Source organism: Oppia nitens, unplaced genomic scaffold (genome assembly GCF_028296485.1).
Source record: "Oppia nitens isolate AA-2021 unplaced genomic scaffold, nextdenovo-longstitch-racon4-pilon3 scaffold6_pilon_pilon_pilon, whole genome shotgun sequence".
NCBI classification, from domain to species: domain Eukaryota; kingdom Metazoa; phylum Arthropoda; class Arachnida; order Sarcoptiformes; family Oppiidae; genus Oppia; species Oppia nitens.
Window position 1 is genome coordinate 4925458 of NW_026533250.1, and position 144179 is coordinate 5069636.

Genomic DNA, 144179 nt, shown 5'->3' on the forward strand with positions numbered 1-144179 from the left:
ACATATATCCATCAAAATTATTGCGCGGAAACACCTAAAACCTAACTAAAACCTAACCTAAATACCTGAGCTCTCATAACAGAATTCTACACTACCGTAAAATCGTGTTTTTATTCCCACAAGGAATTCAAAAAAAATGAAAATAAAAATTTTCATATGGGAAAAAACTCGTATTTTTTACCACCCCTGGTAAATTAAACGAGTCTATGGGGAAAAGCAAAATTGGGGGAATAGGGAGCTGTAATGACAAGTATTAACTAATATTCAATAAAAACTTTAATGATTTATATAATTTATTTAAAAATAACTATCGGTAGAGTAAATAATCGGTAATTCAAAATTTTTATTGTTATTTTAATTGCTATAATCCATAAATTTTAATAAAAATAATTTATTGAAAAATTACAAATGAAAAGTTTATTATATCGTAAAGATAATTAAAATAGCGGTAAATAATTAATATTATTTAAAAACAAAATTTATAGTTTATTATCGGTACCGGTAAGTAATCAATAGAAAAATAATTAATTATATCTAAAATTAAAGCCGATTCTTGAGATATTGGCGTCAACTTCGGGTTTATTATTGTAATAAAATGCGTAAACTTGAGGGCGTTCTTTATCACTGGTATCGATGATGACTGACCAAGCATTGGCATCAAATATCGGTAATCTGGTTGTTGACTATTAGAACTGGTACCTGTGTTGTCGGTCAAGAGATTTGTGTCAAATTATGTTCATTACGTTGAGTGCTGTTGATCACTGGTACAGGTGTTGTCTGATAAGACATATGTGTCAGATATCGGTAGTCTGATTGATGGCCATTGATCAGTGGTGCTGGTGTTGACTGACAAAACTGGCTTTAAATATCGGTAATCTGGTTGTAGGTCAATGATCACTGGTACCAGTGTTGTCTGACCAGACATTGGTTTCAAACATAGGTCATTAGCTTCAGCGCTATTGATCACTGGTACCGATTTGGTGGTAAAGTTTTGTTGTCCATCAATGGTATTATCAAAGTGTTGTTGGTTATCATCACTGTCATCACCAACTTGTTCACAAGTTGTGGTTAATAGCCGCCGATTTGTGGCCATTGCAAGCAATTATCGGTAATTATGTTTAATAGTTATTAAACGGCTTTTACGGGTATATAAATTAAAAACTTAAAAAATAAATGATATATTGATTTGTATTAAAAACACGTTTTTTAAAACATTTATAAAATAATTTACAGTTTTTTATTACCGTTAGTTATATTAATATAAAAACATACCTTTAAATCATAAATCGGTCAATAGATGGCATATTAATAGGATTGAAACTTTTTGAGACATCCAAATATAAGGGGTGGGAAATTTAAAAAATGTATTAAAATCATGGGGTGGGAAATTATTTTTTAAAGTTGAAAACTATTTTTTCATATGGGGAGTAACTCGCATTATTTCCCATGACTCAAACATTTCCATATGGGATTAAAAACACAACTTAACGGTAATTATAAATAAATTAATATTAAACAAACATAAAGCGCGTGAACAAAATTAACATTTATAATATTGTTAATAAAATAGTATTTTTCGAACACCAGGTTAGGTAACGCGACAAACATTGATTCCGTAACCCAAGTACTGTATAAATTAGGTTAGGTTACCATGGTTACCAGGAAACACGAATGAAATACTAAACAAAAAAAATTATTAAGAATATTCTAGTATTATAATAGTTAAAAATATAATTTAGTTCTCGTGTATTAAGTATTGACAACAATATTATTCTATTAAAGTTTTTATAAATGTTAATAATAATCACGCGCTTTATGTTTGTTTAATATTAATTTATTTATAATTTAAGTAGAATTATGTTATGAGAGCTCAGGTATTTAGGTTAGGTTTTAGGTGTTTCCGCGCAATAATTTTGATGGATATATATTTTTTTAGGTCATAATTAACAATAATATGTTGAAAAAATCAATTTTTTAATGTGCGTAAACTCCGGTTAGCCCCAGAAATTCTTTGTAGGCTCAGTGATGACCATCGATATGATTTCACAGACTTTCAATTGTGTAAAACAGTCATAAATATGTAATCAAATATTGATTATGAATTAATTGTGTCATTATATTTATATCAGATATATATTAATAATAAATACCGATCAGACAATTAATGGCTTTCATTGTCCATTGATATCCACAGTTCATATAAAAACAAATACTGATATTTAATCTTAAAAAAAACAAATATCCAAACTTATAGACAAATTGAAAACTTATTTTTTAAAATGTATTTTTTAATATAGTTCGTAATTTTTGTCTCGCTATATAAAAGGGCCTTACATTAATCTCGGGCACGCGGTTTTTGCTATACTGAAAATTTATGGGAAGAAAATATTTTTAAAATTGGTCGAAGAATAAATTTTTTATGGCTTTTCAAACTTGTGGAAAAACACATTATATAAAATTGTGGAAAATAAAATGACGTTATTTATGGACAGTAGACACTTATTAGATAGAGATATTAATACTATTGTTTATTCTGAAAACAAAATTTTACTATGAAAAATAATTTTTTAGATAATCAAATTTAATTAAAAATTGTATTATCGAAATATAATGTTGTGTTTTTTATTGTAATTTAATTATCTTAAAAAATATTTAACATAAAAAAATTTTGTTTTCAGAATAAGCAATAGTATTAATATCTCTATCTAATAAGTGTCTACTGTCCATAAATTACGTCATTTTATTTTCCACAATTTTATATAATGTTTTTTCACAAGTTTGAAAAGCTATAAAAAATTTATTCTTCGACCAATTTAAAAAAATTTTTCTTCCCATAAATTTTAAGTTTAAGCTTTACAAACTTACTATTGAAATTTTATTCTAGCATTTATAGTATAGGTTATGACATAGTGGTTTGCAAACGTCCAAGAATAAATATGATCACGTGATCAAAATTAAAAATTAAATAATTTATAATATCACGCGTAAATCACTTTTTAATACACTTTTTACAAAATTAATATATCTCAGTTCGTTTAAGAATTATAGCAAAAACCGCGTGCCCGAGATTAATGTAAGGCCCTTTTATATATATATATATCTATTTCTTAGTTAAATTTTGGTTTAGATTACGCGATAATAATATAAAAACAATTGAATCTGTAAAACACGACAACAAAACAGTATCAAAATTAATTTCAATATCTTTGTTGGAATTAATAACAGTTGAAAACCAGTTAAGAAAGTTAAAAAAGCATTTTCAGAAAAAAACTTGAATACCATAAATAGGTTGAAAACCATTAGTTTGTATAGCGGCTATATAGTAACATAAAAATTTATAAACTGGTCTAATATACATAATTTAAAGATTGTCATGTAGAGTATCAAATGACTCGGTATGACAAAATAAACTCAAATTTAGTCATGTAGAGTATCAACTGATTTAGTATAATACAATAAACAACTATAGTCATGTGGGGTATCAAATGATTCAGTATTACAAAATAAACTCAAGTATAATAATACTTTTGCCTTCATTTTTAGAAAAAATAAAATAGTAATTTAAATAAAAATAAAATCTTTATATATTAATAATTTAAATTATATAATACTAGAAAATAAATTAATATATGTAGAATAAAACAATTTAAAAATATTAGATTTATTAAAAATTATTATGTAAATATTTTACTACAAATTTGATTAATTAATTTATTATACCGTAAAATATATAACTTAAATAAATTATAGATTTTCAAGACATTAGAAAAATTAATTAATATCTTATTTTTAACAAATAACTATAATGTAAAATTAAAAAATAAGTGTTTTTGTATAAATTATAACCAATATTTTTACATTTTACAAATGAATAAATAAATAATATATTTTTAATTCTCTTAATGTTTTCTGCAACGTTGTAACCATTGACTGTATATCAAGTATATCATCAAACAGATGAGTATCAATAGGATTACAATTACCACAATATATAATATAGTTTTCAACCATTTAAACCAATCAATGGTTGTCTTTGGTATAGTTGTTATTGATTTATGGGAACAGTCGATCAGTGTTTTAAGATTTTCTGGTTTACACTAAATAAAAATTTTATTTTATTTGTAGTTTAGTAATACATATATAATTATAATAGTAGACAGTGTGAAAAACATACGGCCATCTCATTGAATGGATTTCCCACATAACAGTATTTGATGGAAGTGTTGTCGCCATCATTGGTGAACACAATGGATCCCTGACCATCTATTTCATCATCCTTTCCATTGTCATAATCATACTGACTATACTGTCTGACAATTGCCATTAGTTTGGTTACACTATTGATCTTAATCTCCTGTTTTCCTTCAATAAACGCTTTCAGTTTGCTTTCATTGGTCGGATGTGTATAATTTCCAAATACATACGATCCAGTCTTAACATCACTATTGTTGTTGTTGTCCAGTAATGTTACGATCGGGTAGTCTATAGTTATATTCATAGCTGTCCAGCCGATTGTCGGCTTAAGATTTTCCGGGAAATCTATTTTCGATGTATTCATAAGTTTCTGATCCGATAAAATTAGCCATTCCTTCCAATCAATATATTTCAAATCAGTCTAATAATGATTTAAATAATAATAATAATTAGTATTCAATTTAAAATTGTAAATTATTACTTACGCGGAGACCTACGATAGCCAGGTAATCTAAGGGCCTCTTATAATTATGGGTTGTCCAGGCTATGCAGTACTTTTTACCGGTCAACCATTTAAACTCATCGGTATTATTCAATACATCAATGGTAACGGTTTTATCGGAGCCATCACTATATGTCAACTGCCAGTAAGTGTTGCCAATGAAGAAGTATTTGTTTGACTCTGTTTTATCATAATTGTTGTCTTCAAAGTAACGAAATGCAAAATCAATTTTGTGGCCATTATTTGCATACTCTTCACAGAAATTCCTTGTAGGCTCAGTGATGACCATCGATATGATGGTCGACAACAATAATGCTTTCAATTGTGTAAAAACAGTTATAAATATGTAATGAAATATTTATTATGAATTAATTGTGTCATATTTCTATCAGATATATTAATAATAAATACCGATCAGACAATTATTGGCTTTCATTATCTACTGACACTCAAGTGATATAAAAACAAATGTTAAACAAAATACTGATATTTAATCTTAAAACAAACAAATATCTAAACTTATAGACAAATTGAATACTTATTTTTCAAAATGTATTCTATAGTATAGGTTCTAATTGTTGTCTCGCTATTACTTATTCCTAAATACCGTATATATCTATTTTTTAGTTAAATTTTGGTTTAGATTATGCGATAATTATATCAAATCAATTGAATATGTAAAACACGCCTAAAAAACAGTATTAAAATTAATTTCAATATTTTTGTTAGGATTACTAAACAGCTGTTAAAATATCTTAATTATTTTGCTATATAAACTATAAAACTTATATAAATAATTTAGAATTTTAGAAAATTAAAAAAGATTATAATTAATAGCTTATAATAGATTAACTGCTTATAATGATAACTATAATTATTATATTTAATACATTTATCAATTGTCAACAAAAATTTTTTATTAATAAATATTAATTGGATTACAATATATTCTAATGCTACTACTATTACACTAAAATTACAATTTAAATATTACAAAATAATTTCATTATAATTATAATTTGTTTGTATGAATGAATGAACGATAAAAAAGTGAAATAAATTTTAAATAATAACTCATTTATTGAAAAATCCTATTTATTGACAATATTATATAGTATTTACTAAAAATTTTGATACCTTTACCTAAATAATTACAAAACTTATACATATTTTTATTATATAAAGTATTGTAAAATTAAAAAATAAGTGTTTTTATAAATCTAAATTATAATATATTATTTCATTTTACAATCGTTTTCTGAATCGATGTAACCATTGATTGTATATCAAGTATATCATCAAACAGATGAGTATCAATAGTATTACAATTACCACAATATATAATATAGTTTTCAACCATTTAAACCAATCAATGATTGTCTTTGATATAGTTGTTGTTGTTTTATGGGAACAGTCGATCAGAATCTTTAAATTTTCTGGTTTACACTAAATAAAAATTTATTTGTAGTTTAGTAATACATTTATATTAGTAGACAGTATGGAAAACATACGGCCGTCTCATTGAATGGATTTCCCACATAACAGTATTTGATGGAAGAATTGTCGCCATCATTGGTGAACACAATGGATCCCTGACCACCCATTTGACCACCATTTCCATTGCCATAATCATATCGACTATACTGTCTAACAATTGCCATCAATTTGGTTATACTATTGATCTTAATCTCTTGTTTTCCTTCAATAAACATTTGCTAATCGTTTGTATTGATTGTATGGATCGGATGAAAATTATCGGAAAAATTATATACTTGTGTCTTAGCATCGCTGTTGTTGTTGTTATCCCAAAATGTAACGAATGGAGAGATTTTAGTTATATTCATTGGAGTCCAGGCGAGTGTGGGCTTAAAGTTTGGCGGAAAATCAATTGTCGATATATTCGAAAATTTATGAAATTGAATATTTTGCGAAACAACTATCCATTGCCACCAATCAATTGTTTTCAAATCATACTAATGATTAAATTAAAATTATAATAATAAAAAATAAATAAATATTTAATAGAAAATTACTAGTATTTTATATTTTACTTACGCGGAGAGCTCCAATAACTTTATACCATGTATACCATTTATAAACAATGGCTGTCCAGGCCATGGAGTAATCTTTACCGGACAACCATTTAAACTTATCGGTTTTTTTCAATTCATCAATAGTAACGGTTTTATCGGAGCCGTCACTGTATGTCAACTGCCAGTAAGTGTTGCCAATGAAGAAGTATTTGTTTGACTCTGTTTTATCATAATTGTCTTCAAGGAAACGAAATGCAAAATCAATTTTGTGGCCATTTTTTGCATATTCTTCACAAAAATTCTTTGAGGACTCACTGATGGCCGACAACACCAACAACAAGACAGCTGTCAATTGTAAAAGCAGTTATACAATACAATGAATTACTGATTATAAATTAATTGTGTCATTATATTAATAATAAATACCGATCAGACAATTTATGGCTTTCATTGTCGACTGATATCCACAGTTCATATAAAAACAAATGTTAAACAAATAATAATAAGTTTAATAAAAAAACTAATCTCTAAACTTATTGACAAACTAAAAATTTATTTTTAAAAATGTAATCTATAGTATAGATTCTATACTATAGATCCTAATTGTTGTCTCGCTATAACTGAATTCGTGAATATCTTATACATGTATATCTATTTTTTTTTGTTAAATTTAACTTATCATTGGTTACATCACGCGATAATAATATCAAAACAATTAAATCTGTAAAACACGACAACAAAACAGTATCAAAATTAATTTCAATTTTTTTGTTAAGATTGATAACTATTGTTAAAATGTCTAATTAGTTAATAATGTTAGTCTAATATGAAACTTATATAATAGGAATTTAGAAAACTAGACAAATTAATTAATAGATTATACAGTTTATACTGTATAAACAATTTGGTACAGTACATAGCTTTTTAAATAATAAAATATTGATATTTAATTTTAATAAAAAAAAACAAATATAAAAATAACAGTGTATATAATTAAACAAAATATATAATATTTACGGTATTTAGGAATAAGTAATAGCGAGACAACAATTAGAACAAACAAACAAATAAATAAATAAAATAACTAAATGAAGTAAAAACTTTAACTTAAATCTAATATATAATAATAAATTAGATTATAATTTAATTTTGTTATTGTCTTCTGCATCGTTTTAACCATTGATTGTAAACCAAGTATATCATCAAACAAATGAATATCAATAGGATTACATTAACCACAATAAGTAATGATGTATTCAACCATTTAAACCAATTAATTGGGTCATTAGTTTGAGTGCCGGTAGTTGTAGGTGTGGCTGTTGTTGTTGTCTTAGGTATGAATGTTGTCATAGATATGGATGTTGTCTTAGGAGTTATTGTTGTCTTAGGTATAGTTGTTGTTGATTTAGGTGAACATTTGATGAGTGTCTTTAGATTATTTGGTTTACACTAAATAATAATAATATATTTGTAATTTAATAGTCCATATGTTAGTAGATATTGATGTAACAAAACATACGGCCATCTGATTGAATGGATTTCCCACATAACAGTATTTGATGACAGTGTTGTCGATTGATAATAGATATCTTATTGATAATAATTTTTATTGTTGTTGTTTGTAAAAACAAATGTTAAACAAAATGCTGATATTTAATCAGATATAAAATACAAATTTCTAAACTTATAGACAAATTGAAAACTTATTTTTCAAAATGTATTCTATAGTATAGGTTCTAATTGTTGTCTCGCTATAACTGAATTCTTGAATATCTTATATATCTATTTTTTAGTTAAATTTATCATTGGTTACATCACGCGATAATAATATCAAAACAATTGAATCTGTAAAACACGCCTAAAAAACAGTATCAAAATTAATTTCAATATCTTTGTTAGGATTAATAACAATTATTAAAATGTTTAATTATTTTGTTATCTAATATAAAACAATAGTAATTAAATACTTAGTAATTAATAAACATTAATAATTATAAATATTAATACAAACTGACTATAATATATAATTCTAATTTGAAACTAATATAAATTATGTATAATTAGTTAATATAAAATATTTATTATTATTTTACAATTTATTTATTTAAGGTGTGGGAAAAATGGATAATTATATTTTTATTATTAACTATGTAAGTGTCTTATAAAACTATAAATATAATTAATATTTTTGCAAATTAGATATAATTAATAAAATTAATAAAACAAATAAATAAAATAATAAAATGTATCATTTCATTTTGCTATTGTTTTAAAATTGTTAAAAATAAGTTTTTTTTATAAATATAATCAATATTCTTAAAATTTACAAATTAATAAATAACTAAAATATATAAATTATAATATATTTTTAATTCTCCTATTGTTTTGTACATCGTTTTAACCATTGCTTGTATACCAAGTATATCATCAAACAGATGAGTATCAATAGGATTACATTAACCACAATAAGAAATGTCGTTTTCAACCATTTAAACCAATTAATTGGGCCATTAGTTTGAGTGCCGGTAGTTGTAGGTGTGGCTGTTATTGTTGTTTTAGATGAACAGTCGATGAGTGTTTTTAGATTTTTTGGTTTACACTAAATAATAATAATTTATTTATAATTTAATAGTTCATATGTTAGTAGATATTGATGTAACAAAACATACGGCCGTCTCATTGAATGGATTTCCCACATAACAGTATTTAATGACAGAATTGTCGCCAACATTGGTGAACACAATGGATCCCTGACCATTAGCATAATCATACTGACTATACTGTCTGACAATTGCCATCAATTTTGTTACTTTATTGATCTTAATCTCCTGTTTCACATTAATAACAAACTTTTGCTGATCTGTTGTCTCATAGATATTGTCAGTCGGTTGTAAATAAAATGAAAAATTATATGTTTGTGTCTTAATATCGTTGTTATTGTTGTTATCCCAAAATGTTACGATTGGATAATCTTTAGTTATAGGCATTGGAGACCATACAAGTGCGGGCCTAAAGTTTGGCTGAAAATCAATAGTCGTTGTAAACAAATAGTAAAATATGTCTTTAAATAGCCAACAAACAATTGAATTGCTATTTTTCTAATGGTTTATAAAAATAATTATTAAAAAAAACAATAAAACAAAATTGGGCTAATCCGGAGTTTACGCACATTAAAAAAATTGATTTTTTTCAACAGATAATAGTTAATTATGACCTAAAAAACATATATCCATCAAAATTATTGCGCGGAAACACCTAAAACCTAACTAAAACCTAACCTAAATATCTGAGCTCTCATAACATAATTCTACACTAATTATAAATAAATTAATATTAAACAAACATAAAGCGCGTGAACAAAATTAACATTTATAATATTGCTAATAAAATAGTATTGTTCGAACACCAGGTTAGGTAACGCGACAAACATTGATTCCGTAACCCAAGTACTATATAGATTAGATTAGGTTACCATTGAAATTAGGTTAGGTTGCGGTTCGAACACCAGGTTAGGTAACGCGACAAACACTGATTCCGTAACCCCAGTACTGCATAGATTAGGTTAGGTTAGCATGGTTACCAGGAAACGAATGAAATACAAAATAAAAAAAATTATTAAGAATATTCTAGTATTATAATAGTTAAAAATATAATTTAGTTCTCGCGTATTAAGTATTGACAACAATATTATTCTATTAAAGTTTTTATAAATGTTAATAATAATCACGCGCTTTATGTTTGTTTAATATTAATTTATTTATAATTTAAGTAGAATTATGTTATGAGAGCTCAGGTATTTAGGTTAGGTTTTAGTTAGGTTTTAGGTGTTTCCGCTCAATAATTTTTTTAATGTGCGTAAACTCCGGTTAGGCCCAGAAATTCTTTGTAGACTCAGTGATGACCACCGATATGATGGCCGACAACAAGACTGCTTTCAATTGTGTAAAAACAGTTATAAATATGTAATCAAATATTGATTATAAATTAATTGTGTCATTATATTTATATCAGATATATATTAATAATAAATACCGATCAGACAATTATTGGCTTTCATTGTCCATTGATATCCACAGTTCATATAAAAACAAATACTGATATTTAATCTTAAAAAAAACAAATATCCAAACTTATAGACAAATTGAAAACTTATTTTTTAAAATGTATTTTTTAATATAGGTCGTAATTTTTGTATCGCTATATATATATCTATTTCTTAGTTAAATTTTGGTTTAGATTACGCTATAATAATATAAAAACAATTGAATCTGTAAAACACGACAACAAATTAATATCAAAATTAATTTCAATATCTTTGTTGGGATTAATAACAATTGAAAACCAGTTAAGAAAGTTAAAAAAAGCATTTTCAGAAAAACTTGAAAACCATAAATAGATTGAAAACCATTGGTTTGTATAATTATAGGGGCTATATATAATAGTAACATAAAAATTTATAAACTGGTCTAATATACATAATTTAAAGATTGTCATGTAGAGTATCAAATGACTCGGTATGACAAAATAAACTCAAATTTAGTCATGTAGAGTATCAACTGATTTAGTATAATACAATAAACAACTATAGTCATGTGGGGTATCAAATGATTCAGTATTACAAAATAAACTCAAGTATAATAATATAGTAGCCTTCATTTTTAGAAAAAATAAAATAGTAATTTAAATAAAAATAAAATCTTTATATATTAATAATTTAAATTATATAATACTAGAAAATAAATTAATATATGTAGAATAAAACAATTTAAAAATATTAGATTTATTAAAAATTATAATGTAAATATTTTACTACAAATTTGATTAATTAATTTATTATACCGTAAAATATATAACTTAAATAAATTATAGATTTTCAAGACATTAGAAAAATTAATTAATATCTTATTTTTAACAAATAACTATAATGTAAAATTAAAAAATAAGTGTTTTTGTATAAATTATAACCAATATTTTTACATTTTACAAATGAATAAATAAATAATATATTTTTAATTCTCCTAATGTTTTCTGCAACGTTGTAACCATTGACTGTATATCAAGTATATCATCAAACAGATGAGTATCAATAGGATTACAATTACCACAATATATAATATAGTTTTCAACCATTTAAACCAATCAATGATTGTCTTTGGTATAGTTGTTATTGATTTATGGGAACAGTCGATCAGGGGTATTGTATAGTATAGCTGCCACTTGTTGTTCACGCGATTAATATTTAATACAATTTTAAAGATAAATATATGAATGTCTCGTGAATTACTATTAATTTTATTGTAAATTAGAGAATATTTTCTTTGTTAAGTTTTTCTTGAAAGTTATGTTTCTTTTGAAAGCTATGACTTAAATTTAGTGAACAAAATGATTAATCTAAAGACATTATTTAGACTAATACTTGTCTCACAGGAGACAATGATTAACTGGTGTATAACAATGGGTTTATTATTAGCAACTAAAAAGTGTCCCATTTGTGACAACGAAATGGTAAATAATTAATTTGCAAAAAAATACATTAAAAAATTATTTTCGTAGAAGATAATTGTCAAACAATTATCGTACCGGTGCCACCAAAAGCATGGACAACCTCATGATTATAGACTAAGTGCTTTGAATAATACGTGGTTTTCTGGATCAAAGTTTAGCATTGAAAACATAATAATCTTGACGTACCTGTTTTCGGTCGGCACAACAAAATATGAGGACATTAAACGAGAAACAAGTGATTTAACTAAAACAACATCTCATAACACTATAAGTGATTGGCTTAACTTTTGTCGAGAAGTGGTATTTGATTGGGTCGAAAAATATCAATCAGTTGATCTCTTAGGAGGAGAAGGTAGTATATGATACATATTTAATTATGCACGTTACCTAAACCTAATTATAATGGTAATACCAAACTGATAGTGTATTAGTGTTTGCTCTGTTACCTAACCTGGAGTTCCGACCGCAACCTAAACCTAATTATAATGGTAATACCAAACTGATAGTGTATTAGTGTTTGCTCTGTTACCTAACCTGGAGTTCCGACCGCAACCTAAACCTAATTATAATGGAAATACCAAACTGATAGTGTATTAGTGTTTGCTCTGTTACCTAACCTGGAGTTCCGACCGCAACCTAAACCTAATTATAATGGTAATACCAAACTCATAGTGTATTAGTGTTTGCTCTGTTACCTAACCTGGAGTTCCGACCGCAACCTAAACCTAATTATAATGGTAATACCAAACTGATAGTGTATTAGTGTTTGCTCTGTTACCTAACCTGGAGTTCCGACCGCAACCTAAACCTAATTATAATGATAATATTTTGATAACTTTTAATTCAGGAGTTGTCGTAGAAATTGACGAAACAAAAGTTGGTAAAAGAAAGTACAATAGAGGTCGACTAGTTGATGGGACGTGGATTTTAGGTTTAGTTGAGATTCAAATAGGAGCTAATTGTCGACGTGGAGGTAGATTTCGTTTAGAAATATGTCCCCTAAATAAAAGAGATGCCGACACTCTTTTACCTTTGATACGTAAGCATGTAAAAATTGGGACAACTATTGTGTCTGACTGTTGGGCTGGATATTATAGACTAACAGACAATGGTATAAATGATAGATAAAACATATTATTAAGTTAATTAATTTTTTAATTTTTAGGTTTTGTCCATTTTACTGTGAATCATTCGAAAGAGTTTGTCAATTCACATACCGGTGCAAACACACAGACCATTGAATCTCAATGGAGAGCTATGAAACGCAATCTTTTAAGAGGGGGTATACCACAAGATAACCTTTATCTACATTTAGCCGAATATCTTTGGCGCCGACACGTACTTCACAACAATTTAGATAATTTTATTTTTTTTATTGATTGTATAAAACAATTATACAACCCTTTAATGTAATTTTAATTACAGTATATACAGGTATATATATATTAATTTGCAATGTAAAATATTATTTCATAATAATATATTTATATTTAATAAAATCTATTGTAATTAACGCGATATTTGTATATTTAACTTTAAAATTGTATTAAATATTAATCGCGTGAACAACAAGTGGCAGCTATACTATACAACAGCCCGTCACTGTATGTCAATTGCCAGTAAGTGTTGCCAATGAAGAAGTATTTGTTTGACTCTGTTTTATCATAATTGTTGTCTTCAAAGTAACGAAATGCAAAATCAATTTTGTGGCCATTATTTGCATACTCTTCACAGAAATTTTTTGTAGGCTCAGTGATGACCATCGATATGATGGCCGACAACAATAATGCTTTTAATTGTGTAAAAAACAGTTATAAATATGTAATGAAATATTTATTATGAATTAATTGTGTCATATTTCTATCAGATATATTAATAATAAATACCGATCAGACAATTATTGGCTTTCATTATCTACTGACACTCAAGTGATATAAAAACAAATGTTAAACAAAATACTGATATTTAATCTTAAAACAAACAAATATCTAAACTTATAGACAAATTGAATACTTATTTTTCAAAATGTATTCTATAGTATAGGTTCTAATTGTTGTCTCGCTATTACTTATTCCTAAATACCGTATATATCTATTTTTTAGTTAAATTTTGGTTTAGATTATGCGATAATTATATCAAATCAATTGAATATGTAAAACAAGCCTAAAAAACAGTATTAAAATTAATTTCAATATTTTTGTTAGGATTACTAAACAGCTGTTAAAATATCTTAATTATTTTGCTATATAAACTATAAAACTTATATAAATAATTTAGAATTTTAGAAAATTAAAAAAAATTATAATTAATAGCTTATAATAGATTAACTGCTTATAATGATAACTATAATTATTATATTTAATACATTTATCAATTATCAACAAAATTTTATTATTAATAAATATTAATTGGATTACAATATATTCTAATGCTACTACTATTACACTAAAATTACAATTTAAATATTACAAAATAATTTCATTATAATTATAATTTGTTTGTATTAATGAATGAACGATAAAAAAGTGAAATAAATTTTAAATAATAACTCATTTATTGAAAAATCCTATTTATTGACAATATTATATAGTATTTACTAAAAATTTTGATAAATTTCACCACCTTTTCCATTGGCAAAATCATAACGATTATACTGTCTGACAATTGCCATCAGTTTGGTTACACTATTGATCTTAATCTCTTGTTTTCCTTCAATAAAATGATGGATTTCCCACATAACAGTATTTGATAACAGTGTTGTTGATTGATAATAGATATCTTATTGATAATAATTTTTATTGTTGTTGTTTGTAAAAACAAATGTTAAACAAAATGCTGATATTTAATCAGATATAAAATACAAATTTCTAAACTTATTTATCAAAATGCATTCTATAGTATAGGTTCTAATTGTTGTCTCGCTATAACTGAATTCTTGAATATCTTATATATCTATTTTTTAGTTAAATTTATCATTGGTTACATCACGCGATAATAATATCAAAACAATTGAATCTGTAAAACACAACAACAAATTAGTATCAAAATTAATTTCAATATCTTTGTTAGGATTAATAACAATTATTAAAATGTTTAATTATTTTGTTATCTAATATAAAACAATAGTAATTAAATACTTAGTAATTAATAAACATTAATAATTATAAATATTAATACATACTGACTATAATATATAATTCTAATTTGAAACTAATATAAATTATGTATAATTAGTTAATATAAAATATTTATTATTATTTTACAATTTATTTATTTAAGGTATGGGAAAAATAGATAATTATATTTTTATTATTAATTATCTAAGTGTTTTATAAAACTATAAATATAATTAATATTTTTACAAATTACATATAATTAATAAAATTAATAAAACAAATAAATAAAATGTATCATTTCATTTTGCTATTGTTTTAAAATTGTTAAAAATAATTTTTTTTTTATAAATATAATCAATATTTTTTAAATTTAGAAATTAATTAATAAATAACTAAAATATATAAATTATAATATATTTTTAATTCTCCTATTGTTTTGTACATCGTTTTAACCATTGCTTGTATACCAAGTATATCATCAAACAGATGAGTATCAATAGGATTACATTAACCACAATAAGAAATGTAGTTTTCAACCATTTAAACCAATTAATTGGGCCATTAGTTTGAGTGCCGGTAGTTGTAGGTGTGGCTGTTATTGTTGTTTTAGATGAACATTTGATGAGTGTCTTTAGATTATTTGGTTTACACTAAATAATAATAATTTATTTGTAATTTAATTGTTCATATGTTAGTAGATATTGATGTAACAAAACATACGGCCGTCTCATTGAATGGATTTCCCACATAACAGTATTTGATGACAGAATTGTCGGGGATATTCATGAACACAATGGATCCCTGACCACCTATTTTATCATCCTTTCCATTAGCATAATCATACTGACTATACTGTCTGACAATTGCCATCAATTTTGTTACTTTATTGATCTTAATCTCCTGTTTCCCATTAATAACAAACTTTTGCTGATCGGTTGTCTCATAGATATTGTCAGTCGGTTGTAAATAAAATGAAAAATTAAATGTTTGTGTCTTAATATCGTTGTTGTTGTTGTTATCCCAAAATGTTATGATAGGATAATTTTCAGTTATAGGCATCGGAGACCATACAAGTGCGGGCTTAAAGTTTGGCTGAAAATCAATAGTTGTTGTATACAAATAGGCAAAATTGTAGAGCCGCCAATCAATTAAATTGCTGTTTTTCTAATGGTTTGATAACATAATTAAAAAAAAAACAATAAAACAAAATTTAATTGAAAAATATTATAATTTGGCTTAAATCTATATCAAAGACAGCCAGCAAAAAAATATTGTTTTTTTAAAGCAGTTATTCATATATAAAATGCTAGTTTTATTACTTAATTATTATTTAGTTACGGTTAGTTTGGGGGTTAATGTGCGGTTAGGAAGTGGTTAGTGAATGAGTTTGGGATAAATAATTGGCATTATCTCTAACATTGGGGTAAAATTTTCTACTGGCTGTCTATAATATAGATTTGTAAATAATTAATGACTATATTTGATTGTTTGGACATACGCGCAGAGCACCGGTAACATTCATAGTATTACTCAATTTTGAAGACCGTGTAATGGTTGTCCAGACCATGGAGTAATTTTTACCGGACAACCTGTCAAACTTATCGGTACTGTTCAGTGAATCAATGGTAACGGTTTTATCAGAGCCGTCACTGTATGTCAATTGCCAGCAGTTGTCACCTATGATGAAGTATTTGTCGGAATCTGTATTCTTATATTTGTTGTCTTCAAACAAACGAAATGCATAATCAATTTTTTGGCCGTTTTTGACGTATTCTTCACAGAAATTCTTCGAAGATTTACTGATGACCACAGATATGATGGCCGACAACACCAACAACAACAAGACTGCTGTTAATTGTAAAAACAGTTATACAATACAATGAATTACTGATTATGAATTAATTGTGTCATTATATTAATAATAAATACCGATCAGACAATTGATGGCTTTCATTGTTCACTGATATTTACAGTTCATTTAAAAACAAATGTTAAACAAAGTACTAATATTTAATCTTAAAACAAACAAATATCTAAACTAATAGACAAATTGAATATTTATTTTAAAGGTATTCTATAGTATAGGTTCTCATTGTTGTCTCGGATATAACTTATAGGTTATATCGCGCGACAATAATATCAAAACAATTAACTCTCTCTCTCTCTCTCTCTCTCTCTCTCTCTCTCTCTTCTAATTTGAAATTTAATTTGATAATTACTAACAATAGTAATATAGATTTTTTGTTGTTTTTTTGTGTGATGCAAACAAAATGTATCAATCATTGTGTGGACTAACCAAATGGTGTAATAAATTTTGTTATGGTTATTACATTCAGCCATTTATTGTGACAGTCAATTGGTATCGACATCAATGGTTTCGCCGTCAATCATCAGTGGTTACGACAACAACAACACAATCATTGATACGGCAATGTACTAAACGGTTATACACGGCTTATATGGTGGACAGTAAGCCAGAGGACTGGCATACATTCGTGGCGCACGAGTTTACTGTTCGTAAATTGGCCAAAGTATTAGTCTACGATCCGCGCCGTGGACTGAGCACCGGTAGCGCCTGTATTGTTGCCATCGATACGGACAGCAGACATGTGTACGCAGTGACCAACGAGCACGTGGCTGTACAGGGAATATTTGTACAGTTGGTCGACTACGAGGACTATCTAATTGAATACGGAAAGGTAGTCTATGCCGAGCCAGAACATGATCTATCGTTGATAGTGTTGCGCCCTGACCCGGATCAACTCCAAGGACTTATGACGTTTCAAATGTCAACAACCGAGACAGAGTTTGGCGCACCGGTACTGGCCATTGGTTTTGCCGTCCGAGACTTGCACAACATGTGCACCGGTATTATCCATTGTCCGGAAAACCATCGATTTCGACATATTATTTCCCGATTGAATACCCAAACCATTGTCTACGATACTAATAGCGTAATGTTAGGACATACGGCTCCCATAGCTGTCGGTTATTCTGGCGGTCCATTGGTTGACATAATGAACGGTAAGTTGATTGCTGTTAACAGTTTAACACATATGGAATCGCGCAGTTCGATACCTGCTTATTATATCCAAGGTATGTATGTTTGTCTAGTTTTTAGCTACCGGTTTTTTCACATATGCTAACCAAACAATGTACTGATTTTTATATATAATTTAGATTTTGTCACCAGAGCTATGAATTCGTATGATAGACAACGTGAAAACAGGGATAACCATTGTACCATCAAATGGGGACTGTGCTTAAAGTTTAGCCTATTTCATGGCAAAAACATTGTACAATACGTTACGTTTGAACAGACACCAGGAAAGTATGTATTTTGTTGTTGTTTTGTATGTTATTAAAGACAACTGTTTCACAAATTTAATATTTTCTATGTGTTTGAAGTCATATGATTGGTATGAAAGGCTTTTTTGGTGTTATCGATGGACAGCAATTTGAATCACTGGACGAGTTTGTGGATATAATGAGCACCGGTAGCAATGATGGCGAACAACCTATTGATGTCAAATATCTTGATTTTGCAATCAAACGGCCGCTCGACACCCAAATATATGCCTCACCTAATGAATTGACTTATTTGAAAGCAATATAATTAATGTTAAACTAAATTTCACACTTAATATACAATAAAATATATAAAATTAATCAAAATAAAAATCTATAATTTAATCAAAAAATAACTATTATTCATATTATCATATTTAATACATTATGAATTTTCAACAATTTTCAATTAACAATTTTTATTTTAAAAACATATTAATTGCATTACAATATATTTTAATGTTACTACAGTAKTAACATTACACTTAATAGTAAAATTACAATTTAAATATTAAATATATAATAGATATAACAGATTTTTAAAAAAATAATTATATTTGTTTGTATAAAAGTGAAATAAATTTGAAATGATAACTAATTTATTGAAGAAAAAAATCATTTTAAATAATGTGTAAACAGTTAACATTTATCTATGGCTACGACAAAACAGTTACCATTCATACAGTAAGTGCTTTATAAATGTAAAGCTTTATATAATTTAAGATAACAATAAAATTTATCACATTAAATGTAATTATTATCATATCATAATAACAGCATATACATTTATTCAATTAACTTTATAATTTAAATATATTGTTTAGTATATATTAAAGGCTAATTGTTGTTATGGTAAAAAAAGTAAATTGTTGTATTAAAGTAATTATAAAATAATAAAAATATAACAAATAAATAAGTACAAAAATTACAAAAAGTACAAATATATTGATTGATATAAGCAATTTATTATTATTATCTGTAGTAATTAATATGTCATTAATAATTTTTTAATAACAATTATAACAATATTAACAATAATAACAAATATAAAATTTTTTGATTAATATAAATAAAAATATAAATTTATAAAAAAAAGTTAAATTTAAGTTATCAACGATTGTATAATAATGTAGTTACACTTAAAATATTTTGAGACTAATTTTAATATACAATAAAATTAAATTTAAGTGAAATTAATTTTACATTTTAGTTTTAGTTATTAAATTAATATTTAATTTTTACATATTCTCTAAAGTGCTAAATAATTATTATAAAATTAACTAAAATTATAATGAAATTTTTTATCAGGGATTATTATATATTTGGCTATTTACAATGCATGCATATTATTATTATCTGTTAGTATAATTAAATATAATTTCCCATTTAATCTAAAAATATATATATAAAGGTAATCTTATATTAATATATATATACTGAATAATCTTATACTTGAAATTTTTAAAAGTGGTAAATTAATATTAAAATATAATTATTAAAAAAAAATTAGATAAGTAAATATTTGTCAATAAAACACTTAAACATTGAACTGATATAAATTAAATTAGCAATAGTATGATAAGAAAAAATGTATATAAGTATTTAAAAAATTATAATACTTATTATATTTTATTCTTGAAATAAGTCTTTAAATGAAATCATAATGTTTAAGATCATAAATATATTTGCTATTATATATTGTTTTATTGATCTAACAATATCTATAAACCATGGCAAAATTAATGTAATATATATACTGTATATATATATATATATATAATTATAAAAATAAATTAATTGTGATTTACTATTTTAATAGCAAAACTATCAATCAATTGATTATACATTATATTTTTGCGGCGGAAGAAATGATACATCAGTAAAATCCGAGTGCAATAAATATGACACCAAAACAAATGTTTGGCTTCCCATACAATCAATGTCTAAAGAGAGAAGACATTTTGAATTAATTGAATATAATGGTAATCTGGTGTCAATTGGTGGAGAAGATGTATTATTTTATTTGATTTTTAATAATTTAAAATTTTTAAAAAATATTTATATATATATATATATATATTTATATAGTATAGTGAAGATTTGGATATTGTTGAATCATATGATCCTAAAACCAATACATGGACTCCAAACAATCCATTAAACATTAAACGAAAGTAAAACTTATTTTATCTATTTATTATCTATTTTTCTTTCATTAATTTTTTATTTAATTTTTGAATTTTATACACAAATAAGTGGTTTAGGTGTTGCAGTTGCTAATGAGACAATATATTCTTGCGGTGGATATTCAAAAAAATCTGGTAACTGTTATATGTTGTATAGTTTTATAGATGTATAATAAACTAATTTTTTTTAATAATTAAAATATAAATTAAAATACAGATCAAACTCTAAACGTCTGTGAAGTTTATTCGGTAATAACAAATGATTGGCGTTTATCTGCACCAATGATTGAACAAAGAAGTTATTTTGCACTGGTAGCTCATGAGGGTTATTTGTATGCAATTGGCGGACAAAATGAGCATGGTCCATTAGATTCCGTAGAAAGTTACGATACGCGTGCTAATAAATGGCAACCTGTGGCCAATATGAATGAAAAAAGGTAAATTTAATTTTATTTTTGTTTTTTTGCTAATTTATATTTAATTGATTCATATATAGTTTTCTAATATACTATATATTAGTGTATCAACGAGTTTATATGTATATATATATATATATATTTACCCAAATTTAGCTACAATTGTTATATTAATTCAAATTTATAGAATCCAATTCAGTGGCGTTTCATTTATGGGAAAAATCATTGTCTGCGGTAATTATCCACATTCTAATACATGTGAATCATATGATCCACTGACAAATAAATGGACATTAATTGGTATTTGAAATCAAATATTATTAATAATTAATTAATTAATTAATTAAAAGATTGTTTTCATGTTATCAACTAGCTTCAATGATAAATTATCGTTGTTGTTTTCATTTAATTGCCTATAATGATAAGTTATTAACTGTGGGTAGTGATAAAACAGGTATATTAATATTTTTTCGATCATAATTTAATCAAAATTTTTTTATAAAGTAATAAGTTAGTAAAAATTAAAATTTTTTATAGGTACACATTTGATTGAATCATATGATTTTATAACAAATGAATGGCATAATAGCATATCGTGGCCTTATGATGTATGGGATTTTGGGGTATTTAATTAATTATTATTATAAAATTAATTTTAAGTTATGATTCTATAATTTTTTAATTAATTATATTTATTTAGGCAACATTATTTGGAAAGTTTGATTGAATTCTAAAAATTACAATACCATAATTTATAAAATTATATTTAAAAAATTATAATACATACTGTAATTGTAATAGTATTTAAATCTAATATTAAATAAAACTAGTTTAACCCGCGCAACATGTATAGCCGTGCAATTCTTTTACTAATTTTATAATATTCATCATAAGTAATTTTAATGATACTTAATTTGTTTAAACAACTACTACATAAYCTAATGTAACAAAACTACTGAACCAATACACATTAATTCGACTAAACTGTTGAGAAATTTTAGTTTTTATATATATTTAAATAATTTTAATAAAAATTGAAAATTTAATCATTTTTGCGAAAAAAAATTGCATTTGAAAAAAATTTACAAAAATTTAGCACAGGTAGCTTACCTCCCGGTGCCCTGTAACTCATATAATATAACAGTGTAATTACACAACACCTGCCTACCTGTCCCTAAAATCTACCTGAGCTCAATAATCATTTAAAATTTCCCATTGAAATAACACTGCTTTAAATAAAAATTGAAAATTTTAACACAAATTGGAAATTTTTGCATTTGAGAAAATTTTACAAAAATTTAGCACAGGTAGCTTACCTACCGGTGCCCTGTAACTAATATAATATAGCAAAGTGTAATTACACAACACCTGCCTACCTGTCCCTAAAATCTACCTGAGCTCAATAAACGTTTAAAATTTCCCATAAAAATAACATTACTTTAAATAAAAATTGAAAATATAACAATACATTTTTACATTTGAATTAAAATATGGTTGTTTATGAAATGTGCACACATACAAACAGACAGACAGACAGACAGACAGACAGACAGACAGACAGACAGACAGACAGACAGACAGACAGACAGACAGACAGACAGACAGACAGACAGACAGACAGACAGACAGACAGACAGACAGACAGACAGACAGACAGACAGACAGACAGACAGACAGACAGACAGACAGACAGACAGACAGACAGACAGACAGACAGACAGACAGACAGACAGACAGACAGACAGACAGACAGACAGACAGACAGACAGACAGACAGACAGACAGACAGACAGACAGACAGACAGACAGACAGACAGACAGACAGACAGACAGACAGACAGACAGACAGACAGACAGACAGACAGACAGACAGACAGACAGACAGACAGACAGACAGACAGACAGACAGACAGACAGACAGACAGACAGACAGACAGACAGACAGACAGACAGACAGACAGACAGACAGACAGACAGACAGACAGACAGACAGACAGACTATTATCTTAAAGTGTTATCTTGATTATATTTTCTATAAATCATATATTAATAAAGTTAATATTTGAATTTATTTTCATATATCTCTTATATAATTAACAAATAAATAAACTAATATAACTAAAATTATATCAATTTATTTTGTTATTGTTTTATGTATTGTTGTAACCATTGATTGTATACCAAGTATATCATCAAACAAATTAGTATCAATTGGATTGCATTAACCACAATAASTAATGTTTTTCGGTGTTATCGATGGACAGCAATTTGAATCACTGGACGAGTTTGTTGATATAATGAGCACCGGTAGCAATGATGGCGAACAACCTATTGATGTCAAATATCTTGATTTTGCAATCAAACGGCCGCTCGACACCCAAATATATGCCTCACCTAATGAATTGACTTATTTGAAAGCAATATAATTAATGTTAAACTAAATTTCACGCTTAATATACAATAAAATATATAAAATTAATCAAAATAAAAATCTATAATTTCATAAAAAAAACTATTATTCATATTTAATACATTATTTTTAAAATTAAAAAAAAATATATTAATTGCATTACAATATATTTTAATGTTACTACAGTAGTAACATTACACTTAATACTAAAATTACAATTTAAATATTAAATATATAATAGATATAATAGATTTTTTTAAATAATTATATTTGTTTGTATAAAAGTGAAATAAATTCGAAATGATAGCTAATTTATTGAAAAAAAATCATTATAAATAATGTGTAAAATTTTATTGATAGCACTGTTATTGTTGTTTGTGTCGACTATCTTATCGGTGGTCATCAATAAGTCCTTATCAAAGGATTTATGTGAAGAATATGTCAAAAATGGACACAAAATTGATTTTTTCTTTCGTTTTGTTTATAAACAAGAGTTTCAAACAGAATATCTGATATACATTTTCATCGGCAATTCCTACTGGAAGTTAACATTTATCGATGGCTACGACAAAACAGTTACCATTCATACAGTAAGTGCCGGTCAGTCTAACTGGTTGTCCGGTGACAAGTACTCTATGGTATGGTGTAACTGGTTTAAGGGACATCATATGCCTATGATTGTTGGTGTCGACTACGATCACTGTCGTGTCGGTGCTCTAAAGGTTTGTAAAATTCAAAAAAAAGTTACAATTAATAATCAATTATAAAATATGAATTAGAAAAATATGAAAACCATTGATTGGGCTGTAGTTTCCAAGGGTGACCTAAATCTTAAAACTAAAGGCGATTCAACAAACATTACATTTTCATATAATTTTAAACCAACATTTGCATGGGTACCGGTTCCACATCAAAGTGATTTACGATTGGTAACGTTTTGGGCCAATGGTATGACCAATGTCTACCATTTTAGCGATCCAAACAAACCAAAAGCTGAGATACCAGTGCCATATGGACCGCAACACTATACCATTAGAGGCGATCCTGAGATAAATTTGGGCATTAGATTAATCGGAATCGTCGGACAGTATAGTTATTATGATTACAATAGCGCCACCAGTGGTGCTGCTGGTCAGGGATCCATTGTCTTTATGGACATCGATAATGTTATCAAATACTGTTATGTAGGAAATCCATTCAATGAGAAACAGGTATTTATGAATTGAATTATTGAATATATGATAATTTTTACAGTATTTCATTTAATAATTTAATTTAGTGTCAATTACAACACTTGAAACAATTGATTGATTGCAAACAAACAACAATTGTTTATAAAGCTCTTAAGTCTACTTTGGCTATAATTTCTATACTATTGATCATTGGATTAGTTATATATTTTACACATAAACCATACAACCGTTCAAAAGGACTGAAACCAATGTTAATGTCAATGTAATAGACATTTATCTTTACTTCCTATTGGTTATATAATATTTACTAAAACATTATATATTTAAAATTCAAATTATATAAAATAGAAAATAAATTAAATATGTAGAATGAAACAATATTTAAATGATAATACTTATAAATAGAAAAATTGTGATTTAATACAAAAAACTTAATGAAAATAATTTATCTCAATTTACTCAACAAAAAAAATAATAATTTCTATTGAAAAAATGTGTGTTTTATAAACTATAAATATAATTAATAATTTTTGAAATTACAAATGAAAAAAATAAATAAATCAAATAAAATGTTTTCATTTTCTGTATCGTTGTAACCATTGATTGTATATTAAGTATATCATCAAACAGATGAGTATCAATAGGATTACATTAACCGCAATAAGTAATGTAGTTTTCAACCATTTAAACCAAACAGTTGGTGTAGGTATGGTTGTAATAGATATGGTTGTTGTTGTTGTATGGGATCGGCAGTCGATCAGAATCTTCAAATTTTCTGGTTTACACTACAAAAATCAAATTATTTATAATTTATATGTTAGTATATATATACAGTTAGAAAAACATACGGCCGTCTCATTGTATGGATTTCCCACATAACAGTATTTGATGGTAGTATTGTTGGCTACATTGGTGAATACAATGGATCCTTGACCACCCATTTCATCACCCTTTCCATTGTTATAATCATACTGACTATACTGTCTGAAAATTGCCATCAATTTTGTTACTTTATTGATTTCTGTCTCTCGTTTTCCTTCAATGACAAACATTTGCTGTGTGTTTACCTTCGATGTATTGGTCGGATGAGAATAATTTGAAAAATCATATACAAGTGTTGAGTTGTTGTCCAAAAATGTTACGATCGGACTGCGATCTCTAATAGGAATCGGAGACCAAACAATTATGGGCTTAAAATTTGTTGGAAATACTATTGTCGATGTAGTCAAAAAATGTTTGTCTACTATATTAATATTGTATGTAAACCACCAATCAATAGATTTCATATCTTTCTATAAGTTTGAAAAATAGGGATTTTTTTAATAGTATTGAAATTAATTTTTGTTTTTTATTATAGTTGTTATTATCGTAATTACCTGCAAACCACAGTAAACAGGTAGATTTCGTGAATCTAATTTATTTGTAAATGTTGTCCAGGCCATGGTGTACTGTTTACCGGACAACCAGTCAAAATCATCGGTAATGTTCAATGAATCAATGGTAACAGTTTTATCGGAGCCATCGATGTATGTCAACTGCCAACTGGTGTTACCGATGATAAAGTATTTGCGTGACTCTGTCTTATCATAATTTGTGTCTTCAAAAAATCGAAATCCAAAATCAATTTTATGACCATTTTTTATGTATTCTTCACAGAAATTCTTTGTCGACCTATTGATGATAACAACTGATGTGATGGACGTCAACAACACCGACAGTTCTGTCAACCGTTTTAACAGTTAGTTAATAATTTGAAATAAAAAATTGCATTAATATATATATACCAATTAGACAACTAATACTAATAGATCTCATTTGATAAACAGTTTGTATATAAATAAATATATTTCAGAAAAAAATACTGTTATTTAATTTCAAGAAAGAAACCAAAATTTTATTTTAAAAAATAATAATCTCTAAACTTATAGACAAATTGAAAATTTATTTGTAATACAAAAATCTTGTTATGATATCACGCGACCATAAAAATAAAAACAAACTAATTAATGACTTCATTGAAATCACCGATAAAATCATTTGATTTATAGATTTTATTTTAGTTTTATATTACTTACTTAAATTATAAATATTTTACTTATAATTAGATATTTTAATTTTTTAAAACTTATAATTGATATAAACTGCGCACCGGTGTCTACATGCCTACCCTACATGAGTTGACTTATTTGAAAGCAATATAATTTCATTAAATATCTTTTTTTATAAATATTTCATGAAAATTATTTTTTATAAAAGATTATCTTGCATAATTAAATTATCATTAAAAAATTTCATATATTAAATAAAGTTTCAAATTTAACATAACAGTAATAATTTTTCAAAGATAAATAAATAATTAGAAAATAAAATTAATTTACTATAATTTTGTAAATATATTAAAATCTCTGATAAAAATGTTAAAAATACAATTTTTACTGTAATTGTAAACAAGTAACTTTATAATAACTAGAATTATATTTTTATATGTTACAACTACATTAAAATAAACTACTAAAATTACAATTAAAAATATTTTTTGTTGTTTTTGTTGATATATTACAGTATATATTAATTATTGCTAATTCATAGATTTCTCTATAGTATTATATTTATAGTATTTTTAATATATTACAGTATTTATACTGTTTGTGTGAAATATGAATAAATAAAAAAATTAATTTTATAAATTGTGGTATAAATAATGATAACTTGTTTCTTATATATAAAATAATTGATTATAAATAATGTGTAAATTATTATTGACACGAATGTTGTTGTTGTTGTTTGTGTCGACTATCGCATCGGTTGTTACCAATAAGTCCTCGTCAATGGATTTCTGTGAAGAATATGTAAAAAATGGAAACAAAATTGATTTTGCATTTCGTTTCACTGATTTCGATGAACATTATTACAAGTATTTCTTCATCGGCAAAACCTATTGGAAATTGTCATTCATTGACGGCTACTACAAGACAGTGACCATCAATGCCAACAGTGCCGGTCAGTCCAATTGGTTGTCCGGTAACAAGTACTCAATGGTATGGTGTAACTGGTTTAAGGGATATCACAAGCCTAAGATTGTTGGTGTCGACTACGATCAGTGTCGTGTCGGTGCTCTAAAGGTTATTATACTGTATTTATTCAAACAAACAAAAAAAAAAACGTAACAAACATTCAATTAAAACTCATATTAATAATTAATTAGAAAAATATGAAAACTATTGATTGGGCCGTAGTTTCCAATGTTGATCTCAATCTTAAACATAGAGCCAATTCAACAAACATTACATTTGCAGATAATTTTCAACCAACATTTGCATGGGTACCGGTGCCACATCAAACTGATTTACGATTAACAACGTTTTGGGCCAATGGTACGACCGATGTCTACTGTTTTGATGATCCAAACAAACCGATTAATGAGATACCAGTGCTCTATGAATCGCAACAATTTATTATTAGAGGCAATCCTGAAAAAATATTGCTTATAAAATTAATCGGAATCGTCGGTCAGTATAGTGACTATGATTACGGTCAAGGTATCGGTACTGCTGGTCAGGGATCTATTGTCTTCATGGACATCGACAATGTTATCAAATACTGTTATGTGGGAAATCCATACCATAGAAAATATGTATATTGAATTGAATTGAATATAATTATATTTATTTTTGTTGTAATTTTTTTTAATATATTTTTTCAATATAGTGTCAATGGATGCACTTGAAACAATTAATTGATTGCAAACAAAAATCAATTGCCCATAAAACTATCAAATCTATAATGGCTATGATTTCTATACTATTTATTCTATTAATTATTGGATTAGTTATATTTTGCACCTGTAGATCATACATCCGTCCTAATAGACACAAACCAATGCTAATGTCTATGTAATATATTATAACATTTGATTATATCAATACAGTATTTACTATATTTACTTATAACTAAACACTGTATAAAATTACATACTATAAAAAGGGCTAATATAAAATAAATATGTAGATTATGTTATTTATATATCACTATATTTTAATAATTTATAAAATGTTTTTTTATTTAATACAATTTAGTCATCTGATATGAAACTTATATAAATTATATGATTGCAAGACATAACTAAAAAAATTAATTAATATCTAATTTCAGTTTTCACTAGTTATAAATATATACATTTACTACTGTATAATAAACATATAAAAATAATAATATTGTAAAAAATATAGTGATAGATAATAATAATCAATTTAGTTTACATATTTCAGAAATTTATATTAAAATAAAATAAAACATTTAGACTGATTTAAATTTACATTACAACTAAATTAAATGATAATAATTTATCTTAATTAACGCTAGCATTATTAAAAACTGTTTTAATTAAATCATAAAATCATTACAAATTAAAGTACAGTAAATATATAATAAATTAGAATAACTATAAAACAATTAAATTTATAATAAATTAAATTTGTAAATACAAGTTATTTATTTCATAACTATTATAGTATTATATTAATCATTTATATGCTATAATATTTCTAATACAACTACTATTGCTATTAATATTACACTAAATTTCTATTTAATTTATATAATATACGTTAGTATTGAATATCACATAAAAAATTTATCCGATATATAATAAATAAAAAGTATTTTTTTAAATAATTTTATAAATAGTGTATTTAAAAAAAAACAAATCATTACATTTATAGTAAATTGATTACCAAAAATAATGTATAAACTATTATTTATAGCACTGTTGTTACTATCATTGGTTGTCAACAATGAATCCAAAAAAGATTTTTGTGATGAATACGTCCAAAATGGACACAAAATTGATTTTGCATTTCGTTTCAACTATAAGTATGAATACTATCAAAAGTATTTGTTTATCGGTAACACCTACTGGATGTTAACATTCAATGACGGTATCAACAAAACAGTGTCCATCGATAGGAACAGTACCGGTCAGTCCAACTGGTTGTCCGGTGATAAGTACTCTATGGTATGGTGTAATTGGTTTATGGGTCATCACAAGCCTAAGATTGTTGGCGTTAATCATAATCACTGTCGTGTCGGTGCTCTGCGGGTAATTCAATCAACAAAATTAGTAGTAGTATTATATAATAAACAAAAATTTTTACAATCAGTAAATAAAACTTTTTTTTGTATATATATATATATATATATAGAAAGACATGAATATCATTGATTGGGCTGATGTTTACAGTAATGATCTAAATCTTAAACATAAAGCCAAATCAACAAACATTACATTCACTTATGATTTCAAACCGACATTAGTATGGGTACCGGTGCCCCATCAGATTGATTCACGGTTTGCAACATTTTGGGCTAATGGTGTGACCAGAGTCTATAATTTTGACGATCCAAACAAACCGAATACTGAGATACTGGTGCCCAATGAGTCCAAACAATATATCATTAGAGGCGATCGTGAGAGACAGTTGGACATTAAGTTAATCGGTATAGTCGGCCAGTATAGTCACTATGATTACGATTGGGGAACCGATATTGACGGTCAGGGATCCATTGTCTTTATGGACATTGACAATGTCATCAAATACTGTTATGTTGGAAATCAATTCAATAAGATAGATGTTTGTAATTTTCTAGAAAAAAATTAATATATAAAATTATTTTGAAGATTATTTTAAAATCATTTATAACATATATTTTAGTGCCAATTACAACATTTGAAGACATTGATTGATTGCAAACAAACAGCAAATATTTATTTATCTATAAAGTCAACTGTAGTTACAATTACTATACTATTGATTATTGGATTAGTTATATTTTGCATCCGTAGTCGGTTATTACGTACTAAAAGTCATAAATTAGTGTTAATGTCTATGTGATAGTATAAAGTTTGGGGATTTATGCAATTTATTTTTAAACAAACAAACAAAAATTGAAAAAATAATTTTTTTCATTATAAATATCTAGATTAAGTCAACTAAAAATTTAATTAAAAATAAAACACATTTGCTATTAAATATTAATTGATTTATTAATATTAATTAAGTTATTAGAAAATAATAACACGAGCATTAGTAACAATTGTTTTATATAAAAGTAACGTTAAATTTATTTTAGATTTTAAACCAATTCAAATAATGTTATTAATTTTTTTGGTGACAATTTATAAACTATTTTATTTTTTTTGTTGGTGATTTCCTACTGTATTAATTGTTAATTGTTTTTATACATACTTTACATTTGATTGTCATCAAACAATGCTTATGATATTATTGACCGGTATTTAACACAAACATTAAAACATTATAATATTCACAACAAATACTATAAATGATTGGTAAAAAATAAAATAAAAAATCTGGTTTTTTTTAAACAGCACTGTTAGTGTCGTCTACCATCACATCAGTATCATCATTGCCATCTCTGGTAAAAACAACATCATTATCATCTGCTATAATATCGACTACCGGTGCCGACAGTGCCTCAAAAGGGTCATGGATTTGGTTAGTAGTCATAGTTGTCGTTGTGATCGTTATTTGCCTAATCGGAGGATTAATTGTGTTTTGTGTTTGTTTTCGCAAAGAAAAAAGTATATTTCAATTAATACAGAAAACATTTAATTATTATATTAGTTGTTTATTAGATATTTTATTTTATTTTTTTAACTTTAAAAATCATATTTAGGTCCACAACGAGGTATTAATGCCACATACAGTGCAAACATCGGTATTAACTTATAAATGATTGTGATTTGATTTTTACTAATGTTTTTCAAATGATATAAAAGATAATATTCTGTAATTTTATATCGATTTTATATATATACAGTATATTATATATGATTGAAATTATTTATAATTTTTTTTAATTGTTTATTTACACAAATAGTTTAATATTTATATATATATTTACTTAACTATTTAATACTAATATATTGCAAATAAATTATACTAATTTATAAATTAATATATCGATATAATTATATTTATTGTTTTTTATCTTTTTTATCAGTAATATAATTTAACTTATTTTAACTTTTTTTAAGCCATTTTTATTATAAGCCGTCAATAACCACTCGCTTTACTAATGATAATGTTAAAAAAATCAATTATATCATTATTTTTTGCTTATTAAAAATAAACAAATATAACTACTAAAATGCCATACTTTTATTAGTTTTTGATAAAAATTTTTGGAAAAAATTATCATGGTTAGTTTTTATAGAAATCAAATTTTTAGAATTTAAACAAGCCATTGTATATATATATTATTAATAATTTAAAAATTAATAATACTAAATGAAAATATGAAAATATACATTTAAATAATTTAAAAGTTATTATAATAATTAATTAGTAATAATGAATATTAAAATTTATTTACGAATAAATTTTTTTAAAAATATATCATAAGTTTTGTCAGTTTTAAAAATAGAATATTTGTCCAGGTGCAATTATTATTTTTAAAAAAATTTTGTATAAATTAATGTGTAATTATAAAAATTTATCAAATTAATGGTTATTTTTTTATATATTTAAAATATAAACCCAGTATACCTTTATTAATAAAATATTTATATTACCATAATATGATAATAAATTATGTATGTGTTTAAACACACCTGTATTATTAAATATACAAACATTATTATAAATTATTTTTTAAATTAATGATATATATTACACTACTGTAGTTTTTATCAACAAAATTATATATCTAATATATATAAGAAATAAAATTTTTATTTATTTTTAAAAACTAACTATTGTCTAAATAAATTAATTATTGTATTATTACTAATGCATCAAAATATATTTAATTAAATATTATGTGTTTTTAGTAAATATAATTAAATATTATAACTTAAAACTGTAAATATTATAGATTTTTTGTCTTAATGTTATAGTTTTTAACGAACAGTAAATATATACAAATAACTAAATATGATATAAAAATTAGCAAAAATATTAGGAAAAACAGTATTAGTTTTGCTACACATGTTAATGCAATCATTGGATAAAAATTAAATTATTCAGTTGTATTAGTTATTATGTTTAAAAATAAAATTAAATGTATTTTTTTAACTTTTCTTAATAAAAATATAATAATAATTTATAATATTGTTATGCATTATCATTAATTGTAATTTAAATAAAGATTAGAATAAAGTACAAATTGATTAAATATATATATTTTTTACTAATAAATAACTATTTTAAAAAATTAAGTAAATATTTTAGTAATTTTTAGTAAATATTTTTTTTAAGTATTTTCAATTTTTAAATAAATATTTTTTGATGCACTAATCATTAAATATAAAAATCATTAATAAAAATTTATTATTAAAATAATGAAAAATAATTTATTACAAACACACTAGTTTTATCAAAAAAAAAATATGAAATATAAATATATATATATATATATATACAGTATATATATAGAAAATATTCATTTATTATCATTAATTCATTAAATATGGCTTTTCAGAAACTATTGGCAATTGTTTTGAATTTATATTTTGCTAAAATAATATATTGTTTATTTTCTCACGAAAAAAAAAACAATTATATTATTTGTCTATAGATATTAAATCAATTGTACTCTAAATATCTAAACAGTTTTTGATACTACAATACAATAGTTGTTTTCTAAATATAAATTGTTATTAAATAAATAAATTATGTATGAAATTATTGATAAAGTCTTTAAATTTTGTCTAAAATATTACATATTTCTATCAAATTATGATAACTATAATCAAGGAATTATACCAATTATACGTCTAATTTGTGTCATATTAACCGTTATAATGCAGATAGTGTTTACCATACGATATCTGTTGTCAGCAATAGTAGACAAACAATGGATGCGCGCCGTAATGTCCGACGCTTTGTATACAATGATAGACCCGGTTTTTGGCGCCTATATGTTTGCCGATTATTCCGTATTGATTATGATGATGTATTTGACACTACAGTATCAATATTATTATAAACAATTTCATTTATACGCATTTCTAGTCGATATGCAATACAATAGACTAGAGTTTCCATTGCAGGATCACGATCAACGTAAATTGAAACGGATATTTGGTTTAATAACTAACCTAATAATCGACTATATATATCCGTTAATAGTGACCATGGTAATCTTGTGGAATGCATTGATGACATACATGGCTTACTATATTGATCCCGGATCGGGATTCACGATTGTATCAGTACTGTTAGGTACACTGAGTTCTCTACTTTGGACAATGTTGACTATGGCTGTCCCCTGTTGCGGTGTTGTACTTTGGGTGTTGACTTGTTTTTATTTGAAATGGAAACTACGTCAATTAAACAAACAAATTGTCCATGGTATTCTAGTTAATGGCAATTTTACAATTGTAGCTAGAAAACTAGATGTTTTGTTTAAATTAGCTAGATTAGTTGAGAAAATTAATGTAACATTCAAATTTTTTCTATTTTACCTTTACTATATATCGACAATATTTTATGAAATAATGTTGTATCTGATATTTGCCCCTGGTACTACACAAACATCCAGAGTGTGTTTGGCCATTATGTTTATAACACTTTTTAGTGTCTATTTTATAGTCAATCTAACCTCAACATGGGTGACCAAACAGGCCCATCAATCGATGCCAATATTAAATACCTATATGTGTCGCTCAGGTAGGCGACTAACATATCGCCAGAAATGGAAACTCCAGTCAATAATTGAACGATTGTGTGGACCAGTCATTGGATTTTATTGTTACGATTTATTTCCAATGACTAACTGGGAGTTTGCAATGTTATGCTTGAATTTTACATCAAATCATTTATTACTATTGGGAACATTTGTAAAAACTTATTAATATAATAAAATAATAAAATTTAATCTGATTCAAACAAATTTATTATAACTAATATAAAGTATTATAAAGTGTCAATTAAATAATAATTTGTGTACAAAAATTCATTTAACGGTTAAATTTGTAATTAATTGTCATTTTGTTCATTTGTATTTAAGTAATTTATATTTTTTGATGAAATATATTATAAGCCATTTAAGTTGTTAATTAAAAAATGATTCAAATGATTTTATTTATTTTTTAACTTTACATTAAATACATTAAATTAGTATTAAATATCACATAAAAATTTATCCGATATATATAATAAATAAAAAATATTTAATAATTTTATAAATAGTGTTTTTTTAAAAAAAAACATTACATTTATAGTAAATTGATTACTAAAATAATGTAATTTTATATCGATTTTATATATATACAGTATATTATATATTAACTTAACTATTTAATACTAATATAATGCAAATAAATTATATTAATTTATAAATTAATATATCGATATAATTATATTTACAGCTAATTTAAAAAAAAAATATTTTTTATCAGTCGTATAATTTAACTTTTTTGAGACAACATTTTAGCCATTTTTATTATAAGTTATTAATGGCCACTCGTTTTAGTAATTATAATGTATTTTTTAATCAATTATATGATTATATGTTTGCTTATTTTTTTAATATAAATACATAATTATAAAAACTAAAATAACCATACTTTTATGAATATTTTGATAAATATTTGATAAAATTATCATGGATAGTTTTTAAGAAAAATCAATAATATATCATAATTTTTGTTAGTTTAATAATAGAATATTTTTCTAGGTGCAATTACTATGGAAAAAAATTAGTATAAATTAATGTGTAATTATAGCAATTTATCAAATTAATGGTTATTTTATTTTTTTTATATTTAAACTATAAATAGTATACAATCATAAATTATCTTTCAAAAGTGTCTTGATTTCCAACTAAAAAAATTACATTATATTTTTGTAATAAATTAATCATATTGTAATTGCAAATATAAAAAATTAATAAATAACTATTATAAAAACTAACATTATTTGATACAGTTTAAATCACTAATAATTAATATATTCTTAAAATATATAATAATTTTTCTAGGTGCAATTATTATTATTATATATATATTAAAAAATTAGTATAAATTAATCTGTAATTATAATAATTTATCAAATTAATAGTTTTTTTATTTAAAATATTTTCATAAATACAAAGTTATCTTATAAATAAAATATTTGTAATTATAATCTAATAATAAATTATTATAATATGTATTTAAACACACGTGTATTATTATTATTATTATTATTATTATATTAAATATACAATCACTATTAAAAAATTATTAGTATAATTAACATTATTTATTACATACACTACTGTAGTTTTATATAAAAAATATATCTAATATATAAAAAATAATATTTCATTTGTTTTTAATGACTACTATTATGAATTAAAATTATTATTTTATCATAACATATACAATCATTATTTAATAGTTATTATTAGAATAAATGAATTTATTACAAAAATAATATTATAAAARCAAAATATATATTTCTTTTTTTTTATGAAACAAACTATAAATATAATTAATTTTTTATGACTAACTTTGGATTTTTAAATAATATTGGCAATTGTTTTGCATTTATTTTTACAAAAATAATAATATCCTATCAATTTCTAGTAATTAAATCAATTGAACTCAAATATTTGTCATAATACTGTTTGTTATAAAAAAAATAAATTATGTATGAAATTGTTGATAAATTGTTAAAATTTTGTCAAAGATATTACGTATTTCTATCAAATTATGATAACTATAGTCAAGGAATTATACCGATTACACGTCTAATTGGTGTCATATTAATCAATACAATACAGACAGTGTTTATCGTAAGATATCTGGTGTCGGCAATAGTAGACAAACAATGGATGCGCGCCGTAATGTCCGACGCTTTATATACAATGATAGCTCCGGTATTTGGCGCCTATATGTTTGCCGATCATGCCGTATTGATTATAACTATGTATTTTACACTACAGTATCAGTATTATTATAAACAATTTTATTTATACACATTTCTAGTCGATATACAATACAATAGACTAGAGTTGCCATTGCAGGATCACGATCAACGTAGATTAAAGCTTATAATTGGTTTGATAACTAGCCTAATACTCGACTATATATATCCGTTAGTAGTAACCATGGTAATCTTATGGAATGCATTGATGACATACATGGCTTACTATATTGATCCCGGATCGGGATTCACCATTATATCTGTATTATTGGGTACACTAAACACAATATTTTGGACAATGTTGGCACTGGCTATCCCCTTATGCGGTGTTGTACTATGGATGCTGACTTGTTTTTATTTGAAATGGAAACTACGTCAATTAAACAAACAAATTGTTCATGGTATTTTAGTTGATAATAATTTTACTATTGTCTCTAATACATTGGATGATTTGTTTAAATTAGCTAGATTAGTTGAGAAAATTAATGAAACATTCAAATATTTTCTATTTAATATTTATTATGTATCGACATTAGTATTTGAAATAATGTTGTATCTAGTATTTGCCCCTGGTACTACACTAGCATCGAGAGTGTGTTTGGCCATTATGTTTATAACACTATTTAGTATCTATTCTATAGTCAATCTGACGGCTACATGGGTGACCAAACAGGCCCATCGATCGATGCCAATACTCTATACCTATATGTGTCGCTCAGGTAGGCGACTAACATATCGCCAGAAGTGGAAACTCCAGTCAATAATTGAACGATTGTGTGGACCAGTCATTGGTTTTTATTGTTACGATTTATTTCCAATGACTAACTGGGAGTTTGCAATGTTATGCTTGAATTTTACATCAAATCATTTATTACTATTGGGAACATTTGTATAAACTTATTAATATATTATAATATAATAAAATTTAATTTGATTCAAACAAATTAATTATAAAGATATAATTTTATGTAATCATTGATTAGTAATATTATTATCTTAATTTAAAAAATATATTTTATTTTCCAAAAGATTATATAAATACGTTTATGTGTAAAATATATAAATCAATTACTTTATTACATTGACAAACAAACATAAATCCTCTAACTTTATAATTGAAGGGATAAAAAAATTAAAAAGGGAAAAATGTTTCTACATTATTAATAATTTAAAAATTAATAATACTTAGAGTTCGGGTAACTTTCCAACAGAGGGAAGTTTAATAATAAAATTAGTCCAATTTTCAGGGAAAATAGGAAAAGTGAATATTTTCCATACTTAGACCGTTAGAAAGGAAAGTATTTTTTTATTTCTACAATAAATAATACTAAAACTTTGAATACTTAAAATACCAAAACTTAAAATATTATTAAAATATTTAAATAATAAATTTTATTTCAATAAATTAGTGATACTATCTACTAATAACACTCAAAATACAGTTTAATGAAACATATGTCATTTATATATTATAACAAAATTTAATGTTAATGATTTAATAGATGGTAGCATAGGAAATAAATTCACTGGGAATTCCCAGAAAGTTGGAAACGTAGAGAACTTTTTGATAAAAAAAACGATGGAGGTTATTGCCCGAACCCTAGTAATAAATAGACAAAAATGTGAAAAATACATTAAATAATTATAAAAAATCTTAAAATAATCAATTTTCAGCTAAAAAATTACATTATATTTCTAACAAATTAATCATATTTCAATTGCAAATATTAATAAATAAATAAATAACTATTTGGCTTTTTTAAGGCAACTATTATAACAATTATTTGTTAGTTTAAATAACTATTAACTAATATATTAATAATAATTAATTGTAATAATAAATATAAAAATTTTCTCAAATAAATTTTTAAAATATATAATAATTTTTCTAGGTACAATTATTATTATTATATATATATTAAAATATTAGTATAAATTAATCTGTAATTATAATAATTTATCAAATTAATGGTTTTTTTATTTAAAATATTTTCATAAATATAAAGTTATCTTATAAATAAAATATTTGTAATTATAATCTTATAATAAATTATTATATGTATGTATTTAAACACACCTGTATTATTATTATTATTATTAAATATACGTTCACTATTAAAAATTATTAGTATAATTAATAATATTTATTACGTACATTACTGTAGTTTTATAATATACAGTATATATATCTAATATATAAGAAATAATATTTCATTTATTTTTAATGACTAAATATTATTAATTAAAATTATTATTTTTATTATTACATATACTGTACAATCATTATGAAATAATTATTATTAGAGTAAATGAATTTATTACAAACATAATATTATAAAACAAAATATATATTTTTGTTTGTTGTAAACAAAATATTTTTTATGATTAACTATGGATTTTAAAAAAATTGGCAATTGTTTTGCATTTATTTTTGGAAAAAAATAAAAATATTCAACATATTATTTATTTTCTCTTAAATCAATAATCATATTATCACACAGTCTATAGCTAATTGAAGTAAAATATTTGTTATAATATTGTTTTTTATTAAAAATTTGTTATTAAAAATAAATAAATTATGTATGAAATTGTTAATAAATTGTTTAAGTTTTGTCAAAGATATTACATATTTCTATCAAATTATGATAACTATAGTCAAGGAATTATACCGATTACACGTCTAATTGTTGTCATACTAACCGTTATAATGCAAACAGTGTTTACCATACGATATCTGGTGTCAGCAATAGTAGACAAACAATGGATGCGCGCCGTAATGTCCGACGCTTTATATACAATGATAGAACCGGTATATGGCGCCTATATGTTTGCCGATTTTGCCGTATTGATTATGTTGATGTATTTGACACTACAGTATCAATATTATTATAAACAATTTTATTTATATACATTTCTAGTCGATATGCAATACAATAGACTAGAGTTGCCATTGCAGGATCACGATCAACATAAATTGAAACGGATATTTGGTTTAATAACTAGCCTAATAATCGACTATATATATCCGTTAATAGTGACCATGGTAATCTTGTGGAATGCATTGATGACATACATGGCTTACTATATTGATCCCGGATCGGGATTCACTATTGTATCAGTACTGTTGGGCTCACTGAGCACACTATGTTGGACAATGTTGGCACTGGCTATGCCCTGTTGCGGTGTTGTAYTATGGATGTTGACTTGTTTTTATTTGAAATGGAAACTACGTCAATTAAACAACCAAATTGTCCATGGTATTCTAGTTGATGACAATTTTACAATTGTAGCTAGAAAACTAGATGATTTGTTTAAATTAGCTAGATTAGTTGAGAAAATTAATGTAACATTAAAATTTTTTCTATTTCAACTTTATTATGTATCGACAATACTATTTGAGATAATGTTATATCTGATATTTGCCCCTGGTACTACACAAACATCCAGAGTGTGTTTGGCCATTATGTTTATAATACTTTTTAGTGTCTATTTTATAGTCAATCTAACCTCTACATGGGTGACCAAACAGGCCCATCGATCGATGCCAATACTCTATACCTATATGTGTCGCTCCGGTAGTCGACTAACATATCGTCAGAAATGGAAACTCCAGTCAATTATTGAACGATTGTGTGGACCAGTCATTGGTTTTTATTGTTACGATTTATTTCCAATGACTAACTGGGAGTTTGCAATGTTATCCTTGAATTTTACATCAAATCATTTATTACTATTGGGAACATTTATATAAACTTATTATTGTTATTAGTAGTAATATATAATGCCTATAATATAGTAAGACTGAATTTGATTCAAATAAATTTATTTTAACTTATATACAGTATATTTATGTAATCGTTTTTATATAGTATAGCTCACACTTGTTTCAGGCGATTATTATTTCTATACATTTAAAGTATATTATATAAGTCTTTATATAAGTATTTAAATTAATTTCTATACAGGTTAGTTCATATCAGTATTGCAAGTATAAGTATATATCATGGTATTATAAAGTAAAAAAAATTAGAGTGACCAAACTATATTATATTTAGATTATAAATAAATTACTTATAGAAAATGTAGAATTAAGACAAATTTTGAAAAATAAGTTATTTTAATTTAAATTTATTATAATTAAATGTAATATTATTATTCAGTTATTATTTATTATGTTTATAATACATTAAAATACACAAAAAAATATAACACTTTTTCCTTATTTTTTTTTATTTTTGTTGGCCACTATAAAATTTTTATTTCAATGTTATTGAGCAATCATTGATAGACCCATATGTGTAGTATATTATGTACTAATTGACTCCTCTCCCCTGTTACCCTTTTACCATATCTTCTATTGGAGGAGACCACTATATATACCCATCCTTGCATTACTGGTTCATATGAGATTAATTATTTTACCCTTAAAACTGTACAACAAGTGGGTGCTATACTATATAATTATCTTGAATTAAAAAAAAATATCTTATTTGCCAAATAAAAACTAATGTAATAATAACCAATAATTAATTTCCATTTTATTATGCGATTAAAAAAATAATAATATATCGCTAATATTTTTTTATTTTATCAAAATTACAAATAAAATATAAAATTATTTTAATTTTACTTTTTTGTTTTTGTTTCTTTATCACTCACTCACTCACCCGCTTATTTTCTCTATTTCACACACCCACTCAGTCTCTATAATTATAATTTATTAATTTAATTTTAGATTTTTACACTATTTTATTATTATACAAATAATAACAGTAAATATTTAAGTATTTTTATTTATTTATTAATTATAATAATCGCGTTAAGAATCATTGAAACATTATTGAAATACTCATACATTTATTACTTGTCGAGCATTACATTAATTATTTTTAAATATATAAATAAATTAATTAAATATAAAAAATAATATTAATATTATTTATGCATGAGATATTCATATATTGTTGGGGGCCATAACACAAAACTATTTTAATATATGCAGTGATAATAATATATATATAATATATTATTCATGAGATAATTGATTCAATAAATTGACTATTAAATAAAAAATAWATATATATATATAATAATTACTCTAATAAGTCACGAAAACTATATAAAAAAAATAAGTGTGAATTCAATAATAATTTGTGTACAAAAAACTCATTTAACGGTTAAATTTGTATTAAATTGTCATTTTGTTTATTATAAATAGTTATATTATAATTGTTTTTTCATTACAATTGATTTATATCTTCGGCAATGAATGTCATCAATCGATTGATCGGTATTTACTATTTTTTTTTTTTAATAAAAAATACTATATTTAAACTTTAAATAAATAATATGCAAATGTCTATCAATGACAGCAACATTGGTGTTGATATTGTCTACCATTGTATCGGTGATTGTCTTTGTCGAGTCCAAAGATTTTTGCGAAGAATACGTCAGAAATGACAATAATATTGATTTTGGATTTCGTTTTATTGGCAGAACAGTCCTTGAATATGATTACGATTATTTGAAATACTTTTTCATTGGCAACACATTCTGGAAATTGGATTTCCATGACTTCAATATAACTGTTAAAAATGTCATAATTAATACCGAAAGTGTCGGTCAGTCTGACTGGTTGTCCGGTGAGAAATACTCGATGGCCTGGTGTGTCAGCTATAATGCTACAAACTTACCTATACTTCCCGGCATAAAAGTAGATCACTGTCGGGTCGGTGCTCTTAAGGTAACTCTATCTATCTATCTATCTATACATTCAATCTATTTTAATATCTTGTTTTGATATTTGAAAACCCAATTAGAAAGATCTGAAAACAATTGATTCGGCCGTTTTGAACGCTAAGACATTTAATATCAACCAATCAATCAGCACATCGACCATAGCATTTGAGACCAACTTTCAGCCATTACTGGCGTGGGTACCGATGCCCTGTCAGACGACGTACCGTATTGTCACATTCATGTCGACCACTGGTCAGATGAAATCGTTTAACTTTTGGGATCCAAATAATCCTAATGAAGATCTTCCCATTGATACTAATCATCCTCAACGACCTATTATATCGGGGGATCAGGAGAAACAAATTAATAGTCAATATCCTATTAGGACAATAATGGCACAGTATAGCTTTAAGGATTGTGGTGCCAACTGTTTAGAAAATCAAAATGGACAGGGATCTATTGTCTTTATGAATGTCAACAAAACTATTCAATACTGTTATGTGGGTAAACCATACATTGAGGTAAGGATTAGAAAAAAAAATCTGATAGAAAGACTATATTATAGTTATAATTAATTATATAACAAAAAAACAAATTGATTTACAATAACGATGTTTTTAAAAAAATTATTTATTATTTGTTTTTTCTTTAATTAAAACATTTGGTTTTTCGTTGTTCAGTGCAAACCCAAGACATTGATCGACTGTTCCGATACTATCATCAGTCCAACTACTGTCGCAACCGATAGATTAATAAAGATTTTAACTATTTTATTGATTATCGTCGGTGTTGTTGTTGTCATCATCTTTAGTGTCGCCATAATTGTCTGTATTTTTCGATTCAGCGGACGAGGAGATGGAAATACTGGTAATAGTGGTTATGTGTCTGTGTGTGTGTGTGTGTGTGAGAGAGAGAGAGAGAGAGAGAGAGAGAGAGAGAGAGGGAGGGATAGGGGATGACAAACAATTTGTTGGCAATTTGACTAATGATTATTATTGTCTTAACTTAATTGTATTATAATTGTACAGATAATACATCAAAGTCTGGTATTTCTGGGAAGTCCTCGAAATCCAGATCCAAGAAGAAGAGCACATCAACAAAAAGACTATCGATAACTGGCAGTCAATCGAAAGAAACGAATTCAAAGACGGATCATTCAACTGATCCATCAAAAGGTAATATTTCAAAAATTTTCGGACCGATAAAAGTAAAGACATCGACCAAACCATCGACATCTCAGACAAAATGATTTATTGTTTTACATATTTATATTATTGTTTGAGTTGACTCTCATTGAAGAATATTTTGTTAAATGTTTTTTTTAAAAAAAAAGTCAACTCTCTATTCAAATATATTTAATTTAATATTTTGTTTATTTTCTATTATTAAATTTATTGATCGATTGATTTATATTTTTGTATATTTTGTATAATACAATATAATAATAATAAAAAAACATTGAATACAAAAATACAAAATAAATAATTTTCTAACATTGATTTATCACTACTATTATTATTGACTAATTTTACAGATATGACTACTATTACTATCCATTACTGCTATTATGACTAAGTTTGCTATAGTAGTCATCATCGCTGTCATCATTGCTGCCGACATAACTGTTGTCTGTGATAACAACGGCCGGATCCGACGATATAGTCTTAATGCTGAGACCCGAATCATCAGAAGGACTTCGGGACGGGCGCTGACCGCCACTCGAACTGATGTTACTTTTAATGGACAACGAATTGTTTAGCGAATGGCTTACATAGAGTCCGACGCCGATCAGCGGTATGGTCACCAAAATGACAATCATCAGCAATAGTATGACAAAGACAAACATCCAGGAGTTTTGATCGTAATCTGTGGCCATACAGTCGTCGTCTATACGAAACAGTTGTCTCAGATTGAGTGCCGTTCGTACCACTCGTGACCGATTGGCGTCGTATCGATAGACAAACGATAGGCTTCTGTCCAGTGGCTTATCATTCATATCGCCGATCATATAAACGGTAGAATTCATTAGAAACAGTCCGCGAATGACCAGTCCTTTAGAATTCAACGGTTTATTTGCCGACAACAACGCTTCGGTCCAGTTGGCCATACCTTTGACAAGATCCACAGTGTATAGCACTGGCCTATTGTCGTTGTCGTCGCCATTGGCGCCGTTCACCACAAACAACAATTCGTAGCGTTTGGCTAAGTAAAGCACCGGCCGATAGCGTTGTCGACTAAATCCCGGTGGCCATAACGGTCCGGTTAGGTCAGTGCCGTTGGGTTTCATTTTCCACGGCATATCTTCAGCACTGTTGATGACTGTCTTTGCTATATTACCCATTGAGTCATTGATCCGATAGAACTGATATCTGTATGATTGGGTTTGGCTATTTTAGTACAGTTCCCACATAATGTTACGTAGCTTTTGTACGTTCAGACACTGGTCATCGCAATCAGAGTTCGGTGACCGATCAGGAAAGTCGGGCCACACTTGAAATGTCGACCATTTGTCAAACGTTTCCAACGGTAACTCTCTGCCCAGTGTTTCGGTGTACGAGTTGTAAAGCCATTTATATCGGGTACCGATCAGTTTGACAAAGTTTTCAATACGATTGGCCACTCTTTTGATGTCCGAATTGAATGCCGACTCCAAGTGATTGGTTGTACAAAATTCGGGTAAACAGTTGGCCAACTGATTGATTGATATCATTATCATTAAAAGTAATATCATTATAACTGTCATTATATTTGATAAAAACAAACAAAAATGTTTATCAATTTATTAAAGGAGTTAATAATTGCTTTGAATATTTAAAATTATTATATTCAATGAAATCTTATTATAAAATAGCAATTATTTAAGCGCAAGCTATTATATAATGCATTACATTATTTTAATTACTAATTTAAAAGTTTATTATTATTTATTGCAATTAAATTAATTATAGATCAATGAAGACAATAAGTGTATCTATGATAATCATATGTGTGCTAATGTTGTTGTCATTGTCATCACTGTCTGCCAATCAGGACAATCGTCAACAACAACAACACTATCACCGTTTGTATCGGCGATTGTCATTATTTGAAATTAATTGTAAACAAACCGGTGATGATATGACCAAATGTTTTCGTCATCGATGGCGAATACGCGATATATTGCCATCAATTGATGACACCTATTTCAATCAACAACAACAACGTTGGTGTTGTTATCTATTGGAGATCAAGTGTGCGGCCAATAATTGGGTAAGTAGTGATAGTAGTAGTGATAGTAGTAGTGATAGTAGTAGTGATAGTAGTAGTAGTAGTAGTAGTAGTAGTAGTAGTAGTAGTGTTGATAAGTAATTGTTTTTTTTGCTAAAAAAAGCTAACCCTTTGTACAAACACTACAAGAGGTAGTAAAGAGTTAGAAAGTCTACTGAAAAACTGTACCGACAATGGATTTGCACCCAATGTCGACAATTGTTTGCCACTGATGCCCAATATGACCATCGATGGTGTCTGCAATGGCTATGGACACTGTTTTGATTATCGTTTTGCCGTAGATAGTTATGGCCTCCGATCCCGATCTCCAGCACTTTATCATCCATTGATTACATCCTTTATCATCGCCGGTGCAGTCATTACAGTGTTTTTTTGTGATGTTGTCTGAATGACTGTCAGACACTGACTATAAAATACAACAAACAATATACTAAATAATTATTATATACTATTGTTTTAGTTATTGTAATAATTATTATTTGAACAAAAATATTTTATTTGATTTTTATATGTAATTTACAGTTAAATTATTTTTATTAATAAATCATTTAATTATTATTATTATTATATAGATAAATTAATAATACTGTATAATAAATACTGTAATCACTATAATAAATGAAATGTTATTTATTATATTTTATATATAATTATATAATTTGTTATTTTTTATTTGATATTATTATTATAATATATCACTTTCCAAATGATCTTTACATTTATTATATTATGTGTATAAAAAAAATATATTTAAATATTATATATTTATTTATATTTTATTTTTTCTACATAATAAATAAATAAATGAAATATCATTATATAAATTTCATTTAAAACATATTCAAACCAATATTAATGATTATTATATTACAGTATACTGTCTATTAAAATAAAATATAATTGTATTAACACATGATATACAGATATTCAGTGATATAATTAAAAGCAATTATTTGTTTGTTGTGTTATTTGTATTATATTTCCGTTAATCCGTAATAACTCTATAATTATTGTTTTTTCAGAGAGTCTTAAACAGCGTCGGCGATGATAGAGGCGGCGATGCTATTAATTACAATTATCTGGTCAACAATAAATTTGATTAAAAAGTGACCAATGTCAATGTTGTAGATAATTTTAAACTGAATAAAATTGTAATTGGTCATTTTTAAATTAATCGTATGATTTCGCCAGATAATTTATATTCGACTGTTTAAAAAATTTATAAATGATAGTCGACTGCAATTATCTGGCCAATCATATAATTAATTAAAAAATGACCAATTACAATTTTAATTCAGTTTAAAATTATCTACAACATTGCCATTGGTTAGTTTTTTATCAAATTTATTGTTGACCTGATAATTGTAATTAAAAGCATCGCCGCCGCTGTTTAAGACTCTATTGTTTTTTCACTCAACAAATAATCATCAGTTGTTTTTAATAACCAAACGATTGTTAAGGCGTCGTTCACATATTACGTTCGCACTTTTTAAGAAATCTAGACCCCCTCCTTCCCCTATGTTCGCAATTGTTCGCATGTAATCATTTTAAAAAATTACGTTCGCATTTCCCTAACCGCTACCCCCCCTCACCCACAAGAAATAAAATATCTAAATGCGAACGTTCTTAAAGTCTCTACCCCTCCCCTCCCCCTCGTTCGCAAAAGTTCGCTTTGGCTACCCCCCTCCCCTCAAGTGCGAACGTAATATGTGAACCACGCCTAACTATTTCAATAACTATTTGACATTTTTGGTAATTATAATTACAACTATTGAGAGATTTTCTATTTTAAAAAATATTTTAAGTGAAAAAAATCATGATTTAAAGAAAATAATTTGAAATATTATTTATTTATTTTTTTATCATCCAATCTAATAAAAATCATTGTATTTATTTGTACATATTTTTTAAAAAATAAATAAATAACTATTTAAATAAATATTTGGCGATTTTAAGAAATTATTATAACAATTATTTGAATACAGTTTTAAATAATTATTAATCAATACATTAGTAAATAGTTATTACAGAATATTCTATACAATATGTTGAGAGAGTATTAACTAAAATCAAACAATAATTATAAGAAATAAAAAAAACTAATATACTATTCATTATAAATGTCAGCTTTTTTTGTTGGCCAGTCTGTAGGTCTGTAGTGTCGATGAAACACCAGTTTTTCTCTTATTTTTTACTTTTCTCATAGACGACGAACTGGTCGATCCTAATCTCATCGACGATCTACTAAAAGAACTATGCATTTCATCTAAATATATATATATTTTTTTTAGAAAAAAAAGTTGTATTAATATTTGTATGTTTAAAATGTTTTTGTTGTTATAGTTGTATTATAGACCCATACCTTGCCTTTCAGGACTGGGTTTAAAACACAAGACTATTCCAATGATTAGTAACATTAATATAACTGATGTGACAATCAGTATGAGAATAGTAATTAAAAATGACTGGGTTTTTGGTGGTGGACTCGATGTTAGTGTCGATGTTGGTGTCGATGTTGGTCTCGATGTCGGAGTTTTTGAACAGTCAATCAATGTTTTCAAATGTTTCCGCATACACTGACAAACATGCATACAATATATATATATATATATATATAATGGTTAAAAAAAATACCAACAATTATACTGTATATATATATAATATATATAACATACAGCCTTCATGTTGAACGGCATTCCAACATAACAATATTTGATAGTACTGTTGATATTCATAAAGACAATGGATCCCTGGCCATCAGTTGTAGTAGTATAACCAAAAACATGACCATTATCGTAATCATTTTGACTAAACTGACTAATAATTGTCATTATTTCTGTCGCATTATTAACATATGCTTCGTTTCTTCCTCTAATAATTTTCTTTGGTATTGTATCTGTTTTGTTGATATCCATAAACGGTTTGTCAGGATTATCAAAATTATAGGTTTTAGTCAAACCTTTGTACCAAAACGTTACGTAACGGCGTTCACTTTGAGATGGTATTGGCATCCAAGCAAATGTTGGCCTAAATTCATTAACAAACTCTATGGTTGTCGTGTCGTTGGCCGCGTGTTTGACATTCAGCGTATCGGCAGAAATGTAAGCCCAGTCAATGGTTTTCATGTCTTTCTAATAGGATTGTCATGTAATTAATAATTTTTATATAAAATTAATTGATTGCTATTATTAGTGTGCAATATATTGTGAAAATTCACGTTATTTACCTATCAGAGGAAGTCGAGTTAGGACATTCACTCTAGTTTTATATAAGAATTATAGCGAGAAGGCTATGTAACGAGTAGGTTACAGAGCGAGAAGGCTATTTAATTCAAAGGTTATTAATCCATAGGTTATATCATATATATAGGGTTAGTTTACATGGACTTTAAGTAGGAGTAGATTTATTTTAGTGGGATTGTATAAGTTATTAGCAAATTATACTATTGGCTAATTTAATATGTTAAACCACGCATGTGTTTAGATGTTTCTCTTGATCTGAGTTGAGTTGAATTTTGGAGAGAGAGAAGAGAGTTGTGATCTGGCCTTCGAAGTGGAGAGACGTATATTTACCTGTATCCCTCATAAAATTAGTATAATAAATAAAGGTAAAGGTTTTAATTGAACTTTGAGGTGTAAGTTATTGAAGGGACCGGGCCCTGCGCCCGCGTCCCTTCCGAGGTAAGCGGGCAGAGATATTTGGGAGTAAGTATAATTAAAGGTTGATATAAAAGTATAGCGTTGGTGTAATCAACGGCGGAACAGTGGATCTAATCGTTGGAGTTCGTCTTGGAAATCTTGTCACATAATAGTCAAAGGTAAAGATAATAAAGTTGTGTCATGTATTGTGGTGATCTGAGCAACGAATAGAGATACTGTTGAGGGTATCGTCACGTGAGGTGTCGATCCGTGTAGTGACAGTGTAACCTTACCGTTGGGGATGGTGGTCAAAGGGGAGAAACGTGTCGAAAGTAACATGAAAACAGTCCTACAAATGATTACCGCACGAAAGTTGCTACAATATTTACACCCACCCGCAGAGCACCTACACGACAATGTCGAACATTGACACCAGGAATATCGTTGGCCTTAAACCATGAACACCACACCATAGAGTACTTCTGACCGGACAACCAGTCGGAAACACCGGTACTGTTGCTGTCGATGGTTACTGTCTTGTTGTGGAGACTGTCGTAGTATTTAAGTGTCCAAAATGTGTCGCCGATAAAAAATATCTTGTGATAGTATATGTCATGATATTGATATAAACGCAACGAGAAATCAATTTTGCGGTCATTATTCACAAATTCAATACAAAAATCTTTGGTCACGGCTTCCGATTCAATGGTCAACACAACAACAATAACTACTTCTACTACTAACACAATACTATAGCTAATCATAGATTTATAAGACATTTAATTGTAAAAACAACTGTCAACTTATCCAATAAATTTGAATATTGCAATTTTAATTGATAAATAATTGACATCAATTATTGCTAACAGTATTTATTGTAATTTAAATTTTTTAAGGAAATAATGTCATTAATATTGGATTCAATAGATTCAAAAAATTAATATTGATTATTGTTAATAATTGATATTAATATTCTCGCGATTTATTATGTGGTTAAAGTTTATAACAGTGTATATACAGTATATATGAGGCCAGGTATGTTATAATAGTTTTTTAAGTAGATTTTTTTTGTGTTTCCGCACTTTTATATTTTTAATATATATAATGTTTTTTTTGTTGTTTAAAATAACGACTTTTAGCTTATGAGACCAAAAGTCAATTTAGCCATAAATTTTTATTTAAAAAAAATCTATACCACTATAACCACAAAGTGATTAAAAAAGAAAACTATTAATTAGTTATTAATTAAAATTATTGCATTATTATTATTGCATTATTATTATTACATTATTATTATATGTATGTTATTTAATGCATTTGATTGAATGCAATACAACAATTTATAGTATTTATAAAGTACAGTATTATATATATATATATATATATATTCTACAATTAAGACAAATTTAGTTTTAACGGTCAAATAGATACTAATAAATTGTCGTTTTGTTATTTATTTAAAAAAAAAAAATCTGTTTATATTAAATAGTTTTTCATTGCAATTGATTTGATATCTTCAACTATAAATGTCATCAATCAACTGATTGGTAACAAAATATATATTATTTAAACTTTGAATAAATAATGTGTAAATTTCTAGGATTAACAGCAACAGTGATGTTAATGTTGTCGACCATTGCATCGGTGATCCTCTTTGTCGAGTCCAATGATTTTTGCGAACAATATGTCAGAAATGACAATAAAATTGATTTTGGATTTCGTTTTATTGACAAAACAATCCAAGATTTAGATTATGAATATTTGAAATACTTTTTCATTGGTAATCACTTTTGGAAATTGAATTACAATGACGTCAACAAAAGTAAATTTATAACGAAAGTATCGGTCAGTCTGACTGGTTGTCCGGTGAGAAATACTCGATGGTCTGGTGTGTCTACTATAATGCTTCAAAATTTCCTACATTTCCCGTCATAGAAGTAGATCACTGTCGTACCGGTGCTCTTAAGGTAACATTTTTTTTTCTTTTTCTATTTATCTATACATTCAATAATTTTTATGTATATATATTAATATATATATTACTTGATTTTTGTTTCTATGTATGAAAACCACAATTAGAAAGACCTGAAAACAATTGATTGGGCGGTTCTGATGCCTAACACATTGGATGTCAATCAAACACTCAACACAACGACCATAACATTTGGTGCCGACTTTGAGCCATTACTGGTGTGGGTATCGTTTCCGTTTCAGTTTAAATATCGTATCGTCACCTTTATGTCGACCAGTGGTCAGACAAAAGTGTTTAACTTTTGGGATTCAAACAAACTAAATGAAGATCTTCCCAATGAATTAAAAAGTGATCACCGATTTATTATTGAGGCAAAACAGGAGCAAAAAATCAATAGTCAATACCCTATTATGGCAATAGTGGCACAGTATAGCAATAATGATTGTTCTAACTCATGTGCAACTAATATAAATGGCCAGGGATCTATAGTGTTTATGAATGCCAACAACAATAGTATCAAATACTGTTATGTGGGAAATCCATACAATGATATGGCCGTATGTTTTTGTATTTTTTTTAATTATTAGCAACAATATCTACTAATATATGAATTAATAAATTTAGTAATAAATTTTTATTTAGTGTACACCAGAAAATCTAAAGACACTGATAGACTGTTCCCATATAACAACAACAACAGCCATACATACAACAGCCGGCACACAAACTAATGGCCCAATTAATTGGTTTAAATGGTTGAAAACTATATTATACAGTATATTGTGGTAATTGTAATCCTATTGATACTCAACTGTTTGATGATATACTTGATATACAATCAATGGTTACAACGATACAGAAAACAATTCAATAATTAAATTTAAAGTTTTAATTTATTATTATTATATATTTGATTTAGATTTATGTTTTTCATTTTGTATTTTGTAAATATATTATATATCAAACATTTCTTTATTAAAATAAAAATTTCTATACCAGTTTAATTTTAACTATACTTTAACTGTATTTTAGTTGATAAATAAGTTGACATCAATTATTGCTAACAGTATATAATTTAGATAATTCAAATTTTTGATGAAATAAACTTTTAAAGTCATGTAAGTTGTTAATTGAATCCAATAATAATATAAAAAAAATTAAACTATATATTTAAATCACATACACATATTTTACTGACAATTACTGTATCATATTAATTAAACTATGTTACTTAGCTCACTGTTTACCATCAATACCTACCCTCCCGCACAAACCATAAGTTATGTCATCAGATATATCAGTATGATTTTATTTTTTTTTGTAACTATAATAAAAATTATATAATCATAAATTAATACTGTCTTAATACTACGAGATTTTATTTTAATTGTTATAAATTTAACTTTTATTACATATAGTTTATTAATTACTGTTTTATTAAATCAATTTCATTATTCAATTTTATTGGATAAGTTGACAGTTGTTTTTACAATTAAATGTCTTATAAATCTATGATTAGCTGTAGTTTAGTGATAGTAGTAGAAGTAGTTGTTATTGTATTTATCATTGAATCGGAAGCCGTGACCAAAGATTTTTGTATTGAATTTGTGAATAATGACCGCAAAATTGATTTCTCTTTGCGTTTATATCAATATCATGACATACACTATCACAAGATATTTTTTATCGGCGACACATTTTGGACACTTAAATACTACGACAGCGTCGACAACAAAACAGTTATCATCGACAGCAACAGTAGCGGCGCTTCCGACTGGTTGTCCGGTCAGAAGTACTCTATGGTGTGGTGTTCATGGTTTAAGGCCAACGATATTCCTGGTGTCAATGTTCGACATTGTCATGTAGGTGCTCTGCGGGTGGGTGTAAATATTTTGCACACTAATAATAGCAATCAATTAATCAGTTAATTTTATATATAAATTGTTAATTACATGAAAATCCCATTAGAAAGACATGAAAACCATTGACTGGGCGTACATTTCTGCCGATACGCTGAATGTTAAACACGCGGTCAACGACACGACAACCATAGAGTTTGGTAAGGAATTTAGGCCAACATTTGCTTGGATGCCAATACCATATCAAAGTGACAATCGTTACGTAACGTTTTGGTACAAAGGTTTGACTAAAACCTATAATTTTGATAAACACGACAAACCGTTTATGGATATCACCGAAACAGATACAATACCAAAAGAAATTATTAGAGGATTAAGCGAATCATATGTTAATAAGGCGACAGAAATAATGACAATTATTGGTCAGTTTAGTGAATATGATTACGTGAAACATTATTATACTGGAACTGAGGGCCAGGGATCCATTGTCTTTATGAATATCAACAGTACTATCAAATATTGTTATGTTGGACTGCCGTTCAACAATACAGCTGTATGTTATATATATACAGTATAATTGTTGGTATTTTTTTAATAATTATATATATTGTATGCATGTTTGTCAGTGTCTACCGAAACATTTGAAAACATTGATTGACTGTTCAAAAACTCCGACATCGACACCAACATCGACTCCACCACCAAAAACCCAGTCATATTTGATTACTCTGCTTATACTGATTGTCACATCAGTTATACTAATGTCACTAATCATTGGAATAGTCTTGTGTTTTAATGCCAGTTCTGGAAGGGAAGGTATGGATGAATAATAACAAATAAAATACAAAAACATTTCAAACATACAGATATTAATACAATTTTTTCAAAAATATATATATTTAGATGAAATGCATAATGTTTTTAGTAGATCGTCGGTGAGATTAGGATCGACCAGTCCGTCATCTATGAGTAAAGTAAACAAAAAGAGAAAAACTGGTGTTTCATAGACACATACCTACAGACAGGACAACAACAATAAAACTGACATTTATATTGAATAATATATTAGTTTCTCTCTCTCTCTTTCTTTCTTATAATTATTGATTTTTATTAGTTAATACTCTCTCAATATATTGTATAGAAAATTCTGTAATAATTTATCTTTTTTTTTTGTTTGTTTGTTTGGTGTCAACTCTGATATTTGTTTATCTTTATTATCATTATCTTTATTATAGTTATTATAAGATTTATTATACAGTAATATAATATATAATAATTAAATGATTTATTAATAAATAAATTGACTGTAAATTCTATATAAAAATCATATCAAAAGATAATAATTAATGAATATATTTTGCACAAAAAAATATTATAATAACTAAAACAATAGTTTAATATATGATTAGTTGTATTTTATAGTCAGACAGACAAACAACATCACAGAAAACACTGGCGATTACAGTACCGGTGGTGATAAAGGATGAAATCAATGGATGATAAAGTGCTGGAGATCGGGATCGGTGGTCATCACTACCTATGGGTCTAACAAAACAGATGTCCAGACAAAACAGAATCAGAACATTGTCCATAGCCATTGCAGACTTGGATGCAGACATCGATGGTCATATTGGGCATCAGTGGCAAACAATTGTCGACATTGGGTGCAAATCCATTGTCGGTACAGTTTTTCAGTAGACTTTCTAACTCTTCACTACTCACTACGCATACACTGACAAACATGCATACAATATATATATATATATATATAATGGTTAAAAAAAATACCAACAATTATACTGTATATATATATAATATATATAACATACAGCCTTCATGTTGAACGGCATTCCAACATAACAATATTTGATAGTACTGTTGATATTCATAAAGACAATGGATCCCTGGCCATCAGTTGTAGTAGTATAACCAAAAACATGACCATTATCGTAATCATTTTGACTAAACTGACTAATAATTGTCATTATTTCTGTCGCATTATTAACATATGCTTCGTTTCTTCCTCTAATAATTTTCTTTGGTATTGTATCTGTTTTGTTGATATCCATAAACGGTTTGTCAGGATTATCAAAATTATAGGTTTTAGTCAAACCTTTGTACCAAAACGTTACGTAACGGCGTTCACTTTGAGATGGTATTGGCATCCAAGCAAATGTTGGCCTAAATTCATTAACAAACTCTATGGTTGTCGTGTCGTTGGCCGCGTGTTTGACATTCAGCGTATCGGCAGAAATGTAAGCCCAGTCAATGGTTTTCATGTCTTTCTAATAGGATTGTCATGTAATTAATAATTTTTATATAAAATTAATTGATTGCTATTATTAGTGTGCAATATATTGTGAAAATTCACGTTATTTACCTATCAGAGGAAGTCGAGTTAGGACATTCACTCTAGTTTTATATAAGAATTATAGCGAGAAGGCTATGTAACGAGTAGGTTACAGAGCGAGAAGGCTATTTAATTCAAAGGTTATTAATCCATAGGTTATATCATATATATAGGGTTAGTTTACATGGACTTTAAGTAGGAGTAGATTTATTTTAGTGGGATTGTATAAGTTATTAGCAAATTATACTATTGGCTAATTTAATATGTTAAACCACGCATGTGTTTAGATGTTTCTCTTGATCTGAGTTGAGTTGAATTTTGGAGAGAGAGAAGAGAGTTGTGATCTGGCCTTCGAAGTGGAGAGACGTATATTTACCTGTATCCCTCATAAAATTAGTATAATAAATAAAGGTAAAGGTTTTAATTGAACTTTGAGGTGTAAGTTATTGAAGGGACCGGGCCCTGCGCCCGCGTCCCTTCCGAGGTAAGCGGGCAGAGATATTTGGGAGTAAGTATAATTAAAGGTTGATATAAAAGTATAGCGTTGGTGTAATCAACGGCGGAACAGTGGATCTAATCGTTGGAGTTCGTCTTGGAAATCTTGTCACATAATAGTCAAAGGTAAAGATAATAAAGTTGTGTCATGTATTGTGGTGATCTGAGTAACGAATAGAGATACTGTTGAGGGTATCGTCACGTGAGGTGTCGATCCGTGTAGTGACAGTGTAACCTTACCGTTGGGGATGGTGGTCAAAGGGGAGAAACGTGTCGAAAGTAACATGAAAACAGTCCTACAAATGATTACCGCACGAAAGTTGCTACAATATTTACACCCACCCGCAGAGCACCTACACGACAATGTCGAACATTGACACCAGGAATATCGTTGGCCTTAAACCATGAACACCACACCATAGAGTACTTCTGACCGGACAACCAGTCGGAAACACCGGTACTGTTGCTGTCGATGGTTACTGTCTTGTTGTGGAGACTGTCGTAGTATTTAAGTGTCCAAAATGTGTCGCCGATAAAAAATATCTTGTGATAGTATATGTCATGATATTGATATAAACGCAACGAGAAATCAATTTTGCGGTCATTATTCACAAATTCAATACAAAAATCTTTGGTCACGGCTTCCGATTCAATGGTCAACACAACAACAATAACTACTTCTACTACTAACACAATACTATAGCTAATCATAGATTTATAAGACATTTAATTGTAAAAACAACTGTCAACTTATCCAATAAATTTGAATATTGCAATTTTAATTGATAAATAATTGACATCAATTATTGCTAACAGTATTTATTGTAATTTAAATTTTTTAAGGAAATAATGTCATTAATATTGGATTCAATAGATTCAAAAAATTAATATTGATTATTGTTAATAATTGATATTAATATTCTCGCGATTTATTATGTGGTTAAAGTTTATAACAGTGTATATACAGTATATATGAGGCCAGGTATGTTATAATAGTTTTTTAAGTAGATTTTTTTTGTGTTTCCGCACTTTTATATTTTTAATATATATAATGTTTTTTTTGTTGTTTAAAATAACGACTTTTAGCTTATGAGACCAAAAGTCAATTTAGCCATAAATTTTTATTTAAAAAAAATCTATACCACTATAACCACAAAGTGATTAAAAAAGAAAACTATTAATTAGTTATTAATTAAAATTATTGCATTATTATTATTGCATTATTATTATTACATTATTATTATATGTATGTTATTTAATGCATTTGATTGAATGCAATACAACAATTTATAGTATTTATAAAGTACAGTATTATATATATATATATATATATATTCTACAATTAAGACAAATTTAGTTTTAACGGTCAAATAGATACTAATAAATTGTCGTTTTGTTATTTATTTAAAAAAAAAAAATCTGTTTATATTAAATAGTTTTTCATTGCAATTGATTTGATATCTTCAACTATAAATGTCATCAATCAACTGATTGGTAACAAAATATATATTATTTAAACTTTGAATAAATAATGTGTAAATTTCTAGGATTAACAGCAACAGTGATGTTAATGTTGTCGACCATTGCATCGGTGATCCTCTTTGTCGAGTCCAATGATTTTTGCGAACAATATGTCAGAAATGACAATAAAATTGATTTTGGATTTCGTTTTATTGACAAAACAATCCAAGATTTAGATTATGAATATTTGAAATACTTTTTCATTGGTAATCACTTTTGGAAATTGAATTACAATGACGTCAACAAAAGTAAATTTATAACGAAAGTATCGGTCAGTCTGACTGGTTGTCCGGTGAGAAATACTCGATGGTCTGGTGTGTCTACTATAATGCTTCAAAATTTCCTACATTTCCCGTCATAGAAGTAGATCACTGTCGTACCGGTGCTCTTAAGGTAACATTTTTTTTTCTTTTTCTATTTATCTATACATTCAATAATTTTTATGTATATATATTAATATATATATTACTTGATTTTTGTTTCTATGTATGAAAACCACAATTAGAAAGACCTGAAAACAATTGATTGGGCGGTTCTGATGCCTAACACATTGGATGTCAATCAAACACTCAACACAACGACCATAACATTTGGTGCCGACTTTGAGCCATTACTGGTGTGGGTATCGTTTCCGTTTCAGTTTAAATATCGTATCGTCACCTTTATGTCGACCAGTGGTCAGACAAAAGTGTTTAACTTTTGGGATTCAAACAAACTAAATGAAGATCTTCCCAATGAATTAAAAAGTGATCACCGATTTATTATTGAGGCAAAACAGGAGCAAAAAATCAATAGTCAATACCCTATTATGGCAATAGTGGCACAGTATAGCAATAATGATTGTTCTAACTCATGTGCAACTAATATAAATGGCCAGGGATCTATAGTGTTTATGAATGCCAACAACAATAGTATCAAATACTGTTATGTGGGAAATCCATACAATGATATGGCCGTATGTTTTTGTATTTTTTTTAATTATTAGCAACAATATCTACTAATATATGAATTAATAAATTTAGTAATAAATTTTTATTTAGTGTACACCAGAAAATCTAAAGACACTGATAGACTGTTCCCATATAACAACAACAACAGCCATACATACAACAGCCGGCACACAAACTAATGGCCCAATTAATTGGTTTAAATGGTTGAAAACTATATTATACAGTATATTGTGGTAATTGTAATCCTATTGATACTCAACTGTTTGATGATATACTTGATATACAATCAATGGTTACAACGATACAGAAAACAATTCAATAATTAAATTTAAAGTTTTAATTTATTATTATTATATATTTGATTTAGATTTATGTTTTTCATTTTGTATTTTGTAAATATATTATATATCAAACATTTCTTTATTAAAATAAAAATTTCTATACCAGTTTAATTTTAACTATACTTTAACTGTATTTTAGTTGATAAATAAGTTGACATCAATTATTGCTAACAGTATATAATTTAGATAATTCAAATTTTTGATGAAATAAACTTTTAAAGTCATGTAAGTTGTTAATTGAATCCAATAATAATATAAAAAAAATTAAACTATATATTTAAATCACATACACATATTTTACTGACAATTACTGTATCATATTAATTAAACTATGTTACTTAGCTCACTGTTTACCATCAATACCTACCCTCCCGCACAAACCATAAGTTATGTCATCAGATATATCAGTATGATTTTATTTTTTTTTGTAACTATAATAAAAATTATATAATCATAAATTAATACTGTCTTAATACTACGAGATTTTATTTTAATTGTTATAAATTTAACTTTTATTACATATAGTTTATTAATTACTGTTTTATTAAATCAATTTCATTATTCAATTTTATTGGATAAGTTGACAGTTGTTTTTACAATTAAATGTCTTATAAATCTATGATTAGCTGTAGTTTAGTGATAGTAGTAGAAGTAGTTGTTATTGTATTTATCATTGAATCGGAAGCCGTGACCAAAGATTTTTGTATTGAATTTGTGAATAATGACCGCAAAATTGATTTCTCTTTGCGTTTATATCAATATCATGACATACACTATCACAAGATATTTTTTATCGGCGACACATTTTGGACACTTAAATACTACGACAGCGTCGACAACAAAACAGTTATCATCGACAGCAACAGTAGCGGCGCTTCCGACTGGTTGTCCGGTCAGAAGTACTCTATGGTGTGGTGTTCATGGTTTAAGGCCAACGATATTCCTGGTGTCAATGTTCGACATTGTCATGTAGGTGCTCTGCGGGTGGGTGTAAATATTTTGCACACTAATAATAGCAATCAATTAATCAGTTAATTTTATATATAAATTGTTAATTACATGAAAATCCCATTAGAAAGACATGAAAACCATTGACTGGGCGTACATTTCTGCCGATACGCTGAATGTTAAACACGCGGTCAACGACACGACAACCATAGAGTTTGGTAAGGAATTTAGGCCAACATTTGCTTGGATGCCAATACCATATCAAAGTGACAATCGTTACGTAACGTTTTGGTACAAAGGTTTGACTAAAACCTATAATTTTGATAAACACGACAAACCGTTTATGGATATCACCGAAACAGATACAATACCAAAAGAAATTATTAGAGGATTAAGCGAATCATATGTTAATAAGGCGACAGAAATAATGACAATTATTGGTCAGTTTAGTGAATATGATTACGTGAAACATTATTATACTGGAACTGAGGGCCAGGGATCCATTGTCTTTATGAATATCAACAGTACTATCAAATATTGTTATGTTGGACTGCCGTTCAACAATACAGCTGTATGTTATATATATACAGTATAATTGTTGGTATTTTTTTAATAATTATATATATTGTATGCATGTTTGTCAGTGTCTACCGAAACATTTGAAAACATTGATTGACTGTTCAAAAACTCCGACATCGACACCAACATCGACTCCACCACCAAAAACCCAGTCATATTTGATTACTCTGCTTATACTGATTGTCACATCAGTTATACTAATGTCACTAATCATTGGAATAGTCTTGTGTTTTAATGCCAGTTCTGGAAGGGAAGGTATGGATGAATAATAACAAATAAAATACAAAAACATTTCAAACATACAGATATTAATACAATTTTTTCAAAAATATATATATTTAGATGAAATGCATAATGTTTTTAGTAGATCGTCGGTGAGATTAGGATCGACCAGTCCGTCATCTATGAGTAAAGTAAACAAAAAGAGAAAAACTGGTGTTTCATAGACACATACCTACAGACAGGACAACAACAATAAAACTGACATTTATATTGAATAATATATTAGTTTCTCTCTCTCTCTTTCTTTCTTATAATTATTGATTTTTATTAGTTAATACTCTCTCAATATATTGTATAGAAAATTCTGTAATAATTTATCTTTTTTTTTTTGTTTGTTTGTTTGGTGTCAACTCTGATATTTGTTTATCTTTATTATCATTATCTTTATTATAGTTATTATAAGATTTATTATACAGTAATATAATATATAATAATTAAATGATTTATTAATAAATAAATTGACTGTAAATTCTATATAAAAATCATATCAAAAGATAATAATTAATGAATATATTTTGCACAAAAAAATATTATAATAACTAAAACAATAGTTTAATATATGATTAGTTGTATTTTATAGTCAGACAGACAAACAACATCACAGAAAACACTGGCGATTACAGTACCGGTGGTGATAAAGGATGAAATCAATGGATGATAAAGTGCTGGAGATCGGGATCGGTGGTCATCACTACCTATGGGTCTAACAAAACAGATGTCCAGACAAAACAGAATCAGAACATTGTCCATAGCCATTGCAGACTTGGATGCAGACATCGATGGTCATATTGGGCATCAGTGGCAAACAATTGTCGACATTGGGTGCAAATCCATTGTCGGTACAGTTTTTCAGTAGACTTTCTAACTCTTCACTACCTCTTGTAGTGTTTGTACAAAGGATTAGCTTTTTATAGCAAAAAAAAAACAACTACTTATCAACATTTCTACTAATACAACAACAACTACCACTACTACTACTTACCCACTGTTTAGCCGCACATTTCACAGTTCCGATATCGGCTTAAATGTATATTATAGACAGCCAGCAAAAAAGTATTGTTTTATGAAGTTATACATATATAAAATGTTAGTTTTATTACTTAATTATTATTTAGTTAGGTTAGTTTGGGGTCAGTATGAGGTTAGGAAGTGGTTGGGTGGGTGTGGATGGGTTTGGGGGCAAATAATTTTCTAAAGGCTGTCTATAATCTACATTTGTTCCCTTCATTGATACTGAGAAACTAAACTAAACTATAAGTTATTTATGGTCAATACTATTTGTGATATAATGTTATAGTTATTTATAATTAATTAAATTGCAATAAATAATAATAATAACTGATACATGTACTGTACATTTTAAATTAGTAATTAAAATAATGTAATGCATTATATAATAGCTTGCGCTTAAATAATTGCAATTTTATAGTAAGATTTCATTGAATTTAATAATTTTAAATATTCAAAACAATTTTTTAATGTTTAATGTGAAATAAATTAATAAACATTTTTGTTTGTTTTTATCAAATATAATGACAGTTATAATGATAGTACTTTTAATGATAATGATATCAATCAATCAGTTGGCCAACTGTTTACCCGAATTTTGTACAACCAATCACTTGGAGTCGGCATTCAATTCGGACATCAAAAGAGTGGCCAATCGTATTGAAAACTTTGTCAAACTGATCGGTACCCGATATAAATGGCTTTACAACTCGTACACCGAAACACTGGGCAGAGAGTTACCGTTGGAAACATTTGACAAATGGTCGACATTTCAAGTGTGGCCCGACTTTCCCGACCGGTCAACGACCTCTGATTGCGATGAACAGTGTCTGAACGTACAAAAGCTACGTAACATTATGTGGGAACTGTACTACAATAGCCAAACCCAATCATACAGATATCAGTTCTATCGGATCAATGACTCAATGGGTAATATAGCAAAGACAGTCATCAACAGTGCTGAAGATATGCCGTGGAAAATGAAACCCAACGGCACTGATCTAACCGGACCGTTATGGCCACCGGGATTTAGTCGACAACGCTATCGGCCGGTACTTTACCTAAGCAAACGCTACGAATTGTTGTTTGTGGTGAACGGCGCCGATGGCGACGACAACGACAATAGGCCAGTGCTATACACTGTAGATCTTGTCAAAGGTATGGCCAACTGGACCGAAGCCTTGTTGTCAGCAAATAAACCGTTGAACTCCAAAGGACTGGTCATTCGCGGACTGTTTCTAATGAATTCTACCGTTTATATGATCGGCGATATGAATGATAAGCCACTGGACAGAAGCCTATCGTTTGTCTATCGATACGATGCCAATCGGTCACGAGTGGTACGAACGGCACTCAATCTGAGACAACTGTTTCGTATAAACGACGACTGTATGGCCACAGATTACGATCAAAACTCCTGGATGTTTGTCTTTGTCATACTATTGCTGATGATTGTCATTTTGGTGACCATACCGCTGATCGGCGTCGGTCTCTATGTAAGCCATTCGCTAAACAATTCGTTGTCCATTAAAAGTAACATCAGTTCGAGTGGCGGTCAGCGCCCGTCCCGAAGTCCTTCCGATGATTCGGGTCTCAGCATTAAGACTATTTCATCGGATCCGGCCGTAGTCATCACAGACAACAGTTATTTCGGCAGCAATGGTGACAGCGATGATGACTACTATAGCAAACTTAGTCATAATAGCAGTAATGGATAGTAATAGTAGTCATATCTGTAAAATTAGTCAATAATAATAGTAGTGATAAATCAATGTTAGAAAATTAATTATTTTGTATTTTTGTATTCAATGTTTTATTATTATTTTTTTTGTATACAAAATATACAAAAATATAAATCAATCGATCAATAAATTAAATACATTTGAATAGAGAGTTATAAAAAAAAACATTTAACAAAATATTCTTCACTGAGAGTCAACTCAAACTATAATATAAATATAAATAACAATAAATTAGTTTGTCTGAGATGTCGGTGCTTTGGATGATGTCTCTACTATTATCGGTCCGAATGTGTTTGAAATATCATCACCTTTTGATGGATCAGTTGATACCGTCTTTGAATTCGTTGGTTTCGATTGACTGCTAGTTAGCGATATTCTTCTTTTCGAAAAACTCTTCTTCTTCTTCTTCTTCTTGGTTCTCGATCGGTAGGACTTTGCAGATGTATTATCTGTACAATTATAATACAATATAAAAAAATTATAACAATAAATAATCTCTCTCTCTCTCTCTCTCTCTTTCTCTCTCTCTCTCCCTCTCTCTCTCACACATAGAAACATAACAACTATTACCAGTATTTCCATCTCCTTGTCCGCCGAATCGATAAATCCAGACAATTATGACGACACTAAAGATGATGACAACAACAACACCGACGATAATCAATAAAATAGTTAAAATCTTTATTAATCTATCGGTTGTGACAGTAGTTGGACTGATGATATCGTATCGTATGATAGTATCGGAACAGTCGATCAATGTCTTGGGTTTGCACTGAACAACCAAAAAAACAAATGTTTTAATTAAAGAAAAAAACAAATAATAAATTAAAAAACATCGTTATTGTAAATTAATTTGTTTTTTATTTGTTATATAATTAATTATAACTATAATATAGTCTTTCTATAGATTTTTTTCTAACCCTTACCCGAATGTATGGTTTACCCACATAACAGTATTGAATAGCTTTGTTGACATTCATAAATACAATAGATCCCTTTCCATTTTCATTTTTATGACATTTGCCATCACAATCACTATTACTAAACTGTGCTATTATTGTCCTAATAGGATATAGTCTATGAATTTTTCTCTCCTGATACCCATATATAATAGGTCGCTGAGATATATCAATGGGAAAGTCTACATTCAGATTATTTGGATCCCAAAAGTTAAACACTTTTGTCTGACCACTAGTCGACATGAATGTAACAATACGGTACTTGAACTGACAGGGCATCGGTACCCACGCCAGTAGTGGCTTAAATGTGTTACCAAATGTTATGGTCGATGTGCTGATTGATTGGTTGATATTAAATGTTTTAGCATTCAAAACGGCCGAATCAATTGTTTTCAGATCTTTCTAATTGTGTTTTTAAATATCAAAACAAGATATCAAAATAGATTGAATGTTTAGATTGAATGTATAGATAGTTAGATAGAGTTACCTTTAGAGCACCGACCCGACAGTGATCTACTTTTATGCCGGGAAGTGTTGGTAAGTTTGAAGCATTATAGTTGACACACCAGGCCATCGAATATTTCTCACCGGACAACCAATCAGACTGACCGACACTTTCGGTATTAATTTTGACAGTTTTATCAGTTTTATTGAAGTCAATGAAATCCAATTTCCAGAATGTGTTGCCAATGAAAAAGTATTTCAAATATTCAAAATCATTTTCATTGACTGTTTTGCTAATAAAACGAAATCCAAAATCAATATTACAGTCATTTCTGACATATTGTTCACAAAAATCTTTAGACTCGACAAACACAATCACCGATACAATGGTAGACAATATCAACACCACTGTTGCTGTTAATCCTATAAGTTTACACATTATTTATCCAGAGTTTAAATAATAGTTTATTTTTACCAATCAGTTGATTGATGACATTTATTGCTGAAAACATCAAATCAATTACAATGAAAAAGTATTTAATATAAACAGTTTTTTTTTATAACAAAACCACAATTTAATAGTATATTTGACCGTTAAAACTAAATTTGTCTTAATTCTAGAATATATATATATAATTTATAATAATAATTAAGTTAATAATATTAATATTATACAATATATATGATACTATATAGTATATACTGTACTTTATATATATATAATAATAAAATAAAATACTGTAAATTGTTGGTCTGGACTCCTAAATATGGGCTTTGTTTTGACATTGTTTGCGCGTGCAATACAACAGTGTATTAAATACGTCGATTAAATAATCTAAATTACAATACATACTGTTAGCAATAATTGGTGTCAATAATTTATCAACTAAAATACAGTTAAAATATAGTTTTCAAGTTAAACTGGTATAGAAATTTTAGATATTTATTTCTAATAAAAAAATGTTATATATATATATAAATACAAAATGAAAAACATAAATCTAAATTAAATATATAATAATAATAAATTAAAAATTTAAATTTAATTATTAAATTGTTTTCTGTGTCGTTGTAAACATTGATTGTATATCAAGTATATCATCAAACAGTTGAGTATCAATAGGATTACAATTACCACAATATATAATATAGTTTTCAACCATTTAAACCAATTAATTGTATCATTAGTTTGAGTGCCGGTTGTTGTTATTATATGGGAACAGTCTATCAGTGTCTTTAGATTTTCTAGTTTACACTAAATAAAAATTTATTACTAAATTTAATAATTCATATATTTAGTAGACATTTTTGCTAATAATTAAAAAAAAAAAATACAAAAACATACGGCCATATCATTGTATGGATTTCCCACATAACAGTATTTGATACTATTGTTGTTGGCATTCATAAACACTATAGATCCCTGGCCATTTATATTATCTGCACATGAGTTAGAACAATCATTATTGCTATACTGTGCCACTATTGCCATAATAGGGTATTGACTATTGATTTTTTGCTCCTGTTTTGCCTCAATAATAAATCGGTGATCACTTTTTAATTCATTGGGAAGATCTTCATTTGGTTTGTTTGGATCCCAAAAGTTAAATACTTTTGTCTGACCACTGGTCGACATAAAGGTGACGATACGGTATTTAAACTGAAACGGCACCGATACCCACGCCAGTAAGGGCTCAAAGTCGGCACCAAATGTTATGGTCGTTGTGTTGAGTGTCTGATTGACATCCAATGTGTTAGGCATCAGTACCGCCCAATCAATTGTTTTCAGGTCTTTCTAATTGGGGTTTTCATACATAGAGATAAAAATAAATTAATATATATTTAATTATTGAATGTATAGATAAATAGACAAACAAAAAAATGTTACCCTAAGCGCACCGGTACGACAGTGATCTACTTCTATGACGGGAAATGTAGGAAATTTTGAAGCATTATAGTAGACACACCAGACCATCGAGTATTTCTCACCGGACAACCAGTAAGACTGACCGATACTTTCGGTATAAATTTCGACACTTTTGTTGACGTCATTGTAATTCAATTTCCAAAAGTGATTACCAATGAAAAAGTATTTCAAATATTCGTAATCAAATTCTTTGACCTTTTTGTCAATAAAACGAAATCCAAAATCAATTTTATTGTCATTTCTGACATATTTTTTGCAAAAATCTATGGACTCGACAAAGACGATCACCGATGCAATTGTCGACAACATCAACACCATTGTTGCTGTCAATGATAATGATTTACACATTTTTAATATAAATTTTATTATTTAGTAAATATCAGTCGATTCATTGCCAAAGATATAAATCAATTGTAATGAAAAAAACTATTAATATAAGCAATAATTAGCTTTTAATAGATATTTAACCGTTAAAAAGATTAATATATTTTTTAAAAACAAATAAATTAAATTATTTAATTTAAACATTTGTAACATAATTTGCGTGACTTTAAAAATAATAATTATAATATATTTTTTTTATAATCAATGTAATAAATTTATAAAATTGATTTTTTATAACTACATTAGTTTAATACACATTATCCTATATGTATTATAATAATTTATATTTATATAAAAAAACAAGCTATAAGAAATTCAAATTATTATTATACTTATTATAGATTTAATAAATTTTATTTATTAATTAGATTAAATATTACTAATTAAATTTATACAAATGTTCACAAATAGACACAAATGTTGTCAATGTATTGCAAATTTAATTAAATTAATTTATGTTACAAATGAAAACTTAAATCTAAATCAAATATATAATAATAATAAATTAAACTATAATTTTATTGTTGAATTGTTTTTTGTAAGATTAAATAAAAATATAGTACAGTTATACTGGAGTATATAAATTTTAGAAATTTATTTAAAATGTGTTTTATATTATACACTGTATGATCAATATTTTTTACAATTTACATACAAAAAAAATAAAGAAAATAAAATATATAAATTAGATTATAATTTAAATTTGTTATTGTTTTGTGCATCGTTTTAACCATTGCTTGTAAACCAAGTATATCATCAAACAGTTGAGTATCAATAGGATTACATTAACCACAATAAGTAATGTAGTTTTCAACCATTTAAACCAATTATTTGTACCATTAGTTTGAGTGCCGGTTGTTAAATATATGGGAACAGTCTATCAGTGTCTTTAGATTTTCTAGTTTACACTAAATAAAAATTTATTACTAAATTTAATAATTCATATATTTAGTAGACATTTTTGCTAATAATTAAAAAAAATACAAAAACATACGGCCATATCATTGTATGGATTTCCCACATAACAGTATTTGATACTATTGTTGTTGGCATTCATAAACACTATAGATCCCTGGCCATTTATATTATCTGCACATGAGTTAGAACAATCATTATTGCTATACTGTGCCACTATTGCCATAATAGGGTATTGACTATTGATTTTTTCGTTTACACTAAATAAAAATTTATCTATTATTTCATTAATTCATATTGAAGTAGACATTGTTGCTATTAAAAAAAACATACGGCCTTTCCATTGAATGGATTTCCCACATAACAGTATTTGATACTATTGTTGACATTCATAAAGACAATGGATCCCTGGCCCATATTTCCATTATTATTATTAAGGAAATCATTATAACTATACTGAGCAACAATTGTCATTATTTTGGGTCCTATTATTGACAGTATGATATTTACGAGTATCGGTGGTCATATTATCTATAAACGGTTCATATGGGTTATCAAAATTATAGATTCTGGTTTAACCATTTTGCCAAAATGTTACGTAACGACCTTCAATTTGATTTGAATTGGCAGTCCAGGCAAATGCTGAACTAAATTCATTGTCAAATGTGATGGTTGTTGTTGTTGTTGAATGATTGACCGTTTGTTTAACATTCAACGTATAGCTATCAATGACTGACCAGTCGATGGTTTTCTTGTCTTTCTATAATAGATTTAATTAACAATTAATATATATTTAGTTAACTAATTGTTTGTGTGTTTTTTTTGGGAAAGGGATGTGTGTGGGGATAGGGTTGGATAAATGTATACTAACTCGCAGTGCACCGACACGACTGTGATCATAGTTCACATCGGGAATAACAGGTCTATCCGTGGCCTTAAACCAGGAACACCACACCATAGAGTAGTTTAGACCGGACAACCAGTTAGACTGACCACTACTGTTGCTGTCAATGGTAACAGTTTTGTCATCATTTCCATCAAAATATGTCAGTTTCCAGAATGTATTGCCAATGAAAAAGTATTTATCAAAATTAATTGACTGCTTATCGAAACATTGAAATCCAAAATCAATTTGTCTGTTATTTTTCATATATTCAATAAAAAAATCTTTAGTAATCATGGCTTGCGATTCAATGATCAAAACAACTACGACTACTAACACAACATTACAACTAATCAACGATTTATAAGACATTACTGTATAATACTGTTAAGTATTTTATTGAATATTGAAAATTATGAAACAAATGTTATCATTGGTTTGAATACCCAATTGATTGATAACATAAAACTAGTTAATATTAAACTCTAGTTTTAAAAAAATAATGCTATAATCTCGTAGTATTTTAATCAAATAAAAATTGTTGTATAATAATAATTAGTATAAATTATAATATTTTTAGTTTAATGACATCATTAATAAAATCTAATCTGACTATTCCTTTAATAAAAGTATATGTATTAAAAGTTAATAAATAAAAACATATATATAATAGTAGTTGACATTTAATATTAAATATTTAACATTTTTTAAACTTAAATGGTTTACAATTGCATCTAATTTTTTTAACAATCATTTAAAGTGTTTTTTTTGTCAATTGGCGTCAATTATTTTTTAGCAACTATTGAATTATTAATTTAGATGAACTAATTATTAGTGAGTTTTTTTTGAAAGATTAAATAAAAAAAAATAGTACAGTTATACACTATAACTTATACTGGTGTATATAAATTTTGGAAATTTATTTTAAATGTTTTTTATAGTATACACTGTATGATCAATATTTTTTACAATTTACATACGAAATAAATAAAGAAAATAAAATATATAAATTAGATTATAATTAAATTTTGCTATTGTCTTGTGTATCGTTTTAGCCATTGTTTGTAAACCAAGTATATCATCAAACAGTTGAGTATCAATAGGATTACATTAACCACAATAAGAAATGTTGTTTTCAACCATTTAAACCAATTAATTGGGCCATTAGTTTGAGTGCCGGTTGTTGTAGTCATAGTCGTGGTAGATGTTGTAGGTATGGCTGCTGTAGGTGTTGTAGGTATGGCTGTTGTAGGTATGGTTGTTGTTATATGGGAACAGTTGATGAGTGTTTTTAGATTTTCTGGTTTACACTAAATAAAAGGTTAATTTTAATTTAGTAATACATTTATATTAGTAGACATTAGTTGAAAACATACGGCCTTCTGGTTGAACGGCAGTCCAACATAACAATATTTAATACTACTGTTGGCATTCATAAAGACAATGGATCCCTGGCCATTAGCTGTTGTAGTACTATAATCATTATCAGCATAACTATACTGACCAATAATTGTCATTATTTCTGTCTCCTTATTAACATTTGATTCGCTTATTCCTCTAATAATCTCTTTTGGTTTTGTATCTGTTTTGTTGATATCCATAAACGGTTTGTCAGGTTTATCAAAATTATAGGTTTTGGTCACACCGTTGTACCAAAACGTTACGTAACGGCGTTTAGTTTGAGATGGTATTGGCATCCAAGCAAATGTTGGCCTAAATTCCTTACCAAACTCTATGGTTGTCGAGTCGTTGGCCGCGTGTTTAACATTCAACGTATCGCTAGAAATGACCGCCCAGTCTATGGTTTTCATGTCTTTCTAAACGATTTATTAAAAGTAATTATTAATTTATTTATAAAATTATTACTAACACTGATTGTTATGTGTGTGTGTGTGTGTGAAGAGAGAGAGAGAGAGAGAGAGAGAGAGAGAGAGAGAGARAGAGAGAGAGAGAGAGAAAGAGAGTAAGAGAGAGAAAGAGAGAGACAGAGAAAGAGAGAGAGAGAAAGAAAGAGAAAGAGAGAGAAAGAGAGAGAGAGAAAGAGAGAGAGAGAGAGAAAGAGAGAGAGAGAAAGAGAGAGAGAGAGAAAGAAAGAGAGAGAGAGAAAGAGAGAGAGAGAAAGAGAGAAAGATAACTAACCCTTAGTGCACCGACACGACAATTTTCATGGTCTACACCAACAATAATAGGTTTATCCTTAGCCTTAAACCATGAACACCAAACCATAGAGTACTTCTGACCGGACAACCAGTCGGAAGCACCGGTACTGTTGCTGTCGATGGTTACTGTCTTGTTGTCGACGCTATCGTAGTATTTAAGTGTCCAAAATGTGTCGCCGATAAAGAATATCTTTCGATAGTCTTCGTCATGATATAAACGCAACGAGAAATCAATTTTGCGGTCATTTTTCACAAATTCAATACAAAAATCTTTGGTCACGGCTTCCGATTCAATGGTCAACACAACAACAATAACTACTTCTACTACTAACACAACACTATAGCTAATCAACGATTTATAAGACATTTAATTGCAAAACAACTGTCAACTTATTGCAATGTATTTGAATATCAAATTGATATCAATTTAAATTTAACAGAAATTAATAAAATAGTTAAACGAATTAATAGTTTAAACAAAAATCTCGTAGTTTTTTTAAAAAAAAATAAATATTAAAAATTATATTTTATTATTAATATATTTATAATATTATTATTACTAAGCTTAGTAAAAAAGGGGCAATAATGCTTCGCGCGCTTTATTATAATAATATAAACTATCACGAGATTCATAATTAATAATAATTATAGAATTGCAGTTAACATGATTTATTTTTTTTTGTTGATTAATTTATTGATAAAACTATATTTTTGATAAATTTAATAAAAATAAATAAAAAATGTCAAAAACTGATAAAGTATCGATTAAGTTAAAACAGTATATTTGTGAATACAATCCTATATTTAGTTTAACTATTGATTCCGCTAAAAATGAAACTTTTTTTTAAAAAAAATTGTGTAAAATTTCATTTCATTATTTTTAATTTATAAAATAAAAACCTGTTAACTGCATATTTGGTAATATTAATTTAATACAACACGTGATACATTGTTGCCCCCTTTTTTTTACTAACTTGTAATCTTAATTATTACATTTCAATAATATAAAAATAATACTTTTTGATGACATAACTGTAACAAAAAAAAAACTAATGAAAATTATTAGTTTTTACTGTAAATATAGTATTAAAACAATAATTTATAAATTGTTTAAACATTACAATCAAACAAAACAATAGCTAAAGATATGGTTAAAATAGACATCGATAGTGATATAAAAGTTAATTCAGTGGATCAACGACTCTGATTACAATAGTGTGGATCCGATGATTAGGGACACACTGTTTGCAATAATGTTTGAAGTGTACGGAATCTATGGACAATCCGTACAGAAAAACAGATCCGATATTTCCTAAAGTCGATCCAAAATAGATTCAAAAATACATTAATAAACTGAAACACTATCTGAAACTGATTATCAGATCCGATTGATGAATGATATGGCATTACTAGAGGTTGACCGACGATTCAAAAGCTACTGTGGTAGCACCTGATGGTCATGGTTTTGTGTCACATCTAAATTATATGGTTTATTATCCAATGATTTTTAGGTTACAATTTGGTGATTACTATCTAAATTGGCATCAATTAGCCACTTAAATGACTTATAATTAAAAACTTAATTCATCTAAATTAATAAATGTTTTTTAAAGCAACTATTGTATTGTTAAGTTAGATGCAATAATTATTAGTTTTTTTTGTGTAAGGTTAAATAAAACTATAGTACAGTTATAACTGTAACAAAAAATACTAATGAAAATTATTATTGAATTAGTTTTTAGAAATTATAAATTTATTTAAATTGTGTTTTATTATAAAACTTTTATAGTATACAGTAATATCAATATTTTTGCAAAAAATAAAATAAATAAAATTTAAAGAAAATAAAATATATAAATTAGACTATAATTTAATTTTGTTATTGTCTTTTGCATCGTTTTAACCATTGCTTGTAAACCAAGTATACCATCAAACAGATGAGTATCAATAGGATTACATTAACCACAATAAGTAATGTTGTTTTCAACCATTTATACCAATTAGTTTGAGTGCCGGTTGTTGTAGTCATTGTTGTTGTTGTTATATGGGAACAGTTGATGAGTGTATTTAGATTTTCTGGTTTACACTAAATAAATATTTAATTGTAATTTAGTAATACATTTATATTAGTAGACATTAGTTGAAAACATACGGTCTTCTTGTTGAACGGTAGTCCAACATAACAATATTTGATAGTACTGTTGGCATTCATAAAGACAATGGATCCCTGGCCATTAGCAGTACCACTACTATAATCAGGATCGTAATCATAATAAATATAATGACCAATAATTGTCATTATTTCTATTTCTTCATTAATTTCCAATTCGTTTTTTCCTCTTATAATCTCATTTTCAGTTGAATCCGTTTCAGTGATATCTATAAACGGTTGGTACGGGCTATGAAAATTATAGGTTTCAGTCAGATTTTTGAACCAAAAGGTGACATAACGATTGGCACTTTGAGATGGTATTGGAGTCCAAGCAAATGTTGGTCTCAATTGTTTGCCAAACTCTATGGTTGTCGTGTCGTTGGCCGTGTGTTCAACATTCAACGTATCGATAGAAATGACCGCCCAGTCTATGGTTTTCAAGTCTTTCTAAACGGTTTATTAAAATAATTATTAATTTATTTATAAAATTATTACTAACACTGATTATAGCATATGTGTATGTGTGCAGATAGAGAGAAAGAGAGAGAGAGAGAGAGAGAGAGAGAGAGAGAGAGAGAGAGAGAGAGAGAGAGAGAGAGAGAGAGAGAGAGAGAGAGAGAGAGAGAGAGAGAGAGAGAGAGAGAGAGAGAGAGAGAGAGAGAGAGAGAGAGAGAGAGAAAGAGAAAGAGAGAGAAAGAGAGAGAAAGAGAGAGAAAGAGAGAGAAAGAGAGAGAAAGAGAGAGAAAGAGAGAGAAAGAGATAACTAACCCTTAGTGCACCGACACGACAGTGTCCATAGTCTACACCAACAATAATAGGACTATCCGTACCCTCAAACCAGGAACACCAGACCATAGAGTACTTCTGACCGGACAACCAGTCGGAAGCACCGGTACTGTTGCTGTCAATGGTTACTGTCATGTCTTTGTCATCAAATGTTAGTCTCCAGAATGTATTACCAATGAAGAAGTAGTTCAGCGAATAAACTTTGCGATCGTAATAAAAGAGACGAAATGAAAAATCAATTTTTCGGTCATTTTTTACAAATTCAATACAAAAATCTTTGGTCACGGCTTCCGATTCAATGGTCAACACAACAACAATAACTACTACTAACACAACACTATAGCTAATCAAAGATTTATAAGACATTTAATTGTAAAAACAACTGTCAACTTATTGCAATGTATTTGAATATCAAATTGATATCAATTTAAATTAAACAAAAATTAATAAAATAGTAAAAGGAATTAATAATTTTTAAAAAAAATCTCGTAGTTTTTTAAACAAATAAATATCAAAAATTATATTTTATTATTAATATTAAAACATAATAATATATATTACATATATATTATAGTTTTGGTAGCTAAGATTATATAATTGGTTAGTTTAGATCAGCCCATGCATGACATACCACACCTCCCTCTCCAGCTATATAAGAGTCAACCGACCCTAACTCGGGGTCTTGATATTGTAGTCGTCTTTTATAATCGTATATGTTTTGTAATAGTTTTTTTATTTCGTTTTTAACAGTTTTTAGTACTTTTGTACTGTACTTATTTTGTCTAAGTTTTATACTTTTGTATTAAGTATTTAATTTTGATACTCAACAATAAAGTAATATTATTTTATAATTAAAATTGTGTGTTAAATAACAATTCATACAACTATACTGGTGCTGGGGAAAGGGTGGCGCAAGAAACGCCAGTACCGACCGGATCGGCCAAATCGGCCAATCACTTGGGTGGGACAACTGGATGTGTTTGAAGAGTGCTCTACATTTTGACGACCAGTTGTACGGCCGGTACAGCCTTCACAGCCGCTAACCCGAGTTCGGTGCAGCGCTCGTATACAGACATATATTGGCAAAATATATGTTATGTTGTATTTGGTGGAGTTCGCAGTGGTATCGATTTTATAAGTACTTTTGCATTAACTAACTATGGATTGGTATGTCTTTTTAATTTTTATTTTATTGATTATTAAATTAATGCAATTGTGTCTAAATTAATACGCTATGTTTTTATGCTTTGTGTTGTTTATACTTTCTATTGCGCTAACAGTATTTAACTTAATATATGAATTTTGCTATTTTAAAAGACCTATACATATAGATATCCCAATTAATGCCTCAAATAATAGTGAATATTCAGTATAATTGTAAGGATTAGTTTTATTACCAAAAAAAACGCATAATATTCACTATCATTACTGTAAACCTTAACTTTACAGTTAACTTAACGTTACAGTTTCAATGGGTTTATTGCTGTCAAAATTCTTTAAAACTTCAAAAACTGAAACGCTATTGAATAGAGAATATGTTTCACACATGTTATCAGTGAACCCCACCTACGGTACAGTAGAGTTAGACATTAAAGAAATTAGATATAATAAACAGTTAGATTTATTTGTTAAAATTGAGTAAAAGTAGTTTCCAAAAGTTTGAAAAAGTAATTAAAAAAGTAATAAAACACAAAATAGCGTTAAAATAATTACTATATTACATAAAACAGCAATAAAAATGCCCAGAAAAACTAGAAAAGCTCGCTCTCGTAACACATCACAGTCACTCACTAGGAGTGAAACTAATCCCACAGTTAACACAGTAACACGAAATTCAAATAACACTATCACACAAACAGATGTTTTAACACCAGAAAACAGTCTTAATGTTAATAGTAGTGGTTTAACTGAACAAAATGAACCATTAAATCAAATAAATGGCCAAAATGCAAGCAATTATGTCAATCCCCTAATTGGCCAAAATGACCAAAACAGTCAAACTAGCCCACAAATTGAAAGCAATAAAAATAATTGCCAAAATAGATCTATGGGAACAAATTTAAGTACTGTAAACAACAATTTAAATAATGTTACAAATATTACCAACAATACAGAAAAGCCTAAACCCAAAAGTGAATTTAGATCAATAATTACTGTCGGATCAATTACACCCCAATCATTTGATGGTAGTAATGACATAGATGATTGGATCGGTCATTTTATTTATGTGAGTAAATGCAATAACTGGAATGATGATATGAAAAAGCTTCGATTACCAGTTCACTTAAAATCCACTGCAGAAATGTGGTATAAAGAATTTGCAAAGCTAGACATTGATAGCAATTATGAGGGAACACTCACTTTATCTCAGATTTATGATGGCTTAAGAGAAGCTTTTAGACCAAAAAATTATAGATCTATTTATCAATCAAATCTCATTTGCAGACACCAAGGTCTAAGTGAACCAGTAGCAAACTATCATTATGATGTTATACGGTTATGTAATAAAATTAATCCAAATATGGAAGAACAGGATAAGATAACTCATGTAATGAGAGGCTTAAAGTCAGGAATGTTAGAAAAGGTTTTAGTATTTGAACCCAAAACTTGCATTGATTTGTTAGGAAAACTCAGAAGTATTGAAGAGTCTGAAATACTTGCCTCGCAGAGACCCACCTATAACTATTTGTTATTAAATGACCCGAAAAACAGTACTAAAACACCAATATCTGTACCAAATAACAATAGGGACATTAATCTAAGTGCAGATGTCAATCCAAATACTTTGACCAATTTTACCAAATCGGCCAACGCAGCCAAGGCAGACTCAAAATCAGAGATAGCCCAATTGTGTGAATTAGTAAAAAGTTTTATGATAACACAAAATAATAATAACAATTATCGTAACAACAATTATAATAACAATAATTTCCGTAACAATAGTTATCGTAACAATAACAGTAACAGGTTTCAATATAGGCGTACTGTTGATGGGCGTCCCGTGTGTGACATTTGTCATAAACCTGGACATTTTGCTAAAACTTGTTATCACAATAAGAGTAATAATACGGAGCCCAAAACTGTTGTTAATGCTAAAGAAAATAGCAGTTCGGGAAACGAGTGATGGCGGCGGTCATCACTAATGCCGTCGCCGATACCCACTGTTATATAATCAATATTAAAGATATGCATTTAACAATTGACGGCTATGTAAATAAAACCCCATATATTATGTTAATTGATACCGGATCCGCCCGGTCTATTATTAGTAAAAATGAATTTAATAAATTCAAAAATTTAAGTTTAAATTTATGCTCTCATCCTATATTAAAACTAGCCAACGGTACTACAATGGTACCGGTTGGCAAAGCTAACTGTACAGTTTCAATTGATAAATATAATTATTTAATCGAATTTATAGTCTATGATAACCTACCATTTAATGTACTTTTAGGTTTAGATTTTTGTATCAAATCTGAACTTAATATTGATTTTAAGCAAATAAAAGCTAATTATCAAAGTTTAGTAGAACTTCCATTTTATAACCATAATTTTTATAATAATGTAAATAATGATTGTAAATTAAAAATAAAATCCAGTACTACTATACCTAAAAATAGTGGCCGATGGGTTGAAGTTAACGCTATAAATAAACCTAGTAATGATTTATATTTTGAACCAAGCGTTGAATTTCAAATCAAATTTAATTTATTAATTTTTGACTCGCTAATCAAATATGAGAATAATAAATTATTTGTTTTTATTATCAACACCTTACCATCAAATTCATTTATAAGAGAAAGTACTACTATAGGTACAGTTCAAAATGTAGATAATGTTGAATTGCTTACGGCAACCCATAAGACCGAAACGGCCAATTTTGCTAAATCGGCCGATGCGGTCAATGATACCCAAAATAATGATTCATTTGAATTTAATATTAACAATAACTTAACTGTTGAACAATATAATAAAATTAAATGTTTTTTATTAAAATATAATAACATTTTCGCTAACTCAATCTCTGATATCACTAAAACCGATTTAATCACACATAATATTAAATTAACAACCGATGATCCTATTCATCAGCCACCGTATAGGGCAAGCCCTAAGGATCTAATCGTAATGAACGATCAAATTGACGAAATGTTAAAGGCGGGTATAATTAGAGAATCAAATAGCCCATATGCTAGCCCTGTTGTAATGGTTAAAAAATCAAATGGACAGCTAAGGTTTTGTTGTGATTACCGTAATTTAAACAAAATAACCGAAAAAGATAGTTATCCTTTGCCGAGAATAAATGACTTGATGACAGCATTTACCGGTTCTAAGTTTTTCACAACCCTAGACTTCATATCAGGTTATTGGCAAGTGGCCGTCGAACCAAAAGATATCCCTAAAACTGCATTTATAACACCTAATGGATTGTATGAATGGGAAGTAATGCCATTTGGTTTGACCGGTGCACCTGCTACTTTCCAACGCATGGTTAATAAGCTGATAGCGGGTTTAAGATACAATACATGTGTCGCCTATTTAGACGATATAATAGTATATGCCCCAGACTTTGACATACATTTAGACCGATTGGCCCAATTGTTCGATAGGATCGAATTGGCCAACTTAAAACTTCAAAAACAAAAATGTCATTTTGCTAAAAATGAAATAAAATTTTTAGGTTGGATCGTAGGATCCGACGGTATCAAACCTGACGATAAAAAAGTATTAGCAATTACTAATTTTAGATCACCTAAAAATGTTAAAGAAATTAAGAGATTTCTAGGTATGTGCGGTTATTATAGAGATTCAATGAGTGAGTTTAGCAAATTAGCTTCACCGTTATTGAGATTATTAAGAAAACATGTACAGTGGCAATGGACTATATTAGAGGAAAATGCAGTAAACAATTTAAAAAAATGTTTGTCTAGTGCTCCTGTACTCGTACATTATGACCAAAATTTAGATGTTAGACTTCATACAGATGCTAGTTTAGAGGGATTAGGTTATGTATTATTACATATAATTGAAGGCAAAGAACACCCAATTAAATATGGAAATAATAAAATATTTGTTAGGAAAATATTTCGAAATAGTTACCGATCACCACTCCCTGTGCTGGATGTTCCGATCTAAAAGTCCGACACGACGGATAGCCCGATGGGTACTTGAATTAGCTGAATATGATTTCAAAATTGTCTATAAATCAGGTGCTTATCATTTAGATGCCGATGCACTCTCGCGAGCGCCTCTAAAATTAACTAACGTTGAAATCGGTCAAATTGGTCAAAATGTTCAAACGGGACCAAATTTTGATGAAATGTTGTTGAACGTAAATGACATCAATTTAGTTGAATTGCAACAACAGGATGAATGGTGTAAGAATGTAATTAAAAAGTTTGAAAATATTACAAACAAACCCCAGTATATATCTGGAGGAAAAAGTTTCGAATTAATAGACGGTATTTTATATCGAAAAATCGATAATGGTTTTGGTCCTATTTATCAATTATTAGTACCGAAAGTGTTACGTAAAGACATACTATATACTAACCACAACGATCCGGTTAGCGGACACTTAGGAATTATTAGATGCTATGCAAAAATGAGGGGAAAATATTACTGGAAAAAAATGTTTCGTTCAATTAGTCAGTACATCAATCAATGTATAGATTGTCAAACAAAAAAGAAACCGCAGCGGAAACCTATAGGTTTTGGTCAGATAATGGACACACCTGTCATACCTTTCTCGACAATTGGTTGTGATCTTCTCGGTCCATTCCCTCTGTCTTACAATAATAAAAGACATATAGTCGTTTGTACTGATCATTGCACGCGTTATGTCATCACAGGTGCACTTGAGGACAGTAAAGCTGAAACAGTTGCTAATTTTATTATACATAATGTAGTACTTATATATGGAGCACCTGCAGTCATATTAACTAATCAGGGAAAATGTTTCACCTCAACTCTAATGCAAAAATTGTTTGATTCATTTGATACAATACATTCACGTACATCTAGTTATCACCCACAAACAAATGCATTAGTTGAAAATTTTAACAAAACGCTAGCTAATATGTTATCCCAATATTGTGATTACGATCAAAAAAATTGGCCAGATAGTTTACCTTATGTCACTTTTGCTCACAATACTACTCCTCAAGAAACAACCAAATTTAGTGCCTACAAACTGTTGTTTGGTAGAGATGCTAGATTACCGATAGACACCTTACTAAGAACACCAGTTATTGATGAGATACCAGAACTTTTTGAGCAAAATTTAGAAAATGCTAGATTATTAGCCAATACAAACATTAAGGATATGCAGTTAAAAAATAAGTATTATTATGATAAAAAGAGACTAAATATAGATTTTAAAATTGGTGATAAAGTAATGGTATTCACACCGATTAGGAAACGTAATCTGAGTACAAAACTTTTACATCGAATGTTTGGTCCATTCACCGTAACAGAAATTATAACACCAGTAACGGTAAAAGTAGTTAACGTAGACTCAAACAGATCCGAAGTAGTACATACTAGTAGATTAACAAAATTTAATGAGAATTTTGAATTGGAAATTTTACATGAAAATGACTTAACTGTTGAGCCAGTGAATGATTGGTCAAATTGTCCAAATCGGCCAACACAGACAAATCAGTCTAAAGATCTAATAAAAAATAATATTAAAAAGAAAAAGAAAAAACCAATTGTCAAGGTAATTAATAAACAAAATACGTTTAGAAAACACAGTAAATATGGACGTATATTAAAAGCTCCTGATCGCTATAGGTCTGAAAAGTAAATTAAATAAAAATTTTAAATCAAATTATTATAAAATAACTATTGTTTTTAGAATTGATGGATCGATTTATTAAAATAAAATGTAATATATTGCCTAAAAAACTATTTGTGAGACGTTAGCGCTAAAGTCTGCACAATATAGAAAGAAAAATTAATGAATGAAATAAAAAATAAATTGAATGAAAAATAAATTGATTAGATAAGAAATAAGAAAAAAGTGCACATTTGAAAATAAATTATGAAAAAAGTGTATAAAAAATGAGTAAATTAGAAAAATTAATTGAATTAAAAAAAATTGGGTTAAAATTAAATAAAAGGCAATTGAGTTTAAAATTAATACATGATAGTTTTGACTACTGGACATATAGGTCAGTTTGATCGGATCGGCCGGTTTGGTCAAATTGTCATATTGTGCCCTAACATAACAGTCTGTATTTTAGTTTTGAAACTATTGTTAAGAATATGTAAATGAAAAAAGAAATAAATAAAATAATAGGTTATAAAAAATAATTTTGATTTTAATAATGTTGAATAAATAAGTAGAATTAAATCTAATTAAGTAATACAATTACCTTACAATTAACAATAAAAATAAGAAAAAAAATAATGCGATTGAGTTAGAAATTACAAAAAAAAATACAAAATAAATTACAGAATATAATCTTATCAAAATATTAGTTTTTTAAATAAAAGGTAATAAAAAATTTATATATCTATAAAAATATTATACCCACACACATACACATACACACACACATATACATACACACACATACACAAACACATACATACACACACATACACACACACACACATACACACACATACACACACATACACACACATACACACACATACACACACATATACACACATACAACCACATACAACCGCATACAGACACTTACAAAAATAAGGTATACCATATCTATAACATATGTATACCATATGTATACCACATATGTATATGTATACTATAAAAAACAAACCGCCCATGCAATTTATCAAATGTTATAGTGTCCAAATATATGGTCCTGGTAATTAATGTGACTCTATTGCTGGTCATAATAATAGTATCGGTGCAGTGTATACTACTAGTAGAATGGGACCTATCTGTAGTGGGCCATAAAAATACCAAAAGATATTATGATATTTATACAGATATATACGTAAAAACATAAATATGACATATAAATATAAAATTTAATGTTATGTAATAAAATTTGATATAATACTAATTATATAAATAAATCTACTTAAAACATAATTTTAAAAAAAATAATATGTAATAAATTATATTTATAAATATATATATATATAATAAAATGCTACTCATAATGATGTTATAATCTTTTACTATATTCAAGTGTTTTTAATAGTATAAATTACAATAATTTAAATAACTACAAAAAAAATATATCAAATAATCATTTAAATTAGTAATAACAAAATAAACAACAAATATATACATAAAATTTACTAATTTTATAACTATTTTTGTTAAACAAAAAAAAATAGAAAATTATGTAACTAAATGATAAAAAATTAAATAACAAATATCTAAATAATCAACAAATTACACGATAATTGAATTATTTTTAAAAAAAAAAATAATTTTTATTTAAATTATATAATAATCTTAGTTATATGTTATTAAACATTTAACCATGGTAATATTGGCCAAATTGGCAAATTGGCTAAATTGACAAAATTGACAAAAAAAACATGATTATTATTATAGTATTTATATATTATTTCTAATAAAAGTAATTTGCTTTTAATTATGTATTTATCAACAACCAAAAAATTATTAAATTATTAAATAGATACAATCAAAAAAAATATATTTATAGATTTATTAATACAGTAATAATTAAATTTAAATGAAAATTGTAAATACAGTTTAATGTTTAAAAAAAATAATAATTTTTAAACAATAATTTTCATACATATTATTTAAAACGTTATAAAATAATGTTTCTTAATGTGATTGTTTAGTTTGATTTACAATATAATAAAAAGTCTATATTTATAATACTAATATGTAAATCAAATTATTTAAAAAAAATATTTAGTAAACAAAACAATTTTTTTATTAGTACTAAAATAATATCTATACATAATTATATCATTATATTTATACACATAATTATATTTGTAACCTAAAAAAATATTTAAAAATAATTTATCACAAATATTTTTTTTTATAAAAAAATAATTTACTGTAATATTCTATATATTTTCTACATATATATTTGTCAAAATAGTTACAATATAGTTAAAAAAATTGCCAAATTGGCAAAATTGATTAATTGGTTTAACTAAATATAGTTTCATAACTTTTAAGATATATATAATAACATAAATTAAATAATAATTTTTTTATTAATGTTAATTACTATTTACTATTGTTTTGACTAATTGTTTAAAAAGAATAGACAAAAAAAGTAATTTTTTTAAATGTTTTTTTTTAAAAAAAATGTATATTTGAATTAGATATCAATTATTGTTATATATACTCATACAAAACAAACAAATAACAGCCTAGCTAACGATATGAAGTTTGGCGTGAATTAATGTCGAGGTGTTCATCATGTAGTGCTTTACTTTCATGTGATTGTGTATGTCGTGGACAGTCGAATTAGGTCCGGTGGCCAAATCTTGCCCACATATGGGACAACAAGGCGAGTATAACCGGAAAAAAACAAACTGATGAACAGTCCTACCGGTTAACACTTCCCATCCCATATATGACGATTTTTGATAGCTTTCAAACAATCGTTGTTTGTCTTTAACTGCGTTGGCGTTGGTCAGGTGTCCATACAGTTGGATGACTTTTTGATTACTTCCAGAAATAGTTTCTAAATATCCAGATTCGGTGGGAATTATGTCGGGACTTAACGATTGGTCCATTGAGACGTCAGTGTCGTCCATGGGTTCAGCTATAAAGTTATCAATTGAAGTACTAACCCGTCCAGACATTTGACTGCTGGCCATTTCAATACATTTGGCGGAAGCATTACTGAAACGAGTCATCCATTTACCAAAATTGCGTCCACACGTTCCTAACTTATTGACGGCCAATGCGAACATTTCATCATTGAGTGAATCCAAGTCCTCCTGAGTCGGAGATTCTGGTAAACCTGTTGTTGATTGAATACGAGTGGGTGTCCTGTAATGAGTTATAAGAAAAAAATTTTAGTAATAATATTGTATAATAAGTCTAAAACATAAAATTGATCAAATCGGCCAAATCGACCAACACTTGAATTGTAACGAATAACAGTTGAATACATACCGTAGTTGTGTGTTGTCAGAAGTCTCAGCACTGGTAGTACCCAAACACTGGCCATCGGTATCGGTATTAATGGGTATCCCGTTGTTGGCCTCATTTACAGACAAACCATTGTCATCGTTGGTATCGTTAACAGCAATAATAGGATTACTATAGTTGGCGCCGATATCTGATACTCTATAGTGCTGTACGGTATCTGTGTCTGAATGAACAGTCGTGTCAATAACAGATTGAACAACACTGACGACTCGATTATGACTATCTCTGTCGATATCGATCACCAATCGATGGTCAACTGAGTCATCGCTTTGATCACCAAATATATCCGCAGTTGTATCGCCGACTGTACCATCATTTTTGTCAACAATGTTGGCATTACTATTGATACCGATTTCGGTAGAGTTATCATCGATATCATTGACTATTGGGACAGTATTGTCGTCCGATCGACTTTCGGGTTGTCCACTGATAGTGTCATCAATGGGGTTATCAATAGTGTCATCCAAAGCACCGATTCTTTGCTCAGCAATTGTTTCGGCAGATTGACTGTCGTTTTGACCACTATTGGTCTCATCAATTGTGTCGGCAATCGTCTCATCAATTGTTTTCTCATTTTGATCGTGTGTTTGACCGCCAACTGATTGATCAAATAATATCTTTAAAAAACATTAAAAAAAACAATCAATAATTAGTTTTAAAAAAATATATTGTAATTAATAAAAATATTAATGTAATTACCGATCGACTGGAATCCATTGAAAAGAGTATAACAAACAAAAATATTTTTAATTAATTTAAAAAAATACTAATTATTTTTTTAACAAACAAAATAATTTGAAACTTTTTGGTTAAACATTATTGAAACTACAAATAATTTCATATAAATCACGTGATCAGTGATCAACTGTTTTTTTTGTATTGTTGACCAATCATGTGATCAGTAGGAATACAATACTAATATAGTATATAATATTTCAACTCTGACTGATTTTTACTAATTAGCTTATTATAAAAAAAAATTATAGATTTTTATTTCAAAAAACTTTTTATAATATATAAAAAAAGTTTTTTTAGTAATATTTTATTTTACGTTATTTTACAAGAATTAGATTTTAATTTTAATTATAATCAAAATATCATATTATTTTATAATAATTTTAAAATATATTTAAGGACTAAATTGGCGTTTAATGTATAAATTAAATATATTAAATGATTGTCATACAAAATAGACTAGGATGACCAGTTTGACCAAAATGATCAAATCGGTCAAAAAGTTTATTTTGTGTAGACATAGTGTGCCCACTTCACCCAATTTATGTAATAGGTTTTTCACCTAAATTATTGGTTTGTAATCATAATTAAAGGTTTTCCCCTATTAATTAATAGTAGAAATAATTGTACTGATTGATAAGATAATAAGTATTAATTAAATATTAACTATATATATATATAACAACTTTAAATTTTTATAATTGTTTTATTGTAACGGTTGGCTTTTATTTAACTGTGGGGGGATAAAACATAATAATATATATTACATATATATTATAGTTTTGGTAGCTAAGATTATATAATTGGTTAGTTTAGATCAGCCCATGCATGACATACCACACCTCCCTCTCCAGCTATATAAGAGTCAACCGACCCTAACTCGGGGTCTTGATATTGTAGTCGTCTTTTATAATCGTATATGTTTTGTAATAGTTTTTTTATTTCGTTTTTAACAGTTTTTAGTACTTTTGTACTGTACTTATTTTGTCTAAGTTTTATACTTTTGTATTAAGTATTTAATTTTGATACTCAACAATAAAGTAATATTATTTTATAATTAAAATTGTGTGTTAAATAACAATTCATACAACTATACTGGTGCTGGGGAAAGGGTGGCGCAAGAAACGCCAGTACCGACCGGATCGGCCAAATCGGCCAATCACTTGGGTGGGACAACTGGATGTGTTTGAAGAGTGCTCTACATTTTGACGACCAGTTGTACGGCCGGTACAGCCTTCACAGCCGCTAACCCGAGTTCGGTGCAGCGCTCGTATACAGACATATATTGGCAAAATATATGTTATGTTGTAATATGTATTTATATTATTATTACAGTTCAATAATACTTTTTGACGACATAACTGCAACAATAAAAACTAATGAAAATTATTATTGTATTAGTTTTTTACAGTAAAAGTTTCGATGAAAATACAGTAGTATTAAGACAATAATTGAAAAAAAAATTACAATCAAAGTAAATAATGGATAAAAGTAGTATACATAGGGCTATACCCGGGTTGTTACGTAATAACAGTACACGTTACGTAATATATTCACAATAAGAAATAAATATTACTTACAGATTTCTACTATTGTTTTATTATTCTATTCTATTAGTTCTACACTCAAAACTTTAAAATTAAAATTGAGTCCACAACAACCAACAGTCCTATTAAAAGACATTTTGACGACTAACACCAAGCGACAAAAATTTATGAAAAAGAAAATATATGACTTACGGGACTTATTAGCGGAAGCCAATGAAGAATATTCGGCCTGGTACCCCAACTAGCCATTATCGAAGGATATGGCCATTCAGACAGAAAATGAGATGAAGTCAGTCTCCTTTTATATATCGCCAGACATTAATGATACTTCATGTCAAACATTATTAGTTACTTTTTCCTGTTCTTCTGTTTAAACAGAAGTTGTTACAAAATAAGTTGAAAAAGTTTTCGATAAAAGAAACAACAAATGTGTACAAACTAATTTCAGAAATTAAATTATATGTAAATAGTATTTAATAAAAAAAATTCAAATAAGTATTTGTATATATATATATATATATATTGGGGTGAGTGTACACAAATTCCTCGCAGTTCACCCTGGGTAATGCCAATAGTGTACATAAATTATAATTACATACACATACACATACACATACACACACACACACATACACACATACACACATACACACATACACACATACACACATACACACATACACACATACACACATACACACATACACACATACACACATACACACATACACACATACACACATACACACACACACACATACACACACATACACATATTGTACACAGACACAACAGAGGATATGCTTTCATTAAGTAAACATTGCAATAAGCGTATGCAATAAGCTTTATAGAAGCAAAGATTAAGTTATACCCATACAATCATGTCTTTAAAAATAGTATCAGATTATTTATTTTATATTTCTCGCTCAGGAGATTATATATGTGTGTTGTCTTTATTTGCTAATTTATATAAAGACAACAATGAAAAGTTTATTCAAATAAAAGATTATTGTGGTGTTATTTTACAACCGTAGAGTTAGTACATATAAAACAAAGTCATCAAAAATATATTATCAACAATTTTAAGATATTATTTGTGTATATCAAGAGACGCCAAGTAAAACAACTTTTTTTTGTTTTCAACATTGATGAAGTGAATTATATCAACAATTATAAGCATATTATTTTATCACATGTGTATAAACTATGCTCAAATAACAGCTAATCTACACTAACACCGACTTGGAACCATATCAGAGTACACATATTATCTGTTTCCTCGAGTTAAAAATCCCAACAAACTTAGGTGGCTCGTCCTAGTATCGATCTCGGGTTGTCGTACTTGAAAGCCGACAACTTAGCCTTTCGGCCATCGAGGCATCATTAGAGGCAGAAATATTTCCACATATAATTATAGATTTTAACACTTATGGTAAAATAACAATCACTAATAAATGTAAATTAATATTAACTGGTGTTAACAATCAGTTTGATTTAGATATACTTTTTCATTTATTTAATAATTTGTATTCAGATTGTTTTTTAAAAAAATTTTTATAGTTTATTTTTTACAAAAAATTATTGTAATATTTTTTATAATACAAATTATAAAAAATAATTTTATATTTTAAAAATAAAAAAAAATAATTTTTAAATTTTGCGCATTTTTATTACATCACGTGATACACTACTACTACTATACACGTCACGCGACAAAATACTATTTCATTGTAGTAAAAAGGATTAGTGTATTAATCATACTTAAGGATTAATCCGGCTTATGAGGATTAAGCGGATTAAAAGTTTAATTTCCAGATATAGCCCCCTGTATACTACTGCTAAAGATATGGTTAAAATAGACATCGATAGTGATATAAAAGATAATTCAGTGGATCAATGGTTGTATCCATTGGCAGATATTTATGAAAATGTAAATTATAATACAAATTATTATTAAATTTTTTTTTACAAATAAATATATTTTATTTAATTATATTTTAGTCGATACTCATCGATGATGTGTTGATAAACATCTTAAATATGTTGAATCCGAAAGAGTTGTTTCAATTGCAAAGAGTTAGCAAACAGTTTCAGTATTGTTGTCAACAAAGTCTTGAAAAAGTAAAAGTATTGCGAATCAGATCACAACTGATGACTGACGACGAGTGTTATACAAGAAATACTTTGGACATCAATGGATTCATTTAAATTAATAAATGTTTATTTTTTAAGCAATTGGTGTCAATTAATTTAAGCAACTATTGTTTTGTTAATTTAGTTGCAATAATTACCGATATTAGTTTCTTTTTGTATATTAAATAAAAATATAGTACAGTTATACTGGTGTATATAAAATTTAGAAATTTATTTAAAATGTTTTTTATAGTATACAGTAATATCAATATTTTTACAACAAAAAAAAATAAAATAAATGAAGAATATTTATAAATTAGATTATAATTAAATTTTGTTATTGTTTTGTTCATCGTTTTAACCATTGCCTGTATATCAAGTATATCATCAAACAGTTGAGTATCAATAGGATTATATTAACCACAATATATAATGTAGTTTTCAACCATTTAAACCAATTAATTGGGCCATTAGTTTGAGTGCTGGTTGTTGTATGTATGGGTATTGTAGATACGGCTGCTGTAGGTGTTGTAGGTATGGCTGTTATAGATGTTATAGGTATGGTTGTTATTATATGGGAACAGTCGATGAGTGTCTTTAGATTTTCTGGTTTACACTAAATAAAAATTTAATTGTAATTTAGTAATACATTTATATTAGTAGACATTAGTTGAAAACATACGGCCATTCCATTGAATGGACGTCCGACATAACAATATTTGATACTATTGTCGACATTCATAAAGACAATAGATCCCTGGCCATCAGCTGAACCACCATTGCTGTTATCATTTTGACTATACTGACCAATAATTGTCATTATTTCCATCTCCTTATTGATCTTCAGTTCGATTAGTCCTCTGATAATCCAATCTTGAATTTTATTAATTTCAGTGATATCTATAAACGGTTGGTACGGGTTATCAAAATTATATGTTTTAGTCGCAACTTTGTACCAAAAGGTGACATAACGGCGCTCCCTTTGAAATGGTATTGAAGTCCAGGCAAATGTTGGTTTAAATTCATTGCTAATATCAATGGTTGTCGAGTCGTTGTCCGCGTGTTTAACATTCAATGTATCAACAGAAATGACCGCCCAGTCTATGGTTTTCAAGTCTTTCTAAACGATTTAAAGTAATTATTAATTAATTTATAAAATTATGACTAACATTGATTGTCAAGTGTGTGTGTGTGTGTGGAAAGAGAGAGGGATAACTAACCCGCAGTGCACCGACACGACAGTGATCATAGTTTACACCAACAATAATAGGTTTTTCCGTACCATTAAACCAGACACACCAGACCATAGAGTACTTCTGACCGGACAACCAGTCGGAAGCACCGGTACTGTTGCTGTCGATGGTTACTGTCTTGTTGTCGACGCTATCGTAGTATTTAAGTGTCCAAAATGTGTCGCCGATAAAGAATATCTTTCGATAGTCTTCGTCATGATATAAACGCAACGAGAAATCAATTTTGCGGTCATTTTTCACAAATTCAATACAAAAATCTTTGGTCACGGCTTCCGATTCAATGGTCAACACAACAACAATAACTACTACTAACACAACACTATAGCTAATCAACGATTTATAAGACATTTAATTGTAAAACAACTGTAAACTTATTGCAATGTATTTGAATATCAAATTGATTTCAATTTAAATTAAACAAAAATTAATAAAATAGTAAAAAGAATTAATAGTTAAACTTTTTTTTATAAAAAAAGTCTCGTTTTTTTAAACAAATAATTATATAAAAATTATATATTATTTATTAATTATAATACTGTATTATTATTACAGTTCAATAAAACAAAAATAATACTTTTTGATGACATAACTGTAACAAAAAAAACTAATGAAACTTACACTAATTGTATTAAAATGCTTGTATTTATTTGCCTACAAAATGCACTATTTATTATACAGTACTATAACTCCACCCATTTTACACACAAAATATATTCCCGTAATATAAATACTAAAAAATATTAAATTATTAAAAATAATAATAAATATTAAATAAAATAATAATAACTAAAAATATTAATATATTGGTTCTTGTAGCGTTTACCGGTCCTGGGAATCCCGTATAGAAATGGTAGCCCAGACGTCCCTGAGTACCCCCATAGCACTTTCATACCTGTCCGACCTCCGCAATTTGAGATATTCGACTTTAAAGTCGATTTTTTAATGGACGTTATTTATGTATATGAGACATTATTTCAATGTACTTTTTAATGCTACTAATATATCTGAAAACAAAATTTCAATAAGACTTAGTATTCGAGATATTTGACTTTAAATCGAGTAAAAATTATTTGCAGTATAAACCAGTTGAGAATGATAGAAAGCATTTCCATACGTACTTTTTTAGGAGTTCGTGATAAAAGTATTATTTGTTGATAGTACTATAAAATACTATCATGATTTAACAAACTTATCATTCAAGTCTAGCATTGCCAAAAATATTATAAAATTGTATATTAATTTTACACACAATTAACAATAATAAATTTATACATTTAATAAAATAAATAATATACAGTAAAAATAATAATTAAATGCAATATACAAAAAAATCGACTATAGTCGAATATCTCGAATACTATATAACTTATAGAAATGTTGATTTTATTATGATAGTTATTATTAAAAAATACATTGAAATCATATATCATATGTATAAATAACGTAATTTAAAAATTTCGACTTTCGATTTAGTCGAATATCTCGAATACTAGAAATCGTATTGAAATTTTGTTTTCAGATATATTAGTAGCATTAAAAAGTACATTGAAATAATGTCTCATATACATAAATAACGTCCATTAAAAAATCGACTTTAAAGTCGAATATCTCAAATTGCGGAGGTCGGACAGGTATGAAAGTGCTATGGGGGTACTCAGGGACGTCTGGGCTACCATTTCTATACGGGATTCCCAGGACCGGTAAACGCTACAAGAACCAATATATTAATATTTTTAGTTATTATTATTTTATTTAATATTTATTATTATTTTTAATAATTTAATATTTTTTAGTATTTATATTACGGGAATATATTTTGTGTGTAAAATGGGTGGAGTTATAGTACTGTATAATAAATAGTGCATTTTGTAGGCAAATAAATACAAGCATTTTAATACAATTAGTGTTATTATTGAATTAGTTTTTGATTGTAAATGTGTCGATGAAAATACAGTATTAATATTAAGACAATAATTGATAAATTGTTTAAATAATACAATCAAATATAACAATTGTTAAAGATATGGTTAAAATAGACATCGATAGTGATATAAAAGATGATTCAGTGGATCAATGGTTGTATCCATTGGCAGATATTTATGAAGAGGTAAATTATAATACAAAATATTATTAAAATTTTTTACAAATAATTATATTTTAGTCGATACTCAACGACGATGTGTTGATAAACATCTTAAATATGTTGAATCCGAAAGAGTTGTTTCAATTGCAAAGAGTTAGCAAACAGTTTCAGTATTGTTGTCAACAAAGTCTGAAAAAAGTAAAAGTATTGCGAATCAGATCACAACTGATGACTGACGACGAGTGTTATACAAGAAATACTTTGGACATCAATGGACTGAAGATACACTTCATTGAGATTCATTGGTTGGCCGACAAACTGCCAAATATTGGAATACTTGTCATTAATCAAGAATTAAGTCTGAAATCGATGAAACGTTTTGCCGAAAATTGTCCACAAATTGAATCGCTATGTTTTGGTCCGAAATTTGCCGAAACATTGACAGACAAAAAACTGATGGCAATTATGGACTTATTTGGCGATCGACTCAACCGATTTCGTGTCTATTGTCCCGAAGTATTGAAATCCTCTACTAATCGGGACGACTCTGATTACAATAGTGTGGATCCGATGATTAGGGACACACTGTTTGCAATAATGTTTGAAGTGTACGAATCTATGGACAATCCGTACAGAAAAACAGATCCGGTATTTACTAAAGTCGATTCCAATGACATTAATAAATTCAATCATCAACTGAATGATGAAACACTATCTGAAACTGATTATCTGATCCGATTGATGTATGATTTGGCATTACTAGAGGTTGACCGCCGATTCAATAGCTTATGTGGTACTACCCTATGGTCATGGGTTTGTGCCAAATCTGAATTATATGCTTCACATTCTGGCTTTCCAATGAATTTTAGGTTAAGATTTGGTGATTACTATCAAGATTGGCATCATTTTTCAATTAGCGACTCAAATGACTTTTTTAATTAAAATTTTAATTTGTTTAACTACAGGAAAGCATTATTATTATAGACTATTATAAATACAATTGTAATTTATAAATTAATTTTTTGAATTTTTCAATGAACTACTAAACGATTTTCGTCTATCATTTAATTCGTATATAAAAAATTGATGTAAACATATAAATAGACCCTAAAAATAAAATTTTAGACAATTAATTTTGAAAAATAATTATATAAATATATAATAAATAATTTTTAAATTTATTGTAAGATTTATACCTGAGATCCGCTTAATATAATGAAAACATATGAAAATAATTGATGAAAAAAGTCGTGAATATATAATATAAATGATAGCCAAGTGATACCCAACAGGAATATAATGAATAGAAAACTTAATAATTGTTTAAACTTTTTTTGCCACCTTTTCTCTGATATGCCGTACTGTTTGTGATTATGTAATATACGAAATGCTGTCCTAAATGATATGTACATTAGGGTACAGTTGGCTAATATGACCGTCACAGCCGGTCCTAAATATTTTTCGCCCACAAATTCATAAATACTTAAATATAAGATAATATTATAGTAGTAATAATAGTATTACTAACCAATTAGTATCCAAATATGACTTGAATAATGTGTCGATGATATCCAACAACTTGTATGAAAACAAAAAAAAATATAAACAATTAATTTACTATAATATTAAAGATAAAATAAAATGCATAATAATTTACAAATAACTGTATCGATGATCAAACAGTGCCTCCAATACTATATTATGTTTGCAATAGATGACCAAAAATGCCACGAAAATGATGGCCACTGGTAGGCCATAGCCAACCGCATAGAGATAGCGGGCCTTGAATTGCCAATTAAAACACGAGACCAACGACTTGTACAGATAGAAGCCCTCCAACAACATCCAGAAGAATGAACTCATCAGCGAATAGAGTAGTGATCCCGAAGACAGTCGACATAACCACTGGTCATATAACCAAAACAGAAGAAGAAGAAGGAAAAAACATAATAATAATAGTAATTAAATCAAATTATTTTTTTATTTACCACAACATCTGTTCTGTCCATTCCGAGTACGACCAGAAAATTGGTAATCAATAGACAAACGCAGAGATTAGTGGTAATAATAGCACGCATTTCATTGAGACTATTGTCACGAGACTGTTGACTATTGATGAAACAGTGACGCGATCTGACAATCAAATTGATGGCCACTATCAGCGACACTATCGACACAATACTACAGCTGTAGGTCAGTGCCGACTTGAGTACCGTTCGCCGTTCGCGGCCACTGACGTCCATCAATGCAGCAAAATTGGTTAAATGATTACATCGGCAAACTGTGTGATACCTGTCCGATAGCTGGGTGTCGGTAATGCATCCACGATCTGACCATTGGTTGGCCGCAAAGTCCCAGTAAACGCACTGAACTTTATCGCCAAATTGTAATCGCTTTTTGTGTTCAAGACTACAGTATATGATATTATAAATATTAAGTAATTTGTGACATAAATTAGATATTAAATCTTAAGGATAATAATTTGATGATTTATTTGATACAATGTATACATATTTGATGAGAAAATGCAATCATAAAAAAATAATTAAATTATATATTAAATACAAATATTTTTTTCCCGTGTACTTTGAATTATAGATTATTATAACAATAAAAAAACTAAATAGAAATCTTATTTGAAATTTCATACTTAATATTTAATAACTATTATTTTATTTTTGAATTATTTATTTTATATGAAAGTTTTTATTTATAAAGTTATAGATAATAAATAACCGGAATAAAGGTAATTGTAATTTTATTATACAATAGTAATCAAATATACAGAATAATTGTCAAATAATAATAAAAAAGTTTAAATACCTTAAATATTTCGCTTGATTTTAATTGTCAAAATTATGATTTATTAGTTATAAAAATTGTTATTTAATAGTTTTATGTGAGAGAGAAATAGAGAGAGAGAGAGAGAGAGAGAGAGAGAGAGAGAGAGAGAGAGAGAGAGAGAGAGAGAGAGAGAGAGATAACATTTTATTAAATATATTTTTATGTCACTAGTATTATGTAATTTTTTATGAATGTAAGTAATATATTATTTATAAGATTTAAAATTATATTTATAGTTAAAAAATTATTTTTAATTATTTTTAATTAGCACATACCTAATGATTACATCCCTGTTGAGTAAAACTGATTGACTATCGTTAGTCATACTAAACGATAGGATATATGAATTGATCTCATAGTTGTCCTCTAAATTGTCCGATAGATAGTCGCCGATATTGTGAATGATAGCACCGACCACTTGATTGGTTCGCCTGACAGTATTGTTAGCAAACTCAGTGTCCGACGGTATCACTATAGAGGTCTGGTTAGGGTTATTGTAGGGAAAAGTTAGCTCTACAGCGGCGGCGGCTGTGTTCACATAGAAAGTATTGATATAGAAGTCACTATTGTCTACAACAAGCAAATTGGTGGTCAAGTTTTGCCGAAGTGCCAGACTATAGGCTGTCGACTGACTGGTAGTCAGTATCTGTTCGGCCATCGATGTCCTCTTGTCTGTTGTCGAGTTAGTCCATGCGTATGTCTGATCTAAAATGTTGGCCAATGTGTCCAACATTTTACTAGTGTAACACTCGATGGCGCACAGGTTGCTGTCGGTGTCGGTCCCGCTACTAGTGGTAGCCGTTGTGTCGACAAACGTCTGGACTTTGCTTACAATATCCAAGGCTTGAGACAGTCGTTGACTGTCGATAATGGTATCACTTTTGCCGGTCCTATTGGATATGGTTTCAATCATTTCGATGGCCTCAGCAATATCGTGGATACTCTCAGTTTTGTTGTCCAACTCGTCCAACCAGTGGCCACACTCTGTCCAATCTGGTCCTTCATCGGAAAACTGGCCATTCAGTTGACACTTCCAGCTAACACCACTACCAGCATCACCAATACCAACTCGACCGGGACAGTCAACTCTGGAGTCAGTACCAGGCGAAACTGGTGGCCAGTGTTTGATACCGTGTTGACCATCATATTTGCCATCAGAGTTACACTCCAATGAAACGGTTGTACTAGAAGTAAATGCTAACGACTTTTGTGTGCTAACTGTGCTCTTCTGACTTTTGGCCGGCGAATCGGTGTTTATAGTCTCATTGGTGGTCACATCAAGTGTGGCCTCTGTGTCGCTAACCGTAAGAGTTATGTCATCGTCAATGGACTGATCCATCAATGGATTAATCGCGGAGTTAATTACTGCTAAAATTAAGGCATAGTTTGTATTTTTTGGATAAATATTATCATTAAATTGTATTAAAACTATATAAATATTAATTAATTAATTAAATAAAAGTTAGAAAAATTTATGTAAATTATACCACTAGTTTTATTGGCAATAATAGTTAGAAACAAATTAAAAATTATTATTATTATTATTATTATTACATTTGATTGATATTTAAGAAAAATCATATTTATTTGTTGTTGTAATAATTATTTGTTGGATTAAACATTAAATAAAATTGATTTTTTTTTAAATTTTAGAAATGATTATATAAACTACACAAATGTATAAACTTATTATTAAATAATAATAATAATAATTTTTCAAATAAAAAATATTTAAAAAATATATATACAAAAATTAAATCATGTTTATGTATGACAACATAGATGTCACAAAAAATATTGTATAATACAAACACATATTTAAAAAATATATATAATAAATTGTATAATAAATTATCAAGATAATTTGTGACTCAATTTATGTTATTATCAAAAAAATGTGTGACTTTAATAAATAAATAAATAATAGATTTTTTTTTTGTACTAAACATAAATACTAATAATACTAAAGATATATGTGATATACTGTACTATAGATACAGATAAGTAAGATTTATAACTAATTAATTAAAATGATTAATAATTTTTAGTAATATTTTTAAAAAATAAGATATTAATTATTTTTTTTAAATATTTCTAAATAAAATTATATAAAATACATAGATTAAAATATATTAAAAACTATTAATTAATTTTTTTACTTTAAAATTACTGTATATAATAATATTATTTGTAAACTATACTATTAAAATTAAATAGTTTGTCTAAATAATATTTTATTTTATTTTTTTAGAAAAATAAAAAACAAATTTAATATCTACTGGTATTTTATTTTATAGCCAGATTTTATGGCATTCAAATAAAATAAAAATCTATCGATTTATTATTATTATTATTACTGTATTAATGTATTAAACTGTTTATATATATAAAAGTTTTTTTTTTGAAAAAAAATAAAGTACAATATAGAAAAACATTTACAAACATTTACTTTTAAAATATCTATTGATATATAAAGAGCCAGTCAATTGATCTTGCGCCACGTAATTTTTGAATAACTTTTAAACGGTAAGAGATAATTTAATTCTGTAAAATACATTTAAGAATATCATATCGACCACACTTAATATACACACAATCGCAAAACTAGGATGACCAGATATACAAAATATCATGACCAACGAAAGACACTATGCTACAGGTCAAACCACAACTGATAAATTTATTATGACAATGAAACTTTGTAGTCAAGAAATAATAGTTTAATATAAAAAAAGAATCATCAAAATCGAATTGGTAGTTTAGTTTTTATGGCTTGTTAAGTTTGTCATAAATCACATTATAWAATAKGGTCTAAAATAAAAATGACGTTATTTATGAATATTATATACTTATTAGATCTAATTTTCAATTATATTATGATTTCTATAAACGAAATTTTAATATATCGACTAGTTTTCAAAATAATCGAATTTGAATATAAATCACACTATTGTAATTTGATAATATAATTTATATTAAAATTCGATTATTTCGAAAACTAGAAGACGTATTGAAATTTCGTTTTTATAATTAGTAATATAATTGAAAATTAGATCTAATAAGTATATAATATTCATAAATAACGTCATTTTTATTTTAGACCCTATTTTATAATATGATTTATGACAAACTTAACAAGCCATAAAAACTAAACTACCAATTCGATTTTGATGATTCTTTTTTTATATTAAACTATTATTTCTTGACTACAAATTTTCATTGTCATAATAAATTTATCAGTTGTGGTTTGACCTGTAGCATAGTGTCTTTCGTTGGTCCTGATATTTTGTATATCTGGTCATCCTAGTTTTGCGATTGTGTGTATATTAAGTGTGGTCGATATGACATTCTTAAATGTATTTTACAGAATTAAATTATCTCTTACCGTTTAAAAGTTATTCAAAAATTACGTGGCGCAAGATCAATTGACTGGCTCTTTATACTGTATATATAAATTGTACTAGTTTATATCTATTATAGTATAAAATAAAGTACTATAATATAATGGGGTTTGGATTCACACACAAAAAAATAAATAAATACCAATCAATTGTGTGCACACATTGAAAGCATAAATTGCATTTTAAGACCAAATTTAGTTTATTTTTATGTTTTATATATTACACAGTTTATTACAGTATATTGTTATAATAGTATTTGGATATTACGGTATAAAAGGAGAGAAAGAGAGAAAAAAAATAAATACAATTTACAGGAAAAGCCACACAAAATATAAAGACATTATCAGACCATTCAATATATATATAAATAGATATTATTAAAACCAATTGCTTGACAATCAATTGCTGACAAACTTTTTGTTGTTACTAAACGGATATTATATGTCCTAAAATTTTATTTTTATTTTTCCCTCTAAAAAAATTTTGAGTAAATTTTCAGAAATTATATTTTTTCGCTAAATATAAAAAAATATATGATATTTTGAAGCATTAATACAATATTGATTAAAATTGAAAAGTTTATTATATAACACTATAATTTTTTATATTAATAAACATTGATAATAATAATAATTGTATAAATAAATAAAATTAATGTATTATTGTAAACAACATTTATAAAAAAGTAATAAAATTTATATCAATAAATGTAATTATATTTAATGATCTCTCTATCTCTCTCTCTCTCTCTCTCTCTCTCTCTCTCTAATAATCACATAAATTATATAATAATTATTTTTATTCATTATAACATCATTAAAATTAATTATAGCTCATAAACAAAAATAATTGATTAGTAAAAACAATTAATCTTAGATTTAAGATACAATATTATACTATATATATAAGTTATATACAGTATACAGTATATATATATATATATATATATATATATATATATATAGTCAATATATAGCCAAAATCATTCAATCATTTATTATAGTAACAAAAAAAATCCTATTTATTATTATTATCATTCAATTGAAAATAAATAAAATACTAATCTTTTATTTTATTTGACTAAAACTGCATATTTTTCTGTTCAATGACTCTCTAATATTGTAATATCAATAGTCTTAATATTTTAGTCTTTCTTTTTTTATATATATGATATATAATATAATAATTTAGTTTATATAATATTTAGTGGTCACCATTGAACTGGTAGTTACAATATATCATACCACTGCTTGAGTACTACTACTACTACTACTACTACTACTACTACTACTACTTAGCTTTATATAATGTATAGCAGAATCTTCAGAGTTTATGATTATCTCTCTCTTTCTCTCTCTCTCTCTCTCTCTCTCTCTCTCTCTCTCTCTCTCTCTCTCTCTTTACACACACTCAGTGAGCATATCTTAAATGACATGAAATTTGTTTTCAGAGGCAAACATCTCAAGACATTCAATAGACAGGCAATCATTTATCTATCCGATTGAGTCCAAGAAATTTGTTTTTTTTTTGTTAGTATATACAGTATATTATATATATTATAGTATATTTCTTTATTGATAACTTTAACGGTTTGAGAGGAGAGACGATACACATATACATCATAATAATCGCTGATTTAAACAGATTTTTTTCATATGCCATATAAACACTCTATTATAGCATATACTGTATATACACACATACTGTGTATATACCGTTCCCTTAGATTATATAATAAATAATAGTAAGTGTGTGTGTGTGTGTGAGTGAGTTTCAAAAAAGGACAGTTATGCTATTGTGATGTCAGTCAAACAACTGATTGAGCAAAAAGAGATAGAGGTAGAGGAGTTGGTGAGAGAGAGAGAGAGAGAGAGAGAGAGAGAGAGAGAGAGAGAGAGAGAGAGAGAGAGAGGGTAAGGGAGGTATGAAAGTGTTATACACATGGCTTTGACTACATAACACAAATGTACAGCTGATATGCAATCATTACAGGGTTGGAGAGGTTTCAATGCCTTTCCAATACATATATAGTACTGTACATACATAAGCTGGCAAATGGATTGATAGGTTAGTTTGATTATCACTTACCAGTCTCTCTCTCTCGTCTCTTAACTATTGTAGAGATAAAAATACAATGAAAACCCCGTTATTGCTGACAAAACTATTAAAATAGTTGTTAAAATTAAATTTTGTTTGAAAAAGTTTTATCTGATTTTAACTTATTTTTTTGACATTTCAATTATATTGTATACTCAAAAAATATTTTAATCTATAAATATATTTCAATTTTTCATAATAGTAATAATAATTAATAAAACTAAGTTGCAAAATGTAATTATAAATATATATATTATAGTTATACTATAAATATTTATTTGAATAATTTAACTGTATTTAGCTGTGATCAGTAAAATCTCAGCAATGATTATGGTTGGCCTCCCTTTCCTTCCAACTCATTGTACTGTACAGCAAAAGTATTAGTCAGTAGTGATGGTGATGATGATGACCATCACCTCCATCAGCGCAAAAATTGTACAGTATTTGGCTGAATAATGATGGATATTGTCGGGTATCGGTCCGTGAAATCGCAATTTTATTGGAGAGAGAGAGAGAGAGAGGCCGAGAGGGCCGTCATCTATGAAATCATCAATTTTTCAATGTGTGGCAACATGTGTGCCGCCCGCCTAAACCTACTACTACTACTACTTACTACATGTGCTGGAAAATAAAATAACCTTACGGTCCATACAATTCATGCTAAAGTAATACCGTTTCTCTCTAAAAAAAATTTGTCAAAAGAGCATAAAAATATTGTATTGAATGTGTTTTATATAAGTTTATATCGTATAATATGATACATATATATATATATATATATATATATATATATATATATAAAATTTGTATATCAAATCACTTTATGTGTGTATTTCACGGATCAGTTTTATATAACACACAATTCACACAACAGATTTTCATTATAAATATAAAATATTTATATATAAAATAAAATTTAATTCACAGATTCAAACCATTTGTTACACTGTATTTGATATTTCAATTGAATTTTCCAATATATATATATATATATATATATATCTCGATATTATATATTAAATTTGAATCAAATTTTATTTCCATATCATAAATCTCTCTCTCTCTCTCTCTCTCTCTCTCTCTTATCTCTAATAAATCTCATTTTATTATAAAATACATATACATATCATTACTGTATACAGTATATGCCTCTCATTTAATTTTGAATCAAAAAAACATGATTTGCAACCATATAATGTCATATAAATATATATACAGTATATACAGTGACACTTCACATAAGGCCCTATTAATAAGCATTAAACAAAAAAAAATTCAAATATTCAAATTTTAATCATTATAAATGATAGCCATAATTAAAGCTAACAAAACTTTTAATATTCACGTTTTTCAAAAAAATATATATATATAATATTTTCAATAAATACAGTGCACACACACATACACAGTATGATATGATATTAGCCATTATAACTGATATCTTATATATTTATAATAAATTTTGAAGATTGCATATTAAAAATAATGTCATCTATAATAAAGATAAAATATCTTTAATTTTTTGTGATATTTTTATAAATATATAAATAAAGATAAGCTTCAAACAAATCAAAAACTAGTAAAACCTCATTTAATGAGCCTTAATATGATATGATATCCTAAACTACTGTATATATATATATATATATATATAATATAAAATTTATAATATTTAATAATATTAAAGATAAAGTTATAAATCGTATTAAAAATGCTAAATATTAATGATTTTTAAAACTTTTACTTTTTAAAAAAAACTACTGTACAGTATATCGTTTTTATCCTTTCAAAAAAAAATTAAGATTATTTTTTATAATCAAAAATAAAATATTTTAATAATCTTAATATATTTTGATAAATTTTATGCACAATCTTATATTATTATTATTATTATTATTTATCATCATATTTTGTTGTTATTATTATTAATCATATTTTATATGTAAATTAAGTTTTTTTAAAATTAAGTTTATTTTAAGATTATATATATATATATTTGTATAAATTATATCATATATATATATACTGTATAATCGTGAGTCGCATAAGTGTCATATCAATTGATGAAATAAATATAAATATACTTAAAGTATATATATATATATATATATATATATATATATAGTAAATGTATGTATTTTTATGCATATATTTTTAAGTATACAGTATATGTCATACAATGATTTCCATAACAATCAATAACAAAAAATAGTTGTCAGATAAATATCATTAAATAATAATATTTTTTTAGAAAAAAAAGAAAGAGAGAAAAAAAATTATATTTTTAAACTCAAGAGATGATGATTTGAAACGCCTGAGAAAATAATAGTCATTCAAAATGACATTTTCCTTAATATAAAATGCAAAATATTATTAAATGTTTTTATTTTGTGAATATATTTTTTGAAATTTTTTTTCAATCAATTTTTATGAACAACTCATATGTGACTATTAACCAAAAAAATATATAAAACTTTTATTTTGTAATTTTTTTGTTGTGTTGAAAAAAAATATTTCTGACAAATCATTTATAATCACTTAAACAACAGACTAGTTGTCATTACATATGATTTTCAAATAACAATAATTGTCTCAAAAGATTAAATTTTTGCTTTATTTAATAGTAGAAAAAAAATTTAAATTTCAAAATTTTTTTACCAAATAAAAAATATTTAAATCTTTATATTACTCTATAAAACTTTTGTATACATTATACTTAATATGTAATATAATTTTTTATCATTAAATAATTTATTTAATATGACTATTAATTCGCTAAATAATAAAATCAGTATATTATAAAACATTATTTTATGATTAATTACATATACAGTAAAAATGTTAAACATTTAATGTAGTGTAACTTAATTAGTATCACTAAAATAAATTTGTATATATATATAATATTTATTATAGATTGATATAATAAAAAACAAAATTAACCAAAAATATATAATAGCTTTTGTATATAATATAATGAAAATAATTTATTTAATACAATAATAACATTAAAGCAGTTTAATCAAGCATTTATTTATTATATATAACATATTATGTTATTAATATAGATTTTTCTATCAAAAAAATAAATAAAAATAAAATGTTAAAAGTTAAAACAATTTTTAGACACATTTTGTGTTATACATATCAGTGAAAAAATGTGTGCACAAAAAAAATTATTTTTCAAAATACTATATATTATATTTTTGAAACAAACTTTTATTTTCTAACAAAAAAAAACTCAAATAAACTAGAAATCTATTACAAAATAAATGAAGTGAAATAAATATAATATATATATAAATATAATTTATAGTATATGTATATATATATATACTGTATATAGTATTTGTTATAAAATATTTTTATCAGCAAAAAAACCACTTTAAAAAAAGTCAAACGTGTTGTAGTAATATAGTAAAACTTTATATTATATATATATATATACAGTATAAATAATAAATTTTAAAAAATATAGATTGATTTTTTGACTTAAAATAATTTATAAAATAAATGCTTATATTTATTAAATTACCATATAATATGATAATAATGACTTATAGACTATAAGTTATAGTTAGCAACAAAAAAAAAGTTTACAAATTGTAGATTAAATTGTTTATTTAAAACAATATAAAAACACACATACACTATATTTATACTGTATATATCTGACTTAATATAAAATATGATATATGTTTAATTTAATATCCATCAAACAATATTTTATTTATGTATACTATTTATATTTAATTGAAAATTTAAGATAATATAATAAATGATTGAATACATTTGTGATTTACTGTATTTACTATATATATATATATATAATATTGTCATATAATTGAGGAAACTTTAAGACCAGTTAACACTAGACTTAGGATTGTTTGGGGATTTATTTCAAATATATTTTATTTTCATATAATATTTATAGTGAGTGAGTGAGTGAGTGAGTGAGTATGTGTACAATCATCCATAGATGACATTTCATTTGGGAGATCCGACTAACTGTCTATTATATTACTGTACCTACCAGTGCTGCTGTACTACTACTACTACAACTACTACTACTGTATTGTATCAAACTATTGACTATATTTTAGGCCTCAGAGATCAGGAGCACAGTTGGAATTTGCGATGAGTTTAATAGTCCGTAATATTGGATAGTCATAGATGTAGGAGTGGGTGAGCACTGATAGTCTACACACATATACACACACACACACACTTACCCATGAATTAGTGAATAAACCGTTAGCTTTTTATTCAAAAACCTTAGGCTTTATTATACACATTAAGGTTTAATAGTATATATCGGATATTACATTATTATTGCCATTATTATCATTATAGTATAAGTATAGCATTTTGAAAGTTAATATCAATATCCATAAGTTATATGATATTAATATATATATATATACAAAAAAAAATTGAATGCCTTTTAACTATTTTAATAGTAATGCAAAAGTAATGTTGTGTAATGTATATTAAAATTAACTATAAATATAAATTTCGGGGTATATTTTTAATGTTTAGGCAATGATATGGATGGGTATGTATATTATTATTATTATTATTATTATTATGTGGAGATACTGATAGAGCACGAGTATAGAGAGGGGGACAGGGATGGTTGGATATACTGTAGTAGTAGTAGTGGTGGTGTAGTAACTCATAGGGAGTGAGATCAAGAGTAACAGTCCTATCCGTTTGTATAGACGTGGTTCGGATACAGTTGAATGCCTTAAATAAAACCTGGAGTTTGAGTCACACACACACACACACACAACACAATCGGCCACTGAATTACCAATGAGTTTCATCTATAAGCGTGTGAGTGAGTGAGTGAGTGAGAGTGTAAGTCATTGGGATGCCTGAAAAATCCAATTTTATTTATATCGATACTAATCACTATAGATTACATATCACTTTTGCCAATCAACTTATTTTATATATATATATATATATATATATATATATATATATATATATATATATATATATATATATATACTGTATATACCAGTGCACACACACACATAGTAGAGAATAAATGCACAGTTAGTTATGCCACTAATGGTATTTTATTTTTCCTGAATATTTCTTATCCGTGAAAATTGAACCGATATATTACAACCCAACATCACATACATAGACACACACACATACCAAACCTAGCACTTGGTTTGCATACATATACAGTGCTACTACTACTAAACCAATGTATTTAAATATATAGTAATTTTGTTAAGGGGCGACATTTACTATAGCGAAAAAAAATATATATACATAAACACTACTAGAAATGCATATATAATACCAAAAAAAAAAAAATTTGGGCACAAAAAACTCATTTCATGCCTCAAATTTTTCCATTAAATTAATGTTTAGATAAATTATTTGTCAAAAAATTTACGATAAATGCTTTATTATATTATATTACATTATATTTTGTTTGTCTGTTGAATTGCTGTATAATAATAATAATAATAATATTGTAATATTAATTGTATTCATTTATATCATAACAGTATTAATGATTTTTAATTTAATGAGTATAACCTTAAAATTATTATATGCTTAACAAAAATAAATCAATTTATTTATTTTGTTGAAAAATATTATATATATATTTAATAATATTATTGCAATTAATAATATTTTATACATAGTCTATAAGTTATGTATATTTTTTTGTGTATACAAATAGTATTTTTATTTTTGGTGAATAATTTTATTTTAGTATAAATTTTTATTATTTCTTTACATTTTCATAGTTTACTTTATTATTTCATTTTTTTAAATTTTATTATTATTATTATTGTTCATCGCCTGAAAAACTAACCAAAAAATTGATTGAACCATCAATATGTGGCTTATTTATGTAAATTTATAATAAATAAACGAAAAATAAAATATTAAATTTTATCATTTCTATAATATAAATAAAATTATTTGATTTTTTATATCTAGCCATAAGGCATTATACAATAAAATTTTTAAAAATATTTATTATGTCAAAAAAATACATATATATGTAAGCTATATATTATATATTGGTTGTCATTAAATATTAGTATTATATTTTTGTAAATATAGATTTTATTATTATTATTATTAAACTATACTGTATAATAAATTTAATATCTAATATACAAGAAATAATAATAATTTTTAATAAATAAAATGTTTGTTTGTTTTCAAGTGTTTGATTATTATAATAATAATGTTTTATTATAAACATTGATTATAAACAACACTTCATCTATTATAATGTCATAATAATCATATATATTATATGATAATATATATATATATATATATTGCACAAAAATATAATGTATAACTGAATTATGCAAAACAATATATTTAAAATTCATGCTAAACTATATTTTATTTTTAGTAATATATAAATCTTTGACAACAAAAAAATAAAATATTTTATTTTCACTGACAATAAAACGATAATAAAATATTCATATGTTTACTATACTTATACAATAGACAACAATGTATTCAATACATGCTTTTTTGTAAAGAAAAAATAGTTGATCTAAAATAGTGTATAAAACTATTTAGTAGTAATATTTTGAGGTGATATAAATATATTTACAAAAGTATTAAAAATCACACTTAACAACAAAAAAAATATAAATAAATATTATATAAGCCAACAAAATAAGTAACGGAAAATCATATTTATATATAAATACATTATACTGTACTGTATTAGTGGGAAACCTCAATACAAAAAAAATTTGATGCATAAAATGAAATTTATATATATTTTTGCCGGTATTTCACACACACACACAGTAAAAACCACTACAATATATATATTTATATCAATTTTATTATATACTCTATATTTTTATATTCAGTAATATAATTTTGGGTGTATTAATACTCATAGCCATAGTCAATGGTGTAGGAAATGTATAGATAAATGGATGGATGGATGGAAAGGGAGGGAAAAAAATGATGAGAAAAATCAAATTTCCTTTTACGAGATGAATGAATGAATGTATGAATTGGGAGAAAATTTTTCATCTGATTTTCAAAAAATAAAATCTCTTTATGAAAGACAAGTAAAGTGTAGATAAAATTTTTATTTTTTTATGTATAGATAGATATAATAAAAATATTTATATATTTATCAGTATATATATACAGTATATGTGTGTATCACTATTGCCGGCTTATGTATAAAGCAAAATAAAAGTCACAAGAGATTTATGGATATCTTTTTATTTTTGTTGTTGCCATAAGGTTATAGTGAAAAAGGAAAGGGAGTGAGTAAATTGCATAATAGAGATACACTACACACACACACACAGCACTGGTAGGTATCGTATTAAATGTTAGTTTTAGATAACCAGTGATGAAGATACCGGAAAATCCTGGGTCTATGTTATAGTATTTACTCTTTATATACACAATCAATTTGATATATAAATATGATATACAGTATCTAATAAAAATAACTATATGTACACACAATATATCTATGTTTAATCAACTATCTATTGGATCCGCTAATAAACTCAATATATAATAACTGTATATAATTTGATGATACAATATTTGATATCAAACTTATATATTTGACTTTTATGTTGTATTTTTACTACTACTACTGCTACTGCTGTTTATATATATATATATATATATGATGGATAATTTCATCACCATGTGCCCGATAGGCAACTACACATAGATTAGGGCAACAATACTAACAAACTATCCCCATAAATAGACTGTCACCGATCATTACTATTGATAAATAGTTTTTTGTCTTATATATATATATATATATATATATATATATATATACCAGTATTGTTTATTAAATCATATTGTGTGATATATATACAGTTAGTATATGATTATCATCTTTATTATTAGTTGATATGTTAGGGGAGATTCACACTCACACAGACACATACTGTATATACTATTATTGTGTGTATATTGATATAAATATATATTTATAGATATTGAAAGTCAAAACAATTTTCACAATCACTTATATATATATATATATTATATACTCTACAATAAAGTCTAATTATAATAGTAATAAAAAAATGAATTATCGTTTTTCTCACTTATAGTTTAGTTGGTTGTTGTTGTTGTCTGATCTTTATATTTAATAAAGCAATTCATTGTGTATATGAAATGCTAAGCAAAAAATAAAATAAATAAATATAACTAATAATAAAATAATTCCCAATTCCTCTATATATATATATAAAATCTTTATATTTCTGTGACTCATATATATATATATATATATATATATATATAGGGTATAATAATAATAAACGTACTAATAATATGAACGAATAAAATACTTTTAGCATTTAATAAATGATTTTTTTCCTACAGTATGAGTCAGGCCAGCACTGGTAGCTTATATAAATTATAACATAATACCGTATACAGTATGTCTGCCTATCCAATGCTAGCTTAACACTCACACACAAACAAACAGTCATACATGAAATAAGAGAGAAATGGCCAAAAAAATCCTTTTGATTATTGTATTTAATGTATGATTTATTACCCAAAAAAATATTGGATTTATATATTGACTCTCTCTCTCTCTCACTCACTCACTCACTCACTCACTCACTCACTCACTCTCTCTTAATAATATTGTTTGTATTAAATGCTTTTCATTTCACTTATAATAATTTTTCGTCAATACATCCAGTTCTCCAGTTCCTATGTATTGCACATACAGTTACCGGGGAGAGAGAGACCGGAATGCCTAATATATGTAATATTGGTTGGACATGCATATCGACATAACTAAGTCAAAAACAACAACACCAACACTTGTATTTGAAAAAAGTAAAGTAGTAACCAACCAGTTGGGTGGACAGTTAGGTCAGTTCAGTGGTCTCCTCCCCCCCCACCCGCCGACTACTTTACATTAGCAATATTTGCCATCAATATTATGCACACCATATTGAATGACACGTAAATTTAATTTGATTTTATGTCATAAACATTCATTTCAATTCATATATTTGTGGCAAATGTATGCTTAAGTAAAATGTCTCGCAGAGAGAGAGAGAGAGAGAGAGAGAGAGAGAGAGAGAGAGAGAGAGAGAGAGAAACAGTAGTGAAAGTATTTGATATAAACGTGTATTTTGTGTGACATATAAACATTAAGTGAGTGATTGTTATGTTTCTCTTTCTCTCTTTAATACTGATAGTCATTCAACCGAATCGATTGGTATTAATAGCCGAAGCACTGGGAGGCTATGGCTATTGGAAAGGGCTTTAACTCTTTGTGAACCCAAATCACTCATTCACTCACTCACTTTCAGGCACCTAAATCTCTCTCTCTCTCTCTCTCTCTCTCTCTCTCTCACACACACACACACACACACACACACACATACTCACGGATCCATACAAATGCCGCAAAAGTGACGAATTGGTTGTGCAGTTGATGTGAGAAAAATAAACGCTATATATATGTATAGATTTAGTGAGTTAGCGAAATGAGTGGTAGAGATTGGGAAAAGGGATATAAAAAGGATTGTCAAAGCAATAGGAGATCCTAATGTGTGAGTAATTTATCCATCAATAAGACCTTACAGTATAAACCGTATACAAAAAGGGTATATGAGTTATTGGGTATACAATCTAATATGTAAGAGTTTGTGTGTGTGTGTGTGTGTGTGTGAGAGAGAGAGAGAGAGAGAGAGAGAGAGAGAGAGAGAGAGAGAGGGTATTAGCACAACAGTAATACCCAATGTCGAGAAGTATTAGTTAGAGAGAGAGAGAAATTAAAACAATTAATCAAAAATGTTTGCTAACTTTTGGCTACCAAACCATTGATTAGAGTTAAGAAATGGTTAATAAGTTTTTGGTTTTGACTTTTTCTTCAATGACTGACTGTTTGTTCATTAAAAACGGACGACACAATTAATCAGTGACTGACTGACTGTTTGTTTGATAGTAATTACATTTGCAGTGATGGCCAGGTGTGGGCACCCATTCACTGATAGTTGGGGGCAAATCGTAGGTTTTACTTAATGAATTGGGATTTTATAACAAACAACAACAACAACATTAATAACAATAAGAAAAATTTACACCCTTTTAATGTTTATCAAATTTTAGTTGTGTTTATCGCCCGGTGCCCATTTAGTTTACAGTATAATATACAATATCGCACACAAACAAATATATATCAATCGTGTCTATGTGTGTGTGGGGTCAGTGATGCTATTATAGGCGATTGTTTATTTTTATGACCAATTATCTCATATGTTACCATTAAGAGAGAGAGAGAGAGAGAGAGAGAGAGAGAGAGAGAGGGTGAGAAAAATGAGACAGTAATAGGAAAATATAATAAGATTTCAAATGGTTTCAAATGGAGGTTTAAATCAATGCACTTTATTTGGCACCTATTACTATAAGAGTCGAGAGATAGAGTGTGTGTGTGTGTGTGTGTAGTGTATTGGTCAACCCCCCGGTGCCCATAAAACCTGTCTAACCAAATGTATGGGCAAAGAGTATTTATTTTTCACGGCAACACAAACTAATATTAATTTACTTTAGATCTCTCTCTCTCTCTCTCTCTCTCTCTCTCTCTCTCGACCTGATGTATGGATGTATGGATGCAAACATCAAAATGGTTGTGCAATAAGATAGAGAGAGAGAGACCACTATTTTGACGGTCACTCCACAGGTCTCAGAGGGGTTCCCCCCTACCCATCCTCTCTGATTTCTCTCTACATACACACACACACACAGTGGTGTGCACTTCAATAGTTAGACTACTATTTATTTTAATATCGTTTTTTCCAGAGAAAGATAGTGTGATAGACGACTATTTGTTTTTAGAGAGAGAGAGAGAGAGAGAGAGAGAGAGAGAGAGAGAGAGAGAATGGCAATAATATCAGTCAAATAATAATGTTTTATAACGAAAATTACTACACGTTTATCTACTTCTAAGTCAACCATACATCCATCCATCTCTCCAATGTCCATATGTATACTAACACCATAAATATCTTTTTTGTTTTGTTGTTATTGAATGGCTCATACCTACTGTTTTTTTTGGCTCTCCAAACATTAGTCTCATATTTAGTTTAATCAACTTTGTTGCATTTTTTGATGTTGTTGGTTGTTTGCTACATAAGCTTATATGTACATTCTATACTATATCTATGGATAATTTTTTAAAACAAACAAAAAATAACATAGAAATGGCACTGGTATTCAAATGGTATGCAAACACAACATCACTGGCATATAATTAATATACAGTACCTATATATATATACACTGTATTTTAAGTTATATAATGTTAATACAACATTGCATAACAGCACACACACACACACACAAAGAGAGAGAGAGAGAGAGAGAGAGAGAGAGAATATTTCGGATACAAAAATAAATGCATTTTTAAGGGCGAAGTCAAGTGAAAACACATTTAACAACAAAAAAAATAATTCAAAATAAAACTAAAACTTTTTGTTGTTCACTATTTTTATAGTTGTTTAAAACTAATCTCTCGTAAAAACATAATTGAAATGCCTTTGAAAAATATTTACGCAAACCTTATATTTTATGTGTGTTTGTGTTGTGAATCAATTTTTTTCTGATGCATAAAATTTAAACTAATTTTTTCATTAATGAAATGAACATACAGTGAGAGAGAGAGAGAGAGAGAGAGAGAGAGAGAGAGAGAGAGCACATGTAGTTTACTGCACATCTATAGCCAACTTTAAACGATTCCCTTTTTCCCCTTTAAATGATGCCTTAAAGTGCAATCAAAGTTTTATTCAGTCATTCAATCATCAAATGATAGTCACATTTATACAGACATAAGACACAGGGATTGGGATTTTGTTTAAAATGAAAAATACAACTTTGAATGACAACAACAATCCTCTCTCTCTCTCTCTCTCTCTCTCTCTCTCTCTCTCTCTCTCTCTCTCTCTCTCTCTCTCTCTCTCTCTCTCTCTTTCTCTCTCTCTTTCTCTCTCTCTTTCTCTCTCTCTCTCTCTCTCTCTCTCTCCTCTTTTTTTTTGCTAACATTTCCTAAGAGTTTGTTTTGTAAATTGTTTGTATCGTTTGAATGCATTTTCCAGTTGTGTTGAGTTTAGTTTAGTTGTGATATCACTGAATGAAAGTAAGAGAGAGAAAGAGAGAGATAAAGAGCGGGTGAGTGAGTAAAAGTCTAGAGGAGTGAGTAATTGTGATTGAAATGAGAAAAGAATTGGTAGAAAGTCATTAAAGCGGGAACTGGAGGTTACATTGAATGTGATGTGAGGACTAACCCATGGAGTCAATACACATACACACAGTATATATACGACAAAATAAAGTACAGACAAAAACAATTATAGCAAATGAGAGTCAAAAGAGTCACTGATTTTTATTATATTATATATATAAATAAAATTGAGTTCAATATATTAACTGCCAGTATATTATGTGTAGAGGAAAGTCAGTCAAGTAGACCTTAATTCTGGTGCCATATTGTAAATGTGTTGTTCATTTAGCACTGATATGTTCAATGTTTCGGTGCTTAAGAAACAAATGGCAGAGAGAGAGAGAGAGAGAGAGAGAGAGAGAGAGAGAGAGAGAGAGAGAGAGAGAGAAATAAAATTGAGAGGAAATCGGGTTTTTCTTTTCCGCATGAATTGCATTGTCAGACATTAGCGGGAAAGGGATGTATGTCTCAAGGAATTGTAGATCTTATTTAATTTAGATATAGAAAGACAACTGATTCTTACAACTGAAATCACCCATTGTCTACATTTCTCTCTCTCTCTCTCTCTCTCTCTCTCTCTTTGATATTTACCAGTGATATAAGTATCAGTGTATGTGTGCAAACACACTGCGAACACACACACACACACACACACACATCCTAACTATCTAACTGAGCAAAAAAAATAAAATAAAATATAAATTGTCAAAACCTCCAAATGCAAACTTAATTTGCAAAAACATCTACAAAAACAAAATTGTTATTTAGTTTTAACTGTCTGTACCGCTAAAGTAAACAAATGAAATAACAATGAAATGGGAGGAAAACCATGAAAACCCTAAAAACCAACAAAAAAAAAAGATTCATTGATTATATTATATTTATTCATTCATTGAAAGGTCAGACCAAATGCATGCATACATACAGTGTGAGTGTATGTCTGTTTTCAACCATTAATGACATATATTGATACCAATAATGACTGCACAGACACACACTCACCCGCTCATTGGCATTCAAATGGCTATAAAGTGTATGTATTTACCAATATATCGCACATAAACAGTGTTTATAACTGCATATACTGTATATCTATCTATAACAGTCACAGCATCCCTGTCCCCTCAAATAAATACATTAATATATATATATATAACTAAACAATATTACAATACTTTAGTCTTTTATCGTTTGACTAAACATTGAAAATTCAGCGCCCATTCACTCAGTCAGTCAGTCACCCATTCACTCTTACAATTGTGTGTGTCATTTGCAATAATATCTATATATATATATATATATGTGTGTGTAGAGGGGTTGGGATGGAGGATAACCAGGGAATAAGTAGGATCTATACGATATGCCATTGGGGACCAAATAATTTATGATATCACCCTGATACATACAAACACACACACACACACACATTGGTGTTATATAACCAAATTATAAATTATGAAAATTTTTTTTGTGATACTATTTCCCAATAGTAATCATCATTATGTATGTGTAAAGAGAGAGAGAGTATACAACTATTTTTTCAAAAAACTAAAAATTTATTTATTGTTTGTAATGTAAATTCCAGTATATATTTATATATTGTGTACTTCCCTGTCCTCCTAACTATATTGTAATACCAGTGCTGTAAATCGTGTATGTCTTGCATGGCTACCCTTTCGACACAAATTTTTATTGGTCTCTAAATTTAAATTAATCTCTCTCTCTCTCTCTCTCTCTCTCTCTCTCTCTCTCTCTCTCATTCATTCATTCACTAATGCAGCATAAAATGCATACACAATACTATACATTGTCCTACAATATATATAGCATATATGCATATAATTTATACACAAAAATATATATATATTACATGCATTAAGTGTATGCATAATTGGCTGTAATTATATAATTAGATTGACATAACATTTTCTACTATACATATATGTGTAGAGTGTAGTATACGAGGAAAATAATACACATATTATCCCTTTCGGATGATTTCCTTTTTCAAAACAAAATAATACACCTTTTGTATGGATAGTATATCAGAGCGCCGCCAGTCGTATGGTATCCATGTCCTCGTCCTCCTCCTCCTCCCCCCACTATATCCACCTACTAGTGCTGTATACAGTATGTAGTCATTGATGCAGTTGTGTGTGTGTGTGTGTGTATGTCTTTTCTTTTATATGCATAACATTTTTTTTGTTATTGTTGTTAACTCTTGGTTAGTCTACCGGTGCCATCAGCTCCAGTAATACTGTATATAATATAATGTTGCTATTCATCTATTCATTAATAATCAACAATTTTTGTTGTTGTTGTAGAAAATATAACATTATAATTATAATTACAATATATATATAATGATAATTTCTAGTCTAACAAACAAAAAATAAAGTATATATATAATGTTTTACTTTTTTTAAAAATAAAGAGGAAACAGTAAACCATAATTTGTTTTTTTCTCTATAAAATAAATGTTTTGTTTGAAACAATTTTGTTATGGACTATCATAACATACAATGTAATCTGTATTTTATTATCTATTGAAGAGAGAGAGAGACTATTTTTAAAAATGGTATATATTTTTGAATAAATGAAAAATAATGGATGTTTTTTTGGTGGGCGACGACAACCAAGTTTTCATTGTTATTATATGTCTATACTCCCTGTCATCTCATATGGTATCTCATGTGACTCTTTATGTGACTCTCTCTTTCTCTGTCTCTTCAATTGATATCCCGATCCCCTGTATATCTATCTTTAACTATATATATATAAAAGTCAAACAATATGACTCTCACCTGAATATCCAACTGTTTTATTACGAGAAGCATTACACACATACACACATCTATTGTCATTATACGAGTACATACTGTACCTCAATGTCAATGGTATATCAATGTAGTAGTGGGTTATGTACTGTATTATACATATGGTATACTAAAAATACATTTATATATTCAATATATATTTGATATGTGAATAAAGTCAATGAATACCAGAGCAATGAATGGGAAGATATTTTCTGTATGTCATTTGACAATACAATGTACAGTATGTATATGTGTGTGTATGTATTGTACGGCACGGGGAGGGCGAGGACAGTCATGTTTTATAAATACATGTATGATGTGGTGGCGATAGTGATGTACACTAAAGTAAATTTCATATAATAAAGTGTGAGTCACACTGATAGACATACTGTAGATACAGTGTGTGTGTGTGTGTGTGTGTAGTCTACCCAAATGATACATACATACCATACCGTACATACATTTAGAAAAATATACTGTATATTGAAAAATAGTTTGGAAACGTACCGATAGTTTGTCACTGAGAGAGAGAGAGAGAGAGAGAGAGAGAGAGAAAGAGAGAGAGAGAGTAAGAGTAAGTTAGAGAGCACTGGTATATGATTTCCTCATCTAATGAGAATTGAATCGATCGGCCAATTGTACGGTCAATAGATATTATAGATAGATATATATATATATATTACTATAATATAATATTAGACGCAAAAAGTTTTTATTTTTATCAAATTGTGTTAATATTATTATTGTATTTCACTCTATTGTTATTAGTATAGTACAGTACTGTACTGTTATATTGGTATATATAAATTATACTATACTTTAGTGTTAATATTATAGTGGTGTTGAATGTGCTTTGAAATTGTATACCAATTTTGGTATTTAGTTATATATATTACTGTATTATTATACTGTATATACTGTATACACTATAATATTAAATGATTGCTATTTTATCGATACTATTATATTATACAAATAGTTTGTGATTTATAACTATCATAATATTTTATTATTATTATTGCTTTTAAACTAAAGTAAACTAAGATTATTATCATTTAAAAAAATATATATAATGATTTATTTACTTTTAAATCATATAATAAAATATAAATATTCATAATTATACACAAAAATCTATATTTATAACTATTAATTAATTTTTTTTATTACATACATAATTAACATAATTTTTTTCTCATTTGAATTGTATTGTATTGTATCGATAAATAAATTATGAGATTACTATACCATTCAATAAAAATTATATATTGTATATATAGCATAAATTAATTATTATATAATCATAATGTAAATGTTAAATAGCATTTACATTATATTTTCATAATATTTTTTGGAGTAGTATTACTTTTCTAATAGTGAAAAAAATTTATAATATCAATATTATGATATCAATAAACTAATATATTGACATTCAGTGAACTCATCCATATGTATAATAAATATATATTGTATTTATATATACAGTATATATATATATATATTATTTAACTATTCAACAAAAATAAAAAGGAAAGTTAGATTTGGAGCATAAAAACAAGTCATTATTAGAGATGGGCAAATAGAAAGTTTCTAATAAATTTCCCTGAGAAAGTTTCTAGAAAATTTCTCATGAATAAATTTCTATAGAAATTTAACTTTATTGTTATATTATGGGATCCCCATATCCATAGTTATTGTAATATTATAGATATAATATTATACTATACAGTATAGTACAGTACTATACAAATGTGATACCTATATATAAAATCATTATAATTATTTAATAATAATTAATTTTGTAAAATTGTATTCATCATTTTATTATATATATCATACTGTAGTTTAATTAATTAATTTTTTACTTTAATTAATAATTAAAATACTAATAATAATATTTACGGTATTGATTGTTATATGATAGCAATATGGAGATAACAAAATTAAAATGGGGATCCCATAGATAGAAATTTCTTTTAGAAACTTTCTAGAAATTTCTCTATTATTTTATAAATTTCTCTTTTTTGCCAACACTAGTCATTATATAAAAAAATGGGTTTAATTATATTATATGGTAGCTATATATATATATATATTGTATATAAAGTACTTTACATTACAGTATAAATTATATGAATTGTTTTACATATTTATTTTACTATTATCTCATTAATGTTGGTGTTGTTGGTTTAAAAAAAACAATATATTTTACAACCTACACACACACACAGTATTATATATACCGGTGCTCACAACAGTAATTGAACTGACTTCTTTTTGTTGTTAGTTTTTCATCTAACTTTCCCATCAAATAAATAGTATAAATATGGCATTAAATTAAAAAAAACTAAAACCTAATTTACTCCTTTATTTTTTTGTAACATCGATTTATTTTAATGAGATATTAGTGTACTTTTATAAAACTATACGTTTTTCAAATATATAAATTTTATATATATAAAGTGTTGACAAAGAAAAACAACAAAATATATATATATATATATTTATTTTTTAGAAAAACTAAAAACTTTTATTAATTAATTTATTTTTTGTAAATCACACACAAATAAAATAATGCAAACAATTTTTTAGTTTATTTTTTAAATTATAGCCCACACACACACACACACACACACACACACACACACATACCGTACAGTATATACAATATAATATATATAATATAAATACTGATTGTATAGATATTATACATTATATATGAAAAACAGTGTAAACTTAATAAATGACTTGTCATTAATTTTGTTAGAAAATTTTTTGCCCAAAAAAAATAACAAAAATTATCAAAAAAACAAAAATTAAGTGCACTATTGGCACTATAAATAACACACCGAAAAAAATATTATTTTTTATCGGCAAAAAATAAATAATATATTTTTGTTGTCTCGTTATTACATTCATCAACTAATCTAAAATAGTAGATAATTCAAAAAAAACTTTTGTTTTAATATATATATATAAAAATTAAATTAGACTATTATTTAAAAAAAACTTATTGATTAGTTTGAAAGTATACAATATATATATATATATAAAATATATTACTTTTGTAAATTAGGTTAGATAGTTAGAAAAAATATAAAAGGGGAAAGGGATGATAGGCTAGGGTTAGTAATACTGTAAGTTTATGTGCGATATTAGCAAAATGTGTGCCAGTATTTGATATTATACATAGAAAAGCAACTAATAATAAAAAAAATCTAAAATAAATGTCTCAAAAAACTCTTATCACAGAATATATATATATTATATATAAATCCGACATTTACTTCACACAAATACTATAGTATATACCGATATATATATATAAAATACTTGACTAACAAATCGTGAGTTCAAATCATAATAAATATTAGGCTATTATTTGTTATATAACTAACTCTCACACACAATATATTACATTAGTATACAGTATAGTAAACTATATATAAACTGTATTTATATATATATATATATATATATATATATAATGTAATATCAATGGGAATAATCAAATGATATATAATAATAATAGTATATTTTCAAAATAAAATAAAACTAGAGTCAAATTGTCGTGAATTTGGCAAATAAAGAGAGCACCGGCAGGTGATAAGCGAAATGGTAGGCTTTAACTACAAGTATTGTACAAAACTATACCATTTATTTATATATATAATTTATATACTGTGTATATATAAGTGACATAATATTAGCAAAAAAATCATAAGTTAAAATAACCCCTCAACAAAAAAAAATATATAAACTAAATATTATTAGTATTATTATTGTAGCTAAAGTTAAGAGCCATTAGTACAGGCAATCCCTACCACACACAGGAAATATTCAGTCATTTGCATCCCTGTGTGCGACAATACCGTTGCGGGCGTACGGGTGGGGCATAAATGAGAGAAAAGTTGACTATTTTTCTCTCTTTCTCTGTATTTGATTATAATAGTTATAATTTTTTTTATATATATATACATTAAAATATCAATATATAATTTATTTGAATCAAAAAAATTGACTATTAGATAGTGTAGTAACTAATAGTTAATTTTCGATTCAAATAAATTATATATTAATATATAATCTCTCTCTCTCTCTCTCTCTCTAAATATTTTATGACAATGAAAAACGGACAGTATGTTTAGTCAGTTATTATGATTATGATTAACCAACAAAAAACTATCTATTCATTTACTAAACTTAACTTAAACATAATGATAATAATAATAGACCAGTACTTTATGTCATACAGTTATGTTAGATATTATATTAATATAAAAAATATGATATAATAAGGGTATGGATTGTTGTTGAAAATGCATATCATGTCCTCAACTATCGCTCGCATTTAGATGGATATGATGTCTAACTAACTACACGCCAGTCAACAACCACTATACATACTACCAGTTATATATAATGTCAACATCAATGAGATGACAATGAGTGAGCACTGGGATGTTGTTGTGTGTGTCTGTGTGTGTGTTGATGATGATGACAGTGCAGCCTAAAGAATATACGCTATATATTCCTAATAAATACAATTTATGGTCATAAGAATTGATAGCTTTTAGTTAGCTCGCGGGCACTGGTAGTATGCAATGCACACATACACACACATTGGCTTTGCTTATGTATGTCATCATAAGATTTAACAGACAGTGTAATCAATAGATAGAGAGAAAAAAATCATACATCAATAGGATGTATGTTATGTATGAGTGCATGGATTTTATCAATAAATACATTACATATACAATACAATATATATTTATTTTATATATTGATATATTGTTAAAAAGATATATATACAGTACAATATCTAATAACTAATATGTATTATATCCACCTTTTAATATGTTGCATGTCGTTCAATGATTTATGTTTACTATTGCCGGTGCTCTTAATAACTGTTCCCGTATTGCTGTCGTATCCATACAATGAGTACATTTTTGAACTGATAAACATACCAGTGCTCTGTATAAATGCACAAAATCACAAGTGTGTGTGTGTATATATATATGTATGATATATATAAGTGTGTGTGTGTATATATATATGTGTGTATATATATGTGTGTGTATATATATATGTATGATATATATAAGTGTGTGTGTGTTTATGACTGTGTGTATGTATAAACTATTACAATATATTGTATACAATAAAGGGATACTCCCTTTAACTCCCTGATAACGACACTAATTTGGTTGGCCGTTAGCAACAGTATAGCTATTAATAATAAAGTACAGTATGTTTTTAGACTGAGAGAGAGAGAGAGAGAGAGAGAGAGAGAGAGAGAGAGAGAGAGAGTAAAATTGTAGTTAAATAAAATTGATTTAATAATAATATTATTATTGTACTAATATAAACATTGTTTAATATTATACTTACACTTATTATTATAAAATAAACTAACAATCAATAGATGTGTTGCACAAAATTCAGTGTTGATATTGCAATAGACATTATATATCATATAATATACAGTATATATATATAGAATATTCTGTATTAATAATTTATATAATAAATACAATAATTACTTTATTGTACTTTAGTTAAATATTTATGGTAACTATAAATAGATATAAAATCTTATTAACAATTTAGTAAACAAATATTAAATCTTATAAATAATATATTGGCTATAAATATAATATAATAATAAGTAAAACAATAAGTTATATATAATATATAAAGTACTTACAGTAATATTAAGCTCAATATATTAAAATATAATATCCAATAATATTATAACTAAATATTTAATTAAATAGCTATTTATAATCTATATAAAAAAAATTATTATTTAATTAAATGGATATTGCTATTGATATTAAATAATACTATATATATATATATATATTTCGAGAAAATATCTTTATTGACAAACAAACAAAAAAATTAAATATAAGTAAAAGTTAATTTAGAGTCAACATTAATAATATCAAGTAATATATCTATAAATATATTTTTTAGGCCATAAAAACTTGACAAATAAACTGTTGTATATAATTTTGACACACTTTTTTACAGTTCAAATATATTATCACTATATATATATATAACAAAAATAAAATAAGAGACACTTTTCACTATAACTTTTACTCTGTATTATACACCACTTATTTATTATATTATATAAAAATATATATAATTTTTTGTCAAACAATTTCTCATTTAAATTGAATGATTGACTCAACCCTATTGTGTTGGGAGAGAGAAAAAAAACTCTTTTATTATATTTATCTATCTTTTCATATATATATATATATATATACTGTATATAAGTTTATATATATATATATAAAATTATCTGTTTTATTGTATGGCTTTTGAGTAGACCATTATATTTATCTCCAGTTTATTTATTATGATATAAAAATTGTTTGAAACTTTTATACAGTTTATATATATATATTTATAATACAGTATTTATAATAAAATAAAAAATTATATTTTCACATTTATATATATATAATAAAATATGTAACAAAGTAATAAATAAAATGCTATCAATTTTATCCAAATATACAGTATATCATATTTTTTATAAAGATGACCAAGTTAAATAATCACATTTTTCTACAATTTTATTAATATAATAATATATGAATAATATCTATATAATATCTAAAATATTTATTTTTGTTTGTTTGCTCAAAAAAATGCAACAAAAAATTCAATATTTTTATAATATTAAAAAAATAAATAAATTGTTAAAGGATATTATAAATTTAATACTGTATTATCATATTCAATGGATGCTATTATGATATATGATAGCAATAATAATAAATTTTATTTGATAATTTTTTTTAAATATAATCAATTCAATATAAACAACTTTATTAGATTAATATATTTATACTTTTAAAAAAATACTAGATAGCAACTAAATATAAAATTTACATTTAAATAAAAAATTTTATAAATTAATTAAAATTCAATTAATATATGTTTAATAGTTAATTAATTAATGTTTATTATTTAATTAATTTTTGTTTATTAATTAATTAATTTAATTTTTTTTAACGAAAATAACTAAATATTAATAAGTTAAACATTTATTTTACTATTGTATTAAAAATTATGACTCAGATTTTTTGAACAAAATCTTCAATAATCTTTTAAAAAATTTAAATAAATAAATGTACAATTTTTGCATTGTATAATATAAAAAGGCTAATATTTATGTGGATAATTGCGATAATAATAATAAAAAGAGTTTGAAATAACAGGTCATAAAAATTTATGAAACACATACACAAAAAACCCACAGAATATTCTGTAATAATAATAATAATATTATTATTATTATTCAATTGTTAAAAGCAATTGATTTGAATGTTTAGATAGAAACTGCAGTACAGTTGAAATACTGAACAATTGATAAACACAAAAAATACATTACAATAGACAATAACAGTATAATATATATATATATAAGTCTATATCGTAAATAAGGTTTATACTAATAATAATAATAATAATAGGAAAAAACTGCTTGTATTTTGAAAGTTTTATAGCATATATATATAAGTTTATCCATAGCTCACAACAAGCACTGGTAGTTTACTGGTGTGTGTGGAGTTTCGGAGATCCCTTTTTACACACATACAATATATTGTATATTTAAAGTACTATTAACTGTATTCAATATATATGAATTGTCGTATGACTATGTAAATACAGTATAGCCATAATTTTTTGAAGGGCTAACAGCATTATAAATATTATATATCCCAAACAAATAACTGTGCACTTATTGGGACAGTTGACTCACATATTATGTAATAAAATTGGTGTCTGAACACAACACACCATATTTTGTTGACTTTGGTATATATATACAGTATAATGTATGTGTGACTAATACAACTGTCCATTTAAATAATTCATTGCCTTAATGTAAACACATACACATAATTTCATGTACTGTATATTGTATTAGTATTATAAATAGTAATAAATTTAACTAATAGTTTAATTAAACTAAAAATTAGTTTTATATGTCAAATGATTTATAGTTATGATTTATTATTAAAAATAAATAATATTTTTATTATATATATATATATATGTTTAAAATCGGGTTAATTATTATTGCATTAATATTCCTATATTATTTATTATATATATAAATTATATTAATATATTATATTTTGTATTATACATTAAAAAATATGTTTTTCATTATTTTATTTAATTAGTAACGACACTAATATATATAAACAGCATATATATATTAATATATATATATTTTTAGTGATACATAATTGTTGGCACTAATTTTGTTTCACTTATTTATATATACTATAAGTATATAAATAATATTAATAAACGTAAAAAAAGAAATATATATATTTCATGTAATAATAAATAATATAAATAAGAATTTTTGTTCACAAAATAAAACATTTTTGCAAAGATTTATTGCCGCATGAAATATATGGTCTCTATTTTAGTACATTTATATATATATATATATATATATAGATATGTTATAAAGTTATATGCAGTTTATATATATATTTTTGTTTTTAGCAAATGAGTTAATAACTGACAAAATCTATGGCACTCATTAAATCCTAAAGAGTTTTACTAACGTTTATAATGAGAGATAATATATATATATATATATAATATATGTTTGAAAAGCAAAAGTTAGAGATAAGACCTAAAAGCGAAAAATATTTAAATCATTTATTTCACTCTTTATATATATATATATATATATATTATATGATATGATATAATAACAAATTTCCATAGCATTCAAATTACTTTACATTTTAATAAACACTAATATACATAATATAACTGTTAGTCTATACTTAATACTGTATATAAAACGTATAACACATATATAATAAAAATATGCTGTAAGTTATATACAGTATAAACTGGAAATGCATTATAATTTTTGTTAAAAGAAAATCCGTTAAAATGTTAAATATATAAAATACATAATATGATTGTTATTAATAATGAATAGTCATAAAAATAATTTTGACACAAAACTACACACATTTTTATATATTTATAAATACTGTATATATATAATAATAATAATATAAATATAATGATTATTTCTATCAATTATGATAATGAGATTAACTATAATATTATAATACATATATATACACACACATTAAAATATATTAACTATAATTTTTACTGTCTTTTATGGTTAAAATACATTTATATATATCAGTATTTAGTCAAACAATAAGCTAATTGTGAGTTAATTTTAATGAGATTTATTATAATAGTATATTTAATATACTATTATAAATTTAATGAATAATATAATAAAAATGTGTATTTTTTCATCTAAAAACAAATTATATGATTAGATAAAACATAATGTGTCTAAAAAAACAGTCATTTGTATTTATTTTTGTGAGTTGTAATACTAATAATAAAATTATCTTTTATTTAGTTTTTATTTTTATTTTAGTTATATTAACCGTTAATTTTTTATTAGCAAAATGTGTCGGGAATTCAAATAAAATATATGATATAATTGTGAAATATATGATAAAAAAATAATATAATATAATACATATAATATAATTTTTTCATATAATTCATACATTTAGTTAACATTAGATAAATTTACTGTACTGTACTGTAATGATGAAAACTATTAGTTTTTTTTTGTTATTTAATGAATCAAAAAAAAATATATAAATAATATTAATGTAATTTTTATGTCGACTAAATATTATTGATACTAATTGAGATACTTATATATTAATTGATATATAAATAACAAAATTTATTTGCAATATATATATACAGTATTTTGTTTTGTTGATAACTTTAATGCATTATACAAATCCATTAATATTTTGTGATATATATAATAAGTTTTATATAATATCTAATAATTTCATGTATTTGTCAAATATTTATCCAAACAATTCAACTGTACATTAGCTTATATTTATCGATAGATATAATATATAATATATTTTTTATATCAAAATAATACTCTCTCTCTCTCTCTCTCTCTCTCTCTCTCTCATAACTGTATCCATTGTATGTGACATATAAACTGAATAAACACTTTTGTCTTTCAATCCATAAGTTATTTACTTATTTTCTACGATATATATATATATATACCGTATATATATAATAGAAAAATGCAATATTACTTATGCTATCAATAAAGATAAGGATATTTATTGTATATATAATATAACTAAAATATTGTATACTTTATATAAATTTGTAAGCAATATGTAATAGATTTGATGTTATTATATATATATATATATTGTCGAGACATTGTATTGAATCGATAACCAATATATTTCTTATGTCATATACTGTATATATACTATAAATATAGTTTTATGATATGTATTGTCTTATTAGGGGATAGGATATAAGGACTTTTATGACTTTCATTATTATTTATATTTATCCCTTTTCTCTTATTTTAAAAAAACATATAATAAGACACATTATGGTTATTATGGGAGTCCCAATGGTAATCATGGCTGCTATATTATGATAACTGTCCCCGACACACACTCACATATCATATACCATATATAACATACGATATAATAATAAATTTATATATAAGTATCAATAAGATATATAGTTATATAATGTAAATATTGTTAGCCCTATTCAACAGTATAACAGTATATATATATATATTAATATATATATATACATTAAATAGTATGGATTGTTATCAATACAGTACAGATACACAATACACTTATGATTATTATGTTTATGATTATTAAACTTATTGTTAGCATTCAATCATCAAAAACAAAATAAAATAAAACTAAAAAAATAAAAATAATAAAACTCTAATCCAAAGTCTAATATTGTATAATACAGTATAAGTGTTCATCACTTGTTATATTACTTACTATAAGTTATAAGTATCTGAGAAAATTGATAAAAATAATAATAATAATAATAATAATAATAATAATAATAACATTGATATACAATAAAGAGAAAAAATCTTAATGTAACAAAATATCTATAAATAAAAATACAGTAATAATATATATCCACACAGAAAAAAATATTGTCAGCATTTTCAACATTACTATAGCAGTTATGTGTGAGTGTTTGTGTCAATAGGGTATTCCCTCTTATATCCAAGTGCTGCTTAAGATATATATATATATATATATCGTATATTTATAGTATATATATATGATATAAATAAATATATATATATCGTATAACGAGAAAAATAGGAATAGATTGGATATACCGGTTAAAACTGTATGCCGACTGTCCCAAGAGCTTGCCGGCCATATATTGATATATATATATTAATATATACACACATAGTAGTATACTTACCAGTGCTTCAATAGAAATCGTTAATATAATCTCATTGAGCTGATTCAGCACACATACATACATACTCATATATATATATAGATACTAAGTACGCGCTGGTATACCATATTTATTATTAGTATATACAGTAGTATTTGTTGGGTATACACTGTATAAACCATCAATAGATTTGTATTATAAATAGTTTGCTTTTTTGTCGGGAAAAACATTACGAGAGAAAACGTATCGCCAATATTTGCCGCTCAGTCACTCAACTACCGGCTCCTCAGTTAGTAGTATTAAATTGTATGGCTTTTCCATCAAAAATGTTATTCATAAGAGAAAGAGAAATAGCATTAATTCAACCCACTGTCCCATAGGATACCACTGTCATCTCTCTCTCTCTCTCTCTCTCACTCTCTCTCACTCACTCACTCACTCACTCACTCACCCACTCACTCATTGAGTATTGTCTCTCATTTGGCATTATATCACTTATAGTTCACTAACTTTTAGCCTTCCAAAAAAAATTTCATCTCCCAATTCATATACATATACACATCAGTGAATATATATATTTGTAGTGTCCAATCAAACAGATACTACTGTACATAGTGTTAAACATTAGGTCTATTTTTTCTCCCATTTCCCTGTCAATAATATTAGTACACATTATGCCTACATTATCTATTATATCTACTAACAAAAAATGTAATAGTTTTTTGTTGTTGGTAGTGGTAGTGTTATTATCATTTATATAAATTGTAGTTTAATATCCAATAATAATAATAATGATAATCAAATATATATCTAACTACTTGTGATTATCTAATAAGCTCACACCAAAAAAATTATTATTGTTAAACAAGTAGTATTAAATAAATTTTTTATTTATTAACATAAAAAAATAAAATCCACACAAAATCCATGTATTGTATATTAAATAATAATAAAAAGTATATAAAATCATTTAGACATTTTTTATAATTAACAACTAAAGTACTGTATTTGATATAATTATATATATATATGCTTAAAAATTTACTTATTGGCCTAATTTAACTATAAAAACAATATAGTAATTATAATGATAATTACGATAATAATAATAATAATAATACCAGTAACAACATTATTGAATAAATTTATATATATTAATAGTTGGTTTTAATTGAAATAAAATAATAATACAATAATTTATCAGTAGTTTATAGACACAATTGAGTGCAAACACGTAAACAATCAGTGATATATCATATACTGGTATATACTGTATATTTTTGTTGCTATTTTTTACTGTATAAAAAACTGTAGTAATGTTAATCACAAAATAATAATAATAATAATATTTTAAAAATAGTGTACATATGATTTTTTTGTGGGTAGCAATAACAGTATCTCACATAAACTAGTAGTAAAAAGTTAATGCATTTATTGAAATTATTATTATAATTATTATTATTATTATTATTACATTTTATATTATTTTGATTATATTAATGAATGCTAATGATTGTCAAAATGGTTAAGCAATTAATGATTATTATCAACACTTTTTGGCTCAACGATAGACTGCACCGAAAAAAAACTACTAATGAAAATAAAACTTTTCTATATATATATATATACACACACAGTATATATGCTATTGCATATCATATATGATATAATATTTTGCGTAATAATAATATTAAATATTATATTATTAATAATATTCAAAATATACGGTCAGTAAGTCCTGTACATTACAGTGCACACACACACACACACACACACACACACACACACACACACACACACACATTACATATACAGTACATAAGCTTATTATTATGCATATTAAATAAGTTGAAAAATATATGGCTATATATGTATATCGTTAACAACACAACATATGGATATATTATAAGAGGAGTTATATATTAAATAGATAGATATATATATGTTTTTAAAACCGACACATTTGGAAAAGGGATCTATTTCTCTAATCAATTATCTCAACGGTGTTGACGACAGTAAAGTTTTTTAATTAAAAACACTTTTATATTTATTATCTAATAATAATAATAATATTCAAAACTCAGTGAATACTAATTAAAATTTTTCAAATAACTCACTCACTGTAGTAGACTAACGCTTATGTAGACTCTCATAGATCCATAAGTTTTAAAAATCTATAGGCATTAGTATTATTAGTAGTATTATTATTAGTTAGTTATAAATGGTGTGGACTTTATATAAATTAGTGGAGGGTTTTTGGGGATAAATAATTAGCTTATATAAGGAGTTATAGAGAGAAAAGTTTTAAAGATACTTATAATTTATATCTTCTAATGTTTACTTTAAATGAATTATTTATTTTATTTTTATTTATAGTTATCACTCACTCACTCACTCACTCACTCACTCACTCACTCACTCACTCACTCACTCTCTCCTATGATAGGATTGCTATCATCTAATTTGGACATCTAATGTGTTTTAAAAAACTTTTTAAACTAAAAATTATGGTTTGCAAAAATATAGATCATATACAGTATATTTATTATGAAATTATTTTAATTTATATAATACATACGTATATATATATATTAATAGAAAAAATTTGTCAAAAATTAAAAACTCATATATATTTCTATTAATATTTAAGTAATTTTTTGTTGTTGACCACAAATGTATGTTTTATTATACCAGTATATACTGTACTGTATATAATAAATAACTAATTTAATTTAGACTAAATTAATGTTATACTGTATATTTAATTAATTAAATATATTGATATTTATTTTAGTGAACTTTTAAAAATTAGATTGAAAAAATAAACCATAATATTTCATAAATGCTAAATAACATACTAAAAGTTAATTTTTTCCCTAAAATTTTTATTTATTAAATTTTTTTTTAGAAAAATCTAACAAATGTTAAACAAGTAATAATAATAATAATAATAATACTAGTATTATATTATGTCAAATCAATTTAATTTATATTATTATATAGGAAAAAAATATTAGCATTTTTTGTTGTCACCCAATTTGTTTTAATGTATATTAATGATTATGGATTTTCAAGTTTGATTAACAATTTACAAATTACATTATAGATTACTAAATATACAGTATTGTAGGGGAAAAATGGTTAAATAGATATATATATATGGGAACTGTATGTATGGGGACATTGAGGTATCATCTATGTGAGTGTATGTGTGTGTGTGTGTATGTATATATGTGGGGTGTTATGTTCAATCAATTGGAAAGTGATATCAAATATACACACACATAATAATATATATAATGTGTTAACTAAATTAAAAAATTCACAAAAAATACAGGCGCTTATAATGTGTACGTTAAATACAGTACATACAGTATAACACACACAATAAAAAAAAGTTTGGTAATCCATATAACCATTGATTGTAATCAAACTACTTATCGATACCCAAAAGTGTGTGATTGCAATATATTATATATCTATATATATATAGTATATATAGTATAAAAAATTAATTTTTTTAATTTTTGTCGCACCGACCAACTGACTGACTGCTCGATTGACGGCACACTCACATACAGAGTCTCTGGTAATCCCAAACAACACACACAGACACACATAGATACAGACAATAGAGAATATAGTGATGGATAATGCTGTCCATATTGAGCACAGGGAGCAAAATATAAAGTATAGAAAAAATATAAATATATATAAAAGTTTGGGGTGACGGGAGGTTTTCAGTACTATTATTGCATCCGTGTGTCAAATAATATATATAAATATCCCAAAAATCCCAGTGATTATTATATGTATAAATAAATATAAATATATTGAAAGGGCATCGATGCAGACCATTGTGACACGAGTTTGTCCATACTGTAGACGCTGTAGTGACTGGACAGGCATTTTTTTGGTAGTGATGGTGGCTATACTGTCTGTGTGTGAGCAACAGTATGTGTGTGAGAGAGAGAGAGAGAGAGAGAGAGAGAGCACCGACGGGTAATAATATTAATGCTCTGGCGTTTGCCAATAATGTTTAATTTTAACTCCAGTATTATTATTAGTATAGTTGTATTAGTGATGACTACTGCCTGTGCTCTCTCTCATAGCACAATCATCTCTCTCTCTCTCTCTCTCTTTTCTTAGTCATCAATGCATTGGAAATAGTATTGAATTAGACGAGCAGTAAATACATTTAGAGAGAGAGAGAGAGAGAGAGAGAGAGAGAGAGAGATGCTGTTGGAGGACAGGGATGTAAGTGTGAGATGAAGTGAGTGAATAGGAAGGCGATTTGTGTTTATATCAATGTATGTATATTGAAAGGCAACGGTGCTTATAGTGAAAGTAAAAGTAGTAGTAGTAGTAGTAGTACTAGTAATAGTCAGAGTATTGGCACAAAATTGTAATTCATTTACTTAATAGCATTATTTTAGCCGCCAATGGGCAATGAAAACTTCGGGGCACTGGTATGTCAATGGTATCTATATGTGTGCTATCTATCTATCTCTATCTTTCTCTCTTTCAGTTGTAAATTATTTTCGTTGAGCGGCTTTTGTTTGAATAGTTTATTACAACAATTGAAAACCCAGTGAAACACACATACAGTATGAATGACTGACACACACACACACACACACACAATACAATTGCTATCAAATATTTTTGTTTTTATCCAAAACCGTATTTAAACTAATTTATAGTCCAATTGTAAATACAATTAGCATTTTATAGTATTTATAAAACTCTCACTCAGTTTTGTGGGTTAAATATATGTAAATATTAGGACTACTACTACTACTACTGGTAGTACCAGACCTACCGTTTTTCAAATTGTATTATATATTTTTACTGTACTGTACTGTCGTAATAGTCTATAAATACTGTATAAAGTATATATACATTTGGTATACATTTGATAATATTGACAATATATACAGTATATAAAGTCTATTTATATACTGTATATATATGTATACACTGTACTGAACTAATTATTACAATAAAAGCAAAGGAAATCAACTATAGTTTTGATGACAGAGAGAGAGAGAGAGAGAGAGAGAGAGAGAGAGAGAGAGAGAGAGAGAGAGAGAGAGAGAGAGAGAGAGAGAGAGAGAGAGAGAGAGAGAGAGAGAGAGAGAGAGAGAGAGAGAGAGAGAGAGAGACTTTTAATTTAAATATGAAATATTTGCAGTAATCATAATGAGTTTTCCCATAAGATTTCAACCATTGATTACTTGTACTGTACTGTACGGTACCGTACAATATGTTGGACGGCTAGCAAACATGAGAGAAGCCCAGGAATATCAGACCTCACAAACCTCTACTAAAGTTAATCCCTGTCCACAAACACACACACACACACACACACACACAGTTTGATTGAGAGTTGACTGTACTGATTAGTATTGGGATAAAAACTAAAAACTTTTTAATTTAGTTAAAAAAAACATATACACACAAAATAAATATTGTTATAATTAATCAATGAGTTTAAAATCATATATTATTATCATCATTACTGATGATGATGAGCACAAGTAGTTTGTTGTGTATGTATGTGTGTGTTATCATCAGTACATTATGGTCTATATGTCCTTTTTTAAAAAAAAAATAAATGTCACCCATACAAATGCTAATACAAATTGTAATGATATTAACCATTAATTACATTTTACAGCTTAAATATATATTGTATTATAAAGTAAATTAATGTTTTTTAAGTAGAAAAAAATTAACTTTTTTTTAAAAATAAAAATTCTCTACAGATATGTATCAACACTACTGTATATAACAAACAAATGATCATTAATTTTGATTAAGTTTCTCTCCAAACGTAAGAAAATATTTTTAAATAGTTTTTATTTGCTTGAAAAAAGTTAATGATATTAATAATAATATATATATATATTTTTTAAAAAATAACTTTAATTTATTAATAAAACTTAATGTAAATATTATTATAATATAATGTAATAATGCATTCATAACTAATGAATTTAATAATAATAATAATAATAATGTTTTCTCTAAGTTAGTATAACTTTTAAAAAAAATTTATTTATTTATTTTGTTTGACAACACATTCAACATAATGATAGATATTTTTTTTTTAAAAAAGCAAATCATTTGAAAAATTATTTTATCAGTTCATCAGTTATACAGTACATATCCAGTCAATTGATGGTAACCATAGTCTGAAATATATATATATATAAAGAAAAAACAAATCATCAATTCATATGATATGGTTAGGTTAGGTTAGAGGACCATTAGACACACCGATAGTTACTTTATATATAATATACAGTATATATACTTACTGTACTGTAAAGTGTATATACATTTCCATACCTTTACAGTATATACTGTATATAAAACAGTCAGACAGCTATGTATATCATATATATGTATATTATATATAAGTTTAAAAAAATACAAAAAAAATGTTGTTTCAGTCAAATATGTTTGTATCCATTAATTAGGATTTCCACTTCAAAAAATACATATACTTATACATTATATAATTTATATATAAACTTATATATATATATATATATATATATACTGTATACTGTAGTCACCGAAAATTACATATATATATATGATTTGTATATATGTGTGTATAGTTTATTTTGTGATATATTTTATACTAAAGTACTGTATATACTGTATTATAAATGATATCAACATTTTTTGTTAGTGTATTTGTTTGAGTTGCCTATCATGAGAGTGAATGACAAGAATTTAAATACAGAATAATTATTCTTAAGGTTTAGTCGACTCTCTTATATGCTCTCTCTCTCTCTCTCTCYCTCTCTCTCTCTCTCTCTCTCTCTCTCTCTCTCTCTCTTTCTCATCTCTCTCACACTGATTAGTAGTGATTTGCTATGAACTCAATGGCAATCAATTTTTTTTATTTTGCTTAAAAAGAGAAAAGATAAGGCCTTTAATCTTATGGTTTTAGTTTAAAAAAAATAAAATAAATAATGAAATGCAAAATAACGAAAAAAAACGATTAATGAAATGACAACAACAACAACATCATCAACAACACAACACAACAACAACTTCAATGAATTTAATGAATAGACAATAAAAATGTTATATAAGGTATGTATTGTATAGATATATATACTGTATATTTAAGGCAAACTAATCTGTTTTCATGTGATATATTAGTCGAGAAACTTAAAACATTAAAAAAAATGTTTTGCTTTATAATCACTATTTTTTCAAAAAAAAAATGTATAACAACATTGTGTGTATATATATATATATATAAATTACTATATCTATCTATATATACATAAATAGATAATTTATATAATTTCAACGCTAATAAAAACCATAGACAATTGTAAGCTATATTTAGTAAAAATATGATTACATTTATTTTATAAGATAACAATACATTATATGATATAATTTATGAAAAAATTATGAATATATAATTTTGCAAAAAAAACAAATACTGTATTGTATTATACAGTAAAATGTAAAACAAAAACATATTACAATCTGTGATATATTACATAAAACCAAAAAAGGTATATACAGTATAAGCCAAATGTATTACTAAAACTAATATATAGAGTATAAAGTATAATATGCATACTAAATAAGGTATACAATACCATGAGCACAGTTAGTCAAAACACACAAACACATACACACATGTTATCTATATTATGGGTATAGTTGTTGTATTATATAATAACAATTTGCACAGATATTTTGCATATAATGCCTCCTAATATTAGTTAGTGGTCTCTCTCTCTCTCTCTCTCTCTCTCTCTCTCTCTCTCTCTCTCTCTCTCTGTTTACTAATGATAATCAACCAATGAATAGAATAGAGAGAGAGAGAGAGAGAGAGAGAGAGAGAGAGAGAGAGAGARAGAGAGAGAGAGAGAGAGAGAGAGAGAGAGAGAGAACCGTAAGATAATATGGAAATGAGGAGAACTGGCGGTAATTATTAAGGAAATGCTGAGCACAAGGATTGATGAGCTGATGGGCTTACAGTATATACATGCAATCAAACACAGTTGTATGTGTTTGCATATAAAGCGTTGAACGTATAAATGAATTAATTATTATTATTTTTTTTGGTCGACAAATACAATATACATAAAAATTTTATTTATTTATTCAAATAATGAAAAACACGTAAAGTTAGTCTGTATGCCTCATCTCTCTCTCTCTCTCTCTCTCTCTCTCTCTCTCTCTCTCTCTCTCTCCCTCCCTCCAGAAAAAGTTATAGATATATATAGTTAAATAGATAAATAAAAATATTTTTAATTGTTTAAATTTTTTTATAAACTAACAAAAAATTCTGTAAAAATTTTACAAAAATTACATAAGATTTCAAAAATTAGTCTATTTTAATAAAAGAAAAAAATGTTTAAATAATATTTTTGTCTCCACTAGAAGGCATTAGTAGTATCTTAGGCCTTATGTTTGAGCACCGGTAGATACTGATAACAGGTTTAGACAGCAGCAGCACTAGTAGTAGTAGTAGTTGTGATGAGAGGTTGCGCACCAATACCAGGGAATAATGTGAGGAACAGAGAGGAGAGCCTAAGCTATATGTCTGTGAAGAAACGTTAGCCTAAAACTTCAAATCAGTCGTTGTATTGAATGCTAAGCTTAAAGCCGTACCTCAACTATACAGTACAGTACAGTACAACACATTATAAAACAGTGAATGCAATGCTTATATACAGTGAATATCTTCACAATGTATTCAACAAAATTGTAAGAGTTTTATAGATATATATATATTGTGTTTATATAAAAGTGTGTTTTATGTGTTGAATCTTATAGACAGAAGATTATCATAAAAAACAAAAATAAAAAGGATTTTGTGTTCAATAATGTTTTAATAAAAAAAAAACTTTTTATAATTATAATAACTATTATAATTATTTTTAAAGTGTATTTAATGTATAAATAATTTTTTTCCCAAAAAAAAAATTATTACACATATATATAAATGCACTACAATTGTTTCATTGGATATTTGATGATTGAATATATAATGGATTAAAAAATAAATAATAATATCATATAAATATATTGTTTTATTTAACAATTTATTTATTGTGAATCTAATAATAATAATAATAATAATAATAAAATTCATGGATTAAATTAATGTCTAATAATAATTGAGTGGTTTATTAATTGCAATTAAGGATTGATTGAATTTGCCATCAGTTTTAACTAAATTTATAAAAATAATTGAACTATAGTTTTGTGTGTATCAACAACAAAAAACAAAATAAAAATGACCATGATAATGGGAACAGTACCATCGATTCACATACTGGTGCTCACCATCATTATCATCGCATCAAACGGTGTTGTTATACACGGAGAAAATAAAGGTATGTTTCGATTGTATAAATATTATTTAAAAAATTAAGTGTTTTTTTTATTAAAAAAAATTAGTAATTTTTACTTTAAAAAAGATAATGCAATGAATTTTTGTTGTTATAGTTGTTGAGTGAATTAATACATAATATATATATATATATATTAAAATTAATAGTAATTTTTGTTTTATTACTGTATTTTCTCAAATCTCTATTTTATCCAAAAAAATTTTTTTTTTGTATTTAAAATGTGATTTTTGTGTGAAAAAAATACCTGAAACTTGATATCATATGTGTGTTGTATTGTATTTAGTGTATACTATATATATCATATACCATATATATAAAAGCAATGATCACTTTGACAAATACCAGTGCCCTTTGGAAAAAATAGCCACAAATTTATATATAATGACAATAATGTTATTAGTAGTCACACACACACACACACCTACAACACTGGACAGGGATAGAGGAAAAAGTCGACTTAAGTATACACACCTGTGGTTTACCTATGCATACAAGGAAAAGGGTAGTTAGCATTTTTACTGGCCATCATTTTTTTTGTTGGTTAAATGTTATACATTATACTACCACAAAAATTGGGGGTCAGTTTACTTTCCAGCCATCATCACCACTAGTGCTAAATACTATATACAATAGGTATCCATCTCTGGTGACGACTAATCTCTCCATTTATTTATTATTATTTGTCCGGAATTGGTGTGTATTGTTTGTATGTATGTATGTGTGTGTGTGTGTGTGTGTGTAAGGTATATGTGCCCCAAATGTGTTTGTCCGATAGTTATACGGTTGTGATACTATACTGTCAGTAATACATTTTTCAGTGAAAAACTGTGAAAAGCGCACACACATAGGCTTTTTTTCGGCCAAATCTATTGTCCCTGTTCAATCAGCACAGGGCTAATATTCACACCAAGCGATAAATGCCATCAACAATAGTGAGAGAGATTTGACTGAAAAAAAAATCAAAATCAAAAGAGAGACCAGATTTTCAACACCTCTAAGCTGGTAGGCTATGGCTTAAGAGCAATAAATTCATAGGGATTTTGTGTATATGTGTGTGTGTTATATCAGCCGTTCCTCACTTTAGTTGCCATTACATATAGCCATAACCCACAGGCACTTTGCTGGCTATATATACTGTATATATATGTTGGTTGTGTGTGTGTCCATTGTTACCGGTGTTGTCCACACCGACATCAGATATATATATATATATATCGATACAGTATACTATACCTACAATACATATCTATTGCAACAACAAAAATGTATGTTCATAGCGGGGGCACCCGGACTATACAATAAAGAAAATGCTATACTTTCCCCAATAAATCGTTTAACCTAAATTGGTCCATTTTGTCAAACGCAACCATTGTGTGCTAAAACTAGTGTGTGTCCATCAATTCATATGTATATATAAATTATATTGTACTGTATATGCGTGTGTGCTATGTTGAGCTCATACCTACCAAACATATTACTCGGATATATATATATATATACATATTGTGCTGGCAAATTCATTCAATACAATTAGACTTATTCAACTTAACAACAAAAAACTATACTAGCTCAAATTGTACGGTTCACTAGTCACAAACATATTAATGTATACATATATCAATATATGAAACTTATATACCGGTGCAATTGAGCTTAACAATTATATACCGGTACTACCAGTGCAACCAAAAATATGTTACCATTTATTATTATTATTGTTGAATATAACAAAAAAAAAGAAACTAAACAACAAAAACTACATTTTCTGCTATTAGACATCAAAAATAAAATAAAATTATAATTCATTCAAATATTTTTAGTCTCTACCTCTCTATTGTATATCAATTTTCAAATAAATATATACAATATGTATAGTAATATGTCTGTATATTTTTAATAGTATTGCTACCAAATAATAATAATAATATAATACAGTATTACAATATGGAAACAAACAATACTATCAATAGTATCCGATATATTAGTTTCAATATACAGTATAATATACTGTATAATAACAAAATTTATATTAACTAAACTATAACTAGAAATATTTTGGGTTTACATTTCTTATATATTAATATATATTAAGATATATATAAATAAATTGTTTTATTTTTTTTTTGGTGTACCTATCAATACAATTTAGACCAACAAAAATAAAGATAAATTAAACTTTAAGAAATAACAACCAACCAAACAAAAAATTGTAATCAATTTTATATATATACACACAATATGTGTGCACTATTACTTTTACTTTTTTATGCCACTGCCAGCATAATTTAAACACACACACACACCAAAATAAATATATATATACCCATATCATAGATATATATATATATATGACACATACCAATAGGTTTTTTCTCGCATTTATTATACCTTTTTTTGGCAAAATATAAAGAAAACTTTATATATTTATTTCTTTCTCTATTTCTCTCTCTCTCTCTCTCTCTCTCTCTCTCTCTATATATATATATATATATATATATATATATATATATATATATATATATATATATATATATATAATTCTCTATCGTTTTGGTGCTGAAAAAAAATTTAATTTCAAACTTGACTTCAATTCACGAGAGAGAGAGAGAGAGAGAGAGACTTTTTTTGATATATATTTTTCAATTGTAAGACACATTTCATTCACAACAAAATTCCTTTCAATTTTGTGTTTTTTTTATTTTTCTCAAAAAATTTATTTAAGTTTTTTATACCATTTCTTATTTTACTAACATTAGCCGTATATATATGTATGTATAATACTGTATATTGTATGTATGTTTTAGTTGATGCCTTTTTTGGAGGCATATATATTGTTGTATTTTTTTATTATGTGTAATGTGTTTTTAGTATGAAAAACAATAATAGACTGTTGATAATAATAATAATATAAACAATTTTAGTAATAATTAAAATAAGAGAAACACAAACAACAAAAACAAAATAAAACTCATATACAGTATAATAAAGTCCATACCTTTAAAAAAAATGTCAAAAACTTATTTTTCTGACACAAAAAAAATCTTTTTCGACATAAGTTTTAATTAAGTTTTAATTTCTTATTTTTTCTACTGAGAAATAATATATATATACAGTATATAATATAATAAAATGTATTGTAACTTATAAGTGATGTGTGTGTTAAGTGATGTCTGAAATAACAATAGCGTTGTATTATTATTATTATTGTACAGTACTTGTGTTATATAATAATAAGTGAAATTGAAATGAAAAATAAATTAGAAACAAACTAATATATACTAAGAAAGAAAGAGAGAGAGAGAGAGAGAGAGAGAGAGAGAGAGAGAGAGAGAGAGAGAAAGAAAGAGAGAAAACTAAGAGATAATTACAAAACAACACAAATGTGTCGCACAAATGAGTTTTCTGGAGAAAAGCCGGCGACTCATTAACTTAAAGGCCCATAACGTTAGTCATAAACTGTAGTATTACTACACATACATACAGTTTAAGCAAAAGCTATCAGTGCTCTCTCTCTCTCTCTCTCTCTCTCTCTCATAGCTTTCATATTACTGTTGTATTTCATTGATTGGAGAGAAAAATGCCACTAATTGTTGGCATATTTTGTTTGTGTTTCTTAATAATTACTGGCACTTCATCTATATATATATATATATATATATATATATATATATATATATATATATGAGAGGAGGAGAGTGTAAGTGTGTGTGTGATATGTATGTAAAAATGTGTGGCATATCTCTAGATGAGTAGTGGGGGTGTCAGCCATGAAGTGTAATATTTAACTGTTTGGATACCATCTCTTATATTATATATATATAATATGTTTGAATATGCTCTCAATCTTAGTGCACAAATGTCTTTGACTACCAGTAGTAGTAGTATCGGTGCGATAGAGATAGTGATAGTCAACCTCTTGACTATACAGACATACACACACACACACACACACCAACTGCACTGATAGAGTGGCACTAAAAAAACGTCTTCAAGATTTTGTAGTTTGAAAAGTCAGAAAAACTATTTGCCAAACCAGTCGACCATAACATACGAGTGCAACAAATAAACTATTTTTTTTCTCATCTCTCTCTCTCTCTCTCACACACATAGATATATAGACAGCATATTATCTACAGTATGTGTGTTTGCTCTCAATCTTTGTGTTGCAAAGCGACCGAAGCGAGACATACCAGTCCCCTATCATTCACTCACACATCTCATCTATTGCTATATATATATATTTTATATATATATATATATATATATATATATATATATATATATATACAGTATATCATACAATAAAAAAGTGAAGTTTACTCTATCATTCACTGGGAAGTCATACACTCTTATGATGATATGATAGTACAGAGAGAGAGAGAGAGAGAGAGAGAGAGAGAGAGAGACGAAAAATATATATACAGTAAATATAGTGAGTGAGAAAAAATTGCATCAAAAATTTTCTTATATATACAACAACAGTATATAAGAGAGAATTTTTATTTTATTTTTTTTTTAAGTTTTTCATTCAATTCATTCAATAGTTGCAAAAATCATTGTACAGTAAAATAATTTTCTTTGATGTGATAGTATGTCTACAATAAGTGAGTAGTGTATGTGTTTGGATAGGTTAGACACCACATATAACTTATATAAGCACAGGGATGGAAAGGGAGAGAGAGAAAGACGAAAAAAAAAGTGAATGAGAGATTAGATTTGATATATTAGTGAGGTTTGACATAAGTTTTACGCAAAATGACACTTTCAAACAATAGTGGTCGGGAGGGCACATGGAGGCAAAAATTTAGTTGACATACTAGTAGTAGGCTAGCGAGCACCGGTATAGAGATTATTGGCTAGAAAATCTGTCTATAACAATAGACAAGCCAGTAGTTAGTTAGTAGTTATATATATATATATATATATATATATATATATATATTGGTGGGCTCGTGAACTACCAGTGCCCTGGCATATGTATGTATAATATATATGTATATTTATTTATAATGTTTAAAAAACGACATTTCAAAGTATTAAATCCTATTGTATGCGATCGCATAGCGTAAGACATTTTTGCCATAGAGAGAAGGACATACCTACTCTATGTGTATACAATGAGGAAACCCATAAAACGATAAAATAAAAATTTTTTATATACAATTTGATATACAAAAGACATTCACAATTCAATGACATATACTCTCTCTCTCTCTCTCTCTCTCTCTCTGTGTGTATATATTATATATAATATAAAATAAAAGTATAATTTTTCATTAAATAGTGTTTAAACTGCTTATGGTTTTAGGATCCCAATTGATGTGTTTAGCTATGGTTTTGGGGTGATATAGGGGAGGGGATTGTGGGACAACCATTTTTTAGCTTACCTGTATCTTTTGTGTTGACTACCTGAGAGCCGGCTAATCCTTTTTATGTATCAATTTTTATTTGTCGGATAAGATTTCAAAGATTTCCTGAAATAAAAACTTTTTTTTTGTTGTTATTCTCGCAAACAGTTTATGTTTTATCCAACACCTTATATAGTAAACAGTAGTGTAAAGGAACTGGACTTTTTAAAGAAAAAAAAACTACTAATCCTGTCTCAAAATTTTTTTTTTCAATCTTTTATCTGGTATTGAGATTTGAGGTGAAAATAAATATATATTTATTTTTTAAAAAATATCGTTTTTCTTATTCAACAACTGGTGAACATTGTATGAGAGTTTGACTTCAATGTGAATGAATGAAAAAAAATAAAATCAATGAATGACTGATATATGTTTTAACTTATTATTATTATTATTATTATTATGCTTTCATTTAATATATCAGATATTTTTTTTATTACTGTGGGATTAACTTACAAAACAGTTAAATCATGCGATAGTTATGTGTGTGTGTATGTGTTTAGAGATAAAATTCATTATTATTTAATAATGATAATGTTTATTATTATTTTACACACATATATATATTGTAGAGTAACTTATATAATATATATATACTGTATTATATAATACAGTAAATTAAAAGCAACAAAAAAGGATTGGATTAATGAGAAAATATAGTATTTATTTTTAATGTACTCAACAAACAAAAAAAAAGTTATTTACAAAATACTGTATTATTATTATTATTATTATTATTAAATATAAAACAAATACTGTATATAAAATTGAGGACAACATTATTATAATGGTGTACACAAAACAAGACATTGAATAATGATTTTTGAATACACTGTTCATTATTATTATATATATTTTTTTGCTATTTTTTTCACTGTAGTTTATATGTACTGAAATATATTAAATTATTATTAAGTAATAATGTTTTGTGTGATATATAAATATATATATATAAATATATTATTTAATGTTTATATCAAAAATGATAAAAAAAACTTCCTTTCATTGTCTGTTATAATTCATTAAAATTAATGGATAACAACAACAAACTAAATAAATAATAATAATTATTATAATAACAAGACTGAGAGAGAGAGAGAGAGAGAGAGAGAGAGAGAGAGAGAGAGAGAGACTAAATTAAATATAAAAATTAATTTGTTTATATAATATTTAATATATACAGTATATACTCATATAAATTTATGATATATATATATATGTATTTAAATTTTTAATATTGTTTTTAACCATATTTGGCTAAATAGTTTTTGGTTAAAAATTAAAACAAACTTTATGCACACACAAAAAAAAATATATATTTTTCTTTAAATTTTTATTTTATTTGATTTAATTTTATTATTTTTTGTTTGTTGTTGTTTATTTGAATAAAATTTACGTATAAAATTAATTAGAAAATTATTGTCAAATTTTTGTTGTTTTGTTATTAATTTTATATTATTATTGTTTGTTTGCTTTAGTTTTGGGTTACAATTATTAAATAATATTATAGTAAGAAAAAAATCTTTATTTAGTGAACCAAATATGCATATATTATATTACAAAAAAATCATTGTTTTCTATGTTTTTTTCTATTTAATGAAACATAAGAGAAAAAAATGTTTATTTTTATTTATTTATTATTATTTTCTTATATACACATAATTATAAACATGTTATACGATAGCAAAAAAAATTATTTTTAAAAATCCTCTTTTATTTAAAAAAAATAGTTTATTTTTGTTTTTGTTTTGTTTATTTGTTTATAATCTTATTATAATAATTATTATTACTATAATTTGGTTTAATGTTAGCTAACAATATGTGATGAAATAGTAATTGTTATTATTATTATAATAATAAGTGAATAAAACATTATGTTATTATATATTTTTTATTTATTATTATTATTATTATTAAAAAATGAGAAATTATAACAAGTATAACACACACACAGTAAAAATAAAACATTGTTACCAATCGTGTAGTAATGTAATAAAAATATATTGTAATATATAGTAATAATAATAATGTTAACAATTTAACAAACAATAAGTAGGATTTGAACCCAAAAAAACACAACAACAAAAATTAGTGTATATAAAAAATATTTATTTTATTGAATTTTATTTTATTGTATAATATATACAGTATATATTGTATATATATATATAATAAATATGGTGTGAATAAAAATGGTCAACAAATTGTTTGAGACTATTATCATATCAGATGATGTGTGCAAAAAAACAAACAATAATAAGTAAACTATATTTGCGATAAAATTTTATTTTTATATCATTTTTATATATATATATTTACTGTATATATATATTATTTTATTGTATTATTATCATTATTATGTATATATATATAATATAAGTTAGTGAGAGTTAGAGAGAAAGTGTTTGAATAGATATTTTAAGAAACAAATGTATTTTATATATAAAACAAAAAATTGTTTTTTTATTATTTATTTTTCATATGTATTATGTATGTGTATATCGTTTTGTTATTGTAATTCATATGTTATATACATATTTTATTTTATATATATATTTTTGTTGATGTATACTACAAGTGTATACCATAGA

At 26.5% G+C, this 144179-nt stretch overlaps 19 protein-coding genes across 19 annotated transcripts in view; 12 read left to right on the forward strand and 7 right to left on the reverse strand.

Annotated features, from left to right (window-relative positions):
- Positions 1-12111: 12111 nt before the first annotated feature.
- Positions 12112-14390, forward strand: LOC128962770 (uncharacterized). Its single transcript, XM_054309172.1, has 5 exons — positions 12112-12234; positions 12283-12586; positions 13082-13345; positions 13400-13572; positions 14337-14390. Exons 1-5 carry the CDS (start codon positions 12112-12114, stop codon positions 14388-14390), a joined length of 918 nt encoding a protein of 305 aa, XP_054165147.1.
- Positions 14391-15769: 1379 nt separating this feature from the next.
- Positions 15770-17304, reverse strand: LOC128962771 (uncharacterized). The gene is made up of 5 exons (XM_054309173.1): positions 17280-17304; positions 16849-17195; positions 16071-16514; positions 15857-16000; positions 15770-15778 (listed from the first exon to the last, which is right to left on the reverse strand). Exons 1-5 carry the CDS (start codon positions 17302-17304, stop codon positions 15770-15772), a joined length of 969 nt encoding a protein of 322 aa, XP_054165148.1.
- A 275-nt stretch (positions 17305-17579) lies between these two features.
- Positions 17580-18995, forward strand: LOC128962398 (uncharacterized). The gene is made up of 3 exons (XM_054308769.1): positions 17580-18446; positions 18531-18681; positions 18759-18995. Exons 1-3 carry the CDS (start codon positions 17621-17623, stop codon positions 18964-18966), a joined length of 1185 nt encoding a protein of 394 aa, XP_054164744.1. The 5' UTR covers positions 17580-17620; the 3' UTR covers positions 18967-18995.
- Positions 18996-20325: 1330 nt separating this feature from the next.
- On the forward strand, positions 20326-22136 carry LOC128962519 (kelch-like protein 5). Its single transcript, XM_054308894.1, has 9 exons — positions 20326-20442; positions 20518-20709; positions 20787-20872; positions 20955-21019; positions 21102-21321; positions 21488-21600; positions 21674-21754; positions 21838-21923; positions 22001-22136. The coding sequence occupies exons 1-9, from the start codon at positions 20362-20364 to the stop codon at positions 22025-22027; spliced, it is 951 nt and encodes a 316-aa protein (XP_054164869.1). The 5' UTR covers positions 20326-20361; the 3' UTR covers positions 22028-22136.
- A 3342-nt stretch (positions 22137-25478) lies between these two features.
- Positions 25479-26718, reverse strand: LOC128962772 (uncharacterized). Its single transcript, XM_054309174.1, has 4 exons — positions 26706-26718; positions 26280-26623; positions 25752-26195; positions 25479-25688 (listed from the first exon to the last, which is right to left on the reverse strand). Exons 1-4 carry the CDS (start codon positions 26716-26718, stop codon positions 25479-25481), a joined length of 1011 nt encoding a protein of 336 aa, XP_054165149.1.
- Positions 26719-45569: 18851 nt separating this feature from the next.
- LOC128962561 (uncharacterized) lies at positions 45570-46258 on the forward strand. The gene is made up of 2 exons (XM_054308945.1): positions 45570-45824; positions 45946-46258. The coding sequence occupies exons 1-2, from the start codon at positions 45570-45572 to the stop codon at positions 46228-46230; spliced, it is 540 nt and encodes a 179-aa protein (XP_054164920.1). The 3' UTR covers positions 46231-46258.
- Positions 46259-51228: 4970 nt separating this feature from the next.
- On the forward strand, positions 51229-52241 carry LOC128962773 (uncharacterized). The gene is made up of 3 exons (XM_054309175.1): positions 51229-51447; positions 51560-52009; positions 52095-52241. Exons 1-3 carry the CDS (start codon positions 51361-51363, stop codon positions 52239-52241), a joined length of 684 nt encoding a protein of 227 aa, XP_054165150.1. The 5' UTR covers positions 51229-51360.
- Positions 52242-52959: 718 nt separating this feature from the next.
- Positions 52960-53721, forward strand: LOC128962774 (uncharacterized). Its single transcript, XM_054309176.1, has 3 exons — positions 52960-53329; positions 53421-53632; positions 53709-53721. The coding sequence occupies exons 1-3, from the start codon at positions 52964-52966 to the stop codon at positions 53719-53721; spliced, it is 591 nt and encodes a 196-aa protein (XP_054165151.1). The 5' UTR covers positions 52960-52963.
- On the forward strand, positions 53642-54333 carry LOC128962524 (uncharacterized). The gene is made up of 3 exons (XM_054308899.1): positions 53642-53864; positions 53938-54127; positions 54215-54333. Exons 1-3 carry the CDS (start codon positions 53721-53723, stop codon positions 54316-54318), a joined length of 438 nt encoding a protein of 145 aa, XP_054164874.1. The 5' UTR covers positions 53642-53720; the 3' UTR covers positions 54319-54333.
- Positions 54334-57873: 3540 nt separating this feature from the next.
- LOC128962775 (uncharacterized) lies at positions 57874-58864 on the forward strand. Its single transcript, XM_054309177.1, has 3 exons — positions 57874-58070; positions 58183-58632; positions 58718-58864. Exons 1-3 carry the CDS (start codon positions 57984-57986, stop codon positions 58862-58864), a joined length of 684 nt encoding a protein of 227 aa, XP_054165152.1. The 5' UTR covers positions 57874-57983.
- Positions 58865-59582: 718 nt separating this feature from the next.
- LOC128962776 (uncharacterized) lies at positions 59583-60344 on the forward strand. The gene is made up of 3 exons (XM_054309178.1): positions 59583-59952; positions 60044-60255; positions 60332-60344. The coding sequence occupies exons 1-3, from the start codon at positions 59587-59589 to the stop codon at positions 60342-60344; spliced, it is 591 nt and encodes a 196-aa protein (XP_054165153.1). The 5' UTR covers positions 59583-59586.
- LOC128962525 (uncharacterized) lies at positions 60265-60956 on the forward strand. Its single transcript, XM_054308900.1, has 3 exons — positions 60265-60487; positions 60561-60750; positions 60838-60956. The coding sequence occupies exons 1-3, from the start codon at positions 60344-60346 to the stop codon at positions 60939-60941; spliced, it is 438 nt and encodes a 145-aa protein (XP_054164875.1). The 5' UTR covers positions 60265-60343; the 3' UTR covers positions 60942-60956.
- Positions 60957-70070: 9114 nt separating this feature from the next.
- LOC128962778 (uncharacterized) lies at positions 70071-71637 on the reverse strand. The gene is made up of 3 exons (XM_054309179.1): positions 71179-71637; positions 70416-70856; positions 70071-70349 (listed from the first exon to the last, which is right to left on the reverse strand). Exons 1-3 carry the CDS (start codon positions 71563-71565, stop codon positions 70071-70073), a joined length of 1107 nt encoding a protein of 368 aa, XP_054165154.1. The 5' UTR covers positions 71566-71637.
- An 834-nt stretch (positions 71638-72471) lies between these two features.
- On the reverse strand, positions 72472-74514 carry LOC128962779 (uncharacterized). The gene is made up of 4 exons (XM_054309180.1): positions 74119-74514; positions 73351-73797; positions 73126-73284; positions 72472-72510 (listed from the first exon to the last, which is right to left on the reverse strand). Exons 1-4 carry the CDS (start codon positions 74500-74502, stop codon positions 72472-72474), a joined length of 1029 nt encoding a protein of 342 aa, XP_054165155.1. The 5' UTR covers positions 74503-74514.
- Positions 74515-83487: 8973 nt separating this feature from the next.
- On the reverse strand, positions 83488-85013 carry LOC128962780 (uncharacterized). Its single transcript, XM_054309181.1, has 3 exons — positions 84977-85013; positions 84242-84894; positions 83488-84115 (listed from the first exon to the last, which is right to left on the reverse strand). The coding sequence occupies exons 1-3, from the start codon at positions 84992-84994 to the stop codon at positions 83488-83490; spliced, it is 1299 nt and encodes a 432-aa protein (XP_054165156.1). The 5' UTR covers positions 84995-85013.
- Positions 85014-89041: 4028 nt separating this feature from the next.
- LOC128962781 (uncharacterized) lies at positions 89042-90342 on the reverse strand. The gene is made up of 3 exons (XM_054309183.1): positions 89913-90342; positions 89375-89812; positions 89042-89308 (listed from the first exon to the last, which is right to left on the reverse strand). Exons 1-3 carry the CDS (start codon positions 90291-90293, stop codon positions 89042-89044), a joined length of 1086 nt encoding a protein of 361 aa, XP_054165158.1. The 5' UTR covers positions 90294-90342.
- A 1549-nt stretch (positions 90343-91891) lies between these two features.
- LOC128962529 (uncharacterized) lies at positions 91892-92990 on the forward strand. Its single transcript, XM_054308905.1, has 2 exons — positions 91892-92052; positions 92107-92990. The coding sequence occupies exons 1-2, from the start codon at positions 91969-91971 to the stop codon at positions 92968-92970; spliced, it is 948 nt and encodes a 315-aa protein (XP_054164880.1). The 5' UTR covers positions 91892-91968; the 3' UTR covers positions 92971-92990.
- A 561-nt stretch (positions 92991-93551) lies between these two features.
- On the reverse strand, positions 93552-96211 carry LOC128962782 (adhesion G protein-coupled receptor L3-like). Its single transcript, XM_054309184.1, has 4 exons — positions 95148-96211; positions 94017-94437; positions 93686-93933; positions 93552-93606 (listed from the first exon to the last, which is right to left on the reverse strand). Exons 1-4 carry the CDS (start codon positions 96209-96211, stop codon positions 93552-93554), a joined length of 1788 nt encoding a protein of 595 aa, XP_054165159.1.
- A 39797-nt stretch (positions 96212-136008) lies between these two features.
- LOC128962236 (ephrin type-B receptor 1-B-like) overlaps positions 136009-144179 on the forward strand; it is a 139472-nt gene continuing 131301 nt past the window's right edge. The window contains exon 1 of the mRNA XM_054308597.1: positions 136009-136162. Within this exon, the coding sequence (XP_054164572.1) occupies positions 136063-136162 (100 nt within the window). The 5' untranslated portion in view covers positions 136009-136062. The remainder of the gene's footprint in view (positions 136163-144179) is intronic.

Bases quoted from the DNA above. Each gene is read 5' to 3' on its own strand.
- LOC128962770 (XM_054309172.1), top strand. From the start codon at position 12,112: ATGATTAATCTAAAGACATTATTTAGACTAATACTTGTCTCACAGGAG. The intron at 12,587-13,081 runs GTAGTATATGAT...CTTTTAATTCAG, and splicing joins TGATCTCTTAGGAGGAGAAG to GAGTTGTCGTAGAAATTGAC. The intron at 13,573-14,336 runs GTACTTCACAAC...TCTATTTTTTAG, and splicing joins AATATCTTTGGCGCCGACAC to TTAAATTTTGGTTTAGATTA.
- LOC128962771 (XM_054309173.1), bottom strand. From the start codon at position 17,304: ATGAAAGCCATCAATTGTCTGATCG. The intron at 17,196-17,279 runs GTATTTATTATT...AATTAACAGCAG, and splicing joins AGCCATCAATTGTCTGATCG to TCTTGTTGTTGTTGGTGTTG. The intron at 16,515-16,848 runs GTATGTCCAAAC...TCAAACCATTAG, and splicing joins ATGTTACCGGTGCTCTGCGC to AAAAACAGCAATTTAATTGA.
- LOC128962398 (XM_054308769.1), top strand. From the start codon at position 17,621: ATGTATCAATCATTGTGTGGACTAACCAAATGGTGTAATAAATTTTGT. The intron at 18,447-18,530 runs GTATGTATGTTT...TATATAATTTAG, and splicing joins ACCTGCTTATTATATCCAAG to ATTTTGTCACCAGAGCTATG. The intron at 18,682-18,758 runs GTATGTATTTTG...ATGTGTTTGAAG, and splicing joins TTTGAACAGACACCAGGAAA to TCATATGATTGGTATGAAAG.
- LOC128962519 (XM_054308894.1), top strand. From the start codon at position 20,362: ATGTTTAAGATCATAAATATATTTGCTATTATATATTGTTTTATTGAT. The intron at 20,443-20,517 runs GTAATATATATA...CTATTTTAATAG, and splicing joins TAAACCATGGCAAAATTAAT to CAAAACTATCAATCAATTGA. The intron at 20,710-20,786 runs GTATTATTTTAT...ATATTTATATAG, and splicing joins TGTCAATTGGTGGAGAAGAT to TATAGTGAAGATTTGGATAT.
- LOC128962772 (XM_054309174.1), bottom strand. The intron at 26,196-26,279 runs GTAATTACGATA...TCAAACTTATAG, and splicing joins CTGTTTACTGTGGTTTGCAG to AAAGATATGAAATCTATTGA. The intron at 25,689-25,751 runs GTATGTTTTTCT...TGATTTTTGTAG, and splicing joins ATCCATACAATGAGACGGCC to TGTAAACCAGAAAATTTGAA.
- LOC128962561 (XM_054308945.1), top strand. From the start codon at position 45,570: ATGTTGTTGTCATTGTCATCACTGTCTGCCAATCAGGACAATCGTCAA. The intron at 45,825-45,945 runs GTAAGTAGTGAT...TGCTAAAAAAAG, and splicing joins AGTGTGCGGCCAATAATTGG to CTAACCCTTTGTACAAACAC.
- LOC128962773 (XM_054309175.1), top strand. From the start codon at position 51,361: ATGGTCTGGTGTGTCTACTATAATGCTTCAAAATTTCCTACATTTCCC. The intron at 51,448-51,559 runs GTAACATTTTTT...AACCACAATTAG, and splicing joins GTCGTACCGGTGCTCTTAAG to AAAGACCTGAAAACAATTGA. The intron at 52,010-52,094 runs GTATGTTTTTGT...ATTTTTATTTAG, and splicing joins ATCCATACAATGATATGGCC to TGTACACCAGAAAATCTAAA.
- LOC128962774 (XM_054309176.1), top strand. From the start codon at position 52,964: ATGATTAGCTGTAGTTTAGTGATAGTAGTAGAAGTAGTTGTTATTGTA. The intron at 53,330-53,420 runs GTGGGTGTAAAT...AAATCCCATTAG, and splicing joins GTCATGTAGGTGCTCTGCGG to AAAGACATGAAAACCATTGA.
- LOC128962524 (XM_054308899.1), top strand. From the start codon at position 53,721: ATGACAATTATTGGTCAGTTTAGTGAATATGATTACGTGAAACATTAT. The intron at 53,865-53,937 runs GTATGTTATATA...CATGTTTGTCAG, and splicing joins TGCCGTTCAACAATACAGCT to TGTCTACCGAAACATTTGAA. The intron at 54,128-54,214 runs GTATGGATGAAT...ATATATATTTAG, and splicing joins TGCCAGTTCTGGAAGGGAAG to ATGAAATGCATAATGTTTTT.
- LOC128962775 (XM_054309177.1), top strand. From the start codon at position 57,984: ATGGTCTGGTGTGTCTACTATAATGCTTCAAAATTTCCTACATTTCCC. The intron at 58,071-58,182 runs GTAACATTTTTT...AACCACAATTAG, and splicing joins GTCGTACCGGTGCTCTTAAG to AAAGACCTGAAAACAATTGA. The intron at 58,633-58,717 runs GTATGTTTTTGT...ATTTTTATTTAG, and splicing joins ATCCATACAATGATATGGCC to TGTACACCAGAAAATCTAAA.
- LOC128962776 (XM_054309178.1), top strand. From the start codon at position 59,587: ATGATTAGCTGTAGTTTAGTGATAGTAGTAGAAGTAGTTGTTATTGTA. The intron at 59,953-60,043 runs GTGGGTGTAAAT...AAATCCCATTAG, and splicing joins GTCATGTAGGTGCTCTGCGG to AAAGACATGAAAACCATTGA.
- LOC128962525 (XM_054308900.1), top strand. From the start codon at position 60,344: ATGACAATTATTGGTCAGTTTAGTGAATATGATTACGTGAAACATTAT. The intron at 60,488-60,560 runs GTATGTTATATA...CATGTTTGTCAG, and splicing joins TGCCGTTCAACAATACAGCT to TGTCTACCGAAACATTTGAA. The intron at 60,751-60,837 runs GTATGGATGAAT...ATATATATTTAG, and splicing joins TGCCAGTTCTGGAAGGGAAG to ATGAAATGCATAATGTTTTT.
- LOC128962778 (XM_054309179.1), bottom strand. From the start codon at position 71,565: ATGTCTTATAAATCGTTGATTAGCTATAGTGTTGTGTTAGTAGTAGAA. The intron at 70,857-71,178 runs GTTAGTTATCTT...TAAATCGTTTAG, and splicing joins GTCGTGTCGGTGCACTAAGG to AAAGACATGAAAACCATAGA. The intron at 70,350-70,415 runs GTATGTTTTCAA...CCTTTTATTTAG, and splicing joins TGCCGTTCAACCAGAAGGCC to TGTAAACCAGAAAATCTAAA.
- LOC128962779 (XM_054309180.1), bottom strand. From the start codon at position 74,502: ATGTCTTATAAATCTTTGATTAGCTATAGTGTTGTGTTAGTAGTAGTT. The intron at 73,798-74,118 runs GTTAGTTATCTC...TAAACCGTTTAG, and splicing joins GTCGTGTCGGTGCACTAAGG to AAAGACTTGAAAACCATAGA. The intron at 73,285-73,350 runs GTATGTTTTCAA...ATATTTATTTAG, and splicing joins TACCGTTCAACAAGAAGACC to TGTAAACCAGAAAATCTAAA.
- LOC128962780 (XM_054309181.1), bottom strand. The intron at 84,116-84,241 runs GTATGTATTCAA...AACTCATTACAG, and splicing joins TCTGACAACACACAACTACG to GACACCCACTCGTATTCAAT.
- LOC128962781 (XM_054309183.1), bottom strand. From the start codon at position 90,293: ATGTCTTATAAATCGTTGATTAGCTATAGTGTTGTGTTAGTAGTAGTT. The intron at 89,813-89,912 runs GTTAGTTATCCC...TAAATCGTTTAG, and splicing joins GTCGTGTCGGTGCACTGCGG to AAAGACTTGAAAACCATAGA. The intron at 89,309-89,374 runs GTATGTTTTCAA...ATTTTTATTTAG, and splicing joins GTCCATTCAATGGAATGGCC to TGTAAACCAGAAAATCTAAA.
- LOC128962529 (XM_054308905.1), top strand. From the start codon at position 91,969: ATGGTTAAAATAGACATCGATAGTGATATAAAAGATGATTCAGTGGAT. The intron at 92,053-92,106 runs GTAAATTATAAT...ATTATATTTTAG, and splicing joins TGGCAGATATTTATGAAGAG to TCGATACTCAACGACGATGT.
- LOC128962782 (XM_054309184.1), bottom strand. From the start codon at position 96,211: ATGGATCAGTCCATTGACGATGACATAACTCTTACGGTTAGCGACACA. The intron at 94,438-95,147 runs GTATGTGCTAAT...CATATACTGTAG, and splicing joins AACAGGGATGTAATCATTAG to TCTTGAACACAAAAAGCGAT. The intron at 93,934-94,016 runs GTAAATAAAAAA...TTATATGACCAG, and splicing joins TGGACAGAACAGATGTTGTG to TGGTTATGTCGACTGTCTTC.